Here is a 144,179-nt window from a genome sequence, read left to right as displayed (position 1 = left end):
ACAGTAATTAAATATGTGTGTTTGGCCAGGCACGGTGGATAACACCTGTAATCCTAGCACTTTGGAAGTCTGAGGTAGGTGGATTGCTTGAGTCCAGGAGCTGCAGACCAGCCTGGGAAACATGGTGAAACCCCATCTCTATTAAAATACAAAAAAAAAAAAAAAATTAACTGGGCATGGTGGTGCGTGCCTGTATTCCCAGCTACTCAAGAGGCTGAGTGGGAGGATCACCTTAGCCCAGGAAGGTCGTGGCTGTAGTAAGCAGAAATTGCACCACTGCACTCCAGCCTGGGCAACTGGAGTAAGACCCTGTCTCAAAAAAATAAAAATTTAAATTAAAAAAAAGTGTGCTTGTAAATAATTTGGTTAACACATTTGTTTCTACAGAACACATAAGATACTAAATATAACTCTCATCAATAAATAATTATAAATTAAAGAAGCCCTTTCCCTTATAGGGGGTTTAGATTGCTATTTAATATTCAACATTTTCATAAAGAGTAGTTGAGATTTAATTCACAATGAAAGGATTATAGAGGAGTGCAGGAGTGATTAGGTTCTTATTTCAGTTTTTGTATTATGTATACCCATTGCCAAAACTACATATTATAAAATTTATCTCAAAAATTATAATGCAAAAATTAGTATGCACCTTATTTTAATATACTTCAAAGAAGAGAACCCAGAAATCTGTAAACATGGTCCTCTGCACTTACTAGTAATGATAAACATATGTTATGATGGATATAATACACTTCAACAATTTTCTGTAATCTGCCATTATACAGCTCCAGTTTATTTCAAACTGTTGTCATATATAAATAAAGCTTGATGCAATGTTGAAATACTTTCAGTTATAAGCACCATTTTTTCAAAATTTGAAACATGTTTGTTGCTGTTAATACTGTTGTGATTGTTGATATTTTAATCTTCTACTCTAACACAGAATCTGTAGTCCTTAATAAATTAATGCTTGATCTAATTAGAACCATTCATACCTAACTATTCAATTATTGAAATATTAAAATAATAGTATTTTTGAAATTCCACAATTTAAGTATAAAATGCACAAAATATATAGTATATATTACATCAAATGTATAGCAGTGTGTTTGGACATAACATTATAAAGCAGTAATTTTTTTTTTTGGCAAAAACTCATGCTGTAGAACAGGTGGTTGCACTGCCTTCAAGTGATTAACTACAGCTGAATTGACCCAATGTACTTGATGACAACTCCTGAAGCTAGATCAGTGTTGCTGAAAGCAGCCTTGAACATTTGTACTCATTAAAGTTCAGAAAGATACATTCATATAGGTTATATTTTCTTGAGTTTTCTCCTGTTTATCCTAGTCAACAGAAATAATAAAAAGAAATAAACTTAACCAAGTTTTCAGCAGTTTCTTAATTTGACATATTACCTGAAGCATGTAATTTTGTTCATTAGATGTTAGGATGTTAATTCTAAGTTGGCGATATTCTTAAAGATTGTATTCATGACAATATCTACAGATCACAAAACATTATCTGATTCCAAGCAGTAATTACATAAATATTTATAATTGAAGAAACACAATGATTAGATATTTTTGTAAGCCTTAATAAATTGTATAGGGTAAGCTGTATTCAAATACTTGCTAAATATCTACATAAGCACAGACAGATGTCTATCTACCTATGTCATACATTGCAATTTGAAACAGAAAGAATATTAATGACATTTGTCTGTTCAACTGCAAATAGCAATTTAATCATTGTACTCTGTTAGGCTAATCAAATGATGCTGTTTTCCTACTTGGAGGATATTAGGCTCATTTTCAGTCAACTATATCATGTACCTTTGTTTAAAAATGGATAATCGCATATTTATGTCTGTTAGGAAATTTAATTCCCCATGAGAAATCAGCTAAAATGTTTCTCATTTATGTATTATTAGGCTTATTTTATAAGTAATATGAGGCAATGGATTTCAAATTGAATAAAGATAAAAAGTAATAATAGAATTGAGAACATTCCTTCTCCACTATTCCCATTGATTCATACTCTATCTTCTTCATTTACCCTTGGTTTATAATGACCTGTACATTGTGCTAATTGAAAAATGGAGAAACACTGTCAAAGACTACAATGCTAAGACTTATATTTTTAGGACTTGACAAATTGATTCTGGCAGTTTTCTACTCTGCACGATAACCAATAACAGTATGGGCAGAGACAGCTTATTGAATTGAGGACAATATGTCTTTCATATTTTCATTCTCTTCTATTCCTACTGGGCAATTTCTGCATTTTGACTGCCCTGATATGTCTGCCCTGATATGTGCCCTACTCTTTATGCTTGCTTTCTCTTTCCTTATACACTCTTCTTCTGTTATTGAAAGTTTAAAGATTTATGGATTTTTTAAAAATCAGAATTATCAAACTCCATTTCTTCATACTTCATGTCCATCAACTATATCCAGACACCAATTACTCACCCTGATTAATCAATACTGAGGTCCTAAACTTATCACTGCCCTGTTGACTAGAACTTTATGTAACTGTTTTTTGTATGACTAACAATGTTTGAATTCTACTAAGACAGTCTTAATCTTTGAACCTGTTTGTCTGGAGTGTTTTTTTCCAGTATCAGGGTAGCCTCATGATAGTGTGCTCTACCAAGTTATATTTTATATATTGAAGAAATCCAGAATATGTGACCCCAAAATATGCTACCTCTTTGATATAAAATTTATATTGGGCTGAAGGCAATTAAAAAGTAGCAAGTATGTGAAAAGCTCTATCTTGTCACTTTTATCCCTAAAGGAAGTATAAGAATTTACTGGATATGGCCGGGCGCGGTGGCTTACGCTTGTAATCCCAGCACTTTGGGAGGCCGAGACAGGTGGATCACGAGGTCAGGAGATCGAGATCGTCTTGGCTAACGCGGTGAAACTCCGTCTCTACTTAAAATACAAAAAATTAGCTGGGCATGGTGGCGGGAGCCTGCAGTCCCAGTTGCTCGGGAGGCTGAGGTAGGAGAATGGCGTGAACCCGGGAGGCGGGGCTTGCAGTGAGCCGAGATCGTGCCACTGCACTCCAGACTGGGTAACAGAGGGAGACTCCATCTCAAAAAAAAAAAAAAAAAGAATTTACTGGACATAACCCTAGACTCTTATCATCCCGGAAATGGCTCCAGAAGAATCTACAAACAAATCTTTCTCTATTAGTTTCCTCTCTCATATTTACGTTTGCACAGTTCTCCATCCTTGGAAACCTAAAACCACTCCTTTTGTCCTGTTATTTCTTTATGAATGCATGGTTCTTGATTGAAGATGCTATAGAAGCCAGAGTTCTAAGCCACTGATTGGAGTTACTTGAAGTTTCTCTCCTGTAATGTACACTGCATGCATTATTGAACTTTTGTTTTTCCCTTGTTAATCTGCTTTTGAGTGGTCTCTTGCAACTAAGAACTAAGAGAGTAGAGGCAAGTTTTACCTCCCCCACCGTATACTCTATTTAAAGCTGTTAAAGTGCTGCATATTATACAACTCAATGCTAATATTTATGCTTTAACAGGCATTCTAAATTTAGGAGTATGGAAAACTATCCCTATAGAATTCTAAAAAAACCTTATTTTATCATATGTAAAATGAGAAACAATAACAGCCACTAATTACTATTATTTTTAAGATTTAGTAAATTCATCATAAAGTACAATACATTTTGTTATTATTATTGATGCTTACTGTGATTAATTACTGTTATTATTGTATTTAGTCAAATGTGATGTTAGCTTCACAAAGAGAGAATTTTTTTTGTCTGTTTAGTTCACTGTTTTAATCTTGGAATATATTGGTCTAAACAATGCATTAAATGAATACTGATTAAAAATTAAGTGGTCAATACAATTAATGGGTTTTTTTTGTTTTTTTGTTTGTTTTTTGTTTTGTTTTGTTTTGTTTTGACAGAGTCTTGCTCTGTCGCCAGGCTGGAGTGCAGTGGCGCAATCTTGGATCATTGTAACCTCCACCTCCTGGGTTCAAGTGATTCTCCTGCCTCAGCCTCCTGAGTAGCTGGGACTACAGGCACCCGCCACCATGCCCAGCTAATTTTCATATTTTTAGTAGAGACGGGGTTTCACCATGTTGGCCAGGATGGTCTTGATCTCTTGACCCTGTATCACTCACCTCAGCCTCCCATAGTGCTGGGATTACTGGCATGAGCCACGGCGCCAGCCCACAATTAGTATTTTTTAGATATTCAGCACTAAGGCAGAATATTAAAGACTGGTTCTGAATGTAGCTGAACTGAATTAAAATTGCAACCCTGTAACATAGTAACTGTGCTATCTCTGGAAATTATAAAACCATTTAGCCACCGTTTCTTTTATCTGTAATATGAGATTATGTTAGTGTTAGTTTATATGGCTGTTTTGAGTTTGAAGATACAAGTTAATAGCAAGCAATATTTAATAAACCTTATATATTATAATAAAGGTATATTTTTGTCTCAAGTAAAATAAATAAGTGATAAAGGTAAAAGTAAACTATAATTTAAACAAGTTAAAATAGTTACTTTTACCAAAGTAGACATTCTAGAGAAATTTAAAAGAAGATAATAAATTGAATAGTGAGAGAGAATTAGAAGAGGCATTATGAGGTTAATAGCATTTTGGATTAACTTTCAAATAAAATAAGAATTTAGGAGCAATGATGAGTATTTCAACATGAAAATGAAAAAAGGAACCTATCAGCGATAATGTGTTCAACACCATGCTATTTTGTTTGCATAGAGTGGAGACTGAAAAAAATGGAATAGAAACTGTATTCTGGGAAGAAATTGACTACTTTCCCAGGAGATTACGTGGTTTATAAGCCTGTTAGGAATAGATTTCAGCAACATTTCCAAAGTTAGGGGCGGAATAAGTAGCATAAATAGAATATTTGCCCAAAACTATAGAAGACATTTTAAATTTCATTTCATAATAATCTTACTATGTTGATAGAGATGGTAAAAGAAAGCATGATTGTACTATGTGTGGAAATATTTCCTAAAGACAGTGAAGTTGGGAACCATTTGAAAGAAACCTAAAGTTAATTAATTCTAATGGATACTATGTTCTGATTTTTTTACTGGTCAGCATAATTTGACACAATAATGTTATAATTTATTAGTATTTCTCATAATTAGGTTGTAATAACTGCATAAATCACATTCAAACCCCTCACTTTAGGCAAGAATAGACCAAATAAAATTATGCTTTAGTTGTGTTGAGAAAAAGCCACTGTTGAAAATGTAATCCTTATTCAATGGAGAATACCTGGGTGGGAAAAAGCAATAGAAAAATTCTGAACACTAGTCATGGTTTGTGGCTGATATGATTAATTTTATAAACATTTTGTTTTGTGTAGTATACACAGCACCCATATTTTGCACCTATAAATAAAAATCTTGTTAGAACACAGCAAAAGGAGTCAACTGTGATCTAGAAGAAGCAATTATAATTTTATCTGTATTCTACAGTATCCTAGAGGAATGATTACAATAAAATATCTGAACTCTGACATTATTTCAAGGCATTCCAAGATCCACAAATGAAACTGCACCAATTTCTGGCTTTTTTTTTTTTTTTTTTTTTTTTTTTTTGAGACAGAGTCTCGCTCTTTCGCCCAGGCTGGAGTGCAGTGGCGCGATCTCTGCTCACTGCAAGCTCCGCCTCCCGGGTTCACGCCATTCTCCTGCCTCAGCCTCCCAAGTAGCTGGGATTACAGGTGCCCGCCACCACGCCCGGCTAATTTTTTGTATTTTCAGTAGAGACGGGGTTTCACCGTGTTAGCCAGGATGGGCTCGATCTCCTGACCTCGTGATCCGCCTGCCTCGGCCTCCCAAAGTGCTGGGATTACAGGCGTGAGCCACCACGCCCGGCCCAATTTCTGGCTTATTATATAGCTATACATTCAAAAAGAACCACATAGCAAAAAAGGGAAAGCAAAAATGGGCCATGGAGGTCTATTCTTAACAGGCAAAACTGATCTTTGCAAGGTTTGAGAAGTTACTGTCCCTTTGACTCAATATGTTCTCCAACCAGGACAGAGTGTGGGTTGAATATAAACATTTTTTAAACTCGAGTTCATCACTAACTACACAGACAAAGGGGAGATTTTCTAGGGGACCAAGATAGATAGCAGCAAATGGGAGGTAGAAAAAAAAAGCAAAAGAAACCTAAGAATTATCAACAGATCAACAGCTGAATATTACTTAGTGAAGACAGATTCTATAGGTTGAAACCAGGCAAGTTACCCACTAGAACAACAACAACAAAAATTCACATAATAACAAAAACAAAATTCCAGAAACATCCCAATAATTTGTATGCAATGTTCAATTTTAAACCAAAAATTACTAGATATCAAAAGAAACAGAAAAAAATCATTTAGCCATACTAGGAAAATAGTATAGTCAACATGACCTAATTACTGATTACAAGCAGGCCTAGATGTTTGGGTAAACAAAAAAAAAGATTCAAAAGATGTGTTATAAATCTGTTCAAAAGTAAAGTAAAACATGTTTACATGACAAAAGAAAAGTATATCAGGCTGGACGTGGTGGCTCATGTCTGCAATCCCAGCACTTTGGGAGGCAGAGGCAGGTGGATCACAAGTTCAGGAGTTTGAGATCAGCCTGGCTAACATGATGAAACACCATTTCTACTAAAAATACAAAAAATTATCAGGGTGTGGTGGCATGCACCTGTAATCCCAGCTACTCGGGAGGCTGAGGCAGGAGAATTGCTTGAATCTGGGAGGTGGAGGCTGCAGTGAGCTGAGGTTGCGTCATTGGACCTCAGCTTGGGCAAAAAGAGCAAAACTCTGTCTCAAAATAAAAAAAAAGAAAAAGTATACTAGTAATAAGTGAAGAGATATAGAATCCAATCATAAAAATAAAACAATTATATAGAACAAAATGGAAATTCAAGAGCCAAAACAATATAGCTGAAAAGAATTTTAATAGACCCTACAGCAGATTTAAGATGACAGAAGTGAACTTTAAGATAAAACAATACAGTTTACCCAACCTGAAAAACTGAGAGAAAATGATTGAAGTGAAAAGGAACAAAACCTCACAGGCTCGTAAGACAAGCCCAGTGTTTTAAAATGTATATTGGCTGGGCATGGTGGCTCATGCCTATAATCCCAGAACTTTGGGAGGCCAAGGTGGGCGGATCACTTGAGGTCAGGAGGTCAGGAGTTTGAGACCAGCCTGGCCAACATGGTGAAACCACATGTCTCCTAAAAATACAAAAATTAGCTGGGCGTGGTGGTGCATGCCTGTAATCCCAGCTACTCGGGAGACTGAGGCAAAAGAATTGCTTGAGCCCGGGGGGCAGAGTTTGCAATGAGCTGAGATCATGCGATCATGCCACTGCACTCCAGCCTGGGCTATAGAGCGAGACTCTGTCTCAAAAAAAAAAAAAAAAGAAACAAAACAAAAAACAAAATAAAAAAGTATATTATTTTAGTCAAACAAAAGTGTCAGAAAAAGTGAGACAAATAGTGATGGAAAAATAATGACTGAAACTTCCTAAATTGTAGAAAAATATAATCTTACAGATGCAAGTCTATCAAAACCCAATCAGCACAGGAAAAGATGGAAAATTATAGATTTATCTTAGTCTAACTACTTAAAAACAAAAGTGAAGAAAAATATTGAGTGAAGCAAGAGAAAAGTAATACATATCTTCCTGATAAAAATGGTGCATTTAAAGCCTGAGCTATCATCAGACACAATACAGGCCAAAAGAAAATACGAAGACACATCAAAACTGCTGAAAGAAAAATATCACAATTTTATATTCAGAAAAAATACCTTCCACAAATGAAAGCTGATAAACATATATCTAGACAAACAAAAACAATATTTGTTGACACCATATCTGAACTAAAATAATACAAAAATGGCAAAAAAATTTGTTCTACATGTAGAAAGGAAATTATACCAGATAATAAGATGAATATACAGAAAGAAATTGCTATGTTTTGTTTCTGTCCCCTCCAAAGTTCATGTTGAAACATAACCTACAATCCAACAGTATCAAGAGGTAGGGCCTTTGGGAGGTAATTAGTCATGAGGGCAATATCCTCATGAATAGGATCAAGGACCTTATAAAAGGGCCAGGAAGAACTAGCTAATCCCTTTTGCCCCACTGCCCCTCCTCACTGTGAGGTCATAGAATTTGGAAATAGCACTCAAGGCCCCATTTTAGAAGCAGAGACTCAGTCCTCACCAGACACTAAACTTCCCAGCACTATGATATTGGACTTCCAGACTCCATGACTGTAAGCAAGAAATGTATGCTGTCTATAAGTTTCCCAGTCTAATATATTTTGTAATAACTGCAGGAATGAACTGTGACAGCAGTAAAACACCCAAGAAATGGTACAGGGAAACATATTTTTTTACAGGCCAGATGATAGGTATTGAAACCGCTGCTACGACGACTCCATTTTCTGTTGTGGCATGAAAGCTGCCATAGACAGTTCCTGAGTAATGGGTATGGCAATGTTTCAGCAAAATTTTATTTACAAAAACAGATTTGGCCCATGGGACATTACTTTCTAGCCTGTGGTTTAAAGCGAACTTATAATTCTTCATTGTTAAGTTTGTGAGACCTATATATGGGATATATGACATAAACAATGCACAAAATGGAGATGAAGACAGACGTGTAATGGCATAAGCGTTCTATATTTTACCAGACGTATTCAGAATGAACTTTTTAAAAGTACAGATGTAGCTTATCTTCCCTTCAAGAAGATACTAAAGTATAATTTAAAGAAGTTTAGTCAGAAATTCAACAGGAAAAATTTAAAAATAATATAAAATATACAAAAACGATGGCAGAAAAAGTGGAAAAGGAGAATAAGAGAGAGATGAGATAAATAGCAACCAAATTCTAAAATATCAATATATCCAACCATATTAATTATTACACATAAGTGAATTATGCACAAACTCTAATAAAAAGAAAGAGATTATTAGGCAGGGCTACAAAAAGATGCAAGTACGTAATCTCTAGAATATTCATTTTAATATTAAATATATAAATAGTTGCAATGAAAAAGATGAAAAAGTAATGTGCAAGGAAAAAAGAATTGTAAGTCTAGATGGCTTCCCTGGCTAATTTTAGCAAACATTTTAGGAAAAAATAATATTAATCTTGCACAAATTCTTCTATAGTATAGACCAAGACAAAATATTATTCGTGTCATACGGGGACTGCATAACCTTGAATACAAAGTCCTTCAATGAAAGCATAATAAAATAAAACTAATGTTTCTAATAATTATAGATAATTGTATTTTATATAAAATATTAGCAAATTTTATCCAGTAAGATATAAAAGTAATAATGCATCAGGGACAAGTAAATTTTATCCGAGATGAAAAGATAATACAACATCTGTATCTCCATTAATTTAATGTAAAATATTGTTACAATCATGAACAATAGATCTTACAAAATTCAACATGCGCTCATCATAAACATAAAAAAATTGAGCTGATATGAAATTGTAGTTAGTTCCTTTAAAATGATGATGATTATGTATAAAATTCTACCTCTAAAATAATACTTAACTGTGAATGGGTGAGTTCTTTGAAACTAAGGTAATAAAAAAGACAAGAAATTTGTCTCGTCAGTTTTATCTAACATTTTGTTAGAAATTCTAGTCAGTGAACTCGAGTAAGAAGTATTAATATAAGAAAAACAGAAATGACAAGGAGGAATAAACATGCTTATTTGCAGATGGCATCATTGCATGTGTAGACAATCTGTAAAAATCTGCAAAAATGATATCACAGTGAAAATGAATTTAGCAAAATCACAGGATACAATATCAATGTTAAGAAAAATTTTCATTTTAGGAAACAAATGGGAAATGAGTAAATAAATAAAAATTAAATACTAAAAACAAAATTCTTACAAACAAAGTTAAAATTTGTGTAAAAACAGGAACTTAAAACTGACAAAAGTATTGTTAACAGAAAGTAAATAAAACCTAAAATATGAAGAAATAGGCCATGTCCATTGATTGAATAAATCAATATTGCTAAAATGGCAAATGTTCCTTAATTATAATGCATATTCAATTCAATTTAATTCACTCTTAATCACATTCTTATCATCTTTGTTGTTGTAGAAATTGATAAGATAATGCTAAAATTCATACAGAAATCACAAGACCAAAAAATAAGAAAATATAGAAATTTTTAAAAATACAGAAAGTAATATCAGGAATCTAAACAAAAATCAATAGTCATGCAAAATTGTAGGCAAATATTAACCATAATAAAGAGAAAAATACCAGTTAAAATTGATCTTGAACTGACACAGATCTCAGAGATAACAGAAAAGACAATTACTCTTATTGCAATAGATACAAAGCAGATTTTAAAAAAACAGGAATAAAGAGGAGACAAAAACAGGGTTAAAACAATATTCAATTTGCTCACAAAATAATAAGTAAAACATTTAACAAAGACACAAATCACATTTATGGGAATGAAAGCTGTTACATCTGAGATGAAAAATACACTGGTTGGATAAACATCATATTAGACATTTGCCTATTATGAATAATGCTGTCATGTACATTTGTGTACAGGTTTTAGGGCGGACGTATGTTTTTATTTATCTTGAGTATATACCATGAATTGGCACTGCTGGGTGATAAACTCCATGCTTCTTTGAAGAACTACCAAAATGTTTTTTTAAAACTTTTTTTTTTATTCCCACTAGCAATGTTTGAAGGTTGCAATATCTCAAAATCTTTGCCAACACTTTGTTGTTCTAACTTTCTGGTCATAACCATCCTACTGGATGGATAGTGAGATTGCATATTGTGAATTACATGGGAGATACACGAGTTTCTTGAAAATTTTATATGACTAGAAACACTGTCAACATGGATTGGAAAGAATAGAGGGAACAAGAAAAAGAGTCTCTCTCTCAATTTTCTCAATTTCTCAGGCATAAAGTATGTCCTCCTTTTTAACAAGAAAAGGAAGAATGACTCAGAAGGTGGAGCTAGGATCCTAGAGAATGGAATTTGGAACCATAAAGGATTATCCCTTAGCCTTGATAGCCAGAGGAGTTGTCTGGCCTCAATTCTAAATTTCTGGAGATCAGTGGCTAATTTGTCCTTTTATTTGTCTCTCTTTTTAAACAAGACTATATATAACATTTCATAATATTCTGACTCTCATTCAACCATTTATTTTCAAAAAATAATTTATTTCTCTTTCACAGGTCTATAGATGGAAAGAAATTGTGCCACAAGGTAGATTCTAATAAGACCTTCACCCACATCTAATTTACATAATTTAGTTGACAAAAGTTGTTACTTTTAAACTGATGTGGTTTAGATGATATTTTGGGACTTTGTGTTGACGCTGTCATGGGTTGAGGTTTTGAGGATGTTGAGATGGCGCTAGTTTTTCGTCTGTGATATTAAGTGAATCTTTGGGAGTCAGAGGCAGACTGAGTTAGGCAGAATAATGCCGTAGTCCCAGAGACGCCCACTTGCTAATGTTTTGAACCTGTGAATATTTTACCTTACATGGCCAAATTGAGTTTACAGGTGTAATTAATATTAAGAACCTTAACACAAGGGAGATTATTCTGGATTATATACAACTTTAAAAGTAGAAAACCAGTCTGGCACGGTGGCTCACACCTGTAATCCCAACACTTTGGGAGGCCGAGGCAGGCAGATCACAAGGTCAGGAAATCGAGACCATCCTGGCTAACACGGTGAAACCCCGTCTCTACAAAAAATACAAAAAATTAGCCGGGCATGGGGGCGGGCACCTGTAGTCCCAGCTACTCGGGAGGCTGAGGCAGGAGAAACGGCGTGAACTCAGGCGGGGGAGCTTGCAGTGAGCCGAGATCGCTCCAGTGCACTCCAGCCTGGGCGACAGAGAGAGACTCCGTCTCAAAAAAAAAAAAGAAAAGAAAACCTTTTAACTGGCTGCGGTCAAGGAAAGAGATGTGAAGACAGAATCAGGGTCAGAGATACTAGGTTGATGAAGACGGGGAGCCACAAGCCAAGGAATACAGGTAGCCAATAAAAACAGTATAATACAAGTAAATGTATCCTTTCGTAGAACACTTAGAAAGTAAGACATCTCTGCCAACTTCATTTCAGCCTAGTTAAAAAAAAAAAAAAAAAACACGAATAATCATGTCCCCAAAGAATATATACAAATGGCCAAGAAGCCCATGAAAATTTGTTCAACATCACAAATCTTTAGGTAAATGCTTGAGATAGCTAGTATCAAATATATATATTTTCATATGTACATATATATACACACACAGAAATATATATACTGCAAACATATATAAATATATATACTATGTATGTAAATATATATACACACACATACAGAAAATAACAGCTGTTGGTTAGGATGTAGAGAAAGCAGAACCCTAGAGCATTGCTGATGGGAATTTATAATGGTGCAATTGCTGTGAAAACCAGTATAATGCTCCTTCAAGAAATTAAACATAGAATTACTGTATGGTCCAAGAATTCCACTTCTAGGTGTAAAACCAAAATTGAAAGCAAGGGCTCAAACAGGTAATTGTCTACCAATGTTCATAGTAGCATTATTCATAATAACTAAAAGGTGGAAAAAAACCCACAAATGTTCATTGATGTATGAATTCAATTTACACAGTTAACTTATAAGGAATATATGATTGGTCAGGTATAGATTCTGTATTTGGCTTGATTAGCATTCATATCAGCAAAAAAAACATAGTATGAATATAAAAATAACTCAAATATATAATCAGAATTGATCCCTGAGAAAATTCTAACGTATTTTTAGTCTGATTTTACTACATGGGTAATCATAAAAACTGAATTCACATTATAAAATTAGTTTTATATATAGTCTTTTACAAATAATATACAATGAAATTTAAATATTATTAGAACAAGAGTTTCTACATAGTATCTCATACTTTATTAATTTCAGTAGAGATATTTTCTTATATTTGTTTAACAATAAACTGAATAACAATGTAAATAATTACATGTGTCTATCAATTAATATTGTTTCACAATAAAATTCCAAGAGTAGACACTACTGTGTCAAAGATATCATTGAGCTTGTACATATTTTATGAAACCAACCTTTAAGTTATTTAATACATATAAATGATATCCTCAGGTTTGTAATTCTGAACATCAAAACTAAAAGTACATGAATATAAAAGTGAAAGTGACAAGATAAAACAAAACTGATGGTGACAAGAGATTATAGGAAAATAAAACTGACGGTAACAGGTTAATAAAGTTATTCCTGAATTTTGCTGTTCCCTAGATTTTAACTGCCCACGTTCTGATAAAATTGGTGTGGGTGTGACATGGACATCAGGATTTTTTAAAAGCTCCCTAGGTAATTTCAATGCATAGAAAAGTGTGGTAATCCTCTCTTAAAATAATTTGTTTTCATTTTCACTTTATGTTTTATTCTAATTTATTTTCTTGCAGGAGGAGTGCTTTTATGCCTATCATTGCCTTTTTACCTGCTCTCTAATTATATTGTCATCAAGAGGTTTTAAATGCATTAGATGACTCAGTCTGTATTGTTTAATGTACTTTTTAAAATGAAATTTTATTTACTCTGCATTTTCTTGAAACATCATGCATGCTATTTTTTATATTATTTTAATCCTCATCTATACATGCCTTTGATTATTTTGACTCTGCTGCAGTTCTGTTGAATGCGCAGTTCTTGTGAATAGCAAGCAGTGTAATTTTGGAATCAAATATAAGAGTATTATATTGTCTTTGAAGGGAAATATGCTTTCTTTTCTCTTAACACTGGAGTAAACTACCTGGATGATATGGTAGGTAATGTTTAACTTTTAATGAAACCATCAAATTGGTTTCCAATGTGATTGTAGTATTTTATATTTCCACCAGCGGTGTCTGAGTTTCCCCATATCCTCACAGACACTCAATGTGGTCAAGCTTAATTTTAGCCATTCTACTAGGCACACAGTGCTATCTCATTAATGTGCATTATCATGTGATTGGATCAACAAATTATGGTATATCCTATTCCAGAACAATGAAATACTGTTCTGGAATAAAAACAAATGATCTATTGGTATAACAACATGAATAATTCTCAAGATAATGATGCTAAGTGAAAAAAAAGGCTATATTTATTCCATTTGTAGAAAATTCCAGAATGTACAAACTAATGTACAGTGACAGAAAGCAAATCAGGTGTTATCTAACAATAGGGGAGAGGGCAAGAAAGAGCCGCAAGCGGGATTGCAAAGAGACACCACGAAACTTGGGACTTAAGGACTGTATGTCAATTATATTTTAATGAAGCTTTTTAAAGAATAGGAAAAGGCATTTTGTATTGAGTTCACCTTCTTTTACTGATTTGAAAATCATTTACCCTGGTTTACTCTTCTAATTTGTGGTTTCATTTAAAAGTATACTTAAACTTTTTGTTTTCTCAGGTTCAGTGTAATGAATTAAAAGTGTATATTGGAGTGTGTTTGCTTCCAGTTGGTAAAATGAGGAGTTGAGGAGCCAAACAAACATGAAACCTTTTTAAAGTATTTTATAATGTTAGGAAGACAATACAGTTGCTGATAATCTTAACTCACTAGTGGTAAAGAGATGTGGGGTATGACGCTACAGTTACAGACTATGAACAAAGAAAAAGTACAAAGTACAAATTTCAATTTAGCAGAACAAAACACGTATCATCCAAAAGAAATCTTACAAGAAAAATATTATTCAAATATTAAATTCAGTAAATAGGACACATGAAATAAAATGATAAGTACTAATAATATGGAAATTTAATAATATAATTTAAATTCATGCATTAATAGATAAGGAAAGTAGATTTTACATAGTCACAAGTTCTTAAATGCAGTGACTGCATTTAAAACACTTAAAAAAGGAGGTAGAGAGGTTTTTCAAGATAGAAAAATACTGAGCAAGTATCAGACAAAATAATTCTGAGGTTGCAACTGTATTGCATTAAAAATATAAGTAAACGTAATCACGTTAACAAATATGGAGTTTGATATAAGAATAGATCTCATATGGCTAAAGAAAAAGACAACTGTCAATAGAAGACAGTAGATTGAGTACATATGCAGCATAATGAGATCAAGATAAGGCAAAAACACTGTTTTAACTAGCCTAAAATGCATCTGCAAGAGATCCTAATAAGCTCATTTTAACTTGAGACCTCAGTACTGAAAATGCATTTATTTTTTGTTCTGTCAAAACAGTAGGTTTTTACCTATATAAATCAAACATATACTTTGGATAAAGGGTTTTTTGAAAAAAAATTCTTATTTCTTATAAACAGTGACATTTTAGAAATACCTATTCAATAAATATTTTAATATTTTGATTTCTACTTTGTATACGTCTAGGATATCCAATTTTTAAATTCATATGGTGATTAATCTGTGGTGAGAAAAACATAGTTACTAAAGTTAGATCTGAGTTTGAACCCTGTATTTAATGAAGAATAACAAATGTGTTCAATCTTAGTCTCACATTCCACGTTGCATTAGTTGTAAAATAAAGATAATCGAATTTACTTTATAGTAACATTATATGCAGATTACCTAATTCCAGTTTGGGTACATATTAGGGATTTAATAAATATTTTTCTGCAAGGTAATAAAGGCTTTAACTTCAGGAGATTATAAAGTTTCAAATTTTAGATAAATTAATTGCTAACATGAATGGGATACTATGGCAACTGAATGTCCAGCTTTCTGTGATAGCATGTTAGTGTATAGTTTTAACAAAATATCTGCCCTGTAATTAGACAAGATGGCAATGTGGCAAATAAAAAAGACACTCTACACTAGGAATATAATGATTAATCAGAATACATTTGCATATATTTGGTATTTAAATGGAATTAAGTTCCTCGTAAACTTTACATCTATATACGCATGCTGATGGTCTCTTTCAAACAGTGAACTATTAAAAACCATTGGCAATAATGGTATTTTATAAAAAGAATCACATTGATATATTATTTTACATTTGATATACAATGTGTAAAGAAATCTGACTTTTCACCAAATTTAAACAATGGATTTACTGAAAGTTTTATTTGTCTTGGTAAAATTATTGAAGAATTGAAGATGTGCCCCCAAAAGAAGCAAGGGATGCCATATAGCACCCTGAAGAGCAATTTAATTTACAGTAGACGAAGTTAAGAATCGCCAAATATTCCATTTGGGGTAACTTAAAACACAACATAGCATTACCTAATAACCTGACAGAGTTGCTTAGACAAGTCATATTTATTTTACTATCTCATTTTTTATGGTATAATATAAGATATCATCACTAAGCTTTATTAAAAGAGTGTTGTTGATAATTTGAAAAATGCACACATTTGGAAGATCCTGAATAGTAGACCTATGCTTAGAGTATACAGCATAACTAAATACCCTATACAGAGTTAAAGATTACAGGAAAATTAACAAGGCATTTAGAATTTGAAATTAATTAAATCATGTTTAATAATAAAGGGTTAGATAGATGGTGTCTCATGTACTATTTACGAACAACATCTTGTTGGAAGAGAGATCTAAATTACATTTTGGCTCTGGAATTATTTAGTATTTTATATCTATTAGCATTTATTTTGGAAGTGCATGACAGCCTGCTGTTAAAGCAATACTGTAAGTAAAGTGTATTTAATGAACTCTTAATGACTTTTTTCCTTTACATTTAATGGTGTATAGTTTTGCCAAGATTACAATAATTTCTTTCCTAATGGGCATTCAATATTTCTACTAAAACTTAATTATTTATTAACTGACATTTTTTGTGAGCATTGATTCTTGAATTCTGTTTTACATTTACATTTCCTCGTGAGTAAAAACATTAGTGGTGTACTAGTCAGGTTCTCTAGAGGGACAGAGCTAATAGGACAGATATGTATATGAAGGAGAGTTTATTGAGAAGTATTGACTCACACAATCACAAGATGAAGTCCCACAGTTGGCCGTCTGCAATCTAAGGAGGAAGGAATCCAGTCCAAGTCCCCACATCTCAAAAGTAGGAAAGCCAAAAAAAAAAAATGTAGTCTTTAGTCTGTGGCTAAAGGTCCAAGAGCCCCTGGCAAACCACTGGTGTAGGTCCAAGAGTCCAAAAGCTGAAGAACTTGGAGTCTGATGTTTGAGGACAGGAACATCCAGCACGAGAGAAAGATGGAGGCCAGAAGACTCAGCCAGTCTGCTCTTTCCACCTTCTTTTGCCTGCTTTATTCTAGCCGTGCTGGCAGCTGATTAGATGGTGTCCACCCAGATTGAGTGTGGGTCTGCTTCTCCCAGTCCTCTGACTTAAATGTTAATCTCCTTGGGCAACACCCTCACAGGTACACCTAGGAACAATATTTTCATTCTTCAATCTAATGAAGTTGGCACTCAATATTAACAATCACAAGTGGCGAATTTTGTGATTATGCAATATGATTTAAAATTTTTATCTATTAGAATCCCAGAAATAACTCTCAGATAATTTTCACAATCATTTAGTTTCTGTTCCTTTACATGCATTTCTAGGAAGAAATGCCTTGTGGTTGCAGTTATAAGGGAAAGTAAATATGATCATCTCTTTGTATGTGTGTAGTATGTGTGTGTGTACCCTTTGTAGAATACTCACTGAATGTATAAAAGCTTTTCTATTTCTTGTACCTATGGTTAGAGTTTTTCAAGAAAAAAATTCTACCTCTTATGTTTGCATAGAATTTCTAGACTACTTGTACTTAAATAAAAGTAAGTATAGTCTATTGTGTCTGTCTTTGACTAGTAAGAATCAAATCATGATGAGGAGAGCAAGAGTTCAGATCAGAGGAAGAAACTGCTTTGCACGCTATTTATGTATTCAAGTTGCACTTTTTCATCATATAATAATGGAAACAAACATAACTTTTAAAGAAAACATATAATCTCTAGGAAGTCTTAGTGATACACCACAATACTGGAATAGTGCCTAAACACAAAGCCAAATTTTTTATTACGTGAAGGTAAATCGAGAATGTATTCTCTCAGTGTTCCTGACATGGAAAATTTGAATGCATGGGTAAGTTCATATTCGAGAGTGAAGAACATATAATAATTGCACAAAAAGGTTTTATTTCACAAAAACCTATAACTTGATCTACATTAGCAATATTTCTCTTGTTGGTTTAATTAAACAATCATTTACTATTTTGCAGAAATCTATTTAATCAAACATTAACTCCACTTAGATCACAGCAAATGAGACAATCTCAAATCATGAACTCATGTGAGCAGTACAATTGACCAAATTACAACTCTAACTAGAAATCACTAATTATTTAACCCAAATCATAAGAATACTTTCAAAGTCGTTGGTTCATTTCTCATTAGTTGGACCACGCTGAGAGTCCTGATTTGATTACAATTCAAACCTATGATTAAAATTTACCTGTTTCTGGGTGTAAATTTGGAAGTGAGAATGAATAAAATAAAATTATTAAACACATATAGTACATTTACTTTATCTTCCTTTTAAAAGTTTGATAGAAATAAAATGCAAGTTTTTTTATGGTTGACTTTTTCTGGGAACTTGATGATTTTTGTATATTTTAAACTATCATCACACTTCAAATTAAATCCTGAAATCTATGCTCCTCTAGTCTGAATATGATTCATGGAGAGCCAGGTGGTAACCACAGGAAACCAGCACTTAAGTTAGGTTTAAGATAGTAAGAAAAGGAAACAATTTTCAACTTTAATATCAGCTTAGTATTCTATGGAACTAGCCAAGAAACTGATAGCAGAAGGCTGACATAATCATGCCATCTACTCAGTTGCTCATCAGTTCAACCACTTCTTAACATACTCAACAGTACTTTTGCATCTGCTCTCTTGAGTTTTATAATACTATTAATTTGAAACATGACACGTATAGTTATTCAACCCAGGGTTTAGCAGAGTGTGAGAAGTTCCAAATGTTGGTTCAAGTTAATTAAAATATGAAGTTGAAAGGCAAGTTTGCGTTATTCAACAATTGGTTATGAGCTTTATAAATTCAAACCTAACCTGGAGAATGCAGAAGAAGCCCAGATTTAACTAGTCACCCCTTCCTAGGTAAACAGAATATTAAAATTGTCACTCACTCCTCTCTCTTAATCCAACTTTGATTAAGGATGTACAATGAAGTGCCTTCTGAGAACTGTAGCCCTAATTAGTACACTAAAAAGCCTCTGACTTTTTAAAAGTCATTATATACATGCAAAATATAAAAGTATTTTTCTTAGTCATATATATGTGGCAGTTTAAGCCTGGTATCTCAAAAATATTTTAGGTACTTAAATTTAATTGAATCATAAAGAAACATGAATAAACTTAAGTTGTTAATGTATATGATGGAGATCACAAATGTGATGTGGTACAAACTTTGCTGAAACGGTGAAATAGTAGACATTATATATAATGTCTTATGTATGTGTATGTATACTTATATAATGTCATATAAATATATACACACATATATGTGTGTGAATGTGTGTACATATGTATAGGATCATGAGGGCAGTTTTCCTGTTCTCGTGATGGTGAGTGAGTTCTCACGAGATCTGATGGTTCAAAAGTATGTTCCCCTGGCTCTGTCTCTCCTGCCACCATGTAAGGCCTGCCTTGCTTCTCCTTTGCCCACTACGTGATTGTGAGCTTCCTGAGGCCTCCCCAGCCATGCGGAACTGTGAGTTAATTAAACTTCTTTTCTTTATAAATTACCCAGTCTCAGGTGGTTCTTTATAGCAGTGTGAAAATGGACTAATAAACTATGCATAGGACGGAGTGCAACGGTGCGGTCTCAGCTCACAGCAACCACTGACTCCTGGGTTCAAGCGATTCTCCTGCCTCAGCCTCCCGAGCAGCTGGGATTACAGGCACCCACCACCATGCCTGGCTAATTTTTGTATTTTTAGTAGAGACGGGGTTTCACCATGTTGGCCAGGCTGGTTGCGAACTCCTGCCAGGTGATACACCCACCTCAGCCTCCCAAAGTGCTGGGATTACAGTTGTCAGCCACCACTCCCGGACTAGGCTAGTTCTTTAATCAAGCAGTTGCACACCTACATATATGTTCAAGAGAATTTGTTACCTATGACTACAAAATAATTATAGCAGTGTGTTTATAATAGCTTTATTAGGTAAATATTAGAAGTAATTCAAGCATTAGTAAACGAGAGAAGAGAAAAATAATTTGAGCTATATTTTTATTGTAGAATGATAGATCACAGTAATAATCATAAAGAACCAGCAACTGATGAATCAACAACATGGGAGAATTTCACAACTACTGTGTTTAACAAAAATACACCAGGCACAAAAGAGTGTATATTGCATAATTACACACATGAATTTCAAGAATGGACAAAACCAATCAATCGTGATAGATGTTATATTGTTTCTATTCTGAGAATTTTACTTACTGGAAGGAAGCATAAGCATGCCTTTGGGGTGCTTATAATTTTCTGTAACTTGCTCTGGGTGGTAATTTCATGGGTTTATACGTATGTCAAAATTCAAAGATTCACTTAAAAATACAGCTTTTAAAAAATAGTTTACTACACCTATGCATTTCTTTCTTTTGAAGAAAAGTAAAAATATAAGAGAAAATTCAAATGACACAGGTTCTGTAGAATGACACAGATCTATAAGCTTTTAGGTAGACCATAAAATTTAATGTAATATATTTAAACAGAAGAAGAATGGATATGTTTAATATTTACCTATCTTGAAATCAATTGGGTCCATATGAAATGTATCTTTGGTTACCTATGAGATGCCAGAAATAATATCCATGACAGTGTTCTTGGCTACAATATCTGAGAAAGTTAGAACCATAAAAGTGTTTGATATGAAATATATATATATATATATATATATATATATATATACACACACACACATAATCTTCCTTTCATTTAGGGTTTTATATCTAGATTCATTGGAAATATAATATTTAATACCATAAAGTTCCACCCAAGAAATCATTTAGCCACAAATTTCAAAATGTTGGGTTTCTATTTTTATTAAATTTTAAATATGATATGATTTCTCTTGTGACTTTTTGTTTGATACACAGGTTAAATTTAAAAGTATATTGTTTGTTTCCCTAGATTGGGTGATTTTTCCAAGATTACATCAAGATTATCTTTCTAACACTGTTTTTTAGTTTACTTTCAATCTAATTAGAGCTGATATTGGTGTGATTTCACTTTTTAAAATTATGTCAACATTTGTTTGATGCCTCAGAATATGTTTTATTTTAGTTAATGTTCCTTGCATACTAAAATGAATAGTTTCCCTGATGCTCTTGAGTGGAATATTCAATAGATGTCAATTAGGCCAAGCTGATTGATAATACTGCTGAGATCTTATATATTCTTGATGATATTCTGGCTAACTGTTCTATCAATTACTGGGAAGGGAATAGTGAAGTTTCCAACTGTAATTGTGTACTTCTCTGTTTCATTTCAGTTTCACATGGTTTTTGCCTTATGAATATAGAATCTCTGTATTAGGTTAATACGCATTTAGGATTACTATGTATTAATGGTGAATTGACTTCTTATGTGAACACCCTTTTCATCCCTGCTGTTCTGAAGCCTGCATCTTCTGATCTTAATAAAGCCAATTTGTCTGTCTCCTAATTAATGGTTGCATGATCCGTATTTTTCCATTCTTTTTAAACCTCTAGTTAAATATCTAGCTAAAGGTGATTTCTTGGAGGCAGCTTAGAGATAAAGCTTGATTTTTAAATCAAATATTACATGCTCTGTCTTTAAAATTTGAAATCTGTACCATTTAATTTGGTCTAATTATTGCTATAATTGACTTAAATCTACCCAACATTTTGTCAGTTCTTTACTACTTGTTTTATCTCTTCTTTATTTCTTATTTTTCCTTTTTCTCTATACTTCAGATTGTATATTTTATTATGATTCTATTTTATGTCTGCTATTGGCTGAGTGATTATACACTAGGGTTTACATCTTATATGTTTGAATTATCACATTTTCTCCTCAAATAGTATTATGCCACTGCCCATGTATATTACAAAAATCTTAATACAGTATACTTACAGTTCCTTCAATCTCCATGCTACTGTTGTGCGTTTAACTTTTGCCTATATTATAAACCGCGAAATGAGTCACTTACGTTGCTTTAAAGTCCGAGTGTTCTTTTAAAACAAATATAAATAAGAAGAAAGTTATATTTATCTACATTTTTATCATTTCCAGATTATTTCTTTAGATACAAGCTTTTGTTTTATTTCATAGTGTTTCTATATGAACTTCCTCTAATAGTTCTCATGGAATCAGTATAATGGCAATTAATTCTTTCGGGCTTGTTTTTCCATCTGCATACAGCATTTCCTAGTTCTCAAACAGAAATGTAGTTTATGTGTATGGCTTTGTTGCTTTCTCTTTGGGTGGGGTTTTGTTATTGTTCTTGTTTGTTTGTTTTTTGCAGCCTCTTCTCATTGGTGGAATTTTGGTACTTAAACACCCGGCTACTACAGAAGATTTTTCTCTGTCTAGCTTCCTCTACCTTCTTCTTCCTTCAAGTCCTCATGAAACTCTGATTCAGATCAGAGTGATACTCTTTTCCCTTAAAATTCTGCCTTTAGAGTATGTATTGCTTAGTCTTTAAATGTATTTTTTACATGTTTAATATCTAGAAAATATCTTTGGAGGGATATATACTATGCATTTATACCAAATGAATCCCAGTAGCTTAACTTTGACCTATATGCATCACTAAACTAAGAAATCTTACTCTACTTTTCTAGATGAGCCCCCTAAATCCATGGCACCCTCCCCCTGAATAATAATTTTTAAAAAATGCCCACATAGTAAATTGGCCCTGTGTTGAAGAACTTCTACATTCCAGTCTGTCACACTGGCTTCTACAGCTTTCAAAAAATCCACTGATATGTTTACAATAGTACCTATGGTAAGCCTCAGCCTCGGGGAATAAAATAACTTAATATCAGTTCACCTTACAAGTGCTCATCACTTTGTAGAATTTTAGTTCATAGACTTCTTTATTCTGCAGCTCTCTGATTTCTTTTAAATTATTATGTTTGTAATATATATTCTTTCTCATTGCATAGGAAACAATACCTTATATCTACTTGGCACTCCTTACCAAAGAGAAGGAATCTAAATGCTTTAGTAGTCCACTTAAGACATTTCTATTTACTTTCAACGTTATAGACAATTCTTAACTTGAACATATGTGTGCATAGTGGCTATTATTTAGTTTCTCTATTTTAGAGCTACTATTTTATTATATATTTCCAATAGTACAGCTGATAGCTTTAATAATTTTGAGATATTTAAGTTAGACATATATGTTTAACTATTTTCCAAACAGTCAGCATCTAATTATCTGTCAATATAATTGTTCATAGCTGGAACTAGGGATGTGAATTTCTTTCCAAAACCATATAACATAATGAAATCAACAGAATGACATACATGCAAATTCAAAAAAGGTGTATTGAGATTAACAAGGGAAGAATGATAGACACACTTACCAGAGTAAAATTTAGAGCAAAAAATACAAATTATAAGAAATGATCGTTACAGGGGAGCTAAGAATCTGGTTTAAGTCCCACAGAGGAGCCGCCTGCCTGTAGAAGATGGCATTCAACTTCGCCAGGTAAATGTTATTAGAAAAGATTCCTATCTGAATTATCTTCAAACTCTAAGCTGAAATGCATTTACAAAAAAAGGCTTAGATTTAGAAGACCACTGCAAGGAATTTTCTTAGTTTGGGGACATAGCTTGATTGGGTTTCACACAAGCTGTAGTTTTACCAGCATAGTGTTTGCAATTTTGCAATTGCTTGTCAATTGATACAACAATGCAACAATTTTTCCATGAAATTTCTGATATCTTCTTGAAGAGAAAATGACATAACTAGAATATTATTAATAAAAATTTGGCTCACTAGCAGATAAGGAAACCCAGGGACAGTAGCAAAATCCCACATTATAGCAAAACAATGAATTGACAAACCCTGCAACAATGTAGGACGACTGAGTCCATATGTGAATTTTGGATCCTGGGACAATATCAATTTTCCAGTTGACATATATTTCCAGGGTCCGGGTCTAGGCTGCTGATAGGGTAACAAACTAGGAACAAATCTAGGTAATATTTTTGAGATTTTTCGTGGCCTAAGCACATGATTATTTTATTTCGTATGCTATATGAACATTTAAAAATAAAGTGTATCCATCACAGAAGTCAGTTTGTGATACATTTATTAATTGAACCATACTATTTTAACATGTTTAATATCTACTATATTCTTATTTAAATATGTTATTATAACTGTCAACATACCTATAGAAATAACTATGTATATTACATTCATTATTTATAATGCTCGAGAGACCTACCTAATTATTACAAAACCTCAACTGAAGTCTTCCATTTTATAGTCCAAAACCACAAACTTCATAAGTGTCAGATTTATTAATAAGGTAAGTTTATTTCTGGTTCCAAATCTTGACATTTTTGGCCGGCGTTTACTATCTATCCCAACCATATCCAGCCAAATGCAGGCAGTCGCTCCGCTACTGGAGGCAGTTTTTTTAGTGACCCACCCAGAATCTCTCCCCAGCTCATTCATTTTCCATACATGTTGTTTTCCATGTTTTATTTTATCTTTTTACTTTTCATCTTTGCAGAAACTTCTTGTCAGCACAAAAAGGAGAAACCAACAAGAGGTAGAATATTGTCTCCTGAATATGTGAGACCATCGGCATTATCCATCTTTAACCTAGGTTACAAGACAAACTTAGAAGAATGGTTTTTCATTTACTATTTTTTATGGAAACTCATTATTTGACACTAGTTACGTAAAGATAAAAATGACTACGCTCTTTAAACCAGCTCCTGAAGTAGATATGTAATTTCGTTCTGATTTATTTTTCAACAGTTTTCTTCCATTTCAAGGTACTTTATACCATTTCTTTAAAAAAAATTATCTTTTGTGTTTTATTTCAAGTTTTCTGAATGCAGTTTTGTGTACTGTTTCTTTTCATAAATATTTTCATTTGTATTTAGGTCAAGGCATTGCAGTATAAACCTGTTGCCTTCCTATGAAATAGTTTAAACTTATGACATTTACTGGAAATTCTTATAATCATTTTCTCTAGTATATTAAGTAATAGTTAAAATTATTTAGTTATAAGTAAAATTGAAGACAATTTTCCCAAAATATTTATATTATATATGTAGAAAATGTGGCCATTTTTTAGTAGTCTACACAAAACTCTGTCAAATACTTCTACCCAAAGGAAATAATAGCAAAGTAATAAGTTCTGAATATTAGAACTCTGATCCATAATCTTCTTTCAAGGAACATGGTAGCCGAACATGGTAGCCAAGCATTCAAATTTAAGTTGTATGGGGTATTTTTAATTGTACCAAAAATTTAAAAACCTAGATAAAAATTCAGCAAAGATGACAATGCATGTTAAATTAATATTCTTTCATATCAGATTCCCTGCCTATTAAAGGGATATTATTATTATCTGTAGGGATAAACTATAAGAGTAAATGTTTGCTTTACCTAATTAGGGATAAACTATAAGGGTAAATGTTTGCTTTACCTATAAGAGTAAATGTTTGCTTTACCTAATTAGGAAAATGCTATTTAAAATGGCGTTATCAAAAATCTTAGATGAAATGAACTGGCTTTACTTTGGAATATGACTTGACAAGCTCATTGAGTTTCAAAGAACTCCCAGGCACAGGGGTCAGCTGGTTCAAAATATTTGAGGCAGAAAAAACAGCGAGTGCAGACAAAAGTCCCCTGCTCTACCACAGTGGCATGATAAGAAGAGTCAAGCCCTATTCATTATTTGAAGTGTGTTGTGTGTTAGTCCAGATCCTGGGTGAAGCTTATGCTGTGTCAGTCTTAGTCCTAGCAGGAGAGATGAGTCACACAGTAATTCTAACAGGGGGAGGGAGTTTAATAAAAGAATTTTAAACTAAAAAAGGGGAATGGAACAAAAAAGATTGGATAGTAAAAACAGAACCCTAAGAAATATAAGAATAGCAGATATAAGAAACTGCTGCTATTCCAGGGTTGAGAGAGAGCAACCCAGAAAGACACTCCTCTCCCACAGTGCCGAGGTCCTAACCTTACTGTAAAGACCAATTCCACAGTTTTCCAAATAACAGAGAAGTTGCTGTGGTGCTGTATTGGAAGAATGTCCTGTAATTTCTGCCTTCTGGAATTTGCTACAAATTTGTATCCTCTAGGATCCTAGGGAAAGTTGTTTTGAGCAGAGAAGTTGCCTTCCTAGAAGCATTCGGCTTACAAAACTGTCCAAAATGAAGTGCCAGACATAGCTGCTGAGTGCTGGGTTGCTGCTAGCCACTGAGCACCTCAGAAGCTAGGAATGTGAAAAGCTGAGTGCTGAAGGACACTGGTACTGGAGGAAACTGTAAACAGAAGCCTGCACAAATGAGCACACTGGAATTAGGAAGAAAAAGTCTTTTTTCCCCCTGGAATGCCTTTCCTGTGCCCCCCATTGCAAAGCATATTGTGATGCCAGCTGTCAGAGGAAAGATATTGAAAGGGCTCAGATTCATTTTCATAAATCCAGAGATTAGGGTGAATTTCGAACTAATGTTCAACACATTGATAGCTATCAAGAGGGAATTAAACAGGGAAATATTTTATTAGAGAAAATACCGTGTGACAGATGAGAGGGACGGAGCCAAAGGAGTCTGAGAGAGCCATCTGTGCACAGTGGAACACTGACCCCGAGTGAAAGAAGAAAGAAGAGAAGGTTTAATAAAAGTATGCTGGAATGCCATCCAGGAATATTCAGCAATCATCTCAGGGTGTCTTTAACCAAAATTGGCTCCCACAGGGGGTCCCATGCGTGCTGGCAGTGGGCCTACCTTAGTAAACCTGCCTGTTGCTGTCATGATCATTGGATGCGCATGTATGCAATGAATTTCAGAGTGCAGCAGCTAGGGCCTTTAGTCAAGTAAGTATGTTCCTAAATTTAGAGATTTGCAAGGTACATTCTCATGGATATCACAAGCTACAATATGATTGTAATTTTCTTGGCACATATTCATACAAAGTCTACTGTATTTATGGACCCCTTTTAAGGCAGAAAGGTAGAGGTGAGACGAGTTAGAGTTCGAGGAAGAAAAATATAGAGCAGAAACAAAATTAGTCATAGAAATAGTATGAGAGATAATGAGAGAATGAGAGAGAGCGAAGAAAGAGAGAACTCTGTATCTTGAATCGTGACTTACGGAGACATGGGAATTTACTAAAGGAAACTAAATATAAAGGAGGCTATAAGAATTTTTTCAGGGCTATGCACCAAATATGAGGAAATTTGGGGGAATGAATTGAGCTTCCAAAAGCCATAGAATTGGAAGGATATAATCAGACTACATGGAGACATTCTTTATAAGAAATAAAATAATAAGATTTGTTTTATAAAGAATGCATTTTATTCTCACAATCATTAACTCTTTTTTCAACACCTTTATATTTTTTCCATAACTTATGCATTACTGCTGAGGAATAGATCTTTCTACTGCAGACTATACCCACAGATGTCTAGGATGAAGGTGGTTACTTCCTATTGATACACTGCGGGCATACAAATAACCTTGGAATGTTGCTTTCTGGAAATGCAACATAATGTTCAAATGCCTTCTTTCTAGCCATTTTAATATAATGAAAGTTTCTTGAGATTGAAATGGAATGAGGAAACATGATTACATTTAAATAGAAAAAAATCCAATAAATCTGTGACTCTTAGCTACGCTCTTGCCCCCACACCAAGTGTTACTGTAAACTCACATTGTTTGAGCATAGAGTTTTTGCAGTGAATGGAAAATGATAAATCATGACACCAATAGCATCTGTTTCAACTCCTGAATATTGCTTTGTCTTTTTCCTCCTCTGAAATTCTTTGAAATGTATGAATATATCTTCCAGCTAGTTGTAGAATATCATATTGCATGTAAATGAAATTCAAATTAAGATTGCCTAAAGGAACACTTGCATTTCCTTTGACCATGTAACCTGATGACATTTTTTGCCAAGGCATTTTTTTCCAAGTGACAAAGGATTACAGAAGTAATCAGTACAGGAAAATAAATAACATTTTAAGAAGTGACTGAGTGTTTGAAAATGAAGAAATAAAAATAAAACCGCTCAAAAATGCCAGCTGGGCAAAGGCAAGGAATGACCCAAGTGAAATATACTTTCTGAGGTTGAATGCTGTCAGAAACATTGATCTAAGTTCAGATTTGCCAAATGAATTTTTAATATCCTAAAGTTCTGTTTTCTACATCATCTTTATTGTTCACTATTTTAAGAAGCATATGCATGTATACAGACATCTAAAGCTGTGATAAGGTATTCAGATTGACAATACTTTTTATATGTTTATATTGTATTGTTTCTCAACATTATGAAATGGGATGCCTTAGTAAAATTAGTAGTCAAATGATAACATCAAGGTAAAATAGAGATTTATAGATACAATATTTTTGCCCTGGATTACTAGCAAAAAAAATGTAAAAGAGAAAAGAATCCATCTTCATTAGTTCTTTATTAGTTGTCCTTTGTTAAATAACTTATATTCCTGAATAAGTAACCCCTAAGTATGATTTTATTTTAAACCATTTCTAGTAATAACATTCTCAAGAATTTCTAACACTGCCCCAAAGACCTATATTAAACTATAATGACCTCTGTATCTGCTACCTCGTATGCTCTCCAATTGCATGAATATATCCATGAATATCTCTTACACATGTCAGAAGTTTTGTAATAAAAATCAGACTCAATTGCAGCTGTGCACCACCCTGTCAGTTGGGCTAGGTGCATCTATTAGATTATTTTTGCTATAACTTGATAACCACTATTTTCAGTCTAATTTTACCATGCTTAGAGACTTTTATTAGCAAGCAGAGTACTAAATAGTCATACACTGCAGCTCACTCTACATTTTAGTGCTCTAAAATCTCCTGTGTGAAAGGTTCATCTAGAAAAAATGTGATGAAATTTCAGAGGCTTGTTCAGCTGAACATCACTTACATACAGCAACAAGAATTTTCTGAACCCGCAATGGGAACATTAAAGAATCATGAGCACCATTCTGAAGAATTCAAGTTATATGGGTTCTTAGATTGCCACAACTTCCAGTGATGTTAAAAGAGTTGAGCCAATATCTTGACTAATTCTATCAATGAAAGCTGTTTTTCAACATTTGAGTTGCTAATTAAAAAGTCACTAACTTTACAAATAAAGACCCATTTCTTATTGAGTTTAAAAACAAACAAAAATTATATTTTATAACAAGCAAAAGGAGGTTGGTATAGGACAACAAAAATCAGTTCATTGTTTTATTGACAGAGATATATGGAAATCCAATTACTTTCCAGAAAACACATATATTTTTGTGAATATATGAAAATGGATGTATTAGTATATTTACCCATTGTAATATAGTTATCTAATTTGAACTAATTATATTATTATAAAATAAATGTAGTTCATTTAAAATAAAACATTTAATTAAAATCAGCACAAATTAAAGTTTACTTGGCTAAAAACTCATATAAGAATATATGTATATGCATGCATATATATATATAATTGAAAGTATGATGATTTAGAAGATGAGTGAACTTTCCAAATAATCTCTATGTACTAAAATTAAAAAGTAAATTATCTTAGTCCTATGACATGTATTCATAACAATGGAAGGCATAAGAAAGCCCAAAATGCAGTTTTTAAGGAAGGGCCACATTGCCTACTCTCCCTCTCAACCTCAATCTCTGACTTCATGGAGGATTCACTATGACTGGCTGAATGAGGAAGAAGAAGAAAAAAAGACATACTTTATAGCACCCTGCAATCACATGAAAGTTCCTAGTTTAGTGCTATTTTCATATTTAGGTATGATTCTGCAAAACACTAGTGAAATAAAATATTGTTGGTGGGTAGAATTTTAAACAGTATATGCCTGTTGTTATTGTCATTTTATTTTTGTTTTTGCTTTTGCAGGGAAGAAAATAGCCAAGATACAGAGCAGTTATTCATGGGCACTGAATCACTGGCTAATTCTAGCACTGTATGATCAGGGACAGGGACTTGAAACACACACATACACACACACACACACACAATTAGAGAATTGGCCGGGCACAGTGGCTCACTCCTGTAATCTCAGCACTTTGGGAGGCCGAGGTCGGAGGATCACTTGAGATCGGGAGTTTGAGACCAGCCTGCAACATGGTGAAACCCCATCGTTACTAAAAAACATACAAACAATAGCCAGGCGTGGTGGCAGGCACCTGTAATCCCAGCTATTCAGGAGGCTGAGGCACAAGAATCACCTGAACCCGGGAGGCAGAGATTGCCATGAGCCGAGATCGTGCCACTGCACTCCTGCCTGGGAGATAGAGTGAGACTCTCTCTCAAAACAAAACAAAACAAAACAAAAAATTATACATAAGGATATCTGGGAAAGACAGATGGATAAATGATAGATAGATAGATAGATAGATAGATTTCAAATGGGCATAAAGTATGAAGATACTCGTTATCTGTATGAATATTCACCCAAAAAACAACTTGAGCAGAGTAAAATCTCAATAATCAGGCGGACAAGATGCCCTGTTCTTGAGGTGTTAGCCATCTCTGTTGTTGCCAATAGGCTAATAAACAAAGTGGCCATGATGGCAGGAATAAAATTTAAGTCTGGGCTTGATAACATGAACTTTACCTCCCAGGTTGATCTGGTTACAGCCACTGCTAAATGTCAAACCTACCAACAGTGGATACCAATGCCAAGAACATGTTTTAGCACCATTCACCCACAAAACCAGCTGTTCAGCCATAATGGAAGGGGTAACAATTTGTTAGCATTAAATAAACGATGTGGATATGGGTTTGCCTTCCTAGTCTACTATATTTCTGCCATAACACCGTCAGTGGGCTTACAGAATATCTTACTCATCATGTTCCCCACACAAGTCTTCTGATAGGGAATTCACTTAATAATAGTAAGTTATTACAATCATCTTAGTAACATAATTCATCCTGAAGCAGCTGGCCTGATTTTATCATTGTTTTTATCTGGAAATTAAATGTGATTAAAAGGTGTATACAAAGAGGCCAAGTTGACAAGGGGTAGGCTGTGACTATTTATACTGTAAAATTTTGGGCCTTTGTCAAGTTGAAACTCCAAATACCCCCAATTTCTTTCCTTATATGCTGCCAGGTTAGGTGTGGCCAAAATAGAAATGTGTAAGAGATTTAAGATTGGAAGCGTAGCGGCCATGATTACTTTCTGACGATTGTTAACGATTAGAGGTGAGAGACAGTTGCAGAAATTCTAGTGGGTTTCAGCTTGCCCTCACTTTCTATCTCATGTTCACTTCTTTTTTCCCAGCTATAAGCCTTGCTAAGTAACAGACCCCAAGGCCCATCAATGAGTATTAGGTCAACCGGACAACAGTTTCTTATAAATATCACTGGCTCCCTCTTTCTTAGCTCACTTTAGCCGCAGGCTATTTTGGGGATCTCAGATGAATTGTGTTCGTGATTCTTCTGATATTGCAATCCTTGTTTCTGATCTCTCTACCAACTTTACCTTATTACGTATCTCATAGTGGTTCTGTGATTAAACTCTGACTAAATTAAACTCCTACTGTAATGATTGATTCTGGCAAGAATTATAAATGAATGTCAAGTTTTTAACTTAAGGGGCCATTTCCTCCTTCCTCCCATAGTACCTAAATCTCAAATAATAGATTTCTTACTGGCTAATGCTGGCCATCAGGGAAGTATCTATTTAGCCTGGTTACATTAACGTAACTTACTATCATTAATATTAGAAAAGAAAACATGCAGTGCCATGAAATATGATGTGGTGTGTGTTTGTGTGATGTATAACATATATGTATACACACATATGTACACATATAATTGTACTATACACAATTTAGTATAGTATTTAATATTTAATGTTTATATTCATAAATCTACAATTTAGGAGCATAGTAAATATATTTTGGAGAAAAAGAAATATTGTCAAATCTATGTTTATTTCTAGTTAAGAATCAAGCACCTTAAATTAGTGTGCTTATGTGTATTTTTTTGTGTGTCACTTTCTTTTCCCTAACAGTATTGTTCCCAGCAAAGTGCCTTGTACTCAGTTGAACTTTGGAAGTGCAGATGGAGCACAAGACCTCCAGTACGGAGCTGGCTTTGCTGGTTTCTCCATCAGGCTCTTCCCAGATGGTCCCAGGTGGCCTCTGCTTCAGCCTTTCACCAGTCCATATTGCAACATTTTCTGAGCCTTCGTAGTTGAAAAATTTAGAGATAATGAAGGCCATTCGGAATTGCCATGTTCATGTGTGAAATAAATAACTGAAATGTCAAAATAATTTTCTTCTGCTGAGGAAAAAATATTCTGATTATATGGGTTAAGTAAATGTAAATATGCTTCTAAGCAGAACTAAAAAGGTGCACAAGAGTAATAATATATCACTAACAATTAGGCATTTATTCAAAAGATAGCTCCCATCAGAGTCTCACAAACTTACCTGGAGATTTTCAATGGCATAAAATACTGTTTTTACAAAGTCATAAACATAATAATCCATGTTTTACTGCCTGATCACAAAGAATCCATACATCATACAAATATTAACTCATCATTTGGTGCCTCAGCATGTCAAATGAAACCAAAGTATACATGGTGAATTTTATGCCCCATGAGGAAGGTATTTGGGAAAACATTTAAGGAAATGTTTCTTCCTTACTATTTCGCACATTTTTGTAGATGGGACTAATGGTACAGCCCAGAAACATTGTTTTAAGGCTTTGTGAGAATGAGTTGTTTGGTTACTATGGAATAATCAATGAAAGGAGCAGTTTTGTCAAGATTTTAGTAAACAGTGATGTATAAAATGTTTTAAAGATATAATCTTTGTTCTTAAAAGGAAGATTCTTTCATAGGAAATAAATGCAAATGTCAAAGCATATTTTGTTTCTCTTTTTGTTTTTTTACTGTCTGAAAAATGTATGACTAAACCACCAGTATCTGTACAAACATGGATTTTGTTCTGTTTCTATTCTTGTTTTGGAGAGTTTTTTTTAAAGTATAACAGCTGAGGATATACACATATACATACACATATATATACACACACACATATATACATATATACACGTGTGTGTGTGTGTGTGTATATATATATAATCTAAACTTATATAATTTAAATTTATATACAGGCATTTCTCCCCCCAATACCCATGCCCATATTTACAGTTTTGCTTCCCATGGTTTCAATTACCCATGGTCAAATAAGTTCTGAAAATATTATCTAGAAAATTCCAGAAATAAATAATATGTAAGTTTTAAATCACAGACCTTTCTGAGTAGCATGTTAAAATCTAGCACTCTTCTGTCAGACCCCATCCCACCTGAGATGTGAATAATCTCTTTGTTCAGCATATCCATGCTGTGTATGCCAACTGCCTGTTAGTCACTTAGTAGACACTTTGGTTATTACATTAACTGATAGTATCACAGTGCTTATATTCAGGTAACCCTTATTTTACTCAATTATGATTCCAAAGCACAAGAGTAGTGATGCTGGCAATTCGGATATGCCAAGGAAAACGAAGGGGGGAAAAGGTGAAAGGGGTAGAACATTACAATAAGATATTTTGAGAAAGAGAGAGAGAGACTTTATCATAAGCATGCACATATAGAGAAAACACATGTTTTTCCCAAGCATACCTATGTTTGGGATATATATATAGAGTTTGGTACTATTCGTGGTTTCAAGCATCCACTGAGGTTCTTGAAATGTATGCTGCATGGATAAGAGGTAACTATTGAAATATACATAATATTATGTATGAGCTAAACTTTTTGTAATTACAACTTTTTATAAGATGTAAATGTTTGTATCTATAATCCAATATTTTAAAAAGACATTTTGCGTATTTTGTGTGTATATGTCTTTTTCCTTTTTTCCACTTTCCCCCTTCTTTTTCTGCCAGCAAACTGCATATGGTAGTTAACAAAGCTTGAAGTTTATGACTGCAAGTTAAATTAATATGGAGGGGGATGTAATAAAGTCGTAGGAGGTTGATGAAGGCTTCCAAAGAAAATATAAGTTAAACAGCACAAAGATCTGCAAGAGAATACAAGGAAATAAATAAGGAGAAGGAAAAACAACGATAACGATGACAAAAGCGTAACTACAAGCCTAATGAAAAGGTTTAGATTTTTGGAGTAGAAAATATTTAAGAGCAACAGTAAGGGGCAAGAAAACTGCGATGACCAAAATGGGTATTTGAAAAATATTACTAAACATTAATAATTGGATTATGCTGAATTGTCTTAAGAACGACAGTAAAACTTTGAAATAAGTTATAATTCTTTGTACTCCTTGTTATTAGACTTTGCTTCATTATATGCAAATTCACACTGAGATTGAGCCATAGGAATCTCTATACTTTATTAGAAATATGTGAGCCAACATTCTAATAAGAACAAAACCTGCTATCTTATGGAGTTTATACAACTGAAATTTAATTTTGAAACTGGCAAATATTAAAAAACAGCATAACTGACACGATTACTCATTGTCTATTTAAGCAAGAATAAGAGAAAACCTATGGATAAAAATCATGTTTTTGTTAATTTCTTATTTGTGAAGTTACTGTAAGATGGGGCTGTCATTATAAAATGGGGAAATCATGTTGACGTATTCCATTTGAATATTATGATGACCTTTAAAGGAATGTACTCCTAGGCAATATTCATACATATCTATTTTATCCTTCGATAAATGCACATACACTTGTGGGATAGCCTTTGAGATATTTGTTTAAGCACCGCTTAGAAATCAGAATTTCCTGCAAGTAAAAACAAACAGAATAGTTATAACCATCTTTCACATAATTTTTTCTTGAGTAAGTTTAATATATCTTGGACAAGTTTGGGCACAGTAATGTTTTTCTCACAAATGTCTGCAAAAAAAAGATATTAACTATTTTTCATGAACTGTAGTTGGAAAGTAAACTACTTGTCAAAGTGTACATTAACTAAAAATATGTTTATGAAAACATTATGGGGAAGATATTGCTAGTAGAACTTTTGTCATCCCAGAAACATTATAAAACATTTGTTTTATATTGAAACTATATATTTGGTAAATACATGTTTGCTTTATTGTATTTGCATTTATTGATATTAAAATATACCTATTGACAAAGTAGCATGATATTTCAAGATATGCAAAATCTTATATCATCTCATACTGCTTTAACATATGTTAAATAAGGAATAACTAGTAAATATCATTAATGTATATTACATTGTTAAAAATGTGGCAATTTGACCCAGTGCCAAGGGACATAATGTAAGTGAAGAAAGTAACTAAATACAAAAGAACATTTTAAAAATTAGCAGTTATATATAAGAATTTAATTTTTGGAATTGTATTACAGCAAATATTATCATCTCTATGCTCTTTAGATGTCTCTATGAGTACAATAAGAATAGATAATCGCTAATAAAATGGCGGTAATGTGTACTAAAAAAAAGTGGTTTGTAAATAAAATATTAGTAATTCAATGCAGAACAAATTTAAACTGTACTCATATTTTTAATATGAGTAGCAGTATATCTCCTAACGCTGCTATGAAGGTAAAATATTGGTTTGAATTATTTTACAGTGTTAAACAACTATTGTTGATTGCATCAAATGCATTTTACCTGTGAGTGAATAGAATGCTTCCGAAGGAACAACCATGCCTTACCCCAGCTATGAGCTAGTAAATATTTTGGAGGACATGATCTAGTAAAAACAGGAAGACAGAGATGGAAAATACAACAAGAGCATAAAGTAAGCTAAATCCCCCCCAGAAAAGTACAGAGACAAAACAGAAACAATTACAAGATAAATTATAACAGGAGTAATAGCAACATGATGAATAAAGATATTATTTAAAAGCCTTCATTTATTCAATAATTGTGATTATGGCAGTTTTCTCAAAAAATGAAATTGGAAGACAAAGAATAACAAATAACTGGGTTAGAGTGTGGGTGTAAAAGAAAAAGAAGGCGTAGAATAGAAAAGGAAAAGTTGGAATTTACTTTTTAACTTTTTTAACTATACTGTCTATAGAAGAATAAACTAAAAATCATATCTACATTTTTGTAAAGAAAATTGGAATACCTTCATGAGATACAGTTCAAAGATTTATTTGAAATAGGAGAATAGTATCTATTACAAATAGACTGATAAATTCAAACAGGATGAATTCAATGATTATATTTTCAGTTATTAAAATTCCTAGAATTAAGTTTAGTTACCTTTTTATTGTATCAAAATCTTCTAAAATCTTTTTCCAACAATATGTCTTTCTACTAAAACTCCAATCTTATTGAGCTTCTTTTAGTTCACTCAAAAAAGTCAGAACCCCTCTACCTCAGAGATGGTAGGACATTTCTCTTTGGTGGAATGCTTTTCTTTGGATATTCACATGGTCCATCATTCACTTTCTTCAGATTCCTGGCTCCAAAATCATGTTAACATGAATTCTCCATTCAGGTACCTTATGTAAGAGAGCACTCTCACTTAGACTCCATTTCTAGACCCATCAGCCTTTGTACCTTTCATCACTAACACATTCAATATATATTTGTATCTTTTACATAATCATAGGATATAAGCTTCAAGGTATTAAGGATTTTTTTTCTGCTTTGTTCGCTTGTTTATCAACAACACTTAGTGAAGTTTCTGCGGCTCAATTTAAAGTTTTCAAGTGAACACGTCTATGAGTTTGAGTCTAGTTTAAAATCAGGGAAGATACTGAATTCATTTTGAAACCATAATGTGAGAAACAGAACCATAATAAAAATGGTGAATATTTAGAGATGATATTATAATAACTAAGCAAACCAAAGCTCACTTGCTTTGTCTATCCATCTATACCTTAACATGTAAATATATAAACATGTTATACTAATTTACAAATATGATATCTATTAATTACATATATGCTCCTCTTTAGCATTTAGTTCAGAAGTTATTAAAATACTTTAACATTTCTACAGAAAGTATTTGACAGGCTCGTGAAATGGATTGAGAAATGCATGAGTTGAAACTGTTGAATGAAGACATAAAGTTAACCAACTACATTGCGCTTTTCATCTGAAGACAAATGGGGCATAAAACTGCGTAAAGAACATAGTTCTAGCTATGGCTGTAACTGGAAATAATGTTCAATGCAATGTGAAGTCAAGTACATATCTTAGATGTGGGGAAAAATTAATATTATTATAAAAAACCTATAAAATAAAATTAGTATGTTCCATACACACTGAAAATAAGATTTATATGTATTTTGTGTGTGTCTGGAAACCAGTATAGCCAGAAGTGAAGTGGCCTGTAGAAATTAAATCAAAATGAATATGTAAATAAACAAGCAAACATCAAAAAGTGATGTAATTGTGCTCTATGAAAATATTATAGTAAAATATAATTTGTGGTTTGGGTACAAAAATAAAAATAAAGAAATTATATAATCTGACAGCCACCTTATAAAGATGGATAAGAGATATAATTAAAAAATGGCAGAGAAGGCATAGAAAAAAATCAACATAGACCACTATAATTGGAAACAACAGAAGAGAAAGAGAGGAAGAAATATTCCAAAGGAAAATTCAGAGAAACAATTTTAAAAATGTAAATACCGGTGAAATGTGAATTCCAATAAGAATAGTAATGTGGTTTGGAGAAATAATGTAAACAAAAAAGACAAAATAGAAAGAGATAGGGCACCGGCAATCAAAAAGAGAAGGCGGGGGGCGGGGATGTTTAAAAGGAGTTACTGAAAACTTAAGCCCTCAGTACAGACATGAACCAAAAAAAAAAAAAAAACAAGGAAGAGGACATTATAATACAAATCTATGTAAAAGTATAGAGGCCAATTACCCTAAATTAAACTATAAATTTCTCTGGACTCCAATGCAACTACTAAGAGGAAATTTGGGTGCAAGTGAGGGACTACTTAAGCTTACTCGAAAGGAGTTAAGCATAAGTACGTCACCGAAGATATTCTGAGAAAGAGAATTGAAGTGAAGGTGGGTCTTATGAGACTTTGAGCAATAATAAATGCAGTAATTGAAGCAGTGAACTACTGAGGCATGAATTAAAAGATCAATGGAATGAATTAGAAAATCCAAACATACAGCTAAAAAGTACAATAGATTTAGTAACACTATAACAGTAATACTTTTAATTAGTGGGGATAAGAGGGTTATTCAATAAATGATATTGACACAACTGGAGTATTCTAACAAAACAAATTCGGATCTACTATATATTATATGTTACACTGGAGTAAATTCCTAATGGAACAAAAATATAAAAGTCACTTATAAAATGAATGTAGATGATAAGGCACTTCTAGTGTGTGTGTATATGTGTGTATGTGTTTATAGTCATGCCACATTTTGGTTAAGGATGAATTACATATATGATGGTGGGCCCATAAGAGTAAAATACCATATTTTCTATGTTTAAATATATTTATAGGTACAAATACCTATCATGTTACAATTGCCTATAATATTCAGTGCAGTAACATGTTGTATAACCTAGGAGGATTAGGCTGTATCATATAATCTAAGTGTGCAGTAGGCTAGACCATGTAGGTTTCTGTAAACACACTCTGGGATGTTTACACAATGAGGAAGTCACCTAATAATGCATTTCTCAGAAGGTATTCTTGTCAATTAAGTGACATGAGTATATGACTGTGTGTGTGTGTGTGTGTGTGTGTGTGTATAAGTTTCTGAGCAACTAAAGAGAAATCTCCTCTGACACTTTCTAATCCCATACATTTAAAATTAAAACTATTTTCAATTAAACAGATTGGCAACAATCATGAAGCTTTAGAACCTACTTGCGGTCACAAAAGAGAGAAGTGCAGCTGTAGGTTACTTAAAAGAGTATGAATTGATAAAAGCTTAATGGAAGTTAATTTAAAATATTCATGAAAATTTTAAAAAGACACCAGAACCAGGACTTCATATTTACAATTTGCAGAATGATGTATGTAAAATATTTTAATTATATTTGTCATGGTGTTGCAGGACTTTTCCTTAGTTCAGCTAAAGACGGGGTTGTTTGTCCCACAGCCACGAAGATTCAGGCTGGAAGACAATTTGAATGGAGAGTAAGACAGGGTTTTATTGGGTGAAAAGGAAGAAAAGGGAGAAAGTGGGACTCTCCCTAGGCCAGAGTCCCTTGTTAGAGTGCTTCCTGCCTGCAGGGTGAGTCTCAGGTTCCACACAGAAGAGGAGGTGGCAGGCTCCTCCCAGCTGCAAATGTCCTGAACTTCCTGAGGCTGCACCCCTCAGTGAGCAGGCCGGTTGGAATTCCTCCAAGGACCCCCTTCCACCTGGCTGTCTCAATAGCAAAATATTTGAAAAGCCAGAATGCCAATCACCATGAGCCTGTTTAAATAAACTATGGTGTGCTGACAAACACTAGAATTCTATTAACTTATTTAAAAGTTTAGAGTACCTTTATGGGCTATAGAAAGATTATCTAGATATATTGTGAGTGGAAAAGGGTGGTAGTTGTATTAGTTTTCCATTACTGCCATACCAAATTACCACAAACTTAATGGCTTAAACAACACAAATCTGCTATATCACAGTTTTATTTTTTATTTTTTATTTTTTGTGGGTACACAATAGGTGTGTATATTTATAGGGCACTTGAGATGTTTTAATATAATGTGAAATAATCACACAGCTTTATGTTTTGTTTTGTTAATATCGGAGGTCTGGCAGCTTGGCTGGGTCTTTGCTTAGAGTCTCAAAAGACCACAAACAAAGTATTTCAAGGTCATGTTTCTGGAAACTCTAGGGGAGAATATGTTTTCTCTGCTCATACAAGTCATTAGTAAAATTCAGGTTGTAATTTGAGGCTTTATAACTGAGGTTTCTTGCAGGTTATTAGCTGAGGGCCATTCCCAGGTTCTAAAGGCCATTGCATATCTGGGTTCATGGCCAACTTCCTTTATTTTTAGGGCCTCCAACTATAACTGGAGTCCTCACTTTGCATTTCTTAGATCAAATAATCTGCCTTTTCTCCCCCAAGCATTCTTTCTGGCTGTCTTCTTGTCTACTTTTAAGTGTCCATGGCATTGCAGTGAGCCTACCCAGGTAACCCAGGACAATGTCCACGTAACATCAATTCCATCTTCAAATCTCTTGTGGCATGTAATAATATACTACCTCTAATCTCTTTTGATATGTAGTAATATACTGGCAGGTTCCAAGGATTAGGATGTGGACATCTTTGGGCTATCATTATTCTGCCAACTACAGTAATCTAGTATGTTACCATAGGCTTTGTATAAAATACTACCAATATGTGGTTATATAAAATTATCTCTGAAAGTTATCCAAGTAACTAAGAAAACTCTGAAAAGATGATCTGGAGGTCTCTAAGAAGGAGAGAATGGGAAGATGCTTTTCATTATTTATTCTTTTCATAATTTATACATATATAAAATGTACTTATGTAATATGTATAAATACATGCACATACACAGTGTGTTTATAGCGATATATGAATGTACACATATTTTGAATTTATATATATATATTCAAAATAGAAATATAAATGTTTTAAAAAAGAAATCACTTATTCAGAAATTACCAAAAAAAAGATAAAAGAGAACTTTGCTGCAGGGAAGATTGAACTAATTGCTCTGTATTTGGAAGCAGGGCAGAGGGAAATGCCTGATGAAAAAAATTAATGTAAATAAGAAAAAAGTATATCTATAATAAAAAATAATAAGAATAAAAACCTTTTTAATATTTTTAGTTATTCATTGCATGTTAATTATTGCTGTAAAGAAGTCTTTAGAACCAAAGGCTTTATAGGACAAATAGCCCATTTGCAGTATAATATAATAATGAGCATAGAATAAAGATTAAAAATAGGAGAAGCAACGAAGAAGAAATTAAAAGGAAAGACGTTTGAATAGACGGTAGAATGAGAGAAGAAAGGGAGGGCAAAGCTTTAAAACAATGGATGTGCTACCTGTAGATGTACTGTGTGTGTGAGTGTGAGTTTGTGTGTGTATATGCATATATGATATTCCCTGGAATATAAGTAAAGATACAAAATATTTTAAGGGGGTATTAGAAGAAAACTTACATAATGGGGGAGCTGTTGCTCTTTGTGGCACTGTCCTAAGTGAGAGAACATCTTACCTCACCTTATTTTGGACATTTTAAAATTAATTAGCAGCAGTTGAACAACTCAAAAAGAGGTAAAATAATTGTGAAGATGATGGCTGACGTGATTTTATTAGAGTTTTTAGATTGATCCAAACAGACTTAGGTAGAAACTTTCATTTGAAGAAATGGTGAAATAAGTAACATATAATAAAGGAGGAGTAATAAAGGCTCTTTCATTTAAAGGAGAGATGAAGTATATTGGAATAGGAAGTACTAAAATTATTTAACACTGATGACTAGAAGTATGTTTGTTAGTTTAGTTTCGTCTTTCTACGAAGACAGGAAGAATAAGACAGACAGTATGAGAGAAGATCCATGAGTACACCAAATAGTGCCGAGCATAGACCAGTGAACAATGAAGTAAGTGCAGAACATTCAACAAATGACAGGTAAAGAGATTGGATTTTTAAAATCAAGAATATCAATATGTTTAAATGGAAATAATACTCTGCTCTAATACTTTGCAAAGAAATACAGTGTCAACTAAACTGACTGGTTGTATGACAGCAAGGATCAATAAAGTGTACCTAATTATGCATAAGGAAATGAAGAAATCAATTAAAATCAACTAAGGAAATTAATTAGGACTTATTCTTTCTTTTAGGGGGCTGGGGGGCACCGAGTCTCGCTCTGTTGTCAGGCTGGAGTGCAGTAGCCCAATCTCGGCTCACTGCAACCTCTGCCTCCCGGGTTCAAGCAATTCTCCTGCCTCAGCCTCCTGAGTATCTGGAACTACAGATTAGCCACCAAGCCAGGCTAATTTTTGTATTTTTAGTAGAGACAGGATTTCACCATGTTGGCCAGGATGGTCTCGATCTCTTAACATCATGATCCCCCCACTTCGGCCTCCGAAGGTTCTGGCATTACAGCTGTGAGCCACCCACATGGCCTTTTTTTTTTTTTTTTTTTTTCTTTGAGGCGGATTTTCACTCTTCTTGCCCAGGCTGGAGTGCAATGGCGCAATCTCCACTGAAACCTCCACCTCCCCTCTCCTGGATGCAAGAGATTCTCCTGCCTCAGTCTCCCGAGTAGCTGGGATTAGAGGTGCCTGCCACCATGCCCGGCGAATTTTTGTATTTTTAGTAAAGATGGGGTTTCTCCATGCTGGGCAGGCTGGTCTCCAACTCCTGACCTCAGGTGATCCGCCTGCCTTGGCCTCCTAAAGTGCTGGGTGGGAGTCACTGCACGGCACCCGGCCAGGACTTATTCTTTCTATGTACATATGATTTGTAAAAACTGTGAAGGAAACATTTATAAAATTTAGGTTATCAAAAATAAACCACATAAAATATTTAAATCCAGAAATAATGTACATCAAACAATTATTAATAGATCATTAAAAAATAGAGCTCTAGGGCCGGGCGCGGTGGCTGACGCCTGTAATCCCAGCACTTTGGGAGGCTGAGGCGGGTGGATCAGGAGGTCAGGAGATCGAGACCATCCTGGCTAACACGGTGAAACCCCGTCTCTACTAAAAATACAAAAAATTAGCCAGGCGTGGTGGCGGGTGCCTGTAGTCCCAGCTACTCGGGAGGCTGAGGCAGGAGAATGGCGTGAACCCGGGAGGTGGAGCTTGTAGTGAGCCAAGATTGCGCCACTGCACTCCAGCCTGGGTGATAGAGCGAGACTCTGTCTCAAAAAAAAAAAAAAAAAAAAGAGCTCTTGAAAAGTATATTTGAGCATATTAGAGACAGACACAACAAATTAGTGAAACAAATGGAATGTACAGAAAAATTATATGCTGTTGGATTAGCATATATAGCTAAATAAGATAATAGAATTGTGGGGGAAAAAGCCATACATATTAAAGGGGCCTATCTGTTCCCTTAAAAAGTGAGCTTGTAGTTTTCACAGAGGGTATTGGTATATGACGGACAGAAATAGATCAAAAGGTACAATTTAAGAAGCTAAATCCAGTAGCACAGTTATGAAAACCTATGAAAATAGTTACACCAATATGGAAATAATAGAGTTGGTTCCTAACAGGCATGGTCTCTATTTCCTCAATGTTCCCGTATATCCATTGGGACAGGAAGATTTAGTAAATTGAATTCACCAGTTTTAATGGGATTTTAGTACTCTTGTGGCACTTCTAAGCTCTTCTAAGAATTCTGTATGCCTGTGGCCTCATGATGTACTTACATCTGGAAACAATACTGTGATATTCCTGAAGGCTTCTTGCTATACAGGTGAAGCCAAGGTCAATTCTCCTGTAACATCCTTCAGCCAATTCTGGTGTCAACTCTTTCTAAAAAGCTTATGCTCAGAAATGCAGGAAGGAATGGTGTTAATAACTGGGAAGTTTTTGAAATACAGGAGCCAGTTTAGCAGGTTCTGAGGTCAGTCTTCTATTGGGTTAGTTATGTGTGACTGATACTGAGGTATGCAGTCTCATCAAGGGGACTCTTTATTTTGATGTATTAATAAATGCAGGAAATAAAGTTATGTAAGCAGAAAGCAACTCACATAAGCTTTAAAAAAATGAGAATGAGAAAATAGCATTAGAATAACATTTAATACTTTTATGACCATGTTTTGAGAAACAGAAAATGATCACAGTTTGTGGGGGGGTTGTTCTTACTTTTTTAACTATATGTGAGAGAGGCACAGTTAGAAGTCAACTTGGCAGATAGAGAGGGAGGATCTCAGGAGAGGAAAAACAACCGCAGGACCACACCTGCACTACCCTGTAGGTAGTGGGAAGAAATGTGATTAAGAACTTCCTCTTATGCTAGAATGTTTGGTCAGAAGGGACTGTCCCAACTTAGGCACAGGTGCAATAAATTAATCTAAATGTCCTTAACTTAACCCAGCTGATTGTAATATCATTATCATGATATTAGCATTTTGGTTTTAGCCCCACCCCATGGGTTTTGCTTAGGCACTCATGGGAAATAACTAACATGGAATTACTCTGGCCAACCCCAGGCATGGAACAACTGCAGAAGGGAAATTTACCCCTCCCATTTGGGTGGAACCCGCAGAAGACTTCCTTGCTTCTGCCACATAAAAGACCCAGAACTCAGTCCCGTTTCTGGAGACTCATTCTTGGGTCCCCTCTTGCTGTTGAGAGTTTTCTGTTGCTTAATAAAACCTGCTCTGCCTTATGCACTCTCCAGTGTCCACATGCCTTATTCTTCTTAGTCATGGGATAAGAACTCAAATGTAGCTGAAACAAAATAAGAAAAAGAGAGGAAAAAAATACATATACTTAGCTTCAAAGGGTTTTCCTCATTGTAAAGTTTCTGTCTCTTTTTAATTTTTTCCACACCTTTCCCTGCTGAGTTATTATATGTTCCAAGGTTACAGACCCAACAGGATCCATTATGGACTACCATGTGTACAAGCTTCTGGGTGGATGTTATCCATAGGGAATGTTTGAACAAGAGAAGTAGAGGCTTCCTGCTGTTGCTAATGTTTGGTGACCTCTACCTCTTGTTCAAGTAATTCCTTGCCTTCAGTCTTTATCTTGACTGTTGCAATGCTATACATTCCTGGCCATATATCTAGGCATTTTTTTCCTGAGAAAATGGAGGACATTTTGATTTAATATTTTTATTTTGATGGTCATATACATTAGAATTCTGAGGCTGAAGATAAATTCTATCTGGAGATAAAAACAGTTCACATCTAATACTGGCATGTGATTTCAAAACAAATATTTTATTATCTTGTGAAATTTTGAGTAATAAATACATCATGTTTTCCCTAGATAGCAAAGAAAGAAGAAAAGCAGAAAATATATAAATTTTGTATTCACATCAAGTGAAAGCCAAATGATATAATGGCAAATTAAATGTTCCAATAAAAAGAAAATAACAGAAGAAAAACAAACAAAACAAAAAATAAACAACAAAAACAGTTTCTTTAAGGCAAAAGTTAAGATTGGAAATAATAGTTTTAATTATCAAAAATTGTGTTTTCTTTAAATATTTTGGGAACTTTTATTACTTCTATTGTAATTTTCAACAAGACTGTAGGAGCAAATAGTCCACAGGAGCAAACTATTAAAAATGAATGAAACTATTTTATACAAAGTAGTTCAGTGCATTTTTAATATTTTGTCTGTAATTTTTACAAAAAGAACAAAGCCATATTCTAACTGCAATTATTTTATTATACTCTTTTCTTCCTCTTACCTAGTGTTTACATAGCCAAATAAGCAAAGCTGGAGATAGAACTGCTTATATTAAAAAGATAAAGTGCACTGATTCATATAGGGCTTATATAACAGAATTTGCATTTCTCTCAGCAAGTCTTTCTCATATAAAACATTTTATATATAGCATTGTATATTTTACTATACACTGTATATTAGGAGTAAGTGTAAAATATTTAAAGATACTGTATTGAAGACATTAAAATTAAGAAAACTTGATGTGATATATACAAGGTATAGATACTAGATGAATCCTGTATTATAATTTATATTTTTATTTAAAATTAGATAGTACATATGAATAAGTATATAAACAAAATAAGCATATTTCAGGCAATAATGATTAAGTATCACCATTCAGGACCCAAACTGGATGACTGTCATGACCCAGAAGCCCCACAAATGTCCCTTTTCATTTCACTCTTCTGTAGTTCTGAGATGGGGCCTAATGGGAGGTTTTTGGGTCATAGAAGAAGATTCCTTATGAATGTCTTGGTGCGGTCCTCTTGGTAAGGAGCAAGTTCTCTATGTGTTCCCATAAGAGCTAGTTGTTAACAAGAACCTGGCACCTGCCCCACTCTCTCTGTTGCCCTTTGATCTCTGCACATGCTGGCCCCCCTTGGCCTTCCGCTCTGAATGAAAACAGCCAGAGACCCTAACCAGAAGCAATTCCTGGTGCTATGCTTCCTTTACCACCTGCAGAACCAGAAGCCAAATAAGCTTCTTTTCTTTATAAATCACCCAGCCTCAGACATTCTTTTATAGCAACACACATGGACTAAGACAGTTCTTTCTGAATAAGTCAAAACAAGCTAAACATAATACCCAAGACCCCCACATCTACGTGCAGAGTTTGTTGGAAAACAAGTTTCTTTCCATGTGGCCTTCAGCCTTGGAATATCCTTATAAACATTCTGCATTTGGCTGGTAGACAAGGGAAGTTATAGTGCATCAACCACAGTCCAATAGGTTTTATGCATCAAAAGATATTCTATTACACAGAAGTATAAAAGGGTATCAAAGAACTACCTGTGAACATTAGAGTTATAGTCTAGCCTCAATCTGAAGAAAAAGGGAAAATATTTGGTGAACTCCCAGAGAGTCTGTCATTACATTCTTAGTCTGTGCTTTCACTATGCTAAATTGAGTGTTAATCATCACTTTGTATTTCTTTATAGTTTTTACCACCCACATATATATGCCTTTCTATCTAATCTATCTATCCAGCTAGGTAAAAGTAGATTTTAGCTATCTATCTACTTATCTAGGTAGTTGAGCTTTATATTTAAATCAAGTTTATTGAAGAATAGAAATTGTACACATTTATGGTATACAACAGGATGTTTTGATATCTGTATACATAGTAGAATGGTTAAATCAAGCTAATTAATACATGGATTACCTTGCATGCTTCTTACAGTGATAGTAATTAATAGCAACATGTTGTATACTTGAAAATTGCTTTGTCTATTTTTGATACAAGATTATTTCTCTCTGTGTAAATATTTTCAAATAATTAATGATGCTATATGGTGCATTTGTTTTATTGTTACAGAGTATCCTATTGTATGAATATCACAGAGCATATTCATTTATTCTACTGTTAATGAACATTTTGTTTAGTTCCGGTTTGATATTATGAGCAATTCTTAAGTAAATATTATTTTATGTATCTCCTGTTATACATGTGCAAGAGTTTCCTAAGAATATATAGCTAGTAGTAAAATTATTTTGTAATGAGGCATGTACACATTGATATTGTTGGTGAGTAGCAACATGTTTTCAAAATTGATTGTGCTTCCAGCAGTGGATGAGCACTCTGATTCTTCATATCCTTACTAACTTCTTATATTGCAAGACTTTATTTATTTGATTTCTTCAATCTGGGGTGTATAAGATAATATTGACCTTATTTACTTGTTCAAAAAAATACTTAACAAGTACTTAATATGTACCAAGCACTGTTGATCTTGGAATGTATCATTTAAAAATAACAGCCTGAGAACCATGTGCTCACAGAGTTTATATATTTATGAGAACAGAGAGAAACCAAACACAGATGAAATAAACAATTTTATAGAAAACAAAACAACATTTAAAAAACTAAAAAGAAAAGGAAAACAAGAGCAGGATGAGAGGAACCAAAATAGTAGAGAATATGAGTTTTAATTTCAAATAGTTTGCTCACCACAGGACTGCTGAGGAGATGAATTTCAGAACACATTAAGTTTTAGCCACATAAACATCTGGAAGAACAATCTCTCTCCTTATATGTATTTACATGTAATCCTAATATTTGCTTAATAAAAATGCATGGTTTTAATAATCATTTATACATTTTTTATTGCTTAACATGTAGAATACAATTATATTAAAATACAATTTTCATAAAATGACCAAATATCTAGAGTCCTTACTAAATCCACATATACATCCTAATATTTTATAAATTAATTTCATTTTTCTATGTACATCATCATGTCATTTAAAAATAATTAATTCTTTCTTTTGTGGGTATGTTTTATCCCACACTAGGGAAGTTTCTTTCTATTCCTGGTTTGCTTAGAAGTTTTATTTTTTTCATGAATCAGCATTGATTTTGTGAAATATTTTTCTGCATTTACTAGGTGATCATGTAATGCATTTATTTTGTTAATGTATTAAACTATATTGATTGATTTTCTAATGTTAAACAACTTTGCATTCCTGGAATGAATGCATCTGAGTCACAATGGATTATTCTTTTCAGTAAGTGTTGCCTTTGGCTTGTTAACATTTTATTTAGGGATTTTGCCTCAGGGTTATGAGAGTTATTGCACAGTAATTTTCCTGCTAATAAATTTGTCAGGGTTTTGATAACAGACTCTATTTGGCCTTACAAACCATATTAAAGAATGTTTTCCTTTTTTCACTCTTCAGGAAGAATTTGCTTAAAATTGGTATTCTTTCTCCCTTCAATTTTTAAAATAAATTATCAAGGAAGCCATCTGAATTTTTTGCTTGTTTAATGACTTTTTTAATGAGAAGTTTTTAAATAATGTATTTTTCCCCAGCTTTATTATAATCATTTTAAAAATAAATATATTTTATGCAAATTTTCGGTTCCTCTTCTGTCCATTTGGAAAGTTGCTGTTAGATATGAATTCTAAATTTCTTTTCAAAGAATTAATATGTCAGTATGTTCAATTCTGTGCCTTCTACTTTTAAACTTAACTTCCTCATAAAGCAACCTTTTTTGATTATCTGCTCCACCCTGACTCATTTCAATCACCTGCTCCACCCTGACTCATTCTGATTCCCTGCTACCTGCTCTGCTCTGACTCCCGCCAAAGCACTCACCCCATCATTCTCTTCAAATTAGCCAATCGAAATTAGTTTAGCCTGTGCGGTCTAACCCTAGCCAATACGGGAATGACACAGCAGCAGGGGCAACGTGCGTGGCTTTACTAGTAGTGAAATTGTTAGCACTGGGGAATGTATCTGAGCCACACGGCACCAAAGTGTGTTACCGATGGCAAATCCACATGGGTCTGCAGCGACTTCCACTCTTGCCTCCTCAGAAGAAAGAATTCAACTGACGACATAAAGCAGAGTAAGAGACCGAGGCAAGTTTTAGTTCAGGAGTGATAGTTTATTTTAAAATTTGAGAGAGGGGAAAAAAAGGAAGTGAAATACACTTGGAAGAGGTCCAAAAGGGCCACTTGAGAGATCAAGTGCACTGTTTGACCTTTCACTTGGGGTTTTATACGGTGCTATGCTTCTGGGGTCCTGCGTCTCTTTTCCCTGATTATTTCTTTGGAGTGGGCTGTTTACATGTGTATACACGGCAACATGTGGGAGGAGCTGCATGTGCAGAATGTTTACTGGAATTATACACATGCTCACTTGGGTCATTCTTCTCTTACCAGTCAAATGTTCCTAGAAGGCCATATATGAGTTCAGTTTTGCCCTTTTGCCTCCTAGTGTAAGTGCATCTGGAGATCTTATCAGGAAGCTGCTGATCATCAGATTCAGGTGTTTCTCCTTACTGGGAGATCGCCTTTCCCTGGCACGGCTGCAATCAATTATTATTTTAGAGAAACAATTAACAACTAACTGCCTGACCATCACCTGATGGCTTCCGAACATTCCAGGTATGTGTAAGGGCCTGGGAGCCCTCTCCTGCTCTGCTCACGTCTGACTGGCTACCTGGTGTAACAAAATGGGACCTATCACAACGTTTTGAACAGAAGAGTAAGTAGAAGTGATTTTTGCAAATAATATTTTCTCTTTGTGGAAAATAAATTGTAACACAGCAAGAAGAGAATCTAGGAGACCATTAAAGAATGCGTTGTTTTAATCTAAATGAGAAATGAGAATGGCTCATCAAAGTGGGAGAAGTGGTTGAATTTTGTGTATACTTTTAGGATAGAAACAAGAGGATATCCACACGGATATTAGAGGCAGGGGTAGTGAGACAAAGAAATGAATCAAGAAGGCTTCCAGTATTTTTTGCCTCAGAAATTAAAACAACTGGTGTCATCAATTGTGATGAGGCAGGGTTTAAATCAAGCTATCAAATGTGTTGCCATAATGCTGTCTAGAAAACTGTCTAAATAAAATATTGGATTTGTATAAATATAACTTTAAAAGTTATTCTCTCACAAAGGGATTTTTCACATTCCTTATATTTAAAGTGACAAACAAGGTATTATTTTAGATTAAAAAAAAAAACCATAAAGGAGAAAGAGCCCATAGTGTGGTTTTAATACATTACAGATTTGAACTGTTTTTTAAAACTAAACAAGATGGTGTTTTTGAAGACTTTGAAAGGTGAAGCGATTAGTTTGCGACTATTTTGTTTTTTCACAGACTTTTTAGTAATTTATTTATGTAAGTGTAAATGATGGAATACCAAAGATGCATATACTTAATCATATTTGTGTCTTTTATAAGCTTTATCCATAGTTTATCAATTCAGATAATCATAGATTTTACTTCTCCCAAGCCATCACACTTGATAAGTTTAAATTTAACCGCATATATTTAGCATAATGCCATATGACTACAAAGGCTACTTTCTCTAATTTGAATAAGACACATTTTATTTCCTACTGTGTTTTACCAGTAGCTTCTCTCATTTAAAAAAAAAAAAATCCTGGAATGTTATATAATGGATTCTAATCTGCAACACTTCCTTGGGCTAAATTGCCTATTTCCCTCAAGACAAAAGCCTCCTCTAGGTCATCAACTAATTATCCACCCCTTTGTGTCCAGTCCCAAATGAAGCTTTGGATCTTCTAAAAATTATTAATATAATTTTCAAAGACACACACACAATGAAAGGCATTTTAACACTGATAACAGTAAGAGAACTTTTATAATGAGAAAAGCCTCCTATGTAATGATACTATCAAAATTTTACTCCCTGCTGTTTTTTCATTTTCTACTGTGTCCTCTCAAGAACGAGCAAAAAAAAAAAAGGATCAATTAGAAAAGATAAATAAAAGTAGAAATTTTTACAAATGAGGAGGCATGAAATAATTTAAATTATGTTTGTGCTTTATAGTTTAGCTCTAACACAATAGTCATTGTTGAGAAATGGAACATATTTATTAGAGTGAATTATATTTTTCTTCAAGCTGATATAAACTGTTCATTGATGTAATAAAGGTTAAAATGTATATATGTTAAATTGAAATTATTCCTTATTTATTTATTTTTATTATATTTTAAGTTCTAGGGTACATGTGCACAACGTGCAGGTTAGTTACATAGGTATACATGTGCCATGTTGGTGTGCTGCACCCATTAACTCATCATCTATATTAGGTATATCTCCTAATGCTATCACTCCCCCCCTCCCCCACCCCATGACAGGCCCCGGTGTGGGATGTTCCCCTTCCTGTGTCCAAGTGTTCTCATTGTTCAATTCCCACCTATAAGTGAGAACATGTGGTGTTTGGTTCTCTGTCCTTGTGATAGTTTGCTCAGAATGATGGTTTCCAGCTTCATCCATGTCCCTACAAAGGACATGAACTCATCATTTGTTATGGCTGCATGGTATTCCATGGTGTATATTGCCACATTTGCTTAATCCAGTCTATCATTAATGGACATATGGGTTGGTTCCAAGTCTTTGCTATTGTGAATAGTGCCACAATAAACATACGTGTGCATGTGTCTTTAAAGCAGCATGATTTATAATCTATTGGGTATATACCCAGTAGTGGGATGGCTGGGTCAAATGGTATTTCTAGTTCTAGATCCTTGAGGAATCACCACGCTGTCTTCTACAATGGTTGAACTAGTTTATAGTCCCACCAACAGTGTAAAAGTGTTCCTATTTCTCCACATCCTCTCCAGCACCTGTTGTTTCCTGACTTTTTAATGATTGCCATTCTAACTGGTGTGAGATGGTATCTCATTGTGGTTTTGATTTGCATTTCTCTGATGGCCAGTGATGATGAGCATTTTTTCATGTGTCTGTTGGCTGCATAAATGTCTTCTTTTGAGAAGTATCTGTTCATATCTTTTGCCCACTTTTTGATGGGGTTGTTTGATTTTTTTCTTGTAAATTTGTCTAAGTTCTTTGTAGATTCTGGATATTAGCCCTTTGTCAGACGGGTAGATTGTAAAACTTTTTTCCCATTCTGTAGGTTGCCTGTTCCCACTGATGGTAGTTTCTTTTGCTGTGCAGAAGCTCTTTTGTTTAATTAGATCCCATTTGCCAATTTTTGCTTTTGTTGCCATTGCTTTTGGTGTTTTAGTCATGAAGTCCTTGCCTATGCCTATGTCCTGAATGGTATTGTCTAGGTTTTCTTCTAGGGTTTTTATGGTTTTAGGTCTAACATTTAAGTCTTTAATCCATCTTGAATTAATTTTGGTATAAGGTGTAAGGAAGGGATCCAGTTTTGGCTTTCTACATATGGCTAGCCAGTTTTCCCAGCACCATTTATTAAATAGGGAATCTTTCCCCATTGCTTGTTTTTGTCAGGTTTGTCAAAGATCAGATAGTTGTAGATGTGTGGTATTATTTCTGAGGGCCACGTTCTGTTCCATTGGTCTATATCTCTGTTTTGGTACCAGTACCATGCTGTTTTGGTTACTGTAGCCTTGTAGTATAATTTGAATCAGGTAGAGTGATGTCTCTGGCTTTGCTCTTTTGACTTAGGATTGTCTTGGCAATGCAGGCTGTTTTTTGGTTCCATGTGAACTTTAAAGTAGTTTTTTCCAATTCTGTGAAGAAAGTTATTGGTAGTTTGATGGGAATGGCATTGAATCTATAAATTACCTTGGGCAGTATGGCCATTCTCACGATATTGATTCTTCCTATCCATGAGCATGGAATGTTCTTCCATTTGTTTGTGTCCTCTTTTATTTCCTTGAGCAGTGGTTTGTAGTTCTCCTTGAAGAGGTCCTTCACATCCCTTCTAAGTTGGATTCCTAGGTATTTTATTCTGTTTGAAGCAATTGTGAATGGGAGTTCACTCATGATTTGGCTGTTTGTCTGTTATTGGTGTATAGGAATGCTTGTGATTTTTGAACATTGATTTTGCATCTTGAGACTTTGCTGAAGTTGCTTATCAGTTTAAGGAGATTTTGGGCTGAGACATTAAGATTTTCTAAATATACAATCATGTCATCTGCAAACAGGGACAATTTGACTTCCTCTTTTCCTAATTGAATACCCTTTATTTCTTTCTCCTGCCTGATTGCCCTGGCCAGAACTTCCAACACTATGTTGAATAGGAGTGGCAAGAGAGGGCATCCTTGTCTTGTGCCAGTTTTCAAAGGGAGTGCTTCCAGTTTTTGCCCATTCAGTATGATATTGGCTGTGGGTTTGTCATAAATAGCTCTTATTATTTTGAGATACGACCCATCAATACCTAGTTTATTGAGAGTTTTTAGCATAAAGGGTGGTTGGATTTTCGAAGGCCTTTTCTACATCTATTGAGATAATCATGTGTTTTTTGTCTTTGGTTCTGTTTATATGCTGGATTGCATTTATTGATTTGCATATGTTGAAACAGCCTTGCATCCCAGGGATGAAGCCCACTTGATCATGGTGGATAAGCCTTTTGATGTGCTAACTGTTACCTTTTGAAACAAAATAGTATAGTAAATACAGACTGGAAAATTAAAGGAGAAATTAGATTGTAGTTTAAAGGTTAAGCTTTCAATAAAAAAAAACAGTTGAGTTATTCCACTAAATTCTGTGATGTCAGCTGTTATTTCATTGTGGAGTGACAGGAAGACAATTAAAAGCAACAATAAAAAGTGTAACACAATTTTCTTGTGAGAAAAAGAGAGAAATGTAAAACCATATGTTTTTAAATAATATTTTTACTAATATGTTTTGGACATGAATGTAATCTTTTCATTTTATTTAGAATTTGATATTAATAGAAATCTATATTCTGTTAAATTGAGAAAAGTAAGATGACATTTCAGCCTATACCCATGAGAAAGTAGAATTAACTGACTTAAATATCAATTATATTCTGAGGCACAAGAACGGTTTTCCTCCATTTACTATATATGTAAATAAGATAATAAAATAATGCAGAATGTTAAAATATGGTGTGTTTCTCTACTGCTGTTTAAAATGTTGAAATTTCAAAATAAATGAGCCAATATGTTAACATGGGTAGGATATTTGGCCAAAAAAAACTATCATATCTCCCTAATACTTCGTAAAGTTGGCTCTACTATTCCTTTTCTTATTTTACAGTGTCTTTTTTCTATGAACATTGATGTCCTTTTAAGACCTAGCTTGAACACTTCTTTATTCTTGAAGTTTATTTTCACTCTCCCCTCTCTCCAGACACCATCACTCTTTCTAGGATGCTTTTAGTTTTTTTGGTGGCACAATACTCATCTCTGGTTGATGGCAGCTACTTGCCTGGATTCCAGAACATGTAACAGAGATGTAGCCACAGAATGAAATACCCCTTAAAATCAAAACTATCATGAGTTTATAGTTCTGTGACTAGTGTTGGCAACATCTTAAAGGTGGCACACACCACAAGAGAAGGAAGTGGCACTTAGTGAAAAAGAAGCTTCACAGAAGCCTGATTGGAAATTGTGGTTTCCAAATTGTGAGAGGGCTATTTTCAGTGTTTTCAGGCATAGGAACAATAAGAATCGTGTTTATTTGCATTGACATCTGAAAAGGAAGGCATTGACTCAGAGGCTGGAATTCATTAATTCTGCAAACATTTATTGAATAGTCACTCTTTGCCAGACTCTATTGAAAAGTAAAGGATATGGAGGCATGCGAGGTAGGCATGAGACATGAAGCTTCTTCAGTCATGGAACCAGCAATTAACATGTTCTGACTATCATGTTCTATGAAGACACAAGCTAGTGTAGTTTTAGTTACTTAGCTGGAAAAATCATATTCTATAGTCAATTGTTTTTGTTTTCACATAGCAATAGGTATGAAGTAAGCAGCTAGTGCATTTATATTCCTAAAGGATCTTACAGAGAAATCTCTATAGTAGATGCTTAATAAACGTTTTTTAAGCCAAATGTCTATAACTCCTTAATACTATTTCAAACCATGGAAATAAAATTTGGGATAATTCAATATTTTTAAGATAGTGGTACCTCTTTATAATTACTCCTCTTCTGTTTCGTTTCCCAAGATGGAACCTATATTGGAAGTGTTTTTGTGTTCTCTGGTTAACAGGGAATTATGTTGTTCATCTTTAGTAAGCTATGCAGCTCTCTTGTGGAGTCTCTGGACTGCTTTGCTCCCTAATATATATTACCAGCTGTGGTGCAAATATTCTACCTAGATTATTAGCCAGTAGGTAGAAATCAATCACTAAATCCTTTCCTTCTGCTCCAGACCTATGCTAGTCTATTAATGTTTTCGGTGCATTTTAGTCCCTCATCATGGGTTCTGTATACACTATGTAAATACCATGGACAAATGACTAATTTTGCAATAGTATCACATTTCTAGAGCCTACTTCCTGATGGTATATTTTTATTACATTGTTTATGCTGGAAGTGACCATATGGATAGCTTCCTCGAGAAGCCACAATCCTCCCTTCAGTTTATTTAGGGGTTTCTGCCACTAATTTCAATGTCATCTGGCCCCCAGATTTCTTCTTACAGATTTCGAATAGCTCCTCTTCTTCCAAAGACTGTAGAAAATGAGTAGGAGTAAAACCAATACTGTAAATAATGGCCACTCACTCTTCCATAATTTCCTTGCTTTATAGGTCAAGAAGGGCCTAGCATCAGGCCTTTCATATCCTTTAAATCACATAACCCTTCTTCCCTTGGCAGAAACATGTATAGCCTAGCCATCATAAATTGAGATGATATATCCCAAATATAATAGCAGCTCTGAACTCTCTAGATTGGCTTTTATATGATACAGATTTTATAACATGTCTTCTCTTAGTGAAACTGGCTTTAAATTCTGTTACGTTGAGAGCTAATACTATTTTGAATGTCAAAAACTTAAAATATTTCAATCCATATTACTTTTGCTATAAAAATCCTAATCAAGCTGGGCACGGTGGCTCATGCCTGGAATCCCAGCAATTTGGGAGGCTGAGGCAGGTGGATCACTTGAGGTCAGGAGTTCAAGACAAGCCTGGCCAATATGGTGAAACCCTGCCTCTACTAAAAATACAAAAATTAGCCTGGTGTCATGGCACATGCCTGTAATCCCAGCTACTCAGGAGGCTGAGGCAGGGGAATCGCTTGGACCCAGGAAGGGAAGGTTGCAGTGAGTCGAGATTGTGCCACTGTACTCCAGCCTGGGCAACAGAGGAAGACTCTATCTCAAAAACAAACAAACAAAAAACCCTAATCACAACTTCATATAACTTGTGTCAGCTGGATAACTCAGGATGACTAATGTAATGTCATGCAAAATAAAGTGAAAAAGAGAAGAATTTGTATTTACTTAAAAATAGCATCTCATTGGTATGCTTGTTTTTTAAGAACACTTCCTTAATTCAGAAATATTTATTCTTTAGAGTTAATATACATTTTTGGCTTAATCAAGGGCAATTTATAAACATAAAACAATATTTTGAGTATTCTTTTTCACAGATGGCTACAATAGTGACCCTTCTTCCTGTGAGTGCTGTCATAAGATGTCAATGACATCTTTAATCTGTCCAGTCTCCTTTCCTTAATGAGCAAAGGCACTGAGAACTGACTGAGCCCCAGGCCCAGGGATCTTGGCTGTATTTCCTCCCGTGGTCTGTAATATGATGTGTATGGCAACAATGTCCAGACCCTTGCACTTCTGGGCCACATTGTGGATGGCCAACATGGTGGTTTAAGGTGAGAGTTCATTTCGGTCACCCTTATTCTTCATCCACCAGTCATGCAGCAGATAGTTTATTTGTCAGAGATATCAATAACATGGACAGAAGTGTCATTGAAGGGTTAAAAAACGTGGCAGACATAAAATATATTCTCTACTTTAGCCCCTGAAATCCAAAGCTGATGACTTGTTCTTCATTTCCTTCCCCATCTGAGGTGCCATTTCTATGGTTGTTTCCAGACTCTGCCACCAGAAAGAATATATAAAATAAAATTAGAGTCATGATAATTTTCTTTCTAAATACTGTTACAATGAAACAATATTATACTTAGAGATGATGTATTAGTCCATTCTCACGCTGCTAATAAAGACATACTCAAGACTGGGTAATTTATCAAGGAAAGAGGTTTAATTGACTTGTAGTTCTAGAGGGCTGGGGAGGTCTCAGGAAACTTGCAATCATGGCAGAAGGGGGAGCAAATATGTCCTTCTTCACATGACAGCACAGAGAAGTGCCCAGCAAAAGAAGGAAAAGCCCCTTATAAAACCATCAGATCTTGTGAGAACTCACTCACTGTCATGAGAACAAAATGAGGGTAACCGCCCCCATGATTCAATTACTTCCCACTGAGTCCCTCCCACAACGTGTGGGGATTATGGGAACCACAATTCAAGATGAGATTTGGGTGGGGACACAGCCAAACCGTATCCGATGATTAATTAGTGTATACAGAGGCCTTGATATTTCAAGTTATGTCAAGTTATTATCTTTTCTGTCCTTAGAAAATTTTAAAAAGCATGAGCATCAAGAAAAGCTTAGGCAATAAAAGAATTCATTACAGTTAAAATGGGAACTTCCATTTTATTAATATAAAAAGAAATTTATTATTTAGATAAATTTCTACCTGCAAAAAATAAGAACAGAAGTAGTTGGTATTGACTTCTGATATTGACCCTCTCAGGGTGAATAGATACTACTCTTAGAAATGGTAAATATGATATAAAATATTTCGGTAGAATAAATTAATTTTATATCAAGAAATTTGCTTATGAAATATGTAAGTATTTTCTAGGTACAAGAAAATGATTCCTTAAGTAGCATTTAAGCTTTAAGTATATTCTGAACCAGATATATATGTTTTCTTTATTTTTTTCCCTACAATTTATTATCTCTGTCAGTACAACCATGGAAATAGAAACATAATTTATAAATAAAAAAGAAATAGAAGCTGAGAAATTTTAGATATATTCTTTTTCTCTCTCCTCCACTTAATTTTTCATTTGCACATGCACACACACACACAGCAATATATTCTGGGAGCTGTATTTAAAATCGATTTTAAAGAGCAATTTGAATAATGATTTTGTATATGTATTTAACTTTTCTTTAAAATATTAATATCATTATTTTCTTTCAGTTTATTTTATTTCACAAATTATATGGAGAACAATATTGAAAGGAAGACTGTATTATTTATAGGCAATAATACTAAGATTAATACAGGAACAAATGTCAATCACAAAGTTTGAAGAGACTAAATATTTGTTAAATATAATTTAGTTATGTTGAAGCCATTTTAGTTTTCAACAATGGATGCTTTAATTCCAATCAGAAGACTAAGTGATAAATTACATAAAGAAAAATAATATGTGCTGTGAATAAATAATCTTCAGGGAGCATAAGACATATGAAAAAGGAGTAATGCATATTTAACTTACAGTTATAAGTGATTTAAGAATGTTTGTCTCTATAAGACCCCAAAGCTATAATTGGAATATTAAGAAAATTAATGTTATTTTGCTGTTTTTAAAAGAAAAAAAGTTAAAATTAGAAATATAAATTTAAATATTTATAAGTTGTAAATTAAAATGTATGAGTTCGTAAATACAAATATACTTATAGACATATTAATATAATCTAAATTGCTTATTTCCATTCATCTAAAACCATTATAAGACTAGAGACTATGCACTGATTTTATACGGGAAACTGGAAAAAAATGATGTCAAGGAACAAAAATGTCATAGATGAATAATAAATCCTATATAATGCTGTGAAACAAAGATGATAACATAGATAGGAGATTAGAAGCAAATTGAAAACATGTCTGTTGCAATAAATAGAAAGATAATTCAGAATGATAATAATTCAAAAGAGATATGATTTAAAAGTAGAAAAAACTCAGATGATAAGGCATCTATTGTATGTACAATACTGTATTATAGATTAAAAATAGAAATAACTTTTAAGTATATTTGAAGTTAAATATGGGATTGTCTAAAAAATAAATATAAGTAAATTGTGAAAGAAATATCTAACATAAAGAATATATTTTTATAACAAAAAAGGAAATGGTGAGTAAAAGTAGATTTCATCTCATTAACATTTATAATTTTATAAAAGTATGAAATTTAGTTATATGATATGATACCTGATACAATTATAGTTAAATGAGAAAGTGCAGTAGGAGAATGGAATATGATTACTCTTCAGATATATTGAAATAAATAGAATGATATAGCTAAAATAGAATATTTGTTGGCAGAATATTTACCTACCTACTACAATTTTTGAAATAAAATTACTAATAGTTATTTAGCTTATAAAAATACAACAGAATATGTCAAAATATGTCACATAATGAATAGCCAAAGGTGAAAATATAAAATAAAAACAATATAAAGAACAATAAAAAGAAAGAATACTAGAAAAATATTTGGTCAATATTATGTTTCCTATTGAAATACGGTGGTTCCAGTGAAATGTGTCTATCACAGAAACTAAAGGATGGAATTGTATAGAAAATAGACATAAAATTGCCAGGGAATAGCTCATGTGTTCTACATGTTACATCATTAATTGCATGTGAACACTAAACTAGGTTCAACATCAAAATTGGTCAGGAGGTAACCAAGTAAATTGAAATTATTTGGATAAGTATTTGAGATGTGGGTTCTATGGAGAAGATCCTATGATGAAAGAACCATTGTACTGATAAGAACAATGCAGCAAAAAAGAATCTAGACAAACAATAAACATTGACAAATAGAAAGATAAGTATCTATTGATAGAGGAATCCATCTTGATTTAGCAATTTGTCCTAGTTAGATGACATCATCCTGTGGAAAAAAATTTATGGGCAGTTCATTATCTGTGTAGTCCATCAGGAGCAGTTATGAATATAATTATTCTTTCATAATAAATTATTATTGAAGCATAATTTAAGAACAATATAAATATAAAGAGCTACTTATAAAACAGGAAATTTTATGTAAATAATTGAAAGTACACATAAAATTATTAAATAAGCAGCAGTAAAAGTCATTCATCTATCTAACACAAATGAAGGAGTTAATGGTATGTTCAGTGGGAAATCTGCAAGTCAACCAAATCTGGACAAGGCGTCATTATACAATTATTTGCATTCTCTTAATTATAAGAATGAGAAAAGGCAGACTTCAGATTTTGTACAGGAGATAAGAAAAGAAGAAAGGACTTTGTTCAGTTGGTACAATAGAAAACCTCAGGTGAAATAATAATTATATTTTCTAACCAACTAGCAAATAATGGTAAAATCAATAAAGGATTACTGAACTTAATTTCAGTGAAGAAAAAGCCCTTCATATGCAAAATGCAAGTCACACAGTTTCAATATCAGAGGCAAACACATTTTCTGATTATGTTAGGCTGCCATATGGAGATGTGAGAAAATCATTAGGGCTTTGAATGACAGTGTGAACTGTTGGTTCAGGTTTGAGAGTGGAAGAGCTTGAAAAGAAGAGAGAAATCCATTGGCCCAGTGATTCTTATCCCTGGGCCAATGACAGGGATTTGACAGAATTTACAAATTTGACAGAAATTACAACAGAAGAGGCCCTTATAGGAAGAGAGAAATTGTGCAGTTCTGGACATTCTTTTAGAGATTAAATATGAGGTTCTTCCTAGAGTTGAGTCCAAAGGATAATAAAAATATATAAAAGAGAAGCCAAATTTTTCCCAGCTCACATGAAGAATATGTGTAGAAACTGCTTACCTTACCACTCAGAGAGAGAAAAGGTATTAGATCCTAGCATATAAATAAATGAAACTACAGACATGAAGTCCAAACTTTTTTATTTCATGTAATATCTGGACTTCACCTATATATACATAAAAATTGACTAGTAACTAAGATAAGTAAGGTCAATAAAAGAAACCTGACAAGTAGTTTATTTACTAAATTAGAAAATAAATTAAATGATTATAAATATTATAAAAAAGTATAGGAACAAATGGATATCATATGCAAAGAAATGAAGTATTTTGAGACAGAATTATAAGATCTAAAAAAGAGCTAAAATAAATTTTACAACTGAGCAATATAAGACTTAAAATAGAAATGCATTGGATGGGATTAGCAGCAGGTTGAACAGAAGACAAGATCATTGAGTTTGAACTGTTAAATATAAATTACTCAACTGAAGCAGAGAGAAATTATAGGAGAAAAGGAACCAATACATGATATCATGTGAGACATGATCAAAATGAATAACATACACACAATTAGAGTTCCAGGAAGGAAGAGAGGGAAAAGAGAACAAAGGATACAAATATTTGCGTAAGTAATATAGCTAAATTTTTCCATTTTAATAAAAAAAAATCCAACCCACATATCTGAGAACCTCTAAAAAGCCAAAATCAAATAAACTAAAAAACAAAAAAATCAAAATAGAAAACACATTATACTTAGCTATAATGTAGCAAAATTAGTTTAAAAAGCCTTAAGAATTTTAAGAGCTGCAAAAAAAAAAACTATATATCACATGCAGAAGTATAAAAATAGTAACACATAACTAATCAATGTATACAAAGCAAACAAGAAGTTGATGGAACAATGGATTTAAATTGCTTAAATTTTTTAAAAGGTCAATATAGAATCTAAATGTAGGAAAACTACCCTTGAAAAATGGAAGTGAATACTCAAATAAAAGACACTTTGGATAATTCACTGCCAGCAGGTCCACATAATAAGAGAGACTAAAATATGTTTTCTATTTTAAGGGAAATTATATCAGAAAGCAGTATAGAATCCTTGGAAGGAAGAATACCATAAATTATATTTGGTTATTATTATGGCAATTTTGTTTTTTCAAAGGCAACTACTTTTATGTATAAACATTCATATATATATACATATATATACATATTTATACATTTACATTTCAATATAATGAAGAATTTATAACACATGTAAAAGAAATATATGACAAGAGAATGACAAGAAAAATAAGAGAAGATAAGGTAAAGTGTTGCAAGTGTTTTAAATTACATATTAGGCGGTATAAATTTCCTGAAGGTAGATAGTAATAAAAGAAAGAGAAAGACTATTATCTATTCTTTTGTAATACCTAGAATGTAAGGCCAGCCATTATTTTAAGTAGAAATGAGAAAGTGAAGAACGTGGAAGAATTTTTTTTGCATTACATTTCTCATAAAGATTATTAATGATGGGAAGGTATACAACACTTGAGATTTTTGCAAGGAGTATGTACAAAGATAAGCAAATACTAATGCATGTGTGTGTGTATATTTGTGTCTTAACTTTTTATATGGAATTCAAGTGCTGTCCTCTGGGTGTCTTTTTTGATTGCTAGTATATTGGGCCACTTAGTCTTCTTTGGAATAGGAATGGTCATGGAAGGCTGTTGCAAGTAAAGAATATGCTACCTTGTTAGCTAGGTACCTTTCTATACCTGTACACCAAAGTCAGATGAACTAAAGAAAAATAATGGCTTTCTAAATATATTGGAAATACCTACTTAGTTTTTTTTTTATCATATCACAAATTTATTTTGAAAAATTTCCAAGATCATTATCAAGTAAAATAGTTGACACTATGTACTAAAGCTAATTCAGTAGTAAGAACAAAAGTGAGATACATAACTTTAGATGTAATAGAATAGTCAAGAGTCTATTGTAGTGAATATTTTAGGAATGATATTAGATTATCTGTAATACCCCTTCATTTGTTGTAGTTTCTCTCCTTAACATGGATATCACTAGGATTTTCCTTCTTCCCACACAGTGCTAAATAATGGATTAGATTGTATATGTCACTGGAAAATAGAAAACCAGTTAGCTAGTCACTTTTACCTATACTAACTCTTGAAAAACCCAAATCAATGCCATACTGATGAGTGCTAGTGATGTAAATTTTTATTTTAAGAAAATCTAATCAACAAATAATCTTAAGAAATATTAGACAAATATCTATGCATGAAGATTCAAAGCAGGATTTCTACTCTTGTATAAAAGCCATGAGTCAACCCAATTATTTGAATCAGTTCATTCCAAGCCATCATTCTTAATGATTGTCCTTGGTGTCTCTTTTGTCATAATGTTAAAGTCAAATCCAAAAGAGACACAAACATTTAAAATCTTGAATTTTACAAAAGTGAATGCTTTGTCTTCACTCTTAATTTTGTTTTCATGTGGAGTGATATCTAATGTTTCTTTTTCCAATGGAAGGAATGGGTATTGCAGGAAAAGAGCAAAAACAAACAAGGACACACAAATGTAAGGTAGAGAGAACCAGAAGAGAATTTGTATTCCTTTCATGCAGCTGACTTCATTTTTTTCAAATGTGAATTAAATATGTGCTGAGGTGGCCTTATCTTCTTCTGGAAGTCCCTAGGTAAGATTGCATCACACTGCTACGTGACAGGGAGTATTGGCCCTGCAAAACACTTGAGTGGGCCTTAATGACTATAAGTCTTACAGTCCACCATAGTTTATAAAAAGTTTTGCACTGTTAGTAAATGGCAAAGGAATATGCCAATAAGGCATAAAAAACAGTTTCCAATGGTAATACTAATAATATCAAAATGCCCCCAATTAATAAAAATCTCTCCCATTATTAAATATCTTGACGTAAATTAAAGCACAAACATAAAAACGCTTGAAAATTAAACCTCTAAGTATCAAACTTTTAAGACACTGAAATTAAAAATTAATTTTCTTGTGAGTTGAACATAAAAAATAAGATTTGTACTTTTTGTTGTTGTTATTGCATTTTTTTTTCTGTCTAGTCCCAGCCAGTTGTCAAAATGGGACCAAGATTTCTTAAACTCCCAGTTGTTGCCAGGGCTGTCTCTCACTGGATTTAATATTACCCCCAACATTGCCTCATATGTTACAAATGTAGTACCAAAGCCCTCATGAACCTCTTTGATAGAGTAAAAAGAGTTAATAGGACACAAAAGATGACTATACTTTTTGACTACTATCTACCTAATTTTAGAATCAGTCCCATGCCCAGTCCCCAGATATGTGACCTTAAACAAGGCTTTAATCCCAGAACAGTTTCTAGCATTGCCATAGGACCATATTAAAGACACAAAAGTATCTGCAGGATGAAGAGTAGGCAAGGAAAATCCTCATTTCCGCTTCACCAGGATAACAGTCAAAACCATCTGACATAAATCTAAAATTTGTAAACTTAAACTCAATTGGGAAATAGCTTCCTACAAAAAGTTAAATTTAGTATGAAGAGTTTTGCACACATGGAGAATATTCAATTATGCATATGTCTCCTGTCTTGGAGAGAGATATTGAAACAGTGTTGTCTGCATGCAAAATTTAGAGATTTACAACTGTGGTAATTCCTCTCAGCAGATCTTTCTGGAGGCAGATTTTTTTTCCTTCCAGTATATTTAAAAGATGTTAATAGTCATTACTTTTAACCCTGTGTTTCTGGCACCCCGGAGTAGTAAACTGAACTTAGATTGGATTTAGTTACATGTTGTTCAAACTATTTGGAGAGTTGAGTTTTGAACTGAGTTAACAGTGAGTGTATCTGCTGCCACTTGGTATGGAAATCCTTAGGTCTAAGAAATCCATTTCATAAAAAATGATTCATCCTTCATATGTTATTAGTCAATATAGAGTTAAGTTGAAACTCAGATTGGTGATAGCTCATATGCCTATATACAAACACATGAGTTCACTCCTCTCTCTTCTTCACTCATACTACTGCTTTGACCCTGAATGAAAATGGAAACTGAAACAACTAATTCAGGGCTGCCTATGTAGACTTGGATCTAAAATTTAAAACTCGACTTTACCAGTGCTTTAAAACACATGCTAAGCTCAGCTACCTGAGAGCTTAAAGTAGCATATATATCTGACTCCCTAAGTCTACAAAGATGACATTTGAACTGCCTTCATAATATTTTGAAATTTTGCTTCATTGACATCTGCTTCAATGAAGGTAAGATCACTCCTTTTAAAGAAAGAGCTACTGACTTTGGAAAATATGCAGCATAAACTATAGTCACCCACTAGAGTCAAAGTACCTTATGGCTTATAGGATAGAGCTTCTTGTTAAAGCTACATGACTTTTTTGGAAAACTATAAAAGCCAGCCTCATAATTCAATATTAGTTTCTGCAAACCGCTAACTTCAGTATGCCTGGCCTACTCAAAAAGTCCAGAAGCTGAAACTGTATGACTTGCCTATAAAAGAGGTCTCAGTCAGCCCATATGTGTTTTGCTTCCTGAAAATATACTTCTCATGTATTATTCAAAGTCAGAGGCCAGCCTCCTGTAAAATTGAATTCACCCGGCAAGGTGGCACAAGCCTGTTGTCCCAGCTACTTGGGAGGCTGAGGCTAGAGGATCACTTGAGGCCAGGAGTTTGAGGCTCAGTGTCTATAATTCTGTCTGTGACTAGGAACTGCATTTTACCCTAAGCAACATAGCAGGAGCCCATGTGAAAAGAATTATAGATATAGAAATAATTATATTTATGTATTAATTATATATTATAATATGTTATAGCATATAATATATAATTATATATTATATTATTATAAAATATTATTACATATTATATATATTTAATATATCTATTTAAAATTGATTTTGCCCCCACCAAATTGCAACCTCCCAGTGTTTCCCTCCTGCCCCCTTGTATTAGTCAGGGTTCTCTGGAGAAAAATAACCAACAGGGTGTGTGTGTGTGTGTGTGTGTGTGTGTGTACAGAGAGAGAGATTTTAAGGATTTGGCTCACATTCTTCCTTGGGAAAGTCAGTCTTTGCTCTAGTAAGGACTTCCTTTAACTGATTGAATGAGGCATGAGTCTCACCCACATTATGGAGGGCAATCTGCTTTACTCAACGTCCATTCATTTAAATGTTAATTTCACCCAAAAAAGCATCTTTACAGAAACATCCAGAATAATGTTTGATCAAATATCAAATGTTGTTGGGTACCATGGCCCAGATAAAATTAACCATCACACTTCTGCACACTCACATCAGACAGGACCTTCCCCCATCAGATGTATGTTTTGTGGCAAAGATAGGAATGTGTGCTTCATGCAAGTAGCTCATATTCAAGAAAAACAAGTATGATGGGATGATTAGTTTAAGTCAAGTTTCTTACCAATCAGATGCATTTTTCAAACACTGAAGAGGGGGAGTGATCAAAAGGCAAAGAGAAGCCAGAAGCTTCACATGAATTGATAATCCTCCTTATCAAAGAAAACAGAGGAGATTATTTTGGGTGAAAATGTAATCATATTGTTACTTTAATTTAAATTAATGATTACTAGATAAATTGATAATTTTTCATTTAAAGGCACAATCACTCTAATTGTGAATTATTTTTCCATGTTTCTTAAACATTTGTTAATTGGCTTCAAAAGTTATTCTTCAGCAATATGTACTTTCTATTTATATAGAAATGAATTAACCACTTTTTGTAAACATCCTGAAAATAAATTGTTTTTTGATAAAAATCTAATCTAAAGTTCTCACAAATTAAATTGCATTTATTAGAATACGTTAAAATATTAATATTAGACCAATGTATTGATTAGGATATTGAGTTGGCTGTTTAAATAAGGACCAAAATGACAATACCTTAAACGAAAATACAAGTTTATTTCCTTACTGTGTTAGCGATGCCAGCTAGTGAAAAAGAAGGAATGGAGAACATAACTGTTTGCGTACACAGCACTATATTGACGTTACCCGAATAATGTCTGCTTCCACATTCACTGTCAGAACTCTGTCACAATGCCCTATCTGCCTCAAAGAAGCCTGGGAAAGTTACTCTTTAGCTGGGTGGTCATGCAGCTGAATCTTTTATTACTCTAGAGAAAGGGTTAGCAACCTTTATGTATAAAAGGACAGAGGGTAATTATTTAAAGTTTTGGAGTCATATGGTCTCTGTTGTACTACCCAACTCTGCCACTGCAGCACAAAAGCATCATGAATAACAAGTAAATGAATTAGAATTGCTGTGTTTTGGTAAGATTTAATTTATGAACACTGAAGTTTTAATTTTGTTTACTTTTCACATTACTAAATGTAATTATTTTTTGAATTTTTTGAATTTTTAAAATTATTTAAAAATTATTTAAAAATTCAAATATAATCCTTACCTTGTTAGCCACACAAAAAAAACAGATGATGGAGCGGAATTTGGCCCACTAGCACTGATTTCTCAATTCATATAGGAAAAGAGAAGGGGTATTAAGGACCAGTTATTAGTTTCTGCCACATGTATCTAGTAAGATATATTTCAGGAATATGGGAATGGTATAGCAATACTAAATCTATTAAAATATTTCCTGAAGTTAGTCCTTAAAATTATGAAGCATTGTGTACTATCTTAATAGATGACAAAATAGCATTTGACAGTTTTAAAATCTGTTTGTAAATTGTGAAACAAACAAAAACCTTTAAATATGGATTCAGTTCTGACTCCATACCTCACTAGATGTGAAGATTAGACAAATCTTTCAATCACATTGATGCTAACTTTTCTTATTTGTAAAATGATAACATTGATTTTTGTCTATATTAAATCATGAAGGTTAATTACTAAATGCAATAAACACTTTAATTATTTTTCATCTCTCTTCAGAATTTCATATTGATTGGCAATTTGCCTTTGTGGGAAAATTTTGGTAAGTATATTTCTAACTACATGATCCACTAGATTTCATTTTCTTCTTTAGCAAGCCCTTCTCAAACACTTTCATATGTTGCTTCTTCCTTTGCCTATCATTTTTGTGTCAAATTTTTCCTGGGTACCATTTTTAGCCCTTTTCTTCCTACATACATTTTCTCCTTAAAGATCTCATCTAACTTTATAACTTAAGTGGTCACTGACACCTGTAAGATCTATAATATCTATACAGCCAAATACCTACCAGAAATCTTCCAGATGCCCCTAGGCAGTTGAAATTCACTGTAACCCCCATTCCACAAAATGTGATTTTTCTTCTGTAATAATTATTTCAGTCACATATACCACAATTCACTTACTTGTCTAGGTAACTATTGTTCATGTGTACATTATTCAACATATATATTTTGTATGACATTCAGTCCTCTAGGCACTATGTTATAGTAATAATCAAGAAAGACTAGTTCCCAATTTTCATGAGTTTAAACTGTTGATGAGAGAGGAGCAGAGAAAAAAATGTAAAGTAAAAAACACATAAAAATAATGACTTAATTTTGAACTAAGAATTATGAAGATAATAACATAGACTACCCTTTTGGACGGTAACTATGGTGGGGGAAGCAATAAATAGGGTGGTTAAGGAAGGCCATGCCCAGGAGGTGGCATTTTGGTCCTGTGCCTTTCGATTAAATCTTCACAGTTTGCCAGAGAGATGGTATGGGTTACATAGATCTTACCAAGTGATTTCCCTAATTAACATTTTTAATTGGGTTTTAAATAGGAGGGACCACCATAGTCCCAAAACTGAAATATTGTTCAAGGCCCCAAAATATTTCTGATTCCATCTTAAACCTCATCTTTTCCAATTCCACATCATTATTTCTGCTCAGTAGTGAATTACTGAAGTTCCTTTAACAGTCACCATTTATTTCTGCCTCCTTATCATTGCACATGGTCTTCTTTCTCTTTAGACTTCATATGGCTAAATAACTATTGCTCAGAACACTCAGAGACCAACTAAATGGGACACCTCATCTGTTATATAGAAAATGTGTGTTGTTTACTCTTCCACTAGTTTGTTCCTTGAGTGCTGGGAATTGTGTTTACTCAACTTTGTATACCAAACACTTAGCACATTAACTGGAAACATTACAAGTATTTGTAATGCTCAATAATTATTTATTTAATAAATCCAAATTTTTTTATTATTTTGTTTTAGTCATTTAAACTAATTGTTTTACTCAATTTTTTTCTAGTAACACCAACGAGGTCTTTGTGATTCATCTTTGAACCCCTAATGCATAACAAAGTAGTTTCTCACTAAATATATTTTTTATATTTGTATGTATTCATATTTGTATAAATGAATGATCAAGTAAATGAAATTAATTTAAGTTTAAACATATAATGTAGGAGAGTTATTTAGGGTAGGATGACATATGACACCATCTTAATGCCTTCTGGAAAGCTCTATTCAAAGTGTGGTCAGAAGACTAGCTCCATCAAAATTACCCAGAGCTTGTTAAAATTGATAATTTTCAGGCCCATCCCAGACCTACTGAGACATAATCTTTCATGTAAATCCTGGGAATCTGTGTTTTAATACTCTTTTACATAATGGACACATTATGTCACAGGCTACTGGAAACTACACCCCAAAATGTAGATCTTGTAGGGGTAGGAAGTGATAATTTACATTTCTAGGAAGCTCTCAGGTGATGTTGGTAGTGCTGGTTTGTGGACCACCCTTCAAGAAGCACTGCTCTGGTGAAGGGGTTGGCAAACTGTGGCTGGTCAAATCTGGCTAGCTGTCTGCTTTTGTAAATAAAAGTTTTATCAAAACATAGTCACACCTATTCTAAGTGTTTTATGGCTACTTTTGTACTATAATGATAGTGTCGAACAGTAGGACAGAGATCATATAGACTACAAAGATTAGAATATTTGCTGTCTGCTCCTTTATAGAAAATTTGTCAAACCCTGTTAAAAAACACAGATTTTTGAATTTTGTTCATTTTGAGTTGAATTTCATTTATTGAAATGAGTTTTTAGTTAAGGGGGAGTTGGCAGATCAATTCAAGTAATGTATTATAATAAGAAATTATGACATTTATCTGTTGGCATAAACTCTTCCAAAGCATTTGTCCATAAAGCTCAGGTTAGCAAAACTCTATTCAATACCGCAAGCCATTAAATCTTACTTCGTGGGTAGAGTCCATGTTAATAACTGAATGACCCATCTCATAGTAAAGCTTTAAAAAATGTGTTTTTTTAAGTTTACTGAAAGAACTCTTAAATTAAAATGAAATGATATAAATATAACATAAAGTAATATAAAATAAAACTAAATTACAATGGGACTCATTTAATGAATAACAATGGAAGTAATAGAAAAATTTAAAAGATATATGTTTTGTGTTCTTAACCAGAAAAAAATAAATTCAACATATGTCACAAAAGTGTAACAAATAAGCTCTTTAATGATTCACATTCTAAGTACTAAAACATGAAATACACTCATTTGAACCACAGCAGTACATTAAAATAGTAACGCTATTAAAGTACCATTTCTCTACAACAAAATGAAAACCCATTAATTTCCTGCCTTTACAAACGATACTATAGAGAGAATATTTCTTTAGTAAAAATGAATTGAGGAAATTTACCAAAGCATGCTTAAATAAATAAATGTTTCAAGAAAAAACAAATGACTATTTAATTTCATTTTGTGTTAAATATTAAACACACTTCTCGGAAAGAGCTCTTTCTTTTCACTGAAATTGGCTTATAAAATCTGATTCAGTCATATCATTGAAAACATAGTTGTAGTTTCAGTATAATATAATTCACCTTTTAGCTTTTTTTATATTCATACGTATAAAGTGAATGATTTGCTCGTGAAATTTTCTGGTTTGAAGCAACATTTTTACAAATAAGATCATGGTTATTTATAGAAAATTTGTCTTTATAGCGACATTTTCTTGGTGTCAACGCAGTAAATAAAGAATAGTTGGAGAAGCAATATATACATACATTAAGTATGTGTGTGTGTGTGTGTGTGTGTGTGTGTCTGTGTGTGATTATGGTATTTTTTGTAATTATACCGCAGTTCTTGTTTAACAAGAAAAATGTATGTGATCGTTTACTACACATATTCCCCACCTTAACATAGAACTTTCCTTTTTTTAATGGAATGTCCATTGCATTCTTGAAGGCATCATTACTAGGATGTGAAAAGAGGCACTCAGGGCACCAGCTTAAAAAGACCTACCTGAATCTCAGTGTTTTAAAGTGAAATATACCCCTTAAAAACTTAAAAACTCCTTCTCCAAATAGTAAGATATATTTTATACATTAAATACATATTAAATGTGTATTAAATAAAAATTAGCATGACAAAGATCTAAATTAAATGTAGGTACTATTAAATATGTTAAATGTGTTTTAATTAAATAAGAAATAATAATCCATGTTAATTAGTAATGTGGTTTCTTTTAATTTGGTCCTATATATTTTCTGTAGAAATAGTTCCATCTTTTAGTATATATTGATCCTAAAATCCAAACGAATATTTAATTTTACTTTGTGTTTAGTATTTAAAAGTTACTTAAGTAATCTTTATTTTGAAATTTGGAAAAAAAAACAAAAAAAAAACTATTGGCTGTGGTGCAGAGGTATTCACATTTAAAATTGTAATAGGTACAGGTTTTTCACCCTTTAATGATCTTCCACTGATTTATACTCCCAAGATGTAATAAAATATACATTTTCACACATTTTTCCTTGTGAAAATGTGTGTCATTATCAATATAGTCAATATTTACAACTGTTGAAAAAATTAGTTCTAAGTTTTATGTGGCTATTATTAAATAATATATGAACTTAAAATTAACTTCCTTAATTTCATTTGAACCATTTTCATTAGGTATTTTGATTCACTTTAATTCTTCATTTGTATTAGCTAATATATATAAAAAGTTCATATAGTATTTTTGTGTATGACACAAAACTTCTCTTATTGCTACTTGTATTTTAATTTTGATTATACTGATTTCATCACACAGAATTTTTAAAGTTTCTTTTCATCTGTCTTTCATTGCAATTTCTAGTAATTTCCCAAAAACTTTGTTTTATTTTCATGTAAAATAAATTTGGGGTCAAATTTTTACAGCATCACAGAAATTTGCTTCCATGGAAAACTACCTTTGATAATATACTATCCAAGCACACCTGAGAAATTAAAATGTATGAAAAGTGTGAACCACCCAACGTCCTTATAAATTATTTCACTAGATATTTCACAAAATTAGTAAATTTGTCTGAAAATAACAAAACATATCTTTGATGTGAAATGCCAATGTGAAACCCCGAAATTAAAACTTGAAACCTGGATGCCACTCTTGAGAGTTCATTTCACACTTTAAGTAGTTTAAGTGGTATCAGGACATGGTTTTAACTTAACTCTCCGCTATTGGATTCTGGACACTGAAATAATACCTGGTCTTGAACCTTCCTCCGGTCTACCAATGTAGACATCACCTCTAAAGGCTGAGAGTTTAGATCTCAGTATTATTTTGAAACCTCTTGCTAACTAAATAGTACTTTAGAGTGGTGATATTGCCTTTCCTATTGTGTCACTAGTGTCCCCCTTAATAAACCCATCTTTCTCTCCACTTCCATCCCCACCTCCATTAGCGTTTTCTCTCCTGGCTTCCTTGAAATCTCTTCTCAATCAGTTGCAGGCCTTTTTCATAATCACAATTAAGAACAGTCCAATTATAGCTCTGCTACACTCAATTTGAAATACACCTGCTGTGACTGCTTTTTTATTATAACTGCATATTTTTAAAGCTTATTTACTGAAATAAAAACTGTGGAGAGAAATTCAAATACTAAATATGATTTATTTCAGTTTGATTAGCCATCTAATTGAAATATAATTTCTAGTATAGTTTGGTTTATATGTATGAATCCAAAAATTCTGAAACCTGTTTTTTAGGGAGTTCTTTTTTTTTTTTTTAATTTCAATAGCTTTTGGTTTGAGTGAGTTTTTTTGTCCCATGGATGAATTGTATAGTGGTAAAGTCTGATATATTATTGCACCCATCCCCTTAGTAGTGTACTTTGTTCCCCATATGTAATTTTTTACCTCTCACTCCACTCCCACCATCCCCATTCTGAGTCTCCAAAGTCCATTCTACCACTGTGTATGCCTTTGGGTATCCTTAGCATAGCTCCCACTTGTAAGTGAGAATATACAGTATTTTGTTTTCCATTCCTGAGTTATTTCACTTAGAATAATGACCTCCAGCTTCATCCAAGTTGCTACAAAAGGCATTGTTATACTCTCTTTTATGGCTAAGTAGTATTCTATGATGTATACATATCACCTTTTCTCTATCCAGTCACTGGTCTATGAGCACTTAGGTTTGTCCCATACCTTTGCAATTTTTAATTGTGCTGCACTAAACATACACATGCAGGTGTCTTTTTGATGTAATGACTTATTTTCCTTTGGGAAGATACCTGGTAGTGGGATTCCTGGATAGAATGGTAGATCTACTTTAAGTTCTTTTAAAAATGTCCATACTGTTTTCCACAGATGTTTTAGTAATTTACATTTCCACTAGCAGTGTATAATTCCACATCCACACCACATTTATTGTTTTTTGACACTTTATATTAATGGCCATTCTTGAAGGGGTAATGTGGTATCTCAATGAGGTTTTAATTTGCATTTCCCTGATGATTAATGATGTTGAGCATTTTTTCACATGTTCGTTAACAATTTGTCTATCTTATTTTGAGAGCTGTTTATTCATGTGATTTGCCCACATTTTGATGAGATTTTTTCTTTTTTCTTTTTTTTCTGATTTGCTGAGATCCTTTTAGATCCTTAATATTAATCCCTTGTCAGATGCAGAGTATGCAAATATTTTATTTTATTCTCTACGTTGTCTCTTTACTCTGATGATTATTTATTTTTCTGTGTGGAGTCTTTTTAGTTTAATTAGGCCCCATTTATTTATTTTTGTTTTAGTTGTGTTTGCTTTTGTGATCTTAGTCATAAATTCTTTGCCTAGGCCAATCTTCAGAAGAGTTTTTCCTAGGTTATCTCCAGAAGTTTTACAGTTTCAGGTCTTAGATTTAAGTCTTTAATCTATGTAGAGTTGATTTTTGTACACGATGAGAGACAGGAATCCAGTTTCATTCTTCTACATGTGGCTATCCAGTTTTCCCAGCACCATTTATTACATAGGATGTCTTTTCCCCAATGAATGTTTTTGTATACTTTGTTAATGATTAGTTGGTTGTAAGTTTGGCTTTATTTCTGGGTTCTCTAGTCTCTTCCATTGGTCTATGTGTCAACTTTTATACCAGTACCATGCTATTTTGGTTTCTATAACCATGTAGCATAATTTGAAGTAAGGTTATGTGATGCCTCCAGATTTGTTCTTTTTGTTTTGGATTGCCTTGACTATTCAGGCTCTTTTTTGGGTTCCATATGGATTTTAGGGTTTTTTTTCTAATTCTCCAAAAAATAATGCTGCGATTTTAATAGAAATTGCATTGAATCTGTATTTTGCTTTGGGCAGTATGGTCATTTTTGTGATATTGATTCTTCCAATTCATGAGCACAGGAAGTGTTTTTATTTGTTTGTGTCATCTATGATGTCTTTCAGCACTGTTTTATAGTTCTATTTGCAGAGATCTTCTACCTCCTTGGTAAAGAATATTCCTAGGTTTTTTACAGCTATTATTAAAGGCATTGAGTTCTTGATTTGATTCTCAGCATGGTTGTTGGTAGGTAGTAGTGCTACTGATTTGTGTACATTAATTTTGTAACCTGAGAATTTAATGAATTTGTTTATCAAATCTAGAGTCTTTTGGAGGAGTCTTTAGGGTTTCCTAGGTATATGATCATATCACTGGTGAACAGTGATAGTCTGACTTCCTCTTTTCCAATTTGAATGCTTATTCCTTTCTCTTGCCTGATTGCTCTGGCTAAGACTTCCAGTGCTATGTTGAACAGAAGTGGTGAGTATGGATTTCTTTGTCTTATTTCAGCTCTCAGGAGAAATGCTTTCAATTTTTCCCCATTTAATATGATATTTTCATTATATTGATTGTGGTGATTGTTTCAGGTATATTTATATGTGAACATATATCAAATTGTATGCTTTATGTATGCTCAGTTTATTATATGCCAATGAAGTTGTTTTTTTATAAGCAACTGCAACATAATAAAATAAAATGACATGTTGAGGAGAAGGAAATACAGAAATAGAAAAGTAAGAAAAACTGCTGCACACGCACATAATGGTAACACTTTTAAATACCATTAAAAGAGCTAGCTTCTTGCTATGCTAGACCTAGTCAGAGCTCTGAAAAAAATACATCAATTCAAAGTATTATAAATAGCAATAATTCTTAAAGTAAGGGATCAAACACACAAATCGTTATTCAACAGGAATTCAGATCATAAATCTGAGTATGAGAATTATTTCAGGACTCCTGCAAATTCAAACTTGCTTTTTCATGATTGTCCTCATGTTATATATTTGTGTAAGTGTACTATGTATCTGTACATATATACATCTATCATCTGGGTATCTTTATGTACAGAAGGTTGAATTCTGCAGGAAATAGACTCAGAAATGGAGATTTGCTTAACTCTTTGGGCAAAGACTATTCATGGAGAAGGATAGATACAGTTGTGAACTGTAAGCTATTTCTTTCTGGATCGTGGAAATAAGTGCCTCTATCCCAGAATGGGGATCTTGAGACACATGCAGCAATCACTAAGTGTACCCCTATGTCACTTGATGCATTGATTCATATAATAAATTCACACATCTGCAAACAGCTCAAAGATTCTGTGGTTATTCTCTTTTTCTGTGAAAACTCAAAAATATTTGGCAGGATGAGCTAGAGACCCTGTCACTGCAATTAATCTCAGGCTGCAGCTAATACTAATCCTTTTCCTCCTTCACAACTCATTCTAGATTTCCTTCCCTTTTAGCTAGTACCTCTGCTGGTCCAGATCTCTGGCAAGCATGGAGAGGTATTACTCAATTGTGTCTTCAAGAGGACCCAATATACTAAGGCAGTTGCCTGACAACTTTAAGCAACCTTACCTTCGCTTCCACTTCAGTATTCACACTTAAGCCACACTCTCTCCACTCCTTTCTCAAATGATTGGTAATAACTGGGGTGCTTAAGCTGGGTGAGGGGAGATTCCTCTGAAATGTCATCACTGCTAATTGCTTAGGAGCTCCCCATTAGACTATTGAGGCCTTTTTGTAGCTCTACTACTCTTTGAGGCTCTTCCTGCATTATCTTTCTTTGCTGTCTTACTTCTTCTTATGTATTAGACTCAAATAATGATATTAATGGTTTTTTAACCTCTCTCCTTTAACCTTCAGAAGATTATTCTTCAACTTCTCAAAAAAAAGAGCCTTGGTATATTGTATTTCTTCTTGCTGTATGCTTCTTAGAAAATTCAAATTAACACAATGGCCTACATGATGACGTGTCTCAGATACTTATTCCTGAGAGCTCTAAGGCTTTAGTTGTTATATTTTTCTTAAGCAGTTAGGCATGTCTACTGACTATTGGATTTAGAAAAGGAAGTAAAAGGAGACTCCCAGTGGATCACCTGGGTGCCCATGTATTCTTCTTTGTTCTATTGTAAATCAGATGTCCCACCTCATAGAAATGATAAGAGAAAATTACTCCTGCCATGTTGTGGGAAGTCAGGGACCCTGAACGGAGAGACCTGCTGGAGCCGTGGCAGAGGAAACATAAATTGTGAAGATTTCATGGACATTTATCACTGCTCTAATAATACTCTTATAATTTCTTATGCCTGTCTTACTTTAATCTCTTAATCATGTTGTCTTCATAAGCTGAGGGTGTACGTCACCTCAGGTACACTGTGATGATTGTGTTAACTGTACAAATTGATTGTGGAGCATGTGTGTTTGAACAATATGAAATCAGTGCACCTTGAAAAAGAACAGAATAACTGCGATTTTCAGGGTACAAGGGAAGACAACCATAAGGTCTGACTGCCTGCGGGGTCGGGCAGAATAGAGCCATATTTTTCTTCTTGCAGAGAGCCTATAAATGGATGTGCAAGTAGAAGATATATCACTAAATTCCTTTCCTAGCAAGGAATATAATATTAAGACCCTAGGAAAAGAATTGCATTCCTGGGGGGAGGTCTATAAATGGGCTGTTCTAGGAGTGTCTGTCTTATGTGGTTGAGATAAGGACTGAAATATACCCTCGTCTCCTGTACTACCCTCTGGCTTACTAGGGTGGGGAAAAACCACTCCCTGGTATATTTGAGGTCAGATGGGTTCTCTGCTCTCGAACCCTGTTTTCTGTTGTTTAAGATGTTTATCAAGACAATACGTGCACAGCTGAACATAGACCCTCATCGGTAATTCTAATTTTGCCCTGTGCCTTGTGATCTTTGCTTTGTCCTTGCCCTGTTTCCTCAGAAGCATGTGATCTTTGTAGTCCCTTTTGCCCTTTGAAGCATGTGATCTTTGTGACCTACTCCCTGTTCATACATCCCCTCCCCTTTTAAAATGCCTAATAAAAACTTGCTGGTTTTGTGGCTCAGGTGGGCATCACGGACCTACCGATATGTGATGTCACCCCTGGCGGCCCAGCTGTAAAATTCCTCTCTTTATACTCTTTCTCTTTATTTCTCAGACAGGCCAACACTTAGGGAAAATAGAAAGAACCTATATTGAAATATTAGGGGTGGTTTCCCCCGATACTGCCAGGATGTTTATTCCTTTCCATGCTTTCTTATTTCTTGGCATCATTGAAAAGCCCAAAGTGACCAGAAGACACAAAATTTACAATATAATGGGATTATTGCTGTGTCTGGTGGTAGTAGTATTTTCTCTGGGAACAAGAACTCTAGATGTGCAAATTCTAGAATTCCAGGTATAGCAAACACAAATTACCTAAATGGTTCACTGAGAATTAAGGTAAAAATATTACTTCTAGTAACATTATTTTGTTCCTGGAACCATGTGTTTTTGCCTGTTAGAGATAAAACACCATATAATGGTCATTGATTAAGCAGTAAACTGCACTTTTGAAGATGACTTCCAAGCTACTGATGGAATCGTTTCCAAGATGACATGTCAGTTTACTCTTCAAAAGCCTTTCCATCATTCTAGCTGATTGGAAACTTCTGGATGGCATGTTATGTAATAGGACAAGTGAGTTCCAAGATCCTATGTATATCATCACAATTCATTTGATGTAGTGTTTGTCCTTTGCTCTTATGTGATATTTTTCAGGGTTGTGTGTCAGTGGAATATACACTCAATAAACCTTTGGGTAGTGGTGATCTCTAAAGCTCTGTGGTCAAGGAAGGCAATCCCATACCCAGAGAATATGCTGTTCATTCAGTATCTCTTTTCCTTTCAGAGTGGAATGGGCCTGATGTACCAACCTGTAATCAAGGCACTGATTGCTCTCTTTGAGCAATGATGTTGCCTTTACAGCTCAGTGTTGAGCTATTTGCTTGGGTATTAAACAGCAATAGTAAGTTGGCTGTCATTATTGAATGCAAGTTTATGCTATTAAGTTTATCTACAGATTCCATCCTTGTCACTATGGTGCTCTTCTCATGAGCCCAGTATATCAGCATTGGAGATACCCAATGAAAGAAACTGGCTGATGTTAAAAGCAACTATGTAGTTGCTTTTTAAAAGCATTTTTAAAAAATAACTTATTTTATGGCCTTTAGTATTCAATACAAAGATCTTCACAATCCATGTGTGCTCCCAAAAGTCTGTGCACATGCTTCTTCTACAGAACTTTTTGTCCTTTAACTTTTAATCTTTATTCCTTTAAGAGCCTGTTCATGGGGCTTAGCAACTTGACACTGTCCACGAGTTTACGTATATTCTAATACTGGATTTTCTTTTTATACAAAGTAGATGATGAGGTACATGTCCTGAACATCTAATCCTTGAGAAGATTTCCCCTCAATGCAGTATTACAGGGCCACCTCTGAATAGTACAGAAAAGCAATAATAGTCTATTTTCATCTTGCATCCAAATATGTAGCCAACTTATTTGTGAACCAATCATGGACATTACTCATTTTCATCAGGTTGACATGAATAACCTCAGACCATGTAGCCATAAGTGTGAGTTGGGAAGAAAGTGTTTTGGTTGTATATTTTTTAAAAAGTGTGAGACATATGAGATGCATTAATTTGATAATTTATTCCATCTCTCTGTGGGGCATATTTTAGCGTGCCCCAGACTATTAAACCCATTAATACACTTCATTGATCTAATGAGTCCTTAGGTTTTGTGGAATTTATTACCTATCCTTAGAGATGCTTGTGTGTTATCAGGACTTCAGTGTTCCTATCACTTTGTACTAATGCAAGTATAGTCCAATTATCATAATGTCATCAATAGACCAAGATAATGTAATATTGTGCACAGTGTACAGATGTTATAGTTCCCTTTGAACTATATTATGACAGTGGGCAGAAGAGTTAATATAGCTCTGGGACAAATAAAATATATTCTGTAGTTCATCCTAGATCGATGAAAACTGCTTTCTAGTACAATTTCCCTTCATAATGGTAAACAATACACAACCCAGATCAATGGTCATATATCACATACCTTGGATTATATTACTGAGATGTAGCAAAGATATTATATTTGATCACTAGCTGGTTGAATATTCAGTAGCCCATTGTCATTGTCTAGGGTTCATCTGGCTTTTGTCATGGCCAAATTTGGGAATTAAAGGGGGGAGATAATGGGTATGAACATCACTGCACAACTTGAATACTTAAGGATGTTCTGCCATTTCTTTTGAGATGCAAAATTGCTTTCACCTTATTGTCTTGACAGAGCCACGGATCAGCTCAACAGCTTTTATTTGATCTTTCCAGTCATGATAGCTCTTACTTAACAGACCAATATTGGGGTTCTAAAAATTACCAATTGCCTCTCTTATACTGTTCACTCAAGAGATCAGGGGAATCATCACTGAGTGGTCCATGGACTCAATGGACCTTCTTTGAACTAGACATAAGACAAGATTCTATTTTTGCAAGTCCCCCACTAACATGAGGGCTGTAAAAATGCTTGGCATATTTGAATACCAATGTCAAATTAGATCTGTGTGTAGGAATTCTTGAAATGTCTTGGTATTTCCCTTTCCTCAATTTACAGTTAGAATAAATTACCATATGCCTTTTATGGGAAAGAACATTAGTAATCATTACTGTATAAACTTGCTGTAGTGGCAAATTGTTTTCTCATGGGAAACTGGCCTCTTCTTCCACAAATGGGTTCTGGATTTTAAAACTGACACATGTCTGAAAACTGTGTGGGGAAATATGATTTTTCATTATATAGGCTGCTCTTTGAATTATAATCATGTACACTTCATTTCTTTTGATTGCATAAATTGAGAAGAGACTTAAAGGTTGCTTGTTTACTCTGTTCCTAGGAAGGCTATGTTCTACCAACAATTTCCATAGTTTTGAAACTGGATTTTGGTTTCCATTCTAATGAATTTTTTTTCCCTATTTCAATAGTTTTGCTTATCTGTTTTCTGATAGTTAAGTGCTGCAATCCTAACTCTGTTATTCTGAGATCCAAGCACCCTCATTGTTATCAAGGAACTACTATCAACCATGTCCTTTGTAGGGATATACCATTGATCCAATGATGATGGTGACCTTCTCACAATGCATTCCTTATCACATTGATAAATGGAGAAATATGTAGGCCCTTTCGGGGAAAGTAGTCGGCAATAATACAACTACTTTAGCCTGCCAACTTCATTGAGCCTTTTCATGTTTACCTTGACCCACCTAACATGAAAATTCTGGCATTTCTACTTTACTTTGTGTGAACCATCACTTTCTCCAATCTTCCAAAAGCCATACTAATAGGATGTTAGTCCTATATTACAAGATTTTGTTTATGGTATTAAATTCTTAACAAGGAGGAGTCCTTTCATAGTAATAGACTTTCTTTATTATACTTTATATTCATCCAGTTGTGGTCTAATCTCTATAGGACTCTGTTCCATGTACATGCTCCTAGATCCTAACAGTACACATTGGCTAGGTGCTACATCTTCTCTGAAGTATAGTCCCTTACGTCTTATAGTAGAATACTTACTAGTAGCACGTTTTTGGACAGTTTATATTGAAACCAATCTTTACATATTGGTCTAGTGGTTGTTAGGGAGATTGGGATACATCTTGAGAAGACACAGGTCTTATAAGGCAGAGGTTTCTGCATTTCTTTGAAGCAAGGGAAAAGGACTAGCGTTCAGACAATAAAATTCATATTTTTAGGCCCTGAGGGGTAAAACTCTGGGGATTCAGATTTCTGACCAAGGTTTCACTATTCTATGTCTTATCATCCTTTGTTTTTCAGTCATAGTCTTCTCGACATAACACTCAGGATTAAGATTGTTGAATTTTCTGTACTTTTATTATTCTTCTAATTAAGACTCAGGTCTGATTGTTAGCTTTACCTACCCTCCAGACATGGGAGATGATTGTTTGTATGTACTTATGTGATGTGTTGCCTTAAATTAGTGATTAATCACTCTGAGCCTTTCTTAGTTCTTTTTAAATCCCCATGTATAAATGGCTCTTAGCAATAGCTATCGTATTCCACTGTCCTCATAGTTACTATTTCTCCTGAATTTCTAAAATGCCCCAGATCTGAGATATTTCAACAAGAATTTATTTTGTTTTGTTTTGCTTTTTCTAATAGTATCCCATACTGGTATGTTACCGGAGAAATTCTAATGATTGCATGTCAGAAGTTCTTAGTACCCCGACTACTGCCAGTCATAGGGTTTTCACTGCCAGCTGGTAGGCAGATGCTTCAGTTCCAAAAATTTAATTTCAGAGTCTTATTTTTTGGAACATAATTAGCATCAACTGACATAGATAAGGTTCCCTGGGAAATAAACTCTGAGATAGTTATTAGAATGAAGGTAGTTTATTGAGGTGAATTCTCTGAAATAACACCTGCCTGAGAGTGAGGGAAGTAAGATGGGGCAGAAATCTCTGACATAGCTTTTCAGATAGTGTTGCCAGATTTAGCAAATAAAAAAATACAGGATTCCACATTATATATGAATTTCTGATAAACAATTACTTTATTGCAAGGATATATTTTAGTTTAAGTATGTACTAAATATTGTCTGGACACACTTATGTCCCATAATTGTTTGTTGTTTATCTGAAATTAAAATTTAACTGAGTGTCTTGTAATCTTTCTGAAAATTCTACTCTTATAGATGTCACACATTAAGATAATAGACCAGGCTGTTTTTCTCCTTAAATTGGAAAACCTTTAGATGCAAACTACCTACAGACGTGAGGAAAACTTATGTGAGGCAGCTTCTTTGGCTAAAGATAAGTCTTGGAGGTGATATAAACTGTGAATTGTTAGTAGCCATCACTCCTGAAATCTGAGTGAATAAGTACTTCAATTCTAGTTATTAGAGCTGAGTAGTTCACAGTCTTAATGATTGTGTGAATGTGTGTGTGTGTGTGTGTGTGTGTTTGTGTATTTGAGGGAAGAATGGAGAAAGAGAGAAAAGATTAGATAAGAGGCAGGAAAGTGGCAGAAACTGTCTCAGTATCTCATCTAGGCTAAATATATGTCATCAATCTTAGCATGTTTCATTATACAGTAAGAGTGTGGTATGCAGTAGATTAAAAACATATAGGCATGAGTTTGGGCTTTATTCAGGCTTTTAGTCTTCCCAGTCCAAAGCATATGGGCTACCATATTCCCAGACTTAGAGCTTAGGAACTTGAGCAAGAGTCAGTTAACCAAACATGCAAATGGACCCTAGACTAGCCATAGAGCTATGCTACAGAGTCCATATCTAAAGGGAATTTTACTTACAAAAAACATTTTTCTCTAAAACATTTGAAATTTTTACTCAAAAAGTATGATTTTGAAGACCACTGTCTCCATTGTCATTACACAAAAGATCTACTTAAGCAACCAAAACTAAAAATTTAGATACTATTATACGCCTTTTTCCAGCATTATAAACCCTATTATTGGGGCACTAAAAAACAGAAGGCATAATTTTTGCCTAAATGGGGGAAGTAAGATGTATTCGGGCATTCTTGCATTGCTATAAAGAAATACCTGAAACTAGGTCATTTATAAAGAAAAGAGGTTTGATTGGCTAGTAGTTCTGTAGGATTTCTAGGAAGCAGAGTGCTGGCATCTGCTCATCTTCTAGGGAGGCCGCAGGAAGCTTACAATTATGGCAGAAGGCAAAGGGGAAGCAGACACGTCACATGGTGAAGTAGGAGCAAGAGAGAGAGAGAGTAGGGGCAGAAGGGATGCCACACACTTATATGAACAATCTTGTGAGAACTCATTTACTATCGTAAAAACCGCACCAAGAAGATGGAGCTAAACTTTTCATAAGAAATCTGCCCCCAAGATCCAATAACCTCCCACTAGGCCTCACCACCAATACTAGGGATTACATTTCAGCATGAGATTTATGCTAAGACAAATATCCAAGCACTATCAGAAGGGTGGAGGGAAAAATAACAAGGTGTTTCACAATAAAATCAAGCTATCAGTTTACTAATCATTGAAACTCATAAAACATATTAAGAACAGAATTAATGTCAGATATTCTGTGGTATTACTAAAACTAAGGTGGTTTTAAAAAAATTTTAATGCCAAACAAAGCAGTATTGTAAAATATAAAATTACTTTTGCATAGGAAACATAGAGGTTTATTAAATAACTATGAAAAAGATCATAATCATCTCATTTGAAACTATTATTTATTGAATAAAATATTTGAAAAAATATAATTTTCTAATGGATTTTTTATTATACTTTAAGTTTTAGGGTACATGTGCACAACGGTCAGCTTTGTTACATATGTATACTTGTGCCATGTTAGTGTGCTGCACCCATTAACTCATCATTTAGCATTAGGTATATCTCCTAATGCTATCCCTCCCGCTTCCCCCAACCCCACAACAGGCCCCAGTGTGTGATGTTCCCCTTCCTGTGTCCATGTGTTCTCATTGTTCAATTCCCACCTATGAGTGAGAACACGTGGTGTTTGGTTTTTTGCCCTTGTGATAGTTTGCTGAGAATGATGGTCTCCAGCTTCATCCATGTCCCTACAAAGGACATGAACTCATCATTTTTTATGGCTGCATAGTATTCCATGGTGTATATGTGCCACATTTTCTTAATCCAGTCTATCATTGTTGGACATTTGGGTTGGTTCCAACTCTTTGCTATTGTGAGTAGTGCCGCAATAAACATACATGTGCATGTGTCTTTATAGCAGTATGATTTATAATCCTTTGGGTATATACCCAGTAATGGGATGGCTGGGTCAAATGGTATTTCTAGTTCTAGATCCCTAAGGAATCGCCACACTGTCTTCCACAATGGTTGAACTAGTTTACAGTCCCACCAACAGTGTAAAAGTGTTCCTGTTTCTCCACATCCTCTCCAGCACCTGTTGTTTCCTGACTTGTTAGTGATCTCCATTCTAACTGATGTGAGATGGTATCTCATTGTGGTTTTGATTTGCATTTCTCTGATGGCCAGTGATGATGAGCATTTTTTCATGTGTCTTTTGGCTGCATAAATGTCTTCTTTTTAGAAGTGTTTGTTCATATCCTTCGCCCACTTTTTGATGAGGTTGTTTGTTTTTTTCTGGTAAATTTGTTTGAGTTCATTGTAGATTCTGGATATTAGCCCTTTGTCAGATGAGTGGATTGCAAAAATAGTCTCCCATTCTGTAGGTTGCCTGTTCACTCTGATGGTAATTTCTTTTGCTGCGCAGAAGCTCTTTAGTTTAATTAGATCCCGTTTGCCAATTTTGGCTTTTGTTGCCATTGCTTTTGGTGTTTTAGACATGAAGTCCTTGCCCATGCCTATGTCCTGAATGGTACTGCCTAGGTTTTCTTCTAGGGTTTTTATGGTTTTAGGTCTAACATTTAAGTCTTTAATCCATCTTGAATTAATTTTTGTATAAGGTGTAAGGAAGGGATCCAGTTTCAGCTTTCTCCATATGGCTAGCCAGTTTTCCCAGCACCATTTGTTAAATAGGGAATCCTTTCCCCATTTCTTGTTTTTGTCAGGTTTGTCAAAGATCAGATAGTTGTAGATATGCGGCATTATTTCTGAGGGCCGCGTTCTGTTCCATTGATCTATATCTCTGTTTTGGTACCACTACCATGCTGTTTTGGTTACTGTAGCCTTGTAGTATAGTTTGAAGTCAGGTAGCATGATGCCTCCAGCTTTATTCTTTTGGCTTAGGATTGACCTGCCAATGTGGGCTCTTTTTTGGTTCCATATGAACTTTAAAGTAGTTTTTTCCAATTCTGTGAAGAAAGTCATTGGTAGCTTGATGGGGATGGCATTGAATCTATAAATTACCTTGGGCAGTATGGCCATTTTCACGATATTGATTCTTCCTACCCATGAGCATGGAGTGTTCTTCCATTTGTTTGTATCCTCTTTTATTTCATTGAGCAGTGGTTTGTAGTTCTCCTTGAAGAGGTCCTTCACATCCCTTGTAAGTTGGATTCCTAGGTATTTTATTCTCTTTGAAGCAATTGTGAATGGGAGTTCACTCATGATTTGGCTCTCTGTTTGTCTGTTATTGGTGTATAAGAATGCTTGTGATTTTTGCACATTGATTTTGTATCCTGAGACTTCTAATGGATTTTTATTAATAAAAACCAAGCATAGCATCCAATTAGGAATCAATTCTATTAGAATTTGAAAAAAAAATGGGGCCAGGCTTGGTGGCTCATGCCTGTAATCCCAGCACTTTGGGAGGCTGAGGTGGGTGGATCCCTTGTGGTCAGGCTGAGGTGGGAAAATCGCTGGTACCTGGGAGGAGAAGGTTGCAGTGAGCCATGACTGTGCCACTGCACTCCAGCCTGGGTGATAGAGTGAGACCCTGACACACAAAAAAATAATAATCATGATAATTTGAAAAAAAATTGAATTGGAGTTTCTCCTTAACCCCCATTACATATTATGTCATAATTATTATGATAATATGGAGTCATCCTGGATAAGTAGTTCTCTTGGGGTTGATTTTGATTCCCAGGGGATATTTGGTAACATCTGGAGACAATTTTGATTGTCACAAAGTGGGCAGGAGGTGCTACTGGTATGTAGTGGATAAAGGCCAGGGATAGTACTAAACATCGTACAAAACATAAGACAGCCCCCACAATAAAGAATTATCTGTCACTAAATGTTAATAGGATTGGGATTGGTAAATCCTAGTCTAAATTAATCCAAAAATGATAACCAAATATTTATCACCTGATAATAAACATTTATTAAATATATGCATACCTTGAAATTCAACCATCAATGCATTCCTTCAGTCAGCTACTCATTTAAGAAATTGCATATTAGGTACTGTATTAGTCCATTTCCATGTTGCTGATAAAGACACACTCAAGACTAGGTAATTTACCAAAAAAAAAAAAAAAGAAGTTTAATTAGACTTATAGTTCTACATCGCTGGGGAAGCCTCATGATCATGGCAGAAGGCAAGGAGGAGCAAGTCATGTCTTACATGGATGGCAGCTAGCAAAAAGAGAACTTGTGTAGGGAAACTGCCCCTTTATAATACCATCAGATCTCATGAAACCCACCCACCACTACAAGAGCACTATGGGAAAGACCTGCCTCCATGATCCAGTTACCTCCCACCAGGTCTCTCCCACAACCCAGGGGTATTTAGGATGAGATTTGGGTGGGGACATAGCCAAACCATATCTTGCCACCGCTGGCCCCTCCCAAATCACATGTCCTCAAATTTCAAAACCAATCATGCCTTCCCAACAGTCCCCCAAATCTTAACTCATTTCAGCATTAACTGAAAAGTCCGCAGTCAAAAGTCTCATCTGAGACAAAGCAAGTCCTTTCCACCTATTAGCCTGTAAAATCAAAAGCAGAGTTAGTTACTTCCTAGATACAATTGGGATACAGGCACTGGGTAAATACTGTCATTCCAAATGGGAGAAATTGGCAAAACATCGGGGCTGCAGGCCCCATGCAAGTCTGAAATCCAGTGGGGCAGTCAAATTTTAGTTCCAAAATGATCTCTTTTGACTCCATGTCTCATGTCCAGGTCATGCTGATTCAAGAGGTGGGTTCCCATGGTCTTGGGCAGCTCCACCCCTGTGGCTTTGCAGGGTATAGCCTTCCTCCCAGCTGCTTTCACAGGCTAGTGTGGAGTGCCTGCTGCTTTTTCAGGTGCTTGCTGCAAGCTGTCAGTGGATCTACCATTCTGAGGTCTGGAGGATGATGGCCCTCTTCTCATAGCTCCACTAGGCAGTGCCCAAGTAGGGACTCTTTGCCTAATGTCAGAGCCCCCATATTTACCTTCCACACTGCCCTAGAAGAGGTTCTCCATGAGAGCACTGTCCCTGGAGCAAACTTCTGCCTGGAAATCCAGGTTTTTCCATACATCTTCGGAAATCTAGGCAGAAATTTCCAAACTCTTGACGTTTGTGGACTCGCAGACTCAACACCACATGGAAGCTGCCAAGGCTTGAGACTTGCACCTTCTGAAGCCATGGCTGGACCTCTACGTTGGCCCCTTTCATACATGGCTGGAGTGGCTGGGATGTGGGGCACCAAGTCCCCAGGCTGCACACAGCATGGGGACCCTGGGCCCAGCCCACACAACCACCTTTTCCTCCTAGACTTCAGGCCTGTCATGGTAGGGGCTGCCGTAAAGACCTCTGACATGCCCTGGAGACATTTCTCCTCTTTATGGAATTATTAGATCTCGTGAGACCCACCTACCATCATGAGAACACCATGGGAAAGATGTGCCCCCATGATTCAGTTACCTCTCACTGGGTCCCTCCCACAGCACTTGGGAATTCAAGATGAGATTTGGGTCGGGACACAGCCAAACCATATCAGGCACAATGCTACTTGTTGAGGATTCAGTAGAATGCAGTATATGGTGTACATTCTATAGTTATTATTTCCCCTTTGGCTTCATAATGCTTTTGCTCTGTTGCCTAACATTTTCAGATTAGCCCACCACAAATAAATACAAAGGTGCCATGATGGACTACTGGTGTTGTCAGAGAGTTTGGAAAGAAACCTACAGTAGGAAAAAAAATTTAAATTTAAACATCATTATGACTGAAATCTATATTTATATAAATCTATATAATTTTATATTTTACCAATGATTTAAGAAAATGTGTGACTATGCTCTTAGATAGCTGATGAGCTATAATTCATGACCAAAAATATCTAATGTTAGGGGTCTTTTGTAAAGAGTGATTGAATGTACACATTTACTATGTTACACTCAGATCATCTTTGGGAATATAGAGAATTAATTATTCATTCTGTAATTTAGATTGCATTTATCAAAAATTTTCATATGGTAAAGAAAAATTGTGAAATTTACATGCAAAAGAGATATTATACAGAAGATCATGAATAATGTAAAAAGGAATACAAAATTTTAACTGGTCTGCTAAGAGCAAATAGATACAGACCTAGCTTCTGGCTAGGATAAACCTAACTGGACCTGGTAAAATATAAAATACCAATTAAATGGATTATAAAAATCAATGGAACCCATAGACAGCATTCGGAGACACAGCTCTTCATTCAGAAAGAATTCAGATTCAGCCAGGGAAAGTAAATCAACACAAACATCCTCACTCTCACAGAATTACTCAAATTTGATTGTCAATATATTTGAATGTGTCAAGAGAAGTTCTCCACTAAATGACTCATCTGCAAAAGAAATTCATTAACTATTTTTTACCTGAATAAAAATAGAAATTTCTCAAAATTTTTCTGATTCTAAGCAAAAAGAATGGGTCTATTCCAAATGTACTAGATGTTTATTTTGTTATGCGTCTATGCAGCCATTTGTAAAAGAATCATTGCCATAGTACACTGTGTGACATAACTATTGAAATATGTTTGGATGGTAATAATATTAATTCCTGTCTCTAATACATGTCAAAACTGGTAAAACTGGTAGATATGAAAGAAATAGATGTCTACAAAAAACAGTTGGGGATGGAAAGTAGAAAGCAGTATCACCTGAAAACAGAAACCTCTTTGTGATTGGTTTCAAACAGCAGAAAATGAAACACAGGGAATGATCAGTGAACCATTTGCAGGAGGGCAATGACAGCTAGGGTGTAACCATAAAAATTCCTCTAAGGAAGTAAAATGTATGTAATCCTTCAGAGATGTCATTGCCAAAATCTTATGAAGATTCAAATAATGAACATGATTATTTCCTTTAAGAACTTGAAACATTGACCTCTGTCTATAAAAATGATAGTGTCTAAAGAGAGTGTCTTATATCCTAATTGGCATATCAGGAGAAAAGTTTTCAACCCTATTCTATAAAAGAAAAAGATTTCTTTCAATCTGATTCCTATTCTCAATTTGTTAATTGAAAGAAATCTTTAATGAATATTCTCCATTTACCTCAATACCACACAAACTGGGCTTCAGGATAAAGCAGTGGATTGTCAAAAATAAACACAGAAAGACAGCTAAAATAGTGACATCATATTACATTCAGTGACTACTGACAGTAGAAAAAAAGGTAAGTTTCATTCTGATTGATGCAGAGGTGACTGGGTGTTCTAAAGGTAGAATGAGGGAGAAGACAAGAGGTGGCTCAGTAAAATAAGAAAAGTGAAAAATTACAAAGGGTTGGTCACTTTAAATTTGATTAGACTGGCTTTTTTTGCTACCTGGTAGATATGGAAATTAGTATTCTATTCTTCTATAGTGACTGGGAAATAGAGATTTTATTCTTTCAATGATTATATTTCAAAGAAATGGCTTCACAGGTCTTTGAGAAAGACACAACAGAGTTGGAAAAGATACATATTTATAATTTTAAGACATTTTTACTAAAAGCTGTAAGAAAAGGAGATGTTAGGGTTTAAATGCTCCCCGTAAAAGTTCAGTATTCTTATAGCTCTAATTAAGTCCTAAGCAGTGATAGACTGGCATGTGTGAAATTTATATTCTCTTCATTTCATAGCATGTCTTTCCTCCAAGGCAAAAGGGGTAAGCCCTGAATAAACTATCAACTTTGTGGGATATTTTTCATTCAGAATTCAGGGGAGGAATTAGAAATTGATATCTCATTTTCTACAAATTGTTGAGAGGCCATTTTGGGAGGTGATTCAGTCACGCATGAGGCCTCTGCCCTAATTAACAGATTAATACTGTTATCTCAGGAGTGGGTTAGTTATTGGAGGAGTAGATTAGTTATAGAGAGAGTAGCTTTGTTATAAAAGTGAGCTCTCTCTCCTATGCTCTCTTGACCTTTCACCTGTTCTCCATGAGAAGATCCTCTCCAAATGCAGCACTATACTCTTGTACCTCCCGCATCTAGAACCATTAGTTTAATAAATGTATCTTTTATATAAAATCACCAGTTGCTGTATTCTGTTACAGAAATAGAAAACAAACTAAAACAAAAAATTAACAACAGGAGTGGGGTTGTGTCTTTAACAAATACTTGAAAATGGAGAAGCAATTTTGGAATTGAGTATGGGTAGAGGCCTGAAGAATTTGAAAGGGCAGCTAGAAAAATCTTGTATTTTCATGAATAGAATGTTAAGAGGAATTGTAGTGAAGCATCAAAAAAGACAAGTGCTAGAGGAGAAGTCTGAATTTTCTTAAAGATTACTTAAGTTGTCATGAGCACAGTGTTGGTGGAAATAGACAGTAAAGGCCATTCTGATGAAATCTCAGATGGAACTAAAGAAACAGATACTGGAACCTGGAGCAAAGGCCATTTTTGTTCCACAGTAGCAAAGATCTTGGCTGAACTATATCCGTGCCCAAGGGCTTTATAAAAGGCAAAATTTGAGAGTGATGAACTAAAATATTGGGTGAAATAAATAGCTAACAAGCAAAAAATTTAGGCTGCTGAATGGCTACTTTTGCACACCTACTATGAGATGTGAGAGCAAATAAATTACTTAAAAACAGAATTTATACTTAAAAGAGAAGCAGAATGAAAATATTTGGAAAATTTGCACACTGGCCATATACAGAGTAAGAGATGTTTAAGAGAGAATACTAAGGTTGTAGCCAAGAGACTATTTGTTAGGGAGATTCATATGGATTGAAGGAAGCCAGGTGCTATTTATTAAGACAATAGAAGAAAGACCCTGAAGGCATTTCAGAGACCTTTGAGGCTTCCCCACCCATCTCAGGTCCAGAGCTCTATGACAGCAGAATTGATTCATGGCATGGGCCAAGGGTGCCCCTCACAGATCACTGCCCATAGCTGCCTTGGGACTCTGCTCCCCACATTCCAGCACATCTCCTCTCAGCCACACCTTCTGTGGCCCAAGCAGCCCCAGTTGTGAGTTATGCTGCTGCCATGGAAGGTACAAGTGGTAAGCCTTGGTGGCGTCCACATAGTGTTAAGTCTATTAGACCTGCAGAATATAAGAGCGGTAGGGGCATGACTACCTCCTCCTAGGTTTCAAAGGATATCTCAAACCACCTGGAGACCCAGACAGAGATTTATTGCAGGGGCACAGCTGCCAAAGAGTCCCAACTAAGGCAATGCCTAGTGGAGCCACGTGCAGCCCCTGAGACCACAGAACTGTAGCACTAACTGGGAGAACTACACAGATGAAACTCTGTTAGACATGAGTTCTAATTTTCTTTTCAAAGAATCAATATGTCAGTATGTTCAATTCTTTGCCTTCTACTTTTAAACTTAACTTCCTCATAAAGCAGCCTTTTATGATTACCTACTTCACCCTGACTCATTCTGATTACCTGCTCCACCCTGACTCATTCAGATTACCTGTTCCACCCTGACTCATTCAGATTACCTGCTCCACCCTGATTCATTTTCATATGGTAAAGAAAAATTGTGAAATTTACATGCAAAAGAGATATTATAAAGATGATCATGAATAATGTAAAAAGGAATACAAAATTGTAACTGACCTGCTGAGAGCAAATAGATACAGGCCTAGCTTCTGGCTAGGATAAACCTAACTGGGCCTGGTAAAATATAAAATACCATTTATGGTATGGTTATGCTCTGTCGTAACCATTTTTCTGGCCAAACTATTCACCCTGTCACTCTCTTTAGGCAATCAGAATTAGTTTAGCCTGTGAGGTCTAACCCTAGCCGATAGGGGAAAGACACAGCAGCAGGGGCCACGTGTGTCAGGGATAAGAACCCCTTCCCCTACCTTGTCCAAGTGTGCACTTACCATTGCTCCATCTGTAAGGGTGCACCCTTCTATAGAAGTAACTTGCTGAGAATTAAAAAGAAAATTTTATATTCGAGTGCTATTTATTTTGTGGCACCAAAATTTTATCTATAAGAACTCCAACATGTGGGGGCTGCTACCTGGACTGAGCCCAACAAAGCTGTGGTAATGGGTTCCCTTTAGGGCCTTGGAGGCCCAGGGCCCACCTCGCATGCTCAGGATGCTAGACATGAAGTCAGGGAGATTATTCTCCAGCTTATAAACTTGAAGTTGTTTTTCCTGTTGGTTTTGGACTTTCTCAGGACCAGTTATTCCTCTTTTCTTGTCTATTTCTCTCTTTTGAAATGAAAATGTCTATCCTGTGCCTGCCCTACCACTGAATTTTAGAGGTAGATAACTTGTTTTGATGTTATGGGCTCAGAGCTGGATAAATTTGCCTTGGGATGAATTGTGCCTTGAATCTTACCCATATCTGGTTTAGATGAGACTTTGTACTTTTCAGTTGGTGCTGGAATGAGTTAAGAATTAGAAACTATTAAGATGGAATGAATGTATCCTGAACATGAGGGAAGGACATTAATTTTAGCCTCCAAGGGCTAAATGATATAGTTTGAATGTGATCCACAAAAGTTCATGTGTTGGAAACTTGATTGCAATTGTAACATTGTTGAGAGGTGGGCCTTTGGGAGGTGATTGAATATTGAAGTCTCTGCCCTTATGAATGGATTAACGCTATTATCATGGTAGTTGTTTTGTTATCTAGGAATTGGCTCTGTTATAAAAGTGAGCTTTCTCTTGCATGAACTGTCTCCTGACCTTTCACCTATCTGATAGGGAATAATTCTTGCCAGATGCCAGTGCCATGCTCTTGGACTTCCCAGTCTGTAGAATCATAAGCCAAATAAACCTCTTTTCTTTATAAATTACACAATCTGGGGTATTCTGTCACAGCAACAACAACAACAAAAATAAACACACTAAAACAGGAGGTCAGGGGCCTATTGTCAAGTGCTGGCTAAAGCAATTAGTTCTGCCAGTGTTGTATTTTTGTAGGTAGGCATTTTAAAAGGGAGCTGGAATCTTTCTAGGGACAAGGCCTTATGCTGCTAGCAGCCATGCAAGATTTTGCTTGTCTCTTAGTGCAGAAGTTTAAACAATGTCACTGTGTGCCAAGAGTTGCTGTTCTCAGGATTATATCTGAAAGAGCTGCAAGATATAGACTATCTCTAAGAAGGAATACTTAAGGAACCCCAAAGTTAAGAGAGGAGACAAAAACTAGGACAAAAAAGAAACTTGAAGCCTCTTGTATCTCCTGCTACAGCAAACTTTAAACACAGTTCAGCTCCTACCAACTTAACATAAAACCTCAAACAAAGCAAGGAAAAAGAAACACTGTAAAGAAACAGAAAAGCAAGCATCGGAACCAGACATAGATGTGACACAGATGTTGGAGTGTCAGATAATTAAAAATAACTGATTAATATGTTAAAGGCTGTAATGGAAAAATGTAGAGAACAAGCAAGAACAGATGGGTAATACAGCAGAAATTTGAAGACTCTGATAAATAATCAAAAAGAAATGCTAGCGATTAAAACAAATACTATAAGAATCTAGAATGTTTTGCTGCACATATCAGTAATTTTACATGGCTGAGGAAAGTAACACTGAGTCTAAAAATATGCCAACAGAAACTTCCCAAACTAAACAAACAAACAAAAACCATACAAAAAGAGTGGAACAATTGCAAAAAAAGTATAATATATGAATAATTGGAATAAAATAAGGAGAAAAGAGAAAAAAAAGATATAGAAAGAAATGCTTGAAGTAGTAATGGCCCAAAACTTATCATAATTGAAAGAAGCCAGTCACAAAATACCAAATTTTATATAATTTCATTCATAATTGTCCAGAATAGGAAAATCTACAGAGACAGAAAGTAGATTAGTGATCTCTTGGGGAATGCAGGCAGGGCTGGGAATATAGGGTAATAGGTAAAGGGCATTAATTATTTTTTTTGATGTGGTAAGAATGTTCTAAAATGACTTTGGTGATGGTTGAACATATTTGCGAACATATTGAAAACTTTTAATGAGTGAATGATATGCTTTATAAATAGTATTTCAATAAAGCTGTTAGAAATAAATGTAAAATTTAAAAATGGCCAAAACCTTTTTAAATTGACTGATACCAAATCACCAAACCACAGATTCAAAAAACTTTAGAGAGAACTGAACAGAAAAAAACACAAAAACAAAACAGAGCAAAGAAAGAACATACCTATAAAAATCACATTTATTATAGAAAATCAAAGACAGTGAGGAAATTTAAAAAGAAGCCAGGGAGAAAGCTAGCACCTTTAACGTCAAGGAAGAAGGAAGCATAAGAATTATAACAGAATTCTTTTTTAAATTTAATTTTCCATAGGTTTTTGGGAAACAGGTGGTGTTTGGTTACATAAGTAAGTAATTTAGTGGTGATTTGTGAGATTTTGGTGCAACTATCACCCAAGAAAACCATACAAGTTAAAGTGTTCAGAGAACAAAACTAACAATCTATTATTCTATATTTATTTAAATTATTCATAAAAAGTAAAGGAGAAATAGATTTTCTGAGAAAAATACAAACTGAGGAAATTCACTGCCAGCAGTATTGCCCTACAAGAAATTTTAAACATTCTTCAATCAGAAGAAAAATATGGTAAGTCAGAAACTTGATAAAGGAAGGAAAATCATCAGAGAAGAAATAAATACAGACATAATATTTTATTATTATTTATTGTTCCAAAAGAAAACTCTATTTAATGTAAAAATAGTAAGAATATATTGGATAATTACCGCATGTGGATGATTAAAATAAATGACAGCAATATCACGAAGGATGTAAAGGAGAAATCGAGAATACGACATTACAAGATATCTGCACTACACATCGAAGTTGCACTTAGATTAGTTTAAAATGTGTTTTAAATTTTAGAACAACAACTAAAATTATTCTAAAAAGAAAGATATTCAATAGGCTAAGAGCATTAATAAAATTGACTCATAAAATCCTTAAAATTAAATTAAATTAGAGAAGGCAGAAGGCAGAATAAAACCAGAGAAGGCAGAAGGAAAGAATGAGAAGGAAAAAAATGCCTACATGGCTAATACAATAATTAGAAAACTTTTAGAAACATGGTAGATATTAATTCAATTATATCAATAAACACTTTAAGTGCCTAAATATACATGTTAAGGTAGTGACTAACAGAGTGGCTATAAAACACAACATGCTCTCACACACACACATACATATGTGCATACAGATATTTAGAGAGGCAGAGTGTATAAGAAACCCATTTTACATATATAAAGCCACATGTTAAAAAGTAAAGAAATGGAGATATACAAAGCTAATAGAAATAAAGATAAAACTGACATAGGGATATTTATTTCAAATATATCAGACTTTGAACCAAGGAATGTTATCAGGGATAAAAAAGAAGGCATTACATAATGACAAAGAAATTAATTTTCTAAGAAAACAGCAATTTTAAAAGCATATGCATCTAACAACAGAAAGTCAAGATACATTAAACAAAAACTTACAGTGCTGAAATGAGAAGCAAACAAATCATTGTTATAAAAAATTCAAAATCCTCTTGTCAATAATTAATAGATCAAACAGGCAAAAAAATGAGGATATAGATCACCCAAAAATAACTATTAATCAACTTCATCCAATTGACAATTATAGAATACTCCATCCAACAGCATAATACAGAGTCCTTTCAAGCTCACGTGGAAACTTCATTAAGATACACCATATTCTGAGCTATAAAACACACGTATACAAATTTATAAAGAGTAAAAATCATTCAAAGTTTGTTCTGATAATATAATTGATTAAAAATTAATAACAGAAAGCTGAAAAATATTAAGATATTTGGAAATTAATATACTTCTAAATTACATATAAGTCAAAGAAGTCTTATGATAAATTTTTTAAAATGGTTGAATTAAATTAATATGAAAATAGAACTTAACAAAATATGTGGGATGCCAGGGATGCAGTGCATAAAAAGAAAAAAGTAGCACTGAATGCCTATACCAGAAAATATGTGAAATAAATAATCTAAACTCCCAATGTAGAAACTAGAGAAAAGAGAGCAATGTAAGCCTAAGGAAATAAGAAGAAAATAAATGATAAAAATTTAAATAGAAATAAATAAACTAAATTGCAAACAGGAAAACAATAGGGAAAATCAATTTAACCAAAAGTTAAGTCTTTGAAACTATCAATACAATTGAAAAAAAAGGATGGAAAAATAAATAGTTTTCCATCCTTTTCATTTACTCTAAAATAGTATGCAAGCTTACATAGTATTACATATCACAAGACAGTTGCTCTCATCCTAATTTTAATAAATTATTCAACTTATGGATGACAATTATTAAGTTCAGATATGTAAAATATACTTAAATGCACTACCATGTAAATCTGTGAAAAGGTAAAACTCAGCAAAAATTTAAGACAACTGTGAGTTTGAAACTCTCTAAATGTGAATTCTGTTAGAGGTTAAGAAAGAATAGCTCTTTCTTAGCATTTTTTCTGTGTTTTCATAGTATTAATGAAAATGCAATATTTCAGTTAATCACTGGATCAAGGGCAAAATGGTGAGATAAATAATTCCCTTTAAAAGTCTCTCATACTGACTCTCATAAAGTTTTGGGAAACAGAACAAATTCTTCTATGACTGTGGCCAATTTCTTCTAATCAGAGAAACTCAAGTATTTGGGTGTCCCAAACTAAGGCACAGATTATAAATAAGAATAAATGTTTTAAACTGAAAGAATCTAGCTATTATATTTTCTTCACTAATTATTTAGCAGAATTCATATGAGCAACTAGCAGTTAGTTTTCATTGGTAAGAATAATTCTATATTATACTTACTATAGAAAACATCTAAATTCTGTAATTTAAAATTTGTAATTGAAAGAGTCCATTTTCAAATTCAACTGATTATATATACTCAAAAGCTCATTCTTACAGAGTTTTGCTTTTAGTATTCTATGCTTTATGTATTATAGTCCTTTAATTATGAAATCATATATTCAATTTAAAATTTTGGGAAACATTTTTTATGAGTATGAGAAAGATAAAACAGCACAGGTAAGTTATCGAGATTGTAAAGATATTAAATAAGTGTATAAGATAAACTTTTGTGTTAACGCAAAAGTTTGGGAACAGGACAAAGAGTATGTGCTGTTTAAAGAAAAATGCATATAAGCTAAGCATTAGGATTAAAGAGATTTACAGACTAATTGTTGGTAGACAAAAGTGTTAAGCAATCGGAAAGTGTCACTATAAATTTTTATTTCAAGGAAACTGGATTTTTATCCTTACCGCTGTGAACTACTTCAATAATTAAATAACCATGAACTGTGTATGCTAAACAAATTGTTCTTTGCAACAGGTAAGTAGAAAAGGTTATTAAGAGATAGTTAAATTATTTTTGTTAATGCAACTTGCACACTTTTAGCCTCTTAAATGTATTCAAATATATAACAAATAAGGAATGAAAAATAAAATCAAATAAAATTTGTTTTCAAATTTGTAATTTGTAATCAAATAAAATAAAAATTTGTAATCAAATAAAATTTTATAATCAAATAAAATCAAATCAATTTTGTAATCAAATAAAATCAAAATCAAATAAAATAAAATCAAATAAAAATTTGTAATCAAATAAAAATTGTTTTCATTATCAAACTCCAGGGCAAAATTAAAGACCAACTGTTAACTGTCCAAAGGTGCTAGAAATAGCAAGCATGTGCACAGTGTTTGTCATGTGCTAGGCACTAATCAAAAGAGTTTACAAATAACATCATTTAATTCTCACAATAATACTCTGAATTAGATCTCAATGGCATCTAATTTTCTGAAATAGTTAGGCATCTTGTCCAAGGTTGCCCCGCTGGCAGGTACCATGGTTCCTGAGTTTAAATCCAGACAATAGATCAAGAGTTTGGTTCTTGCTTAGCATAAAATTCTGCCTCTGAAAAGGAATTATGCTATACTGCCTCTCAAAAGTAATTAACATTCAAAATTAAATCATATTTTCCTTTTGAGATTAAGCTCAAGTTTTAAGGTTCTTAAGTTATATCAAAGTCCAAAAAATTATCCTCCCCAATTTTATTTTTGGTTGAAGGTGATGGTTACACAACAGAGCATTGTGAATATCTAATTTTCTAGAAGTTGAATTGGTCAAATGTCAAGTCCCTGATACACTTCAATTTATAAAGTACAGAAATAAGAAAAGGAAAGCTCATTATTATGCTCTTTACATAGCTCTAAAATTTAGAGAAGCAACCTATCACCCAATCAGGCCTGATAGCACTTATCCCAGGTGAAATAATGTTCTCCAAACTGTTATAAATATTACAGTACATAACGACAGAAATTCATTGATGTCTGAGAGAAGAAAAAACTTTGTCTCAGACTCATTGGCATGACAATCAGTTGATAGAAGTCAGGAATATACAACCTCTGAATTAAACTTATTTTGATAAATCTGTCAACAACATGCTAATTTTGTACCAGGCAAGCACAAATATCTGTGGGGAGATCCTATCTATGTAGATGAATCATAGCTGCCTTTTCTACAAAGTTTAGAAATTTATCATGTTGGCAAAGCACCAGTTAGCAAAAATAATAATTCTAGATATTTTTATTTTATATCCAGTATATTCAGAATTTAACTTCCATTTTTTTCTGAGCCCCATGTTTCTGGCACCTTATATTACAGTGAGAGTGGTCTCCAGCTAGTACAGCTAGTATCTTAGCCTACACACTCTTGTAAGTTTTTTATTTTTTATTTATTTATTTTTAATTCTAAGGCCCAGTGGATGTTTCCACTGTCACTTTTTATGCAGTTATTTAGACCTTTAAAGCTTGCCTTCTAGGGAACAGTTTAACTTCCAGCTTTGATCAACTGGAGAGTTTCCCTCAACAAACTTCCTAACTGAATTTATTTTTGTAGTTTCTACAGGATTGAAATTACCATCTATAGCATTGCCAGGCACATCACAAAACTCTGTCTTTTCTGTATTTTTGGGTGTTCCAGCATTGATTTCAGCTATGTCATTTTTTGAGGGGGAGGGTGGGAACCAATGGGATACACTGCACGCAGTGTCTTTAAATAGCTGGGTTAAGTTTACCCTGCTGTATAAATTTGTTTCTTTTTTCTTTCTCTAAGAATGTACAGCTGAAATCATTTGCTGGAATTGAACACCTGCCTTCATTTTGCTTTTCATTCTTTTCTGGCCAATCCATTTGCATTTCTAATATACTCCCAGAGAGCTTAACTTGTCAGGTTTCCTTTTCTTTTGACTTATCCAAGTGTATTTTAATGAAAAAATTATACTATTGTTTTGAATAATGCAATAAACTTAGAATACATTAACTTCATATGCCTCTGCTTCTTACTAATATACTATCCTTTTTATATTTGAATTCACTGCATACAACTTTTAAGCACACAATATTATTTTATGAATTTTATATTAATCTATATGTGTATATATGTATATTTATTTATTTCTGTCATTGCTGTATTATAGATAAAGAAAGTGATGGAAAACTAAATGATATAATAATTCAAGAGAAAATGGTTGAAAATTTCTCAGACCTAAAGAAAGATATGAATCTACATATACATTTTTACACATATATAATAGTGAAATTTCAGAAAACAAAGCAGAAAGAAAGTTATAAAAAGGCAAAATAAATAAATAAAAGTTATCTTCAAAGAAGTTGGGATTTGACTGATAACTGGCTTTCTATTAGCAAAAGTAGAAGACAAAAGACAGTGGAAAGATACTTTCAACAGGTGAAAAAAAAAAATTCAAGTCTTGAATTCTATTAAGCAGTAAAAATAGCTTTCAAGAATTAAAGTAAAATTATTTTTAGTAAGTGATAACTTTGGAGAGTTTGCCTAAAACTGTCCACATTAATGTGAAGCTTTATTTTTATTTTTATTTTTGAGATGGAGTCTTGATCTGTCGCCCAGGCTGGAGTACAGTGGCGTGATCTCGGCTCACTGCAACCTCCGCCTCCCGGGTTCAAGGGATTCTCCTGCCCCAGCCTCCTGAGTAGCTGGGATTACAGGCGTGCGCCACCACACACAGCTAATTTTTTGTATCTTGGCTCATGCCTGTAATCCCAGCACTTTGGGAGGCCAAGGCAGGTGGATCATGAGGTCAGTATTTCAAGACCAGCTTGGCCAATGTGGCGAAACGTGTATCTTTAGGGTGCATCTCTCTAGAGTTTCCAATAAGCAGAAGGAGACTAATTTAAGATTGTTTGTCAAAGACTCATGTTGCTTCTTTTAAACAAAATAATCACTTTAGGAGTCTTGAGTTGAATAATCCCACAGATGAGTTATACTTCCATTTAGCTCCCTACCTAAACAAAGGAAAAACTCAATCTTTCTTGGTTCTATTTTAATGTGTCTCGTATACTCTCCCTTGGGTTTCTAATTCCACAGATTTCTGGGCATCTTTATTTGGAGCACAGATAATAATTCTATTCTAGTTACAATGGCCATGTTCCTTGAAACTCACAGATAAACATATTAATTCTCCAGTGTGTCTACCTATTATGTGTCTACTTAACAAAGACACCATAATATTGAAGGTATGTTTCCCAGTTACTACTACTATGGATTCACTACTTTTAGTTATAAGACACTGTCTGGTAATACTTTCCTGATTCCCAAATACCAACTCTCATCTTCTAGCTCTTGGTTTTGGTTTGGGGCTCCAGGCTGTTGCTTCCTGCTGCTCTCTGAAATATACTTCCTGTTTGGTTTCAGTTACGTATTGCCATCTAACAACAGTGAAGCTCTCTGTTTCCTAATGATCTCTTTCAGCTTGATTCCTCACTATACACCATAAATCCTTTTGTTTCTGGAGACATGAAACATACTTTTTATACATACATAATAGTGAAATTTCAGAAAACAAAACAAGGCAAAAAGAAAGTTATAAAAAAAGAAAAATAAATAAATAAAAGTTATCACAAAGAAGTGGTGATTTGATTGATAACTGGCTTTCTATTAGCAAAAGTAGAGGACATATTCCCTTATATTTATTGAGCTTGTCTTCTAAGAGCTCAGATTTCTTCTAAGGCTTATATCTCTTCCTCTGCTATTTAATTAGCCTATTTTTTTTATTTGTTTCCATTTCTTCTCATTTATTGTTTTAACCACCCTAATTTCTCTTTTGTTTCCTGAATAGAGCTGATTCCTAGTAACAAAAATTTTGAATGTTACATTTACACTTTGGGATTGTAAAAATGTTGCCAGGTTGCTTGTCTTAACTAATAAATAGAAATATTCCCTTTAAAATAAGGCTTGCTGTTTTTCTTTTTATTTATTAATTGATAAAATATACTGTATTTTATAAGTGAAACCAATGTTCTGTACCGAAAAAAAGAGGTTGTAATCAGAGCTCATATAATTTAAAAATCCAGAGCCAAATGAAATTCTTGATAAGGCATGTATTTTAGCCTGTGTAAAGCCATATAAACGAGGGTTTGGTAGCCCCTCCTCACCTGTTTCTCCTAGAGGTAAAGGCAGTTCAAAACTTAAACAATGAACTTAAACAAGACTTTAACGAGAATTTGCAGCAGTGATCTGTGCCAGGCACTAAAATGTTAAAGATAGAGCATCAGAAATGCTGTCTAGCATCCACAGAACCCAGTGCCTTTAGCTTAAAGCCTGAAAATACTGTTCAGCACATGAAGTCCTAAAAGACGAGAAAGACTATTTTCTACACAATTAACTTTTCCATGTCACCGTATTTAGGAAAAGTGTAGCCAGGACTTGACAGTGTCTGTACCTGGGCAGGTCCATGACTTTAAATGGTCCACACTGTGGCTTGGGGGCTGCTTGCCAGGGACCACATCTCATGTGGTCATCCCATTGTTAGGCTTAAGAAAACTGAGGCTTAGAGGTGTTCCTTAAGCCTGTCTCTCATTGCTTATTAGGTAATTTTTCTCTTCTCTTAGGCCACATGTTGACTTTCCTAACCCAGTTTCTTCTCTCTTTCAAAGTGAAAAGTTAGGTGAGGCTTATGAGTTATTCCTTGAAGGCCCAGGGCACGCTCCTGAAGTATTCATCCTCTCGTGGATATAGCCGCCATAAGCTGTAGTCACTCTATGACATCTAAAGCTTTATATTCAAGCCATAGCACTAAAAACTAACTGCACAACTGAAAAACCCATCTGGCCTCCAAGCTGCAAAGTAGAAAGCAGGCTGCAGGTTCACAAGCCCAGGGAATGAGTCATAGATCTGGGCTGCACAAACTCTTCTCTTCATATATATTTAGCACCCTAAATTCCACTCTTAGGATTTTATATCCTCTTATTTCAGATAAACACAGATTTGTAATCACTGAGAAAGTCCTCAATTAATGGTGGCCCTTTCTCATAGTTTGATTTTGAAAAATTGGAGAAATAAAGAATAAGGTAAAGGCCAAAAATTATTTATTTTATATTACTTGTTTTTATTTCAGCCATTTTATTAGAAATAGAGGCTTATTCATTACTGGCAAAGATTACTGACAAAGGGGGAACTATGAAAATAAATGTAATTTCATTGGCTATATTTTAAATATAGTTTTACATATTAAACATCACTTTTATTGATGAACTTGTTCAGTTATATTTATATTTTATCCTGTACTTATTGATGAGTGCTTTTATTAACATTTTAAAATTTAAATATTTATTTCCCAAATTCACCAAATGCTTAAAGTCATTCAGAGAAGAATGAGTAAAGGTATGAGTAATATATCAAATCATTTTAATAAAAATTTGGAAAGGAGGGCATTCCATCTATTATCATTTGATTCATACTTTTTGTTTAGTTTTCACTACATAAGAAACAGGTGTTTGAGTTGTTGATTCATAAAGAATTTTAGGAAGTTGTAGTCTAAATCCTTGAAAATCAATCCAAGAACATGTTCGTATTGCATTCACACTATAATTCCTCTTGACTGTCCATAGAATTTTTGAGAAATATCATTTTTGGATACATATAGCTTTCGTTAATGAACTTTCTGATTTATTTATAACACATTTTTATTTTATCCTCTACTCATTCATGAGTGCTTTAACATTTTACAGTTTGAAAGTATTACCAGAATATACCTAATAGTGGTTCTCTATCCATGAAGTTTTCCTATAAAATATTGCAATTTTATTTTGCCTTTTATCATAAAGTTTTGGTGAATATTTCCTTAATTGCTTTTACATTTGTTCTTGTATATTTCTTTAAAAGTCCTGTCTTATGTAAATCAGAACAATGGAATACTGTCTTTCACAATATATTTAGCCTCAGATTTTCTTGAGAATTTCATGTATTTATCTTGGATTGGACATGTCAGACATATTCTTGCTTCAGAACCTCTTCTTTCGGCCTGAGAAACTCAGATAGTCTTTCGGGCCAATGCTTTTCTCTTAAGGAAGCTTCACAACCACCTTAAATGAACATAGCTATCTTTTTTCACTGGAATTCAGGTCCGTTTACCAAGCTTTTATATTTATTCTTGGATATCCATCCTTGTGATACTTACATTCTAGCAGAAGACAGACATCTCTTCTGCTAGAATGTAAGTATCATGAGGACAGCCATCCTTTTTTTTTCTTTTAGGTAGTCCAAGTACCAGACCTGCATCTGCCCAAAAAAATTCTGAAAAGATATTAAAAATTGAATAAATGAATGAATGCATGCATGAATGAATTTTCTCTAATGGTTTTTTAATACATTTTGATTAATGATATGAATATTAGAAGAATTCGTAAACATTAATGATTTTCTCCTTTAAATTATTTTCTATAGTTGCACTACAAGACATAAAAATATGTGCTTTTTTTGTTTTTAGTAAGTGTTGGAAATTACCCTTGAAACAGCTTGTACCACTTCATATTTCTCCTATAGATGCCTTTTCTTCAAAATTCTCAACAGTGATAATTATAGTTTTATGTCTACAATCGGATAGACAAGGCATATTTCTATTCATTAATTCATTAATTAACTCATTTTTTGACTTTTAGATATTTTTTCAGCAAGCATTGATTGAATATCCAGGTGCCGTATACACTAGACAATTGCATTCAACGTGTCAAATAATGCCTTCACAATATGAGTCTAGAGAGGATGTTAAGCAAAATCAAGTAACACAATGTCTGAACTAAGTAAAAATACATCGGGTTAATGGTTGTGGTGGCAGGGATTGAGTAGCTATTTTGCTTAGATATACAAGAAAAATCCTCTTTAAATAATAATATGTAAGTTGAAACCTGGGTGACAGTGAGCAGCCAGGTAAAGATGAATATAGACACCAGGGGAGAGCAAGCAGTGATGGCAGCTAAAACAAAGGCAGCAGGCAGCAAGAATTTTGGCATGTTTGAGGAAGTCAAATAACAAGTTACATAACAACCAGGCAAAGTGATTTTGTAGGAACTTCATAAAGGGTAAGTTCATGGAAGGAGAAAAATATGTGATCTGAAATTCACATGATTGTTGGAGAGTAGGGAATAATTCAACAAGAAAGAAGAGAGAAAACACATGGTTTTCAGAAGTTTTTCATACGTTAAGTAGCTAGGTATAGGCAACCTAAGTATTAAAATACATTTAGGTATTTCAAACCATTTATCCAGAACCAAGTTCAGAAAATAAATAATGCTATGTCAATAAATAATGCTATGTCAATTTCAGTACTACTTCTACTTTGTTCACTTGTTAAAGTAAGCAGAGATTTTAAGTCTGATTATCAGTAGACTTTAAATGATTCTTTCTTTGTTATTATATTTATTACAAATTAGAGGTAACTATACCTTACATTTAAATGTGACTCTTGTAATTCATGCTATTCAATTATCTTTGAATGATACTAAACACTTAACCTGTTTGGTAAAAATTACAAGGAAGTCCATATACCCACTTTAATATACTCTATATTCTGCAAATATTTAGTATGTTTCTATAAAAAATTCTCTAAAATCCATTTATTTATATTTATTATTATTAAAAAGGCAATAAATATTTTTATGCTAGGAAAAATGGCTTTTCAAGAAACACTATATAGGCTAGAAAATGTATCTCTTTCACTCATTTAGAACAGCCATTTATGTTTAGGGTTGTATTGCCAAAGACAAAAATGGGATCAGTGAACTCAAAGCAGGAAGAATTAGTGCACTGAACAATTATTTTAAAACTTTTTTCCAGATTTTTTAAGCTTTGACATATGGAATGAAACAATTTGTACTTAGCAAAAACATTGTAGTAGAGAGAATTTGCAGCATATGAAATTTCAAAAGTCAATTTTGAAGTATACTTCTAGAGGAGATTTAAAAATTTAATGAGGGATAGAAGTATATATTAGCTAAATGCTAATATATTAAGAGCTCCATCTGCTTGCCATGTGTACTTACATGACAAAAATGTATCAATATGTGTATATTTTATTAGAAAGTACTTGGAGGAAACAATTAGAATATTTTGTTTAGGATGAAAAATTCCAGTTATATTGTCTACAAATTATTTTAAAAAACATCTATTTCTGAACAAACATGGGATGGGACTCTTTTTTTTTCTTTTGAGAAGGAGTCTTGCTCTGTCACCCAGGCTGGAGTTCAGTGGCGTGATCTCGGCTCACTGCAACCTCTGCCTCCTGGGTTCAAGTGATTCTCCTGTCTCTGCCTCCCGAGTAGCTGGGGCTACAGGCATGTGCCACCACATCCAGCTAATTTTTGTAATTTTAGTGGAGACGGGGTTTCACCATATTGGCCAGTCTGGTCTCAAACTCCTGACCTTGTTATCCTCCCGCCTCGGCCTCCCAAAGTGCTGGGATTACAGGCGTGAGCCACCACGCCCGGCCAGGACTCTTAATAATTCCACCTCAATATGACAATCATTACTGAAAAGTGCTTTTTCTAAGATATTCATGAAGTGGTCTTCTGGCTAAAAGATAATAGTGCTGTCATTGTTGATCCAAATAACTTATTATAGTTTATGGCATTTTGTTGCTTGAAATATTAGTCAACAATATTTATATAAAAGTTTATATAACTTTTATGTAAAATAAATCCTATATAGTATTTTAATTAAAAATAAAAATACCCATTCAGAAAAAAAGTTCTAAATTTTATTGTTGTTATATACCAGAATAAACTCGTAACAGTTTTGCATTGTTATTTTTCATTATATTTTTCAAAAGAAAATAAAACTAAATAAACAATGTACTGATTAGTTAAACAGTATTAGGCATACATTGCTATTTAACTTATACATATTTTAAATAACTGGAAGGATACTTGTTCCTCCTTTTGAAGGGGTAATGAAATTTGTAAAAATAATGAAAAAGATACATGTAGGATCTTAAAGATATTTTTCCAAGGACCTTCCATAATGCCAAGTGTCAAGATATTTCACTGAAATGTGTCCTGAACTGAAACTCAGGAAGAGATTGATGTTTTAGATCCAGGTTACTATTAACTCACTCACTGTGGATTTTTAAACACCCCATATATATTCTTTACAACTTCTCGAAGAATTTCAGTTTATTTTAAATAATACAAAGGTTTTCAAATGTTTGATCACTTAGGAAGAAAGAAACTGTATAATCTAAAAAGCTGCATAATGTTATTGCTATCATTACCAATTTTATATTTCTATGCTCTCATAGCTTAAATGGTAAAGACAAATTTTGGCTCACATAAGAAGATCCAGTTCGTGATTCTCACCAGTATTTTATAAATATCTCTATCCTTCATAACCTGTGTCAAAAGGGAGGCCCATGTTCCCAGAGTTACTTTCCTTTCCAATATTTCTTAGCTTCTATCAGCAAGAGTCAAGATTAAGCCCCAGGCATAGGACATTTTTGCCAATAGAGAGACTAAGTTGTATAACTTAACCATGGTCTCTAAAGCAAATATGGCAAAGCTGCAATTGGAATCTCAGTCTTATTCTTAGGAATAAACTGCAAGCACAATACCTGCAAAGTTATCTCATGACTATGAACATGATTTCATATTGTATAATATTTTAATTACTTAATATCAAAGAAACTGTTTAAATTTTTAAACAAAAAATAAAGAGAAGTTTGGTTTCTATATATCCAGATATCCTTTATTTTACAATGATGTTATAAACTACCAAAATGTTTCTTATGCTTTAAATTAATATGATTTTCTTTGTTTGCAAATTATTCTGTATAATATAACTACACTAATGAAATTAGTTTTGTAAAACTTACCTTTAGGGGAAAGTAATAGTAAATTTTTTTGATGAGAAAAATTTTAATGGCATAATAAAATATTAAACTTAAAGATGATTTTGCTTTCTTGGAAATCTCACATTTCAAATAATACCTGTTTATGTTTTCCAAAATGCTACTATTTTGTAGTTTTTCAACAATATTTCCACACTAATATTTCAATCTATATAATTCAGTTATTCAATATGTACAGTAAGATTTGAGGTATAGATTAAATCATTTCTCAATTCATTGCTTTCAAAATCCAGTCTTATATAATTTGACTTACAGGTCTGGTTAAAAAATATCTATATATTTTATTTTGTGATGTATGTCCTGAGGAATCAAAAATTTATAATTTATATCAAAGGCAAGTAAATGCCTTTAAACTCGTAAAATAGCACTTTTAGTTATACAGTTTTTTATGTGTTGACTCTATGGCCACTTGGAACTGTAAGGCTGAAACATCTTTTGCCCAAGTTCTAAGTTTATGAAGACTAAAATGTACGAAATGGTCTTTCACTTCAAGTTTTAAAAATGACACTCTGAAGATAAAAGCAAGTGATATCACTGATGTGGAAGAACTATATGCTTATAGAGAATTTATGGTGTGTACTCCAAATGTTGAAAATGGACACTTCTCAATTTAGGCCACTGTGTACCTCCAGCTAAGATGATTCAGTGTTAGAACTTCTGCCCCTTTTGATGTACAGAAGAAAAGTGTGAAAGTGCCTTTCTTTTATTTCAAATACACACCTTTTTTATTAAGAATTTATTTACATAATAGTACATTTCAAAAAAATCTACTACATTTCATGCCATCTCTTTCACTCTATCTCAATAACAAATGTAAAAAAAAAATTCTTAATAGATAATTTTGCTGAAGAAAGTTTCTTACATAGCTATTACCTGTGTCCCACTAGTCACAAAAACAGACAAATATACATCACAAAACATTATACCTCATGCTATAGCATTGCAATGTAGGCTGACTGAGCCCTGTGGCTTCTCCAAACGCTCTAATTTTAAAATCTAAATGTAAGTACAAATATCTAAGCAATTATCATTTAATAGAAGAAAATCTTTATTAGCATGCAATGTAAACAAATGGATTTATTAAGATCTCAGAGAGTCAGCAAGGAACGAGAAGAAACAGTTTATAAATAGGAAGAAATAAAGGTTTGGAAAGCCAAGGATGAAAATAATGGCTAACACATATTATGTATGTCAGCTGCATATCCGGATAAAAATGTACATATGCCGGGCGCGGTGGCTCATGCCTATAATCCCAGCACTTTGGGAGGCCGAGATGGGTGGATCACAAGATCAAGAGATCGAGACCATCCTGGCCTACATGGTGAAACCCTTCCCCCTTCCCTTCCCTTCTCTTCCCTTCCCTCTTCCTTTCCCTCTTTCCTTCCCTCTTTCCTCCCTCCCTCCCTGCCTCCCTCCCTTCCTTCCTTCCTTCCTTCCTCCCTTCCTTGCTTCCTACCTTCCTTCCTTCCTTCTTCTTTCCTCCCTTTCTTTCTGACTTCCTTCTTAAGTATTTAAACAATATAATCAAAAGCATTCAAATCCTTTTTTCTTCTACCCTACCTCAATTCTAATACTGGTTGGAGGCACCCTACGTGTATAGATGCAGTCCAGGCAGTTGGGTTAGGGACAAGAGTAAGGCAGTGTCCTGGTGTGGTTGAGAGGTTCATTATATACAAGAGAATTGAGCAAATTTCTGAATCTATTAAAGATGAGAATCAGACTTCTCACTATTAGCAAGAGATTTATACATATGAGAAAACTAGAATAAAACCTGTGTTGTGGAATTGGAATTAAGTTATCAGTATGCGGTCAGGCACAGTGGATCACGCCTGTAATCCCAGCACTTTGAGAGGCCGAGGCAGGCGGATCACTTGAGGTCAGGAATTTGAGAACATCTTGGCCAACATGATGAAACCCTGTCTCTATTAAAAACACAAAAATGAGCTGGGCGTGGTGGCGGGCACCTGTAATCCCAGCTGCTCAGGAGGCTGAGGCAAGAGAATCACTTAAACCTGGGAGGCAGAGGTTGCAGTGAGCTGAGATCATGCAATTGCATTCCAGCCTGGGCAACAAGAGTGAAACTCTGTCTCAAAAAAAAAAAAAAAAGTTGTCAGTATGAACTCCTGTTCTTGTATAGATAGATTAGACAGGTAGAGATAGATAGATAAATAAATTTAGATATAGTAGATGTAAGTACGCATGTGGGAAGATATGTGTATGTGTCTAAATTCTGTATCTCTATCTACATATTCATAATTCTATATGTCTTATATGCAGACTAGTTTCTTCCTGGGGACAATAATATCCAGTAGTATAAGAATGCCTATCAGTCATATCTTTGTTTATAAATATGATTTTCCTATATATCTATATCTATATATCTATATTCTGTATCATCTGTCCAGATCTAACACCTAGATATGGATTTCCCATTGTGAATGCCTGCAGGTAGCAAAATCCAGAATCACGAGAACACCTAGTGGCCAGAGCTGGATTTCTAAATATGATTTTCCTCTATAGGAAAGCAGGGCTGTTTGGAGAAATAGCTGATTCCATGCCTGGAATATCTTGTTGTTCCAGAAATAAACAAAGTGAGCCTGGAATATCGTATGCCTGAAAGAAAGAGAGCTTTGAAAGAATGATAAGAACATGTTAAAAGAACATGGAAACAGGTAGAAGAACCTTCCACTGGCCAAATATAGGACAAATAAAACAAATTCCTAGAACCCATGCCTGAATAAATAAATGGGAATCTCAGGACATGTGATGCAGAAACGTTGTTTTTAATCCTTTAGGTGTTGCTAATTTGTAGCCAGCTTTGAGGACTAAAAATCCTCTTAAGGTCAGAGAATATCTGTTGTCAGGATGAAGTGTTGTGTTTCAGGCTACATAAAAAAATCTTTAGGTCATCCAAACCCAGCTACAGGACTTGGTGTGTTAAATGAAGAAAATTACAAAGTGTATCCCCTTGAGACATCATTGAAAACTAAAATTAAGCTTTCTTTCTCAGTGCAGTCCCCTGAAATTCACCACCAGAACTATTCCCAAGATACATATTGATAGAAAATTAGAAGCTAGCCTGCAGTGATGGCTTATGTTTGTAATCCCACAACTTTGGGAGGACTAGGTAGGCAGATTACTTGAGGCCAGGAGTTCAAGACCATCCTGGGCAACATGGCAAAACCCCGTCTCTAATGAAAATACAAAAATTAGTCTGGTGCAGTGTTGTGAGCCTGTAATCCCGGATACTTGGGAGGCTGAGGCACAGGAATCACTTGGACCCGGGAGGTGGGAGGCAGAGGTTGCAGTAAGCAGAGGTCGCAGTAAGCAGCCTGGGTGACAGAGGGAGAATCTGTCTAAAAAAAAAAAAAAAAAGTCAATTATTAACAAAAAATAGGAGTTTTCCATGTACTTCCTTGGAAAGTGCTAGGATCTGATTTTAGTTACCTATCTTGTAAATTATCATTAACTTTACTAAGGAAAATGAGTCAACACTTTTCAATCCACAAAGAAACATTCTGGAAAGACAGAGGATGGTCATTGAAAGCTGTTCTTTGTGCTTTAAGGTTTAGTAAACTTCCATATTGCTGTAAATAATATTATCCTAATGAAAAAGAGCATTGTCTTCCCCCAAACAATGCCCTAATATTCACATCAGTGAGCAAGCAAAGTTACAAACTCAACTAACACAACCTGTGGAATCAAATTTGAAATTTTGTTTTCAGTACTCAAACATCAATCTATAAAAATAATATGTAATCAGGACCATCACAGAATATTTGAGTGTTTCAATTTCTGCACTGAGAGGCAAACACATAAATATAATATTCAGGTACAAGATTTTGTTTTCCAGAGATTCCACTGGCCTCCAACAGACACAGAATATAAAGTAGAATTTGATTTCATAGATACTAGACGTGTGCCATCAATTGTTTAGAAGCTTACAGTTTCTCTTAGCTATTATTTTCTCACCTTCTCATTAAGACATGCCCTTCAGTTCTATTACAGCTTAATAGGATGAATACGGCACAATCTACATGAATTCTTAGCTCCACTCACCCCAAATCAGACTGTATTCTTTGTCATCCATTCCAAATCTTAAGGGAATATAACATTCTACTAATAATCTAATTCTGGGTCAAGTGGCTCAATTGCTCAAGGTTATACAGATTAAATTTCTTTGAGATGAGAAATTAAGTATTTGAATTTGTCATTCTCTTGGATTGAATTATGACCAATTATCCAGACACAGCCATTTTAGCAAGATCTCAGAGTGTTTTATTTTAATAGTTAACTGCTTTGCCAAAAGACTTATCCCCTGTTTCCATGCATGTGCAGCTGTCAGTGAATTTAGTTATTTCACCACAGATTTCTATAGGTCTGGTCCTGGAATATGAATGCCTCCCTCCCCTTCCTGGCTAATAAACTAATTCCAAATACTATATTTTCCTGCCCTTTCATTGCCTGCAAGCCCTTCTCAAGAAACAATTTCTTTATCAGTTAGTATTCTTTGTTAAAAATTGGCAAAACAAACCTGGATATTGTTGGCAGTAATGAAATTTACCATAAGAGTACTAAGAGTTTATAAAAATGAGAAGATGGCAATTTTGAAAATGGAGCAAAACAGAGGGAGTTCTGGTGTGCTACTCAAACTAAACTCTGGGAAAAGTCATACTATCAGCAACGTTAGGACATTTATGCTTAGATAAACAAGTATTAACAGCTTCTTCTAGTCTTGAATCATCTGCTTAAGATTCCAAGCCCGAGGAGAGGTCATTTGGCTGGTAGAGTTAAGAATATGTTACTATCCAGGGCCAGGAGCAGTGGCTCACGCCTGTAACCCCAGCACTTTGGGAAGCCAAGGCGGGCGGATCACAAGGTCAGGAGATCGAGACCATCCTGGCTAACACGGTGAAACCCCATCTCTACTAAAAATACAAAAAATTAGCCAGGCGTGGTGGCAGACACCTGTAGTCCCAGCTACTCAGGAAGCTGATGCAGGAGAATGGCGTGAACCTGGGAGGTGGAGTTTGCAGTGAGCTGAGATCGCGCCACTGCACTCCAGCCTGGGCGAAAAAGCGAGACTCCATCTCAAAAAAAAAAAAAAAAAAAAAAAAAAAAAGAATATGTTACTATATGTTACTATCCAATGGCTCTTTTGGCATGATCAGTAAGCAGAGCCAAAGAGCTTCTGGGGAGGCACAGGCCACCAGAAAGGATGGCAGGCCCTAAGCTATAATATCTCGCTGAAAATTACAAAATACACTAGTTCGTATAATGAAAAGGAAAACAGAGTGCTGTTAGGAAGGAAAGATAGATGCTGAGGATGGAGAGAAGCAAAGTAGTCAGCAATGTGGTTATTGAATATAATCTAAAAGTACAGACTCCAAGGATAGGAATCATCAAATATAATTTTATTATTAGGTAATCAGGAGTCCAAAGAGTTGATTTTTTTGTCACTTTTTCCAAATATTTATTTAAAGTTTATATTTGGTGACTTTTCTATTTTATTCTGCTACCCTAGATCAGCAGATTTTAAATTTCATTTATGTCATACTGCTTTACTTACAAGATTATATTTATGACCACCTGCAAGCCAAAAAATAATATTCATGGGCATATACATGCATACAGAGCATATAATTTCAGAACTTTTATGAGGTTCTGAAATAGCTCACTAATGAGAGCTTAGGGGAACCATGGTTCTCATTTTAATAAATCATTTCTAACAGGCTGATCCATGGATATATCTCAAATCAAAGGTAAAGTTAGAGTAATATAATTACTATTCTGGAATTTTCAGCTATAGACATGTTTTATCTCATTATTTGCAAAGACTCTATATAGAGTTCCAAGAGATATTAATCTTATATAATTTTTTATTTTAAAAAGTATATTTATTGGAGAACATATAGTATGTCTTAAGGTTATAAGAAAAAAAGGAACTTAGTCTCACTACCCAGAACTAACCATTATGAAGTAATTAACATTATTATGTAATTCTCTATTTTACTTTTTTATATCTTTCTTTATGTAATTTAATATCTGATGCCCTGAATGATGCTGTCCTTTTCACATTTTGTCAAAGGTTTACCCTTATCATTAGAACTTACTTACAAACTTCATTTATTATCCGTTAACTTGACACAGGAAAACCACTAGCAGAGTCAATTTGCAGATTGATAGATGGTAAAATGCACTGTTATTTTCTTATTAGGAAGCAAAGTGAATAGGAGGCAAATTGGATAGGATTTTAGTCATTTTGAATCGACCGTATATTTTGTGAAGGAGTTGGCTTGATTAAACTTCGGAAGGTTGGGGTATTTTAACTAGTAACCAGGTTTAGATATAGCTTTTTTTGGGAAATCAAGTTCATCAATCAAGACAATGTGTTACATGGATGACAGGAGGATTAAAATAGAGCAAGGCATTCTCCAAATTCCTGGGCGTCTAAGCCATTCTAAACGAGATTACATTTATACATATTAACCAGCCAAGGGGCAATTTCACCCTGTCTAAAAGTATCACTGTGATATATTAACTCCTTTCCATTTTCTTCTTGACTTTAAAATAAACAAAAATGACAGGGAGACATATATATATTAAAATCATTTCTAACTATCTTTCCTAGATGGAAGATTAAATAAATGAATTACAAACAAATATGAACAAATTTAGTATATCAAATTTAAATACATATTCTTCTTTATCAAACTTTTAGTCAAAAAGTCTTGCTGGAAGTGTAAGTCTTATTTGATTTCTTACAAAAGTAAAATTTGGGAATATAAGGTTGAAGTAGAATTCCACTTCTCTACTTATAATGTTCTATAATAATGTATCATCACAGCTTGCTTAAGGCCCAGTGACTGCATCACATAAAAAACTGTGGATTTTATCTTTGAAACACCCAAAGGGACACTGGATTTCAAGATATGTGACCATGTCAACATTTTGAATAATTAATTTTAATATGAATTATTTTAATAATTTGTATTTGCTTATTTCATAAATATTGTCGAACAAGTATCTCAGATACCAGTAAGCTCTGATATACGTAGATGAAGGGAATAGTTACTCTTTTCAAAGTTTCCACAGTCTAAAGGAAGAGAAATACAAGTTAACAATTCCATGCAATGCAATGAATGCAATAACACTAGCTATAATAGGAATAAGCAGAGTTCTATGGGGACACTTTCATCATTTAAGGAGATTCATGGGTGCCTAAGCATTATATCGTTGAGTCAGTAGGAGTTAGTCAAGCAAATAGTTGAGGTAGGGGGTGGAGGAGGATCATTCCTGGCATAGGACAAAACTTGTGGAAAAGTGTGAAGGTTGATTCCATGTTTTTGCTCTTGTGAATAGCACTCCAATGAATAGATGAGTGCATGTATTCTTTCAGTAGAACCGTTTATTTTCCTTGTGTATATACAATGGGATTTCTGGGTCAAATGGTAGCCCAAATCATAGTTCTTTGAGAAATCTCCAAAAAGCTCTCCATGGTGAGCGGACTAATTTACATTCTCACCAACAATGTATTAGTGTCCCGTTTTCTCTACAGCCTCACCAACATCTGTTATTTTTTTGACTTTTTAACGAAGGCCATTCTAACTGGTATGCGACAGTATCTCACTGTAGTTATTATTTGAATTTCTCTAATGATTAGTGATAATGAGTATTTTTTTATGTTTATTCGCCACTTACATGTCTTCTTTTGAGAAGTGCATGTTCACATCTTTGCCCACTGTTTTACTATTTTTTTAAATTTTATTATACTTTAAGTTCTAGGGTACATGTGCACAATGTGTGCAGGTTTGTTACATAGGTATACATGTGCCATGTTGGTGTGCTGCACCCATCAACTTGTCATTTACATTAGATAATTCTCCTAATGCTATCCCTCCCCTGACAGGCCCTGGTGTGCGATGTTCCCATCCCTGTGTTCCAATTGTTCAACTCCCACCTATGAGTGAGAGCATGCGGTGTTTGGTTTTCTGTCCTTGTGATAGTTTGCTGAGAATGATGGTTTCCTGCTTCATCCATGTCCCTGCAAAGGACATGAACTCATCCTTTTTTATGGCTGCATAGTATTCCATGGTGCATATGTGCCACATTTTCTTAATCTAGTCTATCATTGATGGACATTTGGGTTGGTTCCAAGTCTTTGCTATTGTGAATAGTGCCACAATAAACATTGTGTGCATGTGTCTTTATAGTAGCATTATTTATAATCCTTTGGGTATATGCCCAGTAATGGGATGGCTGGGTCAAATGGTATTTCTAGTTCTAGATCCTTGAGGAATCGCCACACTGTCTTCCATAATGGTTGAACTAATTTACACTTCCACCAACAGTGTAAAAGCATTCCTATTTCTCCACATCCTCTCCAGCATCTGTTTTTTCCTGACTTTTTAATGATCACCTGTCTAACTGGCATGAGATGGTATCTCATGGTGGTTTTGATTTGATTTCTCTGATGACCAGTGATGATGAGCATTTTTTCATGTGTCTGTTGGCTGCATCAATGTCTTCTTTTGAGAAGTGTCTATTCATATAGACACTTAGGATTCATATCCTTTGCCCACTTTTTGATGGGGTTGTTTTTTTCTTGTAAATTTGTTTAAGTTCTTTAAGTTATTTGTAAATTCTTTGCCCATTTTTTAATGGAGTTATGTTTTTTGCTTGCTGAGTTGATTTCCATGTAAATTATGGATATAAGTCTTTTGTCAAAGGCAGTGTCAAGATTTCTCAAAGAACTTAAAATGAACTACCATTCAACTCAGTAACCTTATTACCATTCAGCACAGTAACCTTATTCTTAGTAGAAAATAAATTGTTCTACTATGAAACATATGCCCTCATATATTCATTGCAGCAATGTTCACAATAGCAAAGATATGGAATCAACCTGTATCAATTAGATCAATGTTGATTGGGTAAAGAAAATGTGATACATATACTCCCTGGAATACTACACAGCCAGAAAAAATGAAATCATGTCCTTTGTAGTAACATACATGCAGCTGGAGATCATTATCCTAAGTGAATTAATGCAGAAACAGAAAACCCAATACTGATTGTTCTCACTTATAGGTGGGAGCTAAGTATTGGGTACACATAGACATAGAGATGGCAGTAATACACACTGGGGACTACTAGAGGGAAGTGGGAGGAAGGGGAGCAAGGGCTGACAAGCTACCTGTTGGGTACTATGCTCAATACCAGAGTGAGGGTCACACCCCAAACCTCAGCATCACACAATACACATTTGTAAATAACCTTCACATGTACCCCACCCCCTGATTCTAAAATGAAAGTTGACAGAGAAAAGTATGAAGGAGAGCCAGATCCTAAAAATATATGATAATTTGTAAGTAGTTTAATGAATTTCTTAATGAGACATAATTGAACAGGAGCTAGTTCATAAGTTAACTTGTATGCAATAGTTTGGAGTTTGGCTTTCCATATAGGACGCTATGGAAATTTGTAAAGGAAGGATTAACATAGTTTTAAATTTTTACTTTTCGTTAGCATTGTGAAGGCAGACTAAAGTGTGCAACAATTCAAAACAACTTATTATGCATTGTAGGGTTACTGAAAAGAGGTCATGAAGACCTGAGTTATATAGATTAAACAAGAAGATAAAGATGAGAAGGAATATTTATAGGTATAATCCATATGACTAGACTAACAGAGTAAATTGTAGAATTCTGTTTCTAGCAATTCCAGGTGAACGATTCCACAAGTCATATAGAAAATTGCCTTTATTGCAATTTGGAGAGTCATTTATATTCATTTTATATATGCATTTATTACTTTTTTCTTAAATTTAAGTGTGTTTATCACTACATATATAAAGCACCTGTTAATGTAGTACAAGCATTTACGAATGGAATCTGGATTATTCCTAATGTAGCAATGTGTTAGTCTCATCCTTATACTGTAAACAACTACCAAACTTGAGACAATCTATAAGTCAATTGTTTTATGGCATTAGAAAAGAGAGTACAGGGTGAAGATCCTTTAAAGAAGAGCAACAAACAGTGTGCCCTACAATCACTCTGAACATTTTCCTAGGCAGGATATGAACCTAGGCACAGAAAAATGAAGGTCAGAGAAAGAGTAGTGGAAAATGACTTTTTTTCCCAGCAGTTTCCCTGCTAATGATAGGGTACTAGAACCTGATCACACCTGAGTAATATTGGATTCTTCTAATGGACATGGACTTTCCATTGGCCTGGCCAAGAATTTCTCAGAACTGCACTTCAGTCTGCAGTTCTTTTCTTCCTCTCATTCTTTTCCTCCTTTCATAAGTATTAGACCCATATTATCAGCCTAGAATTTCTCCCTATTTCTGTTTCCTCCTTTATCATTCACAAACATTTTCTCAAGACATCTCCTGCACATCTAATTGTATCTTAGCATCTTCTTCTCTAAGAGCCCAGATATACACCAATGATTACAGGAGGGTCCAAGGAAATCAATATTATAGAGAGTTCATGGACTAGAAGACTTACCAATTGACAGATGATTACAGTGGTATGTAGAATATGAAAAGATGCTGGAAAAAAGTGGCAAGCCACTTACTAAAGCTACAAAGGAAGTTATCTTATTTTCACATGGAGGCCTTAGCTGCTTATTAACCAATCTCAGTTTCACTTTATTCTTTTGCAAAGGATTTATACAACTTAGTTATAACAAGTCAACTCCATTGTCACTGTTGGCACTACTCTTCCCATATATCTCAAATACCCAGACCTTCACATTAGTGTTTCTAACTCCACACTATTGTGTGCAAGTTTACCTGTACTTATTAGTAGGTGCAGGGGAGCTCAGTAATAAACTACACCTGCAGTGACCTGGGAAAATGACTTTGATTCTGAAAGATATAGGGAGCTAAGGAAAGTTGGAAAGGAGGGACTTCTATCAGTTGGCTGATAATTGCTAAGTTGTAAATATTCCATGTGTAAAAATAAATTGAAACTGAGAGTGGTTAAGATGCAGCTAAAGCCTAAGTGTGAAAACTAGAGAGCTTCCTTTGTAGGCTTATAAAGAAGCCTGTATCTCCTTCAGTGTGAGAGAGTACACAAATAAAGGGTAAACTCAGGTCAGATAGCATGGTGGAATTCCCATATAAATGTTCAATAAAGGTGAGTCTGTAATTCTACTTCATGAGTCCAACCTATGTTCCTAAAACACATGATGGAGACCTTTAAGTACATACTACTAAGGGCTTTCAGTGTGCAAACCTGCCAAAAAACGTCTGCAGGGATTTTAGAGGGGACCCAAGAATCCCAAGTAAGAGCTAGCATTTCCCCAGGGAAGAAAAGAACTGATAAAGCCCCAGTCTCCATCCTCTCCAATAGAGGCAAAAACTGCCCACGTGAGGAGGTGCTCTCATCTCTCTCACATGATAGGTTGAAAATAAAAGGTAGATTTCAATACAACCAAGCTTTGAATATGCTTAGCTTGATGTATGTAAAAAGTGTTTATACAACAAAGGACTTAAGAATTAGCTAGCATGTATGTCAGAATCCAGGAGTGTATCCCTGGGATTGAATTTTGAGGGTTCATGATCAAGATGGAACATAAGACTGGATAATCAAGAATTTATTGACTTGAGGTGATTTTTTGGTATTTCATATGCTGGCAAGGACCATAAAAGATGGGGCAGACATGCTCCTAGCATGGATCTCAGAAGCCAGGAGAAAGTTATGGTCCATGCTGAAAAAAGTGGAAAAGCCTGACACATGGTATAGAAATGAATAGGAAATAGACATGTTGAAATGGATATGATATTTGAGCTCAGAAAACTCACCCAGAACATGATGTTCTTTGGAAGGGCCAAGAGTAAACACCAATCACCAATACCATTGGGTCTGTGTGAGTAAGAAGGATACCATCATTTCTGTGATAGTCAATGATGGCTCTTCCAGGCAGGTAAGGGCTAAGCTTCATCCATTAATAGCCATGGGAATCATGCAACCATGAAATAATAAAGGTCAGGTGGCAGTGCTTAAATCCTATAAGTCAGGAACCTGCAGTCACAATAATTGCTGTCAAGAATGAAGGCTCTCCAGGGGACATGACATATAGAAAATTGTGGAAATGGCTAATAGAACATGGTGTCTGTAAGAGCAAACCCCATGGGCAACCAATGAGAATGTTGCTTATTATCTGCAATCCAAAGAAGGAAAAGTGATGGAGTGAGGGGCTCCAAGAAAACATATGTGTTTTATTGTTCCCATAAAAACACATATGTCTTGCTCAGGCCCTGGACCTGAGCTAACTTTCAGACCCATAACTTATTAACTGAATTGGTGTCTGTGTCCCTAGGAAGAAAACCTTGCAACATCAGAGCAAGTACAGACTGTAATGATTCCATACGTTTTCCCCAATAGGATCTATAGTCATTTTTTTAGGTCACTGTATACTGAAGAAAGCATATACTCAGGCATTTTTAGGATGGTTTGATAAACGGTTTGAATTAACATTGACCCAAGCAATAATTCCTTGTTACAGTATAGATTTATACAAGCCAGGTAATAAATTGGGTCCTGGTTTATAGTGGTTCAAGTAGGTTCATAGATCTACCCAATAGTATTTTCCTCACACTTTCAGAGCATAAATGGTAATGACATATTTGAAAATTGGAGTAACTCCAATATTGGGTCCTTTTTGTAAGAGTACGAAGTACAGAGTACAAAACGCCAAAAGGAAAACCTCAGAAACTACCTCCTACCCTGTCTAAGTTAGTAAATTTAAAATATTTTTAACAATTCCTGGTTGGAAATATGGAGATTAGTGCCATGTTTATAGAGCTGAAACACCCAGGGATGTCAGTTCCCATTATATTTTTGTTTAATTATCCAGTTTGTCCCCTGCAGTAATGGTTGGATTCTGGGGAATTTCTGTAGGCTACTATTAATTCAACCATTTGTAGCTCCAATTGCAGCTGTTATATTGGATGTGGTACTACAACCAGAGACGATGAACACAGCTTTAAGTACATGAGTTACAGGCATTGGTTTGGCAAATGCATTATTTTCTATAATAATCAGAAAAAGAGTATAAGAAGCAGGCAATATTTGCATAAGACATACAACAATATTTATTTAGAGTTTTGACCCAAGGCTGTTTATTTATCAGCCTTCTGTCATATATAGTCTAAAAAGATCTTTGTGTGCACATTTTATAGAGTATTATATTAATTCATTATATTGATTTTAGCATGCTGATCAGACAGAACAGAAATGATGGCTAGTTTATGAGAGGCTTTGGTATGACCATGTACTCTAGAGAATGGAAAGTAATCCTAATGAAGATTCAGGATCTGCCATTCACAGATACTTTTTCCTGAAAATCTCTTGAACATTTAATCTTCTGCACATCCAATTCTTTTTGACTTCTGCTCCTCAGAAGACTTAACCTGATACAGACATTTATCAAAAACACAGCATCATACTTAATAGTGAGAGATGGAATGTTTTCCTTCATGATGGAGAGAGCACAGTGATTCCTATGCTTACCATATTATTCATTATGCTATTGGAGGTCATATCCAGTACATAATGCAAGAAAAAAACAGTAAAACTTTAAAAGAAATAAATACAAAATGTTATCTATTTGCCCTCCATATGATTGTATTTAGAAAATCTGAAATATGCTACCAAAATTTTTACTAGAATGAATAAGTAAATTTAGCAATTACAAGGTACGAAGTTGTCATATAAAATTAAACTGTGTTTGTATGTACTGACATTGAATTACTGAAAATTGTAACTTTAAAAATATAGTTTAAAATGGCACCAAATCTCAGAAAATATTTAGCGATTTACTTCATGAAGATATGTAAATCACTATGTTGAATACTACAAAATCTGAGAGAAAAGAACAACAAAAACCATTTAAAATATATATAATTTATATATTAAATATATATAATTTATTAGAAGGTTAAATATTGTTAACATGTCTATTCTTGCTAAAAACTTCCATAGATTTAACGCCAGCCTAATTTAAATCCTCCTAGACTTCTTAAGATAGATTAATATGCTCATTCTAAAATGCCTATGCAAAGAGCTTAGAATAGCAAAAACAAAAATGAAAATAATGTACACAATTAGAAGTCTTACGTTAAGCTTATTTCAATATATTCTGAAAAACCGGAATAATCAATGCATTATAGTATTGACACAGAGATATACATTTGATCAGTGGAAAAAAATGTAGAATTCAGAACAGGGATTTCTGGATCATATAGTAGTTCTATTTTTAATTTTTTTAGAAACCTCCATATTGTTTTCCACAGTGACTTCATCATTTTACATTACCACCAACAGTGGAAAAGAGTTCCAATTTCTCTACATCTTCATCAACACTTGTCTTTTTTTGTAATAGTCATCTTAATGGTGTGAGATATCTCACTGTGGTTTTGTCTGAATGTCCCTGATGATTAGTGACCTTAAGCATTTTTTCAAATCCATGTTGGCCATTTGTGTGTCTTCTTTGGAGAAATATCTATTCAAGTTTTTGATCATTTTGTAATCAGGTTATGTGTCTTTTTCATTGAGTTCTAGGAGGTTCTTAAAATATCTTTTGAATATTTATCCCTTATCAAGTAATTGGTTTGCCAATATTTTATCCAAAGCAATCCCGTTTATAATAGCTTCAAAAAAGAACAAAATACTTAGGAATAAACATAACCAAGAAGGTGGAAGATCTATGCACCAAAAACTATAAAACTTTAATGGAAGAAATGAAACACAAATAGTCTGAAATACATTTCAGAATGTATTTCATGTTTATGAATTAGAAGAAAATATTAAGATGTCCATACTACCCAAAGAGATTTATAGATTCAATTCAATCCCTAACAAAATCCCAATGTCATTTTTTATAGAAATAGAAGGAACAGTTCTAAAATTCATATGGAACCCCCCAAAAAAGCCAGAATAGCCAAAAAATTTTTGAAAAAACAAAACAAGGGTAGAAGCATCCCACTTTCCACACTTCTTTTTTTTTCCAAGATATATCACAAAGCTACAATAATTAAAACAGAAGGATACAGGTATTGAGAAAGACATATAAACCAATGGAACAGAATAAACAGCACAGACATAAACCCCATTCATTTACCATCAGTTTATCTTCAACAAGAGTGTCAAAAATACACTATGAAGAAAGGAGAGTTTCTTCAAAAAATGGTGTTAGGATAACTGGATATCTACCTGCAAAATAATGAAATTGGACCCTTATTCGCCAGTTGATAAAAGTCAACTGAAATGAATTGAAGACTTAAACGTAAATCTTGAAATTGTTAAAACTCTTAGATAAAATATAGGGAAAATCTTCTTGGTATTGGTCTTAGCTATGTTTTCTTAAATAAGACACTAAAATACAGGCAATACAAGCAAAAACAGACAAGTGGGACTACATCAAACTAAAAACCATTTGAACAGGAAAAGAAAAAGAAAAGAAAGGCAATCTAGCGAATGGGAGAAAATATTTGCAAATCATTTGTCAATTTTTGAACAAAAAGCCAAAACATTTAATGAAGAAGAAAAAGTCTTTTAACAGATAGTGCTATTTTAATTAAATATCCAAAAATAAAAAATAAAATAATCCTTTACGGTTACCTCAAACCATTTATAAAATTAAGTTGAGATGGCATACAAACCCTAAGCATGCAAGCCGTCGCATTAACGTTTCTGGAAGAAAACCCCCAATAATTACCTAGCCTTTTGGGCTAGGCAAAGATTTACTAGGACACAGATATTCAAAAACATCTCTTGAGAAGATGCAGTGGCTCATACCTGTAATCCCAGCTCCTCAGGAGGCTGAGGCAGGAGAATTGCTTCAGGCCAGAAGTTTAAGACCAACCTAAAAACTGGGCAACATAGGGAGATTTTGTCTCTTTAAAAAATACTCTCATTCTCAATCATACTTGTACATAGCAAATTCCTGAATTCTTTTTCAGTGATATGTTTCTTTTCATGCTATTGACTTTGCCAGAAACATCAATTTCTACTCAGCTAATTTTACCTTTTCTTCTAGATTCCATGAATATGTATCTTTCTAAAATTATTATTATACTTTAAGTTCTAGGATACATGTGCACAACGTGCAGGTTTGATACATAGTTATACAAGTGCCATGTTGGTTTGCTGTACCTGTCAATTCATCATTTACATTAGGTATTTCTCCTAATGCTATCCCTCCCCTAGTCCCCAACACACGACAGACCACAGTGTTTGATGTTAGTCGCCCTGTGTCCAAGTTATCTCATTGTTCAATTCCCACCTATGAGTGAGAACATGAAGACATTTGGGTTGGTTCCAAGTCTTTGCTATTGTAAATAGTGCTGCAATAAGCATATGTGTGCATGTGTCTTTATAGTAGCATGATTTATAATCCTTTGGGTATATACCCAGTAATGGGTTTGCTGAGTCAAATGGTAATTCTAATTGTAGATCCTTGAGGAATCGCCACACTGTCTTACACAATGGTTGAACTAGTTTACAGTCCCATCAACAGTGTAAAAGTGTTCCTATTTCTCCACATCCTCTCCAGCACCTGCTGTTTCCTGACTTTTTAATGATCACCATTCTAGCTGGAGTGAGATGGTATCTCATTGTGGTTTTGATTTGCATTTCTCTGAAGGCCAGTGATGATGAGCCTTTTTTCATGTGTGTTGGCTGCATAAATGTCTTCTTTTGAGAAGTGCCTGTTCATATCCTTCGCCCACTTTTTGATGCGGTTGTTTGAAATGAACAAAGCCTCTGAGAAATATGGGACTGTGTGAAAAGACCAAATCTACGTCTGATTAATGTACCTGAAAGTGACAGGGAGAATGGAACCAAGTTGGAAAACACTCTTCGGGATATTATCCAGGAGAACTTCCCCAACTGAGCAAGGCAGGCCACTAGGCCTGCCTTACAAGAGCTCCTGAAGGAAGCACTAAACATGGGAAGGAACAACCAGTACCAGCCACTGCAAAAACATGCCAAATTGTAAAGACTATCAATGCTAAGAAGAAACTGCATCAACTAATGAGCAAAATAACCTGCTAACATCATAATGACAGGATCAAATTCACACATAACAATATTAACCTTAAATGTAAATGGGCTAAATTCTCCAATTAAAAGACACAGACTGGCAAATTGGATAAAGAGTCAAGACCCAACACTGTACTGTATTCAGGAGGCCCAGTTTGTGTGCAGAGACACATATAGGCTCAAAATAAATGATGGAAAATCTACCAAGCAAATGGAAAACAAAACACTTGGACACAGGGTGGGGAACATCACACACTGGGGCCTGTTGTGGGGTGGGCTTGCAATCCTAGTCTCTGATAAAACAGACTTTAAACCAACAAAGATCAAAAGAGACAAAGAAGGCCATTACATAATGGTCAAGGGATCAATTCAACAAGAAGAGTTAACTATCCTAAATATATATGCACCCAATACAGGAGCACCCAGATTCATAAAGGAAGTCCTTAGAGACCTACAAAGAGACTTAGACTCCCACACAATAATAATGGGAGACTTTAACACCCCACTATCAACATTAGACAGATCAACGAGACAGTAAGTTAACAAGGATATCCAGGAATTGAACTCAGCTCTGCACCAAGCAGACCTAATAGACATCTACAGAACTCTCCACCCCAAATAAACAGAATATACATTCTTTTCAGCACCACATCGCACTTATTCCAAAATTGACCACATAGTTGGAAGTAAAGCACTCCTCAGCAAATGTAAAAGAACAGAAATTATAACAAACTGTCTCTCAGACTACAGTGCAATCAAACTAGAACTCAGGATTAAGAAACTCACTAAAAACCGCTCAGCTACATGGAAACTGAACAACCTGCTCCTGAATGACTACTGGGTACATAAGGAAATGAAGGCAGAAATAAAGATGTTCTTTGAAACCAACGAGAGCAAAGACACAACACACCAGAATCTCTGGGACACATTTAAAGTGTGTGTACAGGGAAATGTATAGCGTTAAATGCCCACAAGAGAAAGCAGGAAAGATCTAAAATTGACACCCTAACATCACAATTAAAAGAACTAGAGAAGCAAGAGCAAACACATTCAAAAGCTAGCAGAAGGCAAGAAATAACTAAGATCAGAGCAGAACTGAAGGAGATAGAGACACAAAAACCCTTCAAAAAATCAATGAATCCAGGAGCTGGTTTTTTGACAAGATCAACAAAATTGATAGACCACTAGCAAGACTAATAAAGAAGAAAAGAGAGAAGAATCAAATAGATGCAATAAAAAATGATAAAGGGGATATCACCGCCGATCCCACAGAAATACAAACTACCATCAGAGAATACTATAAACACCTCTATGCAAATAAACTAGAAAATCTAGAAGAAATGGACAAATTCCTGGACATATACATCCTCCCAAGACTAAACCAGGAAGAAGTTGAATCCCTGAATAGACTAATAACAGGCTCTGAAATTGAGGCAATAATAAGAGCCTACCAACCAAAAAAAGTCCAGGACCAGATGGATTCACAGCCGAATTCTACCAGAGGTACAACGAGGAGTTGGTACCACTCCTTCTGAAACTGTTCCAATCAATAGAGAAAGAGGGAATCCTCTGTAACTCATTTTATGAGGCAAGCATCATCCTGATACCGATAACAGGCTCTGAAATTGAGGCAATAATTAATAGCCTACCAACCAAAAAAAGTCCAGGACCAGACGGATTCACAGCCAAATTCTACCAGAGGTACAAAGAGGAGCCGGTACCATTCCTTCTGAAACTATTCCAATCAATAGAAACGAGGGAATCCTCCCTAACTCATTTTATGAGGCCAGCATCATCCTGATACCAAAGCCTGGCAGAAACACAACAACAACAAAAAAGAATTTTAGACCAGTATCCCTGATGAACATCGATGCAAAAATCCTCAATAAAATACTGGCAAACCGAATCCAGCAGCACATCTAAAAGCTTATCCATCACGATCAAGTGGGCTTTATCCTGGGAGGCAAGCTAGTTCAACATATGCCAATCAATAAGCGTAATGCATCATATAAACAGAACCAAATACAAAAACCACATGATTATCTCAATAGATGCAGAAAAGGCCTTCAACAAAATTCAACAGCCCTTCATGCTAAAAACTGTCAATAAACTAGGTATTGATGGGATGTATCTCAAAATAATAAGAGCTGTTTATGACAAACCCACAGGCAATATCATGCTGAATGGGAAAAAAATGGAAGCATTCCCTTTGAAAACTGGCAAAAGACAGGGATGCCCTCTCTCACCACTCGTATTCAAGGTTAATATTGTTATGTGTGAATTTCATCCTGTCATGATGTTCGCTGGTTATTTTGCCCATTAATTGTTGAAGTTTCTTCATAGCATCGATGGTCTTTACAATTTGGCATGTTTTTGCAGTGGCTGGTACTGGTTGTTTCTTTCCATGTTTAGTGCTTCCTTCAGGAGCTCTTGTAAAGCAGACCTGATGGTGACAAAATCTCTCAGCATTTGCTTGTCTGTAAAGGATTGTATTTCTCCTTCACTTATGAAGCTTAGTTTGGCTGGATATGAAATTCTGGATTGAAAATTCTTTTCTTCAAGAATGTTGAATATTGGCCCCCACTCTCTTCTGGCTTGTGGGGTTTCTGCAGAGAGATCCGCTGTTAGTCTGATGGGCTTCCCTTTGTGGGTAACCTGACCTTTCTCTCTGGCTGCCCTTAACATTTTTTCCTTCATTTCCACCTTGGTGAATCTGATAATTATGTGTCTTGGGGTTGCTCTTCTCGAGAAGTATCTTTGTGGTGTTCTCTGCATTTCCTGAATTTGAATATTGGCCTGCTTTGCTAGGTTGGGGAAGTTCTTCTGTATAATATCCTGAAGAGTGTTTTCCAGCTTGGTTCCAATCTCCCCATCACTTTCAGGTACACCAATCAGACGTAGATTTGGTGTTTTCACATAGTCCCATATTTCTCAGAGGCTTTGTTCGTTTCTTTTTACTGTTTGTTCTCTAACCTTGTCTTCTCACTTTATTTCATTAATCTGATCTTCAATCACTGATCCCCTTTCTTCTACTTGATCAAATCAGCTATTGAAGCTTGTGCATGCATCATGAAGTTCTTGTGCTATGGTTTTCAGCTTCATCAGGTCATTTAAGGTCTTCTCTACACTGTTTATTCTAGTTAGCCATTCATCTAATCTTTTTTCAAGGTTTTTAGCTTCTTTGAGATGGGTTCAAACATCCTTCTTTAGCTTGGAGAAGTTTGTTATTACCGACCTTCTGAAGCCTACTTCTGTCAACTCGTCAAAGCCATTCTATATCCAGCTTTGTTCTGCTGCTGGCAAGGAGATGTGTTCCTTTGGAGGAGAAGAGGTGTTCTGATTTTTAGAATTTTCAGCTTTTCTGCTCTGGTTTCTCCCCATCTTTGTGGTTTTATCTACCTTTGGTCTTTGATGTCGGTGAGCTACAGATGGTGTTTTGGTGTAGGTGACCTTTTTGTTGATGTTGATGCTATTCCTTTCTGTTTGTTAGTTTTTCTTCTAACAGTCATACCCCTCAGATGAATGTCTGTTGGAGTTTGCTGGAGTTCCATTCCAGACTCTGTTTGCCTGGGTATCACCAGCAGAGGCTGCAGAACAGCAAATATTGCAGAGCACCAAATATTGCTGCCTGATCCTTCCTCTTGAAGTTTCATCACAGAGGGGCAGCCACCTATATGAGGTGTCTGTTGGCCCCTACTGGGAGGTGTCTCCCCGTTAGGCTACATGGGGGTCAGAGACCCACTTGGGGAGGCAGTCTGTCTGTTCTCAGAGCTCAAACAACATGCTGCAAGAACCACTGCTCTCTTCAGAACTGTCAGACAGGAACGTTTAAGTCTGCAGAAATTGTCTGCTGCCTTTGGTTCAGCTATGCTCTTGCCCACAGAGGTGGAATCTAGAGGCAGTAGGCCTTGTTGAACTGCGGTGGGCTCCGCCCAGTTTGAGCTTCCTGGCTGCTTTGTTTACCTACTCAAGCCTCAGCAATGGCAGATGCCCCTCCCCCAGCCAGGCTGCCGCCTCACAGGTAGATCTCAGACTGCTGCGCTAGCACTGAGCAAGGCTCCATGGGCGTGGGACCCATCGAGCCAGGCATGGGAGAGAATCTCCTTGTCTGCCGGTTGCTAAGACCTTGGGAAAAATGCAGTATTTGCGTGGGGAGTGTCCTGTTTTTCCAGGTAGTCTGTCATGGCTTCCCTTGGCTAAGAAAGGGAAATCCCCAGACCCCTTGCACTTGCCACGTGAGGCGATGACTCACCCTGCTTCAGCTCACCCTCCATGGGCTGCACCCACTGTCCAACCAGTCCCAATGAGAAGAACCAGGTACCTCAGTTGGAAATGCAGAAATCACCTGTCTTCTGCGTCAATCACGCTGGGAGCTGCAGACTGGAGCTGTTCTGATATTCCGAATATGTATCTTTTTACAAGTATTTCTGCTTCCTGCTTTCCTTCACCTTCAATCGTCTCCCCTTGTGTTCTCATTGTAGGTTGCTCAAAGTTTTATTTTAGCATTATTTTCACACAGAATTCAAGACACTGTGTTTTATTTATTATGCATTACCTATACTTACCACCTAGAATGTAGTTTGATGTAAAAAGCTACACTCACAAAGACCTAAGAATTTCTATACTTTGTTACATTAGTCAACATGATTTGATTTTGCTTCTTGCAGAGTTATTTTGCTAAGCCAAATTTTTAAATAATTATTCTTACAATAAAATACATGGCAGGTAGGTATATTTACAAGAAAAGCCAATAAGATTGAGTGAGAGATAATAACCCAGCAGTACACAAAGGTATCAGCCGTGGGAGGGAAGAACAAGAGATGTAATACAAAATACACTTAAAAATGTTGATTGTTATATTTTTTCAACACATATCCTTTATTGAAAGTAAATCTTGAAATAATTTTAATTAATAGGAAAAATTTTCAATTATGGAGGCTTATTAATAAAAGCGTTTATTCACTCAGTTATACATTCATTTACTTATTCTTTCAAAAATATATAATATATGCCAATTAAATGCCTAGTATTAACTTTTAAATTCAGAGAAATTAGATAGATAGATACATAGATAGATTGATAGATCAATTGATGGAGATAAATATTGATTGTTAGACACATTTTATGTAAATACATATAGCTATGCCTATACTCACACACATATGTGTATGCTATAGTAGTAATATATTTTATAAATATCATAATATTTTATACAAACACATAGAGAAGTAAAACAACCCAAATAAGAATAGAGGCCATTTATTAAGAGTTTACTATACAAAGGAGTGAGTCACAATAATTTGTGTTTTTAAGACTCAAAAAGCAGTTAGAAGAGTGGGAAAGCTTTGTTGTGAAAGAAAAGAAAACGCTTAAGGAATATGGAACATGGATCTCACATTTCCCAACCCAGGCCAAGAGAGGATCAAATGTAGAGGACGAGATAGATTTTTCCTGCAAGTTTTATATGAGTCATTCTACTTTGCATGTTTCATTGAACCATGAACAGCAATGCTACAAATGCCACACTGACCAGTCAACAGAACACTTAGACCTATGTGATTGTTACTCACTACTCATGCTAATTAGTGTATATTGGCCTATATTACATTTGTGGCAGTGATAGTATTGTTAATAACTTTTTTAAAAGTTATGATAAGCTTATACTCTTTCTATTTGTCTGAATCCCATCTTTGAGAACACTACTCTGATTGTTGGCATGAACCAGTAAATAATTATCTACGTAGAGTGTTTGACTAGTTAAGGTGGTCCCCTTTTGGGGCTTGGGTCTGAGATTGATTTTCCAGCCTGTGTGATTTATAGAATTAAGGTCACTATGTACATGCAAGGCTCAGAATATGAGTACTAACAGGCATGAGGTTTTCATCTGACACACACAAGATCAGGTGTGGCCACAGTGAAAGTAATAGTCCACAGAAGTACATGGGGATCCAGCAAAAAAGAAGTTCCTCATGACATGAGGTCTAAACCAAGGCCTTACCTTATCTGGGTTACATATTTGGGTCTACACTTGTCACTTCCAGGTAGTAATTCACTCCACACCCTACGAAGTTTACTGAATTAAAATTTAGAATGATCTAGGGTCTGGTTGATAGATAATAGTAATTGGTTAGTTTTCTGGGAAAGAAGGACACTAGCCAGTTGACAGGTTGATTTGTTTAAGGTCATTCGTTGGTGCCATTTGATAAGAGTACAATTGTCCAGGGCTTATTATCATAAGCTTCTAATAATAGGTGGCATATCCAACATTCAGGAATATTAGGGTAGTGACTATTGTTTTGGATAATCTATAAATGGCATTAAAACAATTCTATCCTGAGCTAATAATTCAAATATGGAGGAAATACAAGAGAAAAGAGACATTTGTGAATGGATCATGATCATGAAACTATATAAAATGAGGAGAATGATGATAAAAAGCAGATAAAAAATAAAACATGGCCAGGTGCAGTGGCTCACGACTGTAATCCCAGCACTTTGGGAGGCCGAGGCAGGCAGATCACTTGAGCTCAGGAATTTGAGACCAGCCTGGGCAACATGGCAAAACCCCCATCCCTACCAAAAGTACAAAAAATTAGCTAGGAGTGGCGGTGCATGCCTATAATTTCAGCTACTCGGGAGCCTGAGGTGGGAGGATTGCCTGAGCCTGGGAGTCCAAGACTGCAGTGAGCCAAGATCCTGCCACTGCACTCCAGCCTGGGTAACAAAGTGAGACCCTGTCTCAAAACAACAACAACAAAACCATGAATTACCCCTAGGTCTTGGTATGATATCTTAGGCAGAACTCTCTGCTATTCAGGGGCAACTACTTGTTCAGAAGATCTTGGTTCAGCTGTCTTCTGAAGATCAATTGATTCTACAGCATTTCTGATAATACCCAAATTGAGTACTCCTATTGTAGTAGCCTTTAAATTTTGTAGAATTCTGGATTGCTTATTTAATTGTGAAACATGTACCCAAGGACTGACCCCTGGGGTTTCACTGCTGTATCTGGAGTTTCATGGCTGTATTTGCGGTTTCATGGCTGCATTTGTTGTTAACAGTACCTGAGAAGGTGGTTTCCAGTGATGTTCAAGAGCACTTTTTCTCTTATCCCTTCAAATTGACAAAATTACTGGCTGAAGATCATGATGAGATGGTTTAGGAAAATGTTTTGGAAGCATGGCCTTAACATTTTGGTGATAGGATAGATATAGTACAAGAGTCCCCTGTGAAATTTTGCCATGTCTACTTATAACAGGACAGAGTACAATATTCCTGAACATAGAGGACTTCCAAGTTTCCAATTACTAGGAGGATGACCGATGTGTTTCCACGGGAGTGTACCATTATGGCTCTAAAGGCTAGTAGTGAGAATATCTTTGTCGGAGATGTGATCCAATCAATTTTTATGAGAAATGTTTCTGTATGCCTTTTAAAATGTTTTTGTCTATTTTTGGAAGCTTTTTTTAGCCTCAAGTTTACTGTGAAAAGAGAGATTCGATAGGTGCCTTTCCAAGCTAGTACAATCAGCTTCTGCCATCCATAGTTTAGTTTCCGAGGTTCAGATTAGCGTGTGTACCAGTTAATATAGGTCAGGTAACCTGAAGTAATGCTGAATTCCTCAATTATTAGTTTCTGATGGCATCTGGATTTAGATATGCCCTCAATTATAGACTTTATCAGCCTGGGCCCAAGGTTTAAATTCCATAATTACTGGCGTACCTGGCTCAAGGGCAGAATTGATTTTTAAGAGAAAGTGTCATTTGGGGTTTTCAAAGAACCAGTGGGAAAAGGTTAGAAGTCTGGGAAAGGGAAAGAGGGGGAATGAGTTGTTAGAGGTTCAGAAGGAAAGAGATTGAAAGGCTAAGGAGGAAGAAGGAGACATGGATAAAGAAGGCAACTGGAAGAGAAAGAGAAATAATTTACCAGGAAAGTGATCTAGTTCATCACTGCTTATGTTTGTCAAATATTTCATCAGCTTTGGCCAACAAATATTTTAGTGAATCAATTTTTTAATCATTTTTGGGGGGGAAAACAGGCTTCTGTATACAAAAAAAAAAAAAGTTGCACAATGGGCCTAAGAAATGTGATTCCATATCTTTTTTAAGGCACTTCTCAAATGAACAATCTCTTCCTTAGGAAGGTCATGAATATTAGTTTCCTAGGGCTGCCATACAGTAGCACAGTCTGGGTAGCTTAAACAAAAACATTCATTTTTTTCACAGTTCTGGAGGATGGCGACTAGAATTCTAACATCAAGGTGTCAACAGGTTTGGTTTCATTCTGAGGGCTCTCTCTTTAGCTTGTAGGTGGCCATCTCTTCCCTAAGTCTTCCCTCTGTGTTTATGTCATATTCTCCTCTTCTTATAAGGACACCACTCGCATTGAATTAGGACCCACTCTAGTGACCTCAGCTAACCTTAATTTCCTCTTTAAAGGCCTTATCTCCAAATACAGTCACATTCTGAGATACTAGAAATGAAGACTTCAACATATAAATTGGGGAGGGGGGCAACAATTCAGCCTATAACCCCATTGAAGGCCCAAATTATATTAGTGAAATTATGTCATTTGGGAAGATACTCATAAGAATTAAAAATGTAATGAGTGCATGTAAGAAGCAGGAGTTTTTCCTGGAGTAGAAGAGAATTTAAATTTGGAAACTACCATGACAGCTAGCAATGGTTGACTGAAAGTCTTGCTTGGACATTTTGTGTCTTAGGCTGCCCACCTACCTGTTGGTCACATCCTCTGATTGCAGACCCAACAATCCATACTCTTCGAAGGGCGAAAACCAGAGAAAATGTTCTCTGGATCAAAGCCAATACCTCAAGATAAAGAACCAAAACAGGAAGAGAATCACATCCAGCTTTATTGGTGACAAACAGCAAAGTTATCCAAGTGGACATCTGTGTGGTGAGAATAGAGAACTCAATGGTTTGTGAGGCCTATACCAACAGGCTAATAATGCTAATGCCTTAGTTCTGCCTCATTAATCTTTGTATGGAAAGCAACACTTTTACATAGCACAAAACAAAATGGAAGAATGAAACAGAGCAAAAAGTGCCAAGAAGAAATGTCTTTCCTCCACCACCAATGCTAAACAGATGGAAACCAATAACAAAACTCTGGCGATAAGGTTTGGTTGTGCCCCCACCCAAATTTCATCTGGAATTGTGATCCCTACATGTTGAGGGAGGGACCTGGTGTGAAGTGATTGGATCATGGAGACAGTTCCCTCTATGCTGTTCTCATGATAATGAGTAAGTTCTCATGAAAGCTGATGGTTTTAAAGTGTGGCACTTCCTCATTCACTCTCTTCTGCCGCGATGTAAGATGTGCCTTTGCCTTCTGCCGTGATTGTGGGTTTCCTGAGGCCTCCCCAGCAGTGTGGAACTGAGTCAATTAAACTTCTTTTCTTTATATATTACCCAGTCTCAGGTATTCCTTTATAGCAGTGAGAAAAGAATAAGTAGCCAAGGAACTTCATGCAAACAGAGTGAAGTTTAGATCTGGTGCTGACTTATCATGAAAATCAAGACTCATCAAGCTGTGAGGAACAAGTCAAAGGGTGCCTGCATGTGTACCACATCCCAGTTGATAACCAGGTTCCATGGTAGAATATAACACCGATGGCATCTTGGTGTATTCTCCAGGCATACTGTGGAAATACAGGATAATCGCCCAAATGAAAACAACGTATTTTCAGAGTTCGCTATAGCAAAGGAATCAATCATTATCACTTACATTTTTCAGAGACTTGAAAGCAGGCAGGAAGGTAGAAAATATTTACGGTAGAAAAAATCAAATGGCCTCAGGTGTGCCCTGATTGTAGGTGACTGACATGGAGAAGCTGAAGGCAGGTCATGTAGAAGTTGGTCATCCAAGGTAATTGATTTGATAAACATATTTGAATTCTCTGGTTGGTCCTAAGTTGGAAGTTGGGACAAAAAATAGGAAGCTTACAGTCAGTCAACAAGTTCCAATCACTCTGGGTTAATTACTGTAGTCTACGTTTTACTTCCTGAACTGATTGCTGCAGAGGTGCAGAGTGTGTGGCTGGCTTCTTCAGCTGGTGGCTGAAAAAGTTATGGATCAGAGTTCTATTGTCATTGTGATCTGGCCATTGTCTATTTGTGTACACTTACATTCAATCTCTAACCTATCATTCAGGATGTTTCTAAACTATACACATACATGTTCTTTATATTCTTGGAGCTCCAGCTTCATGAAAGAGATAAATATACACAAATAGATAAATAGAAAAATATAAAAGTAAATTGTGTAGGATATGCAAAGAGAATTTTTGCATACATGAATTAAGCTTGTATGTGTGCATTTGGGAGAGGCTCAGGTTACAATTGTTTGAACATAAGGCAAAATGAAACAGTGTATGCAACCTAGTTAAAGGGAGAAGGGAGAGGATATTTCCTAGTAGTAAACGCATGCATGATCTAAGACACCTAGATGGTTAAAAAAAACAAACAAACTATGTGTAGAGAGGTAAAATTATCTAAATGTGTTTAAATGTAAAGAGAAGTAACAATGGATGCACAAGTGGGTAGCAGCTACTCTGAATTTCTGATTAAGGAGCTTATGCTTTGATCTTCATATGATGGAAAGCTATTGAGGATTTTAGAGAGTAGCGACTTAATCTGAACTTTTAAACAAATTGCCTTGAAGACATTGGAGGATGGATTTCACTAGGTCAAATCTACAATCAGAGAAAGTAGTTTTTAAGTTAGCATGAGAATACTCAAGTGATAAGTGCCGTAAATATGGAAGTGGAAGGTAATAGAGATGAGAGTAAGGAGCAGAATCACGAATCAATTAAGAAGTAAAAGCAAAGGGCTGTTTGATTCAGAGTGGAGAGGGAGAGAGAGGCAAAAAGTTATGCCTGATGGCCCAGAAGGTCAAACTACTGACACAGGTGGGAAATGCAGGACTGTGGCTTAGCCAAAGATGTTATTAAAATGTTAAATATGTTGAGCTCAACTTTCCTGTGAGAGAGGTAGGAACGTATTTCCAATAAATATTTTGATGAAAACTCAAATTAAAGGAAGAGAGGTAGGAAGATGCTATGATTTTGCAGGAGAAAGCAGGCACCATTACAGAGTAATGGGAGTGGGTAAAGTGGAAAATGACAGTAGGTATTCCTGCATATGTTCTTATGAAATTATTTCCTTCCTCCAAAATAGCACTTACCACAGCTCTACATTTTAAGAAGGTTATTTAGGTGCCTGGTTTATGTAATTCTGTTGGCCTTCTGACAGAAGAGAATTTAACATTATGTTTACCATTCTAATTTTAGAGCCTAGCTTAGCCCTGAATTATTTTAATAGCTTCATTTTTAATAAATCAAGGAATAAAGAAATGGATAAAAAGATAATCTTAAAGCCAGCAGAAATTTAAATAATGCATACACAGAAGGACATATAAAAATGACCATGAGAAAACAGATGAGAAAATAAGGAGAATCATGCAAGTGTGGTATCAAGGCAGATAATGGAAGGGAGAGTTTAAATAGGTAAGTAATAAACTCTGCAGTTCAAATGGAATAGAAATGCTCTGTAAGTGAAGACGAGAATCAATTGGCTTTGGCAACAGGTTCCTCGTGGATATTAGCTAAAATGATTTCTATACAGTAAATAAAGCAACGTCACAATGCAGTGGACTCGGAGAGACAGTAAATGGAAAAGAAAATTAAGAGAGTGCAGTCTACTTTGGAAAATGTGAGTGGAGAACTGAAGAAATTAGAGGATTGTTACAGAGAGAAGTGAGATCAAATAATACTATTATTGTATTTTGATAACAATTTTGAATCTGGAAAATTTGCACATATTTTTAAGTTAAAAGAAGGTACAAGTAGAGATACTAAAAATTCCAAAGGAAAAAATAAAAGTAATTAATAGTGAGGGCAATTCCCTGTTGGGAAGAAATGCCTTTAGCAAAGAAAGTAAAGGTGAGTTTTACAAAACAAACAAACAAGCGAACAAGAAACCACACAAAACTACATCCAAGTCTTTAGGGAGGGATTTGGGGAGAAGTGGCAGAAATAAAAGGAATTCATACCTAATAACTTCCATTATCTTAATGGGTCAGGATTTGATCTCACATCATCTGGTTTCAAATTCATATTAATAATCTCAGCCTAAAACTGCATTTTCAGGCGTAATTGGGAACTGGGCCAGAATTAGAAAATAAGGCGCTAATTTTCTCACATATTAGGTATCTGTGGCAGGATGTATTGTCTATCATGGTCTCACAAGTTCTCCTATACCTCATGTTTTTGTTACAATTCGACGCTGATACTCCTCTCAGTGAGAGATAAGAGGTCTATGTTTTCTGCTTTAGTATGTGGGTGAAAATGTGACTACACTTGAAGTGACTCCTGGGGTTAAGTCATCAAAAGTGATACAGCTGCCACATGGTTCTCCTAGGGCACTCATCCTTGGAACCCAGCTACTGTCATGCTTTGAGAAAATCCAGGCCATTCAACAAGTGCATAGATGGGTGCTCTGGCCCACAATTCCAGCTAAGTGTCTTTCCTACAGTGAGCTCCAAGTTGTGAACACATAACTGGACCATCTTGTAAGCATATGCTCTAGTTCCAGTCAAATTGCCCCAGCTGTTACTGTATAAAGCATAGATGAACCTTCCCTATAAGCCCTGCCTACATTGCAAACACACGAGCTAAAAACAAATAGTTATTGTTGGTTTAAGCCATTCGAAGTTGGATTGGTTTGTGATGCAGCCATAGTTACTTAAAACAACAGCATTCTTTTTATATACACTTCCCATCACACAAACACACATATATTCTATTAAGTAATGTTATGCTTTACAAAACCAAAAATCTCAAGGCCTATAAAGAAACAGAAGCAGACTGGGTGCAGCGGCTCATGCCTGTAATCCCAGTACTTTGGGAGACTGAGGCAGGTGGATCTCTTGAGTTCAGGAGTTCAAGACCAGCCTGACCAACATGGTGAAACCCCATCTCTACTAAAAATGCAAAAATTAGCTGGGTATGGTGGTATGTGCCTGTAATCCCAGCTACTCGGAGGCTGAGGTACAAGAATCACTTGAACCCAGGAGGCGGAGGTTGCAGTGAGCCGAGATCTTGCCACTGCACTCCAGCCTGGGCAACAGAGCAAGACTCCATCTCAAAAAACAAACAAACAAAACAAACAAACAAAAACAAGCAGAAGGAGAACTCTTTTTTTCTTCCTATTGGAAAATATTTAATATTTAATTAACATTTTCTGACCTATGACAGATTAGCTAAATAATGTATTTTAAAGAACAAGTTGTTTGAAAGTTATTAATTTATCTAATAATTTTCTCTGAAAAATATTCTTCATGAAATATGTTGGCAAACAGACTATTTTTCAGACATAGCTTCATTGAGTTTACATAGTTAAAGTGTTTGAGTGGGAATTAATCTATTTGATTCCGTATGACATATACGTATAAGAGAAAAGTAAATAACAGAATAAATAAAATGTATTTGTTTTTCTTTGTTTACTTTTCTCTTGCATGTAGACACCTTAGAAGATACCCCTTGAAATAGAACAATTTAATTTTTTGAGCACTTTACAATGAATAAAAACTTTTAAAAATATTTTGTTGCTATAGCAGTAGTATATGTATCTGAAAGAACTTTCCTCTTTGACACTACACTGGTTGCTTGCCAATAAATACTATATGATTTTCAGTAAAAAGATAGTGTCTCTGAAAGTTGTTTAGAAGTGTATTAAAATTAGAATTTTTCTTAGATTATACACTATTATATGAGACTTAGTCTCTCTGTTAAAGGCTAGAAAAAGAAAACATTTGCATAAAATAATTCAAGGTTAAAAAATAAAATAGTATTTAAGTAGGTGAAACCATCAATAACTTTTTTGACTTTTATACTTTTTTTGACAATGGTTTACTTGCTAATGTTTCCTGTGATTCATAAAGAGTGTTCATCAGAAAGAGTATAAGAATGTGTATTAAGGATTAATATGAGTGCAAAAATTGCCTTTGTCTCTGATGTCAATGTTCATAGTCTAGACTCAGAAATGAAAGATAATATCAATGTGATAATCCAAGCTTTTATAGTAAGTGAGAACTGAGAAATACTTAAAAGTAAAATAGTGCCTTTTTATCATGTGTATTTAAAAAACTTTGAAAACTGAATAGTACGATGTAAGTTTTTTTTAGGCTTATGGCTATTAGACTTGAGAAAATAACCATAGTAGAACATGAGATAAAAACATTTTTCTGAGAAGAAAGATATGGAACAGAAAGAAGATATCATTATGACTTAACAAGTTCACTGAACAGCAGATGGAGTTATTAGTGGAGGATGAAAGATAAAAGATAGGAAATAAAGAGACGAAGTTAGTGAGGTTAACAATCTGGGGAAACATCAAAGCATCAAAACTAAAAAGGAAGATGTGTCTATTCAAACTGCCAATCTATTATTCAGATACTAGTAAGGCCAATACTGTGGGTGTTTTGATATCAAAGTAGTTTTATTTGAACATATAAAAATGGAGAAAAAAACCATGTGGAAAAATGTGTAGACTTTTGTTGAATGGAAATGTGAGAATTTATATACTAGAATGTTAGATATTTAATCAGAGATATATAGAGTAGGCTTCACACACCCTAAAATGGTTTTATCGTCCACTTCAAATGTAAATTACACCTTTGAAATGTGGCCTTTTATTCTGATTTTCATTAGTTAATGGTTAATTTGTATAGAAAGACAGCAAGAGAAAATATGTCTTTTATATCATATATGGAAAGAATTTAGAGATTAATATATGTTTAAAAAGCATTTTACTGTGTAATGTAGTGTAAATTAAGATAAATTTAAAAGAATTCATAAATTTAGAGGCAAAATAACTTAATGGGTCAGTATATTATCACAGCCAAATAAGTATTTTAAATGTAATCAAATTAATGTATTAGTTTAATACCCACTAAACATGAGAACATATGCTAGTTATTTTAATATTTATCAAAAGCTACTAAAATGTAAGTAAAATAGATGTCTTGAACGTATTTCAAATGATAAAACATTTGATATACGTAGCAAATAATAGCAGTTTCCTCAAACTTTGAGATATCATTGGGATTTGTTTTACTTAGAACACTATATTGTTGGGAACAGGCCCCCAAATCTGGCCATAAACTGGCCCCAAAACTGGCCATAAACAAAATCTCTGCAGCACTGTGACATGCTCCTGATGGCCATGATGCCCAAGCTGAAGGTTGTGGGTTTACCGGAATGAGGGTAAGGAACACCTGGCCCACCCAGGGCAGAAAACCACTTAAAGGCGTTCCTGAACCACAAACAATAGCAAGAGCAATCTGTGCCTTAAGGACATGTTCCTGCTGCAGATAACTAGCCAGAGCCCATCCCTTTATTTCCACCCATCCCTTTGTTTCCTGTAAGGAATACTTTGATTAATCTATAATCTATAGAAACAATGTTATCACTGGCTTGCTGTCAATAAATATGTGGGTAAATCTCTGTTTGAGGCTCTCAGCTCTGAAGTCTGTGAGACCCCTGATTTCCTACACCAAACTCTATATTTCTGTGTGTGTGTCTTCAATTCCTCCAGCGCCACTGGGTTAGGATCTCCATGACCCAGCTGTTCTCGGCACTATGTATTTTCAATAAGCATAACAACAAATTGGAGGTGATTCCTCATAAGGTTAAATGTAGAATTACCATGAGGCCTAGCAATTCCACTTCTGGGTGTATACCCCAAAACTGTAAAAACAAGGAATCTGTCTTAATTTGGTTAAGCTGCTATATCCAAAATAAAATAGGTTGTGTGACTTATAAACAACATAATTTTATTTCTCACCGTTCTGAAGGCTGAAAGTTCATGATGAAGGCTCTGGCAGATTAAATGTCTAGTGAGGGCCTGCTACCTGGTTCATAGATGGCTGTCTCTTGCTGTGTTCTCACATGGTGGAAAGAGCAAGGGATCTCTCTGGGGTCTTTTTTATGAGAACACTGATCCCATTCATGAGGGCTTCATTCTCATGACCTAATTACCTCCCCAAAACCCCATCTGTAAATACTATCATATTAGGGATTAGGTTTCAATATATAAATGTGGGGGGTAGGTATGAATATTTAGTCTGTAACAAACTCAAACAGATATTTGTACACCCCTGTTAATAGTAGCAGCACTCACAATAGCTAGGGGGTGGAAACAAGCCAAGTTTCCACTGAGGGTGAATGGATAATCATATCATGGTACACACATACAGTGGAATATTCTTTCGTCTTAAACAGAAGAAAATGTTAGGCTGGGCGCGGTGGCTCACACCTGTAATACCAGAACTTTGGGAGGCCGAGGTGGGCCAATCATGAGGTCAGGAGATTGAGACCATCCTGGTTAACACAGTGAAACCCTGTCTCTACTAAAAATACAAAAAAATTAGCTGGGCATGGTGGTGGGCGCCTGTAGTCCCAGCTACTGGGGAGGCTGAGGCAGGAGAATGTCGCAAACCCAGGAGGCAGAGTTTGCAGTGAGCTGAGATCACACCACTGCACTCCATCCAGCCTGGGCGACAGAGCAAGACTCTGTCTCAAAAAAAAAGAAAAGGAAATGTTAACACATGCTGCAGTGTGGATGACTCTTAAGGACATTAAGCTAAGTGAAATGTCAGTCAAAAAAGACACATATTTTGATTCCACTTACATGAGAGTAGTTAAATTCACACAGACAGAAAGTAGAATGGGGGTTGTCAGAGAATGGAGGGTGGAAGGAAAAGTGAGTTCATGTTTAATGAGGACAGAGTTTCAGTTGGAGAAGATAAAATTTGTGGATATGTATAGTGGTGATGGTTGCATGACAGTGTGACCACACTGCATGCCACAGAACTGTGCACTTAAAAATGAATACAATTGTAAATTTTATATTATGTATATTTTACCACAATAAAAAAGAAAGAACGCAAAAATAAACAAATGAGCAAAAAAATGACAGAACCTCATTAATTATCAAGATGGTGAATTCTTTAAGATATATTGTTAAGTGGAACAAAACAAGTTAATCTGGAGTGAACAGTTGGCTTTCATAAAAATAAAGTGGGAAAAATTATATATATATATATATATATATATATACAACTTCTTTATTAATAAGCATTTCTGGAACACTAATATAGAAATAAGTGAAGTTGTTACATCTCATGGTATGAGAAGCCAGCAGATGCAGTAGAGATATGAAAGATAGTGTTTACTTTATACTATTTTATACTTTACATATATATACTTTATGAATGCATTTATTGAACAAAAATTTAAACAAGTATTTTGGGATAAAAAAGATGGCAGCTACAAAACTTTGCAAATTTCCAATACAAACCAATTTCCTGTCTTTATAGGTCACAACATAATTAAGAAGTGAAGGAAAGTCAAAATTGTTTCAGCTTGAACAAGCATGGGTTCAAGAAATATAATTTTTTTATATTAAGAAATATAATTTTTTTGTATTAAGGAAAGAATATTTTTTGATGACCAAATGGATCCTGGCAATAATTCATTGTTCTAGTCAATGATGTAGTTATACTAATGTCTAAGAGCTGTCCCAAGCTCATAAAATTTGTGGATATTTAGCCATTTATTAACAACTCATAGTAATAAAAGTATGTAAGTAAGTTCTATCTGAACTTTGCTCATTCCAATGCAGACTATTATTTGTAAGAATAGAAAATATATGCCAAATCATTAGAGTTTTGGTTTTAAATCACTTGAGAGTTGTTTGAACATTCAAGCAAACTCTGTCATACATGGATTAATTCAAAATTGGAAAACAAGTTACTTTCAAATTGCTGAAAAGAAGAAACAAAGATCAAGGACCAGATTTTGGCTATACAGAATTTGCCTTGAAAGTTAAATAACCGATAGTCTTTGGTTGTTTTGTTTTATTTTATTCTTGGCTATCAAATCGGCTTACTGACGCTTCTGCTTCTTTTGTGAATTAACCTGCCACTTCCCAGACTGTAAACAAGTTATTCTTTGCAATGAGCTTTTTGTAGTTGCTGTTTAGAGTTCAGCTGATATCCATGCTCACCTGTACATTTTTTTTTATAATTAATAGGGCTGAAGTTTATTTTCATTTTGCTTGCTTAATTAAAAACTATTTTAGTGTCATTTACAAACTGTCATTTCCATTCATCAGTATAACTGTTAGTTTTCTTCTTCATATCTCATCCTTGTTCAAAAGTTCAAAAAAAGGATTTCAACTTACTTGGAAATCATTATAAAAATACGAACAAGTTCCAAAGAAGGTCCCTCCAGGAAGATGAAGTAATGCCAAAACATGTATATATTGATTATGTTATGTAGAAAAGTTGAGTTAAATGCAGTAACATATAAAGCCATGAGTTATTTCCTTTTATTACTTATGAAGTCTCTCTTTCTATATATCAGCTAATTAAGCAATGAAAATTCTTTCATCAGCTAAATATATGCTGGACCCCTTGAGATAAAGCTATTTATAAATAGTAGAGAATCTCTTTATCTCACAAAAAAGTAGAAAACTCTCTGATTTGAGAGTGTTTCCATTTATCTCACACACTACTTTTTTCCCCTTAGGTGAGACAGGAAAATCAGAGGGGACTGAAGTTGCTAATTGCCCTTTCCCTAGGTCTCTACTAAATATACAAAAATTAGCTGGGCATGGTGGTGAGCACCTGTGATCCCAACTACTGGGAGTCTGAGGCAGGAGAATCGCTTGAACCTGGGAGGTGGAGGTCGCAGTGAACCAAGATTGTGCCACTGTACTCCAGCCTGGGCAACACAGTGAGGCTCCAAGAGAGAAAGAGACAGAGGAAGGGAGGGAGGGAAGAAGGAAGGAAGGAAGGAAGGAAGGAAAAAAGGAAGGGAAGGAAGGAAAGAAGGAAGGAAGGAAAAAAGGAAGGGAAGGAGGGAGGGAGGAAGGAAGGGAGAGAAAGAAGGAAGGGAGGGAGGGATGAAGGCAGGAAGGAGGGAAGGAAGGGAGGGATGGAGGGAGGGAAGGAAAGAAGGAAGGAAGGAAGGAAAGGGAGGAAGGGAGGGAAAGAAGGAAGGGAGGAAGGGAGGGATGGAGGGAGGGAAGGAAGGAAGGAAGGAAAGGGAGGAAGGGAGGAAGGGAGGGAAAGAAGGAAGGGAGGAAGGGAGGGATGGAGGGAGGGAAGGAAGGAAGGAAGGAAGGGAGGAAGGAAGGAAGGGAGGGCAGTTTCATTAGGAGAGTAAGGCTTCATTATGGATAATCCTCTGGACATGCTTAAAAATGGTTGCTTTTCCCTTCCTTTTCCCAGAAAACCACATGAAAATTTTTATTGGGTCTTCACCTAGAGAACTTGCTGGAATTCCTGAAGGCACGACAAAAGCGTGGGGGTCCCCTAAGACTGGGTGCTGGGAGTTTCTCACTCTCAAACTAATCAAAACTCAGGCTCCAGCAATTTGCAAACATCATCTGGTTATTTCTGCCAGTTTGTGGCTCCCACAACTTTTGCTCCCAGATAACCTAATCTCAATTGTATTTGTCTCTCTCTGTATTTCAGGTGGTAATGCGTTCTGTGACATA

The sequence above is a fragment of the Pan troglodytes genome, chromosome 3 (assembly GCF_028858775.2).
Source record: "Pan troglodytes isolate AG18354 chromosome 3, NHGRI_mPanTro3-v2.0_pri, whole genome shotgun sequence".
Taxonomy (NCBI): Eukaryota; Metazoa; Chordata; class Mammalia; order Primates; family Hominidae; genus Pan; species Pan troglodytes.
The sequence above is the reverse complement of the archived record's forward strand: the minus strand, read 5'-3'. Positions refer to the sequence as shown.